Below are 121896 nucleotides of genomic sequence, written 5' to 3'. Positions count from 1 at the left end.
GAGCTAAAAACTTGTGAAACTAAAAATATTTGATTTATGTTAACAGTTCCTTAATTGAGTTAGTTGGCATATTTTTAGTTTTATCGATTTGATTCTCCACAATGTTATGGGAGTATATTATATAAAAAAAATTAATTCATGTATTCTTAAAAAAAATTGATTCGTATAATTCATATCTAATTTATTATTTTTTTCAAACCAAGAATTATAAATAATTAAAAAAAAAAAACCATTTAATTGTGGTGCTTTTAGAAGCGCTATCACTTTCTCATGTAAACAAGGATCACTTTGACCAATTACCAAAACTTTTGGTTAACTTTGATCACCGAAAACACAATATCTCTTCATGTCCCACATAGGATTACACAGAAACAGGAGCAAGAAGAAAAGTTGGAAAAAAAAACAATGGATGCTGCCGAGTTGGTTCTTGTTGTCTCTTTAATTCCCAAAAGTTAAGTCCATCGATCTTTTCTGTGTTAATTAACAAAGTCATGCATCCAATAAGAAGTCAAAGTAAGTGTTCTAGTAACACACAGCTGCAAAATTAAGGGCTAATTATGCGTTCAAATTTTTGCTTTTCTATTTGATCAGTTCTGGTTGCCACCCAAAATATCAAATAACTTTATTGACATTCCTTTCACGATGGTTTTGCAATTTATCTTCTTCTTCTTCTTTACAGTGTTTCAATTGTTGTTTCTTTTACACAATGTGAAAAGAAACTAAGACTGTTGCTATTGCATTACCCAAACCAAAAGTGCTGCCATTAACAAATCCATAGCTGGATTTTGTTGAATGTGGAGTACTGGAAGCCGATTTATTTAATTTGACCTGGTCGTGTTTTGCTGGCATTAAGCCTCATGTCAAGGAAAGGCTAGGCCGGCACAACTTATGCTTATCGACTTGGTTTTTGTTTTTTTGCTTCACTAATTGACTTTCCCCTGTGTAGATAAACTCGAACTTCGATCGGCAACCATCACACATATACAAACAAAATAACCCAATCTTCGACCTAAATGTAAATACGATTCTATTGTATGGCATCTTAAGCTTAACAGTGAGGTGCCGTTCAACTATTGATAATTAATTTTATAACTTATAAAATCATTTATTAGTCCATTCAACAGTGCAGTAATTACGGTGGCTAAAATGTTTTTAATTTATAAGTCCAATACGCTACTAGTTTCAATAAAGAGTGGGATTGTTTTATTTTTATATTTTTTCTGAATTTTTTTAATCAGTATTTTACTAATTTTCTATATGAAATATAGAAAAGAACAGCGAAAAATGGGTTGATCTAATATGGGCCTGTGCGATGATGACCCACCAAGAAACCGGAACCATACACAATTTTGACAGCGGGACTTGGGTGTCTTGGGCCAACTTACGCTAGAAAGTTGTTCAATCATGGGGCCCATGATGGAGAATCCAGCGTATGGTTTAAAGCTCATGCTTGTTAATCTAGCAGTAAATATGAGAAACAAGTTTCCAAATATAGTTCCATAAAAATTTCAACAAACTGAACTGAAAATTTCAGAAATTGGCGCCGTACAAAACTAAATACAGAAGGTAACAGTGTTAAAATTAAATATGAAACAACAGATCATTACCAGTATATTCCAGGAGTGGTTCACTTGCCGAGCTTGTGGAACTTAAAGACGGTGATGTTATATTTTGGGCCTAACTATAGCCTATTGAGTTGGGCTCCTAACTGGGGTGAGTTCGGATTACCGTGATCCCAAATCCGCCCCATCCCCGAATTTTGAAGCTTGGGGCTGAATAAGAGATATCTCCAAAAAAAAAAAAAATAGATAATTCCAAGCTTGGGGCTGAACAAGATGAGGAGAGAAAAATTTTCTGATTTAAATTTCTTCTTGTTTTCTAAATCTATACCAATTTAAATGTTCATTCAATGTGTGCGAGTTTAAATCTGTACCAGTTTTTTAAACCTGAATTTCGGGCCCGGTTCGGTTCGGATTATCCTTTAAAATTTGAACGAGTTCAAATTTAGAGCCCGTTAAGTTTTTATTTCGGTTCGGGTTGAAAACCCGCTTGGGTTAGCAGTTAAAAAAAAAAAATTAAATGTATATACAAACGACAACCGCAGAATAAAAAAATTCAGAAGAAAAGCCCTAAACCCAAATTCCTCTTCTGCTCCACGCTGCCTGCAGCAGCCACGCACAACCCCAAGCCGGCAAGCCCAGCACACTACAGAGCACAGACACATTGAGTCTCACTCACACACAGCCACACGACGCCGCCGCTGTCAGTTTCGTTCGCGTGCACCGGCGTTGCAGCTTCTAGCCGTTCTTGGAGCTGCTGTCAGTTCCGTTCAGGTGTGCCGCTGTCAGTTTCGTTCGCGTGCACCGGCGTTGCAGCTTCTAGCCGTTCCTCGAGCTGCTGTCAGTTTCGATTCAGCTGCTGCCGTCGCTGGTTCGCTGTTGTCAGCCGCACAAGGTAATGACCTTAAGGTTATGTTTGCGATTTGGTGATGAATAGGAAAGAGGAGATATTGTTAATTCAATATGTTTTCTGGGATCATATGCAATACATATGTATTTTTTGTATAATGGCATTGGTTGTTTTTATTTTGGAACTCAGTCGGGCATGGAAAACCACATCTAGAGACTGTAAATTGAAAAATAAACAATCGGGACTTGTTGAAATGTTGAGAATGTAGTTGATATTTGTTTTATTCTTCATTGATCTAGCCTGGATTTGAGATTTTGGAATTATAATTGGCTGGTTACTGGAAAATTTTTGGAAAATGGAACTGTTGTAACCCAAATGAACCCAAACCAAAATTGAGAACCGAATTTTCAAACGGAACTAATCCAAAATGTGAACCCAAGCCAAACCGAACCGAAATAAATTCGGTTTGGTTTGGGTTTGCATTTTCAACCTGATTGGATCATATTCTCCAACCCTTTTGGGCTGCAACCCAAACCGAAACCCGAACAACCTGAACCAAAATGTGATTTACCCACCCCCAGACTTCTGAGTTTCACGAGGTATTTGGCATTATCTAAACAAAATTAAACGAGTGATGGGGTCTTTTCATTTTTTTTTTTATTTAAATTTCTTGGTGTGAAAAATTTAGGGATAATCTACAGATAAGTTACATGGCTGAGCTTGAATTACGTTTTGTTCCTTATTTGTATTTGTCAGCACTATATGGTTGTTAGCTGTACCTTTTAGGATTCTATCCTTCGGAATATTATTGAATTAATTGTTTTGTTTTTACACAGGCTGATAAAAAAATACCTTCTGCACTTGTTTTAGTCTCATCACTCTCAGTCTCTCACTTGCTTTACTCTCCACTAACTTTCAACCATCTCTAAAACAAATGGGCAAGAAGAAGAAGTTCATCGACAAGAAAAAAGCAGCGACCTTTCAATTACTCGCTCGTGATTCCTCGGATCCCATCTTCGATGAAACAATACCAGGCAATGACCGAGTCTTTGTCCGAGTCGACAATACTCCCTACTCGGTCAACACCTTAGAGGACAATTATGATGATTCCAATTCAATATTTGCTGATGCACCTGATGACAATGATGACGAAGGAGGAACTAGTAGGCCCGCTGGAACGGCACAGCTGCCAGAGCGTATAAGGAAAGAAATTCTGGAGCTAGGGTTTCCTGATGATGGCTATAACTATCTAACTCATTTAAGGGAAATTAAAAATAATGGTGGTGGGTCTGCTTTTTATGAAAACCCCAAGTCCAGGCTCTATCAGCTCCCGCATGATATCAAGGTTTGATATTTTTTAAAAAAATTTTGTTCGGTTAAATTTAATTATCGATTAGGTCAAATTTTGTTTATTTAACTATTTATGTTCTTTGTAGGCTTATGATGCTTCAAGAGTTAATATTTCTGAAGTGAAAAATGAGAATGAGGCTAATGAGAAGTCAATTTATAGTGTGGCGTCGAAGTCAGTTAATGTTAAGGTTCAGAGAGCAGTTGATCCAGAAGTGGCGGCATTGCTTGATGATAGCGATTTGTCACGGTTTGGTTCTGATGTTGAAGATTTGGAAGAGGATTTTATTTTACAAGCGAATTGTACTGAAGAAGGAATAAATTTAGGCATTGATGAGAAGTTGAATTTGTCTGAGGAATATAAAGTAGTTGATGAAGTGAGTGATGCTGCTACTGATGGATATCTTATTTTGAGCAATGGACATAATGCAGTTCAAGAAGGAAATCGTGTTTTGGAGGAAGCAAGAGATGAAGGTGTGACTGAGAAGCCACGGATGCGTCGACTTCTGGATGAAAAATTTGATTTGGTTATACTCTTTACCCAGAGTTACTTTTGTTTTATGTTTTTACTTCTGAGTGGATTTTTCATTTGATAGTTAAGTTCTCATAATGAGGCAACCAAGTGATGACCGATTAATTCATGCATTTAGACAGGTTTTCTGCATAGCTTATAACTGATTATTGTTCTTTCTGACATGTTGAGATTTTACGAATCATGAGTGAGGGAAAATAGCTTATGGGTTAGAAAGATTTCAATTTATGTACTGCTGCTAGGAGGCTAAACAGCTATGGTTTTCAAATCCGTTATAGGGAAGCATTCTACTTTAGATTCTTCATTGACTGGTTTTAAGGAACTAATTATTGAAAGTTAATGGTTGGTTTAGTTTGAGTGCAACCAAAAACATACTGGCAGTACAATTTTCCCGATGTTAGAACTCATTTTAGTCAAAAAATTTGAATTTAATAACATCATAATTGAGGTCTTATGATAGAACATTGTATATGAGCATTTACTAGGTCCTGTGGATTTCTAATGTTTGTTATTGCATCTCTCATGCATTGAATAATTTATTACTCCAAGTCATCTTTCTGGTTTATGTTTGTCTTTCACAATCAACTCCAAAGCTTAGGCAAACTTTATGAGCATTTACCAGTTCTTATGGATTCTAATTTTTATTATTGCATCTCTCATGCATTGAGTAATTTATTACTCTTAAGTCGTCTTCCTGGTTTATGTTTGTCTTTCACAATCAACCCCAAAGCTTTAAGCAATTTTTGGACAACAATTCAACCACACTATATATATATATATATATTTTTTTTTTTTTAATGGATCGTGTCTTTTTTTGTAGCATGGTCTACATTAATATTCTTTAATATTTTACACTGCTTTGTTTGTTACAGCTTGAATGTCAAGAATATGGCACTGATAGTGAGGATGATTATGATGGTGACATAGCTGAAGAAGATGAATCTCTTGCAGATAAACTCAAGCTTGTCCTTGATGACCGTGTAACAGATGAATTGCAAATTGATGACGATTATAAAGTTCCAGCACCTGATATTATTCGTCGTTGTGTGGAATATGCTGAGAAGTATGAAAATGAAAAGGAAGATGAAGAGGTAGCTATTGTGCAGGAAAGTAGTGATGAGTCAGAAAAGTGGGATTGTGAGACTATCATTTCTACGTATTCAAACCTTGATAACCATCCAGCGAAAATTGTAGCTCCGGGGTTAGCAAGAAAGAAAAAGTTGGCTGAAACCATCTCTGGAGCCTTAAATGCTCCCAATCATGTCATATCCCTTCGAGGGAAGGAGAAGCTGCCTGTGGACTTTCTGCCTCTTAGACAGAAAGCTGCTACGGAAAAGGTGAAGTCTGCAGGTGCCCCAAAAACTGAACAGCAGAAGAGGAAGCAGCATGGCCAAGAATCAAAAGAGGAGAAGAGAGAACGGAAGGTATTTGTGTGTTACTCCAGATTTCTCTGTATATTTTTGTGCGTTTGCGACATATTAGTATGCGTTATTATTTGTGGACAGTCTCCTTGCTTGTTTCCAGATGCTTGCAAAATTTCAAATATTGTCTTAGGTTTATGTTGTTTATCTATGTACACTTAAATGTAATTTGATAAGGACATGTACTGCATGCAGGCTGCAGTGAAGGAGGGACGGCGTGAAGCTCGGCAAGCTAAAAAAGAAATGAAGGAGCTGTATAGGTGTGAAGCGCAGCGTGCTCAAAAGGCTGCCGCTATTTCTTGCCCGTCTTCCATCCGTCTGATGTAAGTATTTTGATCATCAAATGTTCTTTCTATTGAATTTGCATCATGAATTAGACATTTGGATGAATTTTCTTTCGGATTATTTAATATCAAACGATATCGTGTTTGTGAAGCTTGATTGAATAATGCTCTAATAATCAATTGATTTGAAAATTGATTGCTTATTTGTTTTGAAATAGGTGAAATTTGACACAGTCGCTCAAGGCAGTGTGATCATGCAGCAGGTTTTTATTTTTCCTTTTTTTTTTTTGAGGTCGATGCTGATTCCGAAACAACTTGATCACAACTACAATCTTTGATAAGCAGAGGCACCATATGACTACCAATCCTTTATTGCCTGACAAAATGGGCATGGGAGCAGGAAATTGATCTCGCTTGTTTTAGCTTAATGTTTAATATTTTATTTTTGGTATGGCTGTCTTATGTCATAATCATAAAATATGTTCTTAGGTTTCTGTGAGACATCTTTTTATGAGAAAAAAAAAATGCAAGACCTACAAATGAATAAGTAGAATTGCTTATTGCTGTAGCCATTGGTAGAACTCTTTTGCGCACACTTTTTGTTTCATATTTATTTATATTACCTTACACGCTTTGGTCGTATAATTTGTTTATTCATTGTTTCTTTGGAATGAGATAATAATATTTTTTTTCTCTCATGTTTTTGTCTTGATATATCTATCTATCTATATTTTTCACTGTGGAACACATGAGATTTACTCCAAGAAAGGGTGAATAGACATTTTCCTCATAATGTTGTTCATAGTATAGAATTTGCCTTGATAATAGAATAGGCTGAATCGCGAAACCCAAATGAAACCTTCGATGTTTCTTGCTTGGGTGGTACCCAATACAATTTATTAAAGAAAAATTATAGGGAAAATCTTTTTACAAGAAATGTGATAATGTGGTGGACAAAAACACAATGGATGTTGCCAAGTTGGTTCTTGTTGTCTCTTTAATTACCAAAAGTTAACTTCATCATTTTTGTGATAATTAACAAGTCATGCATCCAATAGGAAGTCAAAGAGAGTGTTTTAATAATACACAGCTGCAAAATTAAGGGCTAATTATGTGTTCATACTTTTGCTTCTCTAATGGAGTTCTGGTTGCCACCTAAAAGATCAAATAACTTCATTGACATTTCTTTCACGATGGTTTTGTAATTTATCATCTTCTTCGTTATAGTGTCTCAATTTTTGTTTGTTTAATAAAATGTGAAAAGAAATTTACGCAAAAGTGCTGCCATTAACAAGCTGATAGCTGGAATTTGTTGAATGTGGCATACCGGAAGCCAATTTCAGATAAACTAAGTTCATATTTAAGTTGACCTGGTCATGTTTTGCAGGCATTAAGCCTCATTTCAAGGAAAGGCTAGACCAGCACAACTTATGTTTGTCGACATGATTTTTGTTTTTTGCTTCACTAATTGACTTTCCCCTGTATAGATAAACTTGCACTTCGATATCTTCAACTTAAATGTAAATAAGATTCTATTTTATGGTGTCTTAATAGTGAGGTGTCATTCATCTATTGATAATTAATTTTATAACTTATAAAATTATTTATTAGTCTATTCAACAGTAACAACTTACTTGCGGGATTGAAAAGCGTAGTAATTACGGTAGTTAAAATATTTTTAATTTATAAGTCAAATAAGCTACTAGCTTCAACAAAGAGTGGGATGGTTTTATTTCTTATTTTTCTCTTGAATCTCTTGGTCAGTATTTTGCTAATTTTCTATATGAAATATGAAAAAGAACAACTAAAATGGATTGATCTAATCTGGGCCCTGAATGATAATAACCCACGAACAATCCGGCACCATATACAGTTTTGAAAGCCGGACTTGGGTCCTTTGGGCCAACCAGCTACTAGAAAGTTATTTCAATCATGGGGCCCATGATGAAGAATCCAGCAAATGGTTTAAAGCATTGACAAGGCCTTGAGCTCTACAATCTCTGTCATTTAAGAGCCCTACAATTCAAATTTTACAATGTTTCTCGGGGTTGGAGAAAGATTGCTTCTTGTATTACACCTTACAATTGCAAATCAGGCAATGGCTTTCAATATAAGGTTCTGGAATCGACAGACTCGTGCGAGTTCACGCACACAGCACTCTAAAAATGGTTTAAAATGTTTGGAAATGATTGTATCCAAAGTATGTAAACAAGAGTGAATAAATAGAATGGAATGTAAGCCAAAAAGTGAAGATAAAGGATTCACATACAAGTACCGCTAAAGTCGGGATATACAAGCAACTAGAATTCTCTGCACTTTGATACCTATTCCAAAATGACTAATAAAGACTGCACACCAGTTTAAAGAATTAAAATACTCTTAGCATTGGCTGCACAGATCCACCCAAGGTTCGTGTAAAGAAATAGTAAGACAGAACAACTCCTTCGAATTGGAATCAATGAATAGCCTCCTACCATTTCACAAACTGTCAGATTTTGAGACCTTAACCCCTGGCTGACATCACATCCAACTGGTTCAATTGAGTATTGGGAGATGAACTCTCCAGCTGAGTAGTTTTTCTCACTGCTCGGTTGCTGTAGACTCTTTCATCTTGCTTTTGTGGATGCTCCTTATAAGCAGCCTGATGTAAATGTAGCAATGCAATCATGCTAACTGCAACAATAGCAGCATTGCTGAGAATCCCACCCACTTGATCCAGCTTAAGGGTTTTCTTTGCAAAGTCAAAACTTGATATGAGAGCGTGGATAAGTCCATTGCACATCCTCCCTTCAGGTGCCGCAAAGTTCTGACCAGAAGGACTTACTGGTGAACCATAAAGGTTGTCAGGTGAAATAAAGCGTGCAGCATCTTGTACATCCCCCACAAAAGCTAAAGCTTCTTCAATGACTTTATGCTTCTTACCATGGTGTTCAGACAATCTCATTGCAAGAACAATTCGACTTTGTTCTAATCGTGCAATTGCTGCATCTTTCTCTGCCCGTTGGTTAGTCTGTACAGTCTGTGAAACATAACAAAAGTACACCAATAATTCCATTTGCAATCTATCAGATTATCAAGAACATCTTGCATGGTAAGAGTACTAGTTTAAAATATTAAAATACCACAGACAAACTGAAAATGCAGCATCAAATGCAAAACTTCCTTGTGATACTGTGAAGGCATTATTGTTGCAGCACTAAGAACTGCCACGACCATTCTTGGACTTCTGAATCATACGCTTCTACTCTACATGTTCAGGGATAAAGCTTTAGTCGCTTCCTAGACTTAAAAAAAAAAAAACTCTTAACTAGTTGCTAAGTCATGTTTCCCCCAAGGTACTTTTAGCGCATTTAACAAAAATTACACATCATTTTTGTGCTCCATTGGAATGATTAAATTGTCCAACGCAATGATTAAATTGTCCAATGCATATTCCATTTTCATGCAATCAAACGATACAGCCTCCAGGCTCCAGCTTTGCATGTTAGCCAATAGTCATCTGTCAAATTGGCCTAGCCCAACCATAGCGTGTGAACCCACAAGAATCTCAAACTCAACTATTATGTATTGGCTGTGTGAATAATCTTTTGCCATCCGGCTCTTTGAATAGCCATCACCTCAGTGCAAGGATTGATAACCACATCATCTGTAGTCCCTTCTAACCAAATCCTAGAAGCCTTCAACCTCAAAGCCTAAGACAAAAAATTAATTTGAAGGTCATGTTGTGATTACACAATAATCTAGATAAGGCCAAATGATCTGCTACAATGAAACTCCTTGTCACATGACTGTCAAAAGGCAAGTATCACTCTCAGGTATCTTCTGCCATAACCCCTTATCATTATCTAACATTAGAGACCAAGAGTCACCAAACAAGATCTGCGAACACACACGAGGTAAACTTCATGTTGTACCAAAAACCTTGAGCCAAATTATTCTGGACTAATTAAAGTATATCAATTCTCTCTTTCTCCCTTAATCGCTCGAAATGGGCCAAACTTCATAGATAAATTATTTTATACATTCAGTTTCCCACAATAGTCCAATTATAACCAACAAAAAAACGCAATCAATCAATATCATAAGCGCCACGGTACTAATGTTCAAATACATCTACTGAGTTAGGAAGTATTTTTGACAGTATTAAAGACACTAATAACAGAAAAAAGCACTTAAGTGCTTGTCACGGAAACACTTAATATTGACGTGCTTTCCGAAGAAGCAATGAAAATGTGTTTCAAAAAAGCACATACAGCATGTAATTCAACAATTAGCTGGGTTACTTGCGCTGAAACTCAAAGTTTTCATCTTTCTCCATCAATTTTCTCGGCAACCAAACAAAAAAGCCACAACCAAAACAGACGCACATTATCCAAAAATTAAAGAAAGGCCACTTAAAAGATAAAAAAAAAGTCTTACGTGCAAAACCTCAAGCTGATCTTCTAAATTCTCAAGAGCTGTCCGAATCGCATTCAAACTCTTAGCCTCTTGAATCGCCGACGCCGACTCATTATCATCGACCCGAAACCCCTTCACGAACACGAATCCGGCCCGGTTGTCCTCAACGACGTCGTTGTAGAGCTTGTTCTTGTCGGTTTTTTTCAGCGCTTTGATGGAATTGAGGAAGTGAGTCCGCGAAATCGAGTGAATTGCGTCGCTTAGCTTGTCGTGTAGGTCCCATATTTTCTCCAGAACCGCTTCGATTTCGTCGATCTCCATTTCCCATTTCATTTGGCCAACACCAAACAACGAAAAAAACTTGGGGGGAAAATTCTAGGGTTTTATTTTTCTTATCAAGCCTTTATTAGTGTTTTTAAGTTTCAACTGTTTCGCGCGGTGCTCCTATTTTTTCTAATTTCAGTTTATTAGTATTACGGATAAAAAAAAGAATTTTATGTAAATTACCGACTGTGTAGTGTTGACCTTTCACAGTTTTTTCTTTTTATTTTAACAGCCACTAGTTTAGTTACACGTCTGCGCGTCGGACATTTTCAACGCAGATCTAGGAAGTCAAATCTACCCAAATCAATGGCTCATAAATGCCTGTGAGACGTGTACTAAGAGATGTGATTTCTTTACCCGTATATCTTTTTTTTTTTGGTCTTAAGTTTTCCGATTCTTTTATGAATTATTAATTAAAATAAAAATACTAAAATTATCATGTAGATTTCCAATATTACAAAAAATAAAAAATAAAACATTTTTCATGAGATTAATCTAAGCAAATTGTGTTTTCTTCTTCTTATTCGATAAACATCCCTAGATAGACTCCATCATCCTTTATTTTCTTTATTTTATATTACACGTTTATTATTATTATTTTTCTTTTACGCGCATTATCCAATTTACTCAACTGGTTCGTTTAGAGATATATACATGAAAGAAATCTTAAAACCAATAAAGGCTTATGCAGTATGTCATTTAATCATTTCATTCATTATCAACTCAACATTAATTTCTAATATTCATGATAATTGGACCACCCTTGATCAAAATACAATCAAATCTTATCATATATAGTCTCGATAAGATGCAAATACTGATAGACACAAATTGTCGGTGCTAATTGGTTTAATTTAACTAAAACTTTTTGAGACAGAAGAGGCAAATAAATTGGGTTATCCATTTATTTTTGTGGAAATAAAGCATGAACCTTATTCAAGTAGGTAAAGAATAGATTATAGAAAATTTTGTACAATGAAGCAACAACATCCTTACAACTCAATAATATATATATTGCCATGCCCATGACTAAATTTACTAAGAAAATTTAAAACAAGTTAGTGGTTACACATGAGTAAAACGTCACTTGTATATTATGGCTCACTAATTGTAATATCTCTAACCTATAAAAGAACATAGAGATTCACACACACACACACACACACATATATTAAGGTTTATGAGAGTTAATAACTCATGGACGGATGTACCAATCACTTTTCAGCAAGCTATTTGGTAAACCATAAAATTGGTTTCAGTTAAACATTTTTGCTGAATTAGTGTTATTAAAAGCTCTCTTTGACCAACAAGGGCGTAGATCAGCTAGTATAAGGTTATTCTATCTTAACTAAGGTCATCGGTTCGAGATTTGGGAATGCAGCTACATTAAATACTTGTTGGAAGAGTTTTGCCACCCTAATAGTCCTACCCGGCTCGAATATGGATTAGTCAGATCCAATGTAATCTTCGCATATCAGATGGTTTAATACAAAAAAAGACTCTCTTTGCATTTCATTTAACTTATTTTAGATTTTTTTTTATTTGTATAACCTATCGATTTATCGACGCTAACCCTATTATTTTACATGTACAATTGGAGGACATCTGCTTTGCATACAATGATGGGATGGGGTTGTACTACTTTACAAAAACTTTCCTCATGTGGATCATTAAATATTATAGCCCAGATTTAATGCGTTAGAATCATTGAAACCGTTGATTAAGACCTTTTTCAAATTAATTAAATGGCATTGGTCTCATTTGGCAAAGACAAATTACTTGCAGAATTGCAAAGAACGACAATTATGTAGACGGCTTGAGGTTGATCAAGAACTAAGTTATGTGAGAATATAAAACTGCGAATCCTTCCAAATGAAAAACGCAGCTCTCAAGTGCTCTTTCAAATATACGCAGGGCAAAGACAAAATTACTTACAGAATTGCAAAGAACGCCAATTATGTAGACAGCTTGAGGTTGATCAAGAGCTAAATTATATGAGAATATAAAACTGCGAATCCTTCCAAATGAAAAACGCAACTCGATCTCAAGTGCTCTTTCAAATATACGCAGCCGTATAATGAAGCCAATTGCTCGTAACTTATAAAAATCTCCAACATCAAATCTAAGAAGACAGAACTTTGAAAAAGAAATGCATGTATGGAGTACAATTATATGCGTAATGTTATTTGAGGTTTCTAATTAAGCCTCTTAGTCTTTAGGGACCTTCATATTTTTGAAGTTAACTGAAAGCACATCCCTCGCGTTACTTCTAAAAGGGTTTAATCAATTACTTTTTTGGCATACCAAAAAAAGAATTAATTTTCAAGAATAACACTAGAGATTTATGTTTACCAGCCCTCATAAAAAAGTAACCTTTCAGATTTAACAAATAATATGTATTAAAAAAATGATATTTCACAAGAGACAGTCGAGTATCCTAGAAATGAACGATAAATCACATATATTAAGTATTATATCTAGCTCTTGCTCACTGGTCATTCTGCCTAATCAATAAGCTATATGTGGCTCAGCAAATTGGTAGCTAGCCTGTATTGATTAATATCAATAGCATGCTTAAATTTTATTATTGGTTCTCCATAAATAATCTGCCTTGTTTTATCAAAGCTCAGCCTGTAGAATATCCCACATATTCCCTTTTCAAATTTCTTGTTGTTGCCCGAAAATCTCTAGAAATAAACGATCCAAATTCAATTACTTTCTCACAAACCCAACCGTCACTTCCTTTTAAATCATCTTTATATAATGAGCTAAAAATCATACAGAAATTTCAAATCAAGCTGCAGGCAAATTGATCATCGTCGTTAAAGATGAGTACCAATAAGCTAGCTGTGCTTAATGCTCTTGACACTGCTAGGACTCAATGGTACCATGTCACAGCCATTGTCATCGCTGGCATGGGCTTCTTCACCGATGCTTACGACCTCTTTTGCATCTCTACCGTCTCAAAGCTCCTCGGCCGGCTTTATTACTACGATCCGGCTAACCCAAAACACAACCCAGGGAAGCTCCCCACCCCCATAAACAACTTTGTCATCGGTGTTGCCCTAGTTGGAACCCTAACAGGCCAATTATTCTTCGGTTGGCTCGGTGACAAGCTTGGCAGAAAGAAAGTCTATGGAATAACCCTAATTTTAATGGTGATTTGTGCCATTTGCTCCGGCTTATCATTTGGTTCTTCAGCACGATCTGTTATAGGAACCCTTTGTTTCTTCAGGTTTTGGCTAGGGTTTGGCATCGGTGGCGATTATCCACTCTCTGCTACAATCATGTCCGAGTATGCCAATAAGAAGACACGCGGCGCTTTCATAGCAGCGGTGTTTGCCATGCAAGGTGTCGGCATTATATTTGCCGGGCTTGTTTCGATGATCTTGTCCAAGATTTTTCTACAGTTGTTCCCAGCTCCAGCATTCGAAGATGATGAAATCTTTTCAACACAGCCTGAAGGAGACTACTTATGGCGAATTGTGCTTATGCTTGGTGCTCTCCCAGCTCTCACGACATACTACTGGCGTATGAAAATGCCCGAAACGGGGCGTTACACGGCCATAATTGAAGGCAATGCTAAGCAAGCAGCTTCTGACATGGGGAGAGTTCTTGATATCGAGATTGATGAAGAACATGACAAGTTATCACAATTTAAAGAAGTTAACAAGTACCCATTACTGTCTCGGGAGTTCTTCCAGCGCCACGGCCTTCATTTGATTGGCACAATGAGCACATGGTTCTTGCTAGACATAGCATTTTATAGCCAAAATTTGACCCAGAAAGATATTTTCCCCGCGATGGGACTCGTACACAAGGCTCCCCAAGTTAATGCCCTGAGAGAAGTTTTCGAAACTTCCCGTGCCATGTTTGTTGTCGCGTTGCTTGGTACCTTCCCCGGATACTGGTTCACCGTCTTCTTAATCGAGAAAATCGGTCGCTTCATTATCCAACTCGTCGGTTTCTTCATGATGTCGTTATTCATGCTCATTATCGGCATCAAATATGATTACCTCAAGAACGATAACAAGTGGCTGTTTGCTACTTTGTACGGGCTAACATTTTTCTTTGCAAATTTTGGACCGAACAGCACGACATTTGTACTACCCGCGGAGCTGTTCCCGACGCGGGTGAGGTCCACGTGTCATGCGCTGAGTGCCGCAGCTGGGAAGGCCGGGGCTATGATCGGAGCGTTTGTGGTGCAATCTTATACCTTGGATGAGGACTCCAAGAAAATTCAACATGCAGTTCTGGTTTTGGCGTTCACAAATATGCTAGGGTTTTGTTGCACGTTCTTGGTTACTGAGACCAAAGGAAGGTCTTTGGAGGAAATCTCCGGCGAAGATGGTGGAGTTGGCTATTACCATGACACTGAAATGTCGTCGAGGCCAACGGGGGCTCGTCAAAGCGGCCGCATGGAAGCTATATAATGAAGGGTTGATCATCAGTTAATAATGAGAGCCAGTATATGTAGATATAAATATATAGTGGGAAGTGAAAAAATAAATGTTGTTGTGAATGAGAAATGCAAATTGTTGTTGTGATTTCGGAGAAGCTAAGCTAGCTATGGCGAGAAGTACTGAATTGTGTTTTTGTCTTCTTAAGTTTTCCTTAAAAAAAAAAAAACTATTAGAGGGATTATGAAGATAAATTATATGAATGCATAAACATATAGACATATATAGCATATATATCTCTTTGTACTTTTTTTTTTGTAAAATTTAATTATTTTTATTTATTAACCATCAATCACCTTTGATCAATACAAGATCAAATAATAAGAGAATCCCGATATTAAAATATTAAATTTATGATTGCTTGTAAATGCCCTTAGTAATAACATATTGCATTATTATTTGGGGAAATTTCATTAAGAGTGAGATAAATTTTAAGATGTCTTTAAATTAACAGGAAAAGAATGCATATAAAAATCCATGATTCTAATGGTATTTAAGATGTCTTTAAATTAACAGGAAAAGAACGTATATAAAAATCATAATTCTAATGGTAGCATACAACTCAACGCAGTCAAATATTAGACCCAGTAGTAAGATGACATGTTGCATCACTTTTAAAGGGATTCGACTATTATTATACATAGAACTAGTTTGGTAATTTTGTAACTTTTAAATAATTGTCATTAACTATGATGTATTAATAATCAGTTGTGAAGAAAATCAATTAAATATTTGATAAATTTTTTAAAATTGTTGTAGATTTTAAAAGCAGTTGTATATTTTTTTTGTAAATCTTGCTATTAAGCAACTTTAATAATATAAATGATTGAAATAGATATAATGTTGAGAAAAATTTGTTCACAAACTTGTAAACATGTGTATAAGTTTTTTTTTTCTTTATAATAAGTCATAATTAAAAAAAATATTTTTAAATTTTAAATTTTATTTTATTGTCTCAATATAATTGAAAAAATAATATGTTTAAATTTAATTATTTTATTTACTATTTGATAAGGATAATTTTAAATTTTTATAACAAATGTGAATAAATATATGAAATTGTATTTAATTATAAAATTGATTCTCCAAATAAGATTTTGAAAAGTTATTATATGAAATTGTATTTAATTATAAAATTGATTTTCCAAATAAGATTTTGAAAAATTATTCCTTCCCTATTTTTTAAAAATCTATTATAAAATTGGGTGATTTACAAAAATATTTTTTAAAAAAAATTATCAAATGTTGAAAATAACTTTTAACTTTTCAAAATCATTTTTAAAACTCTAAAAAAACCCAATCCAATTTGCATACTTTCGAGTTGCATAGAATCCAAATCGCTTTCACTCATGGAAAAAGGAAAAGAAATTGTGGGTCTTTTTAGTTTTGGGGAATTTTCTCAGTTGCCCTCAATAAGTCATTCATTCAATTCAAATGATGCAATAGGCCACGTTTCTAGAACGGCTGCTAATTATACAATATATATTGACTGCTTAGGTAGTGTATTTATTTGAAAATCAACATGGGCACGTTCATATGCAGTAACATGTACAGTCCGTTTAAGTAGTAATAAGATACAAATGTAATTAAGTTACAATTAGCCACACCCAAAAAGTAAGAACAAAAAAAAAAAAAAAGCTTCACAAATGATTAACATTATGGCCTCATATGTCACAAGTTTTAACATTCTACGTCGCTATTTTTATTTATTAACATATCTTTAGATGTAAATTTAAAATAAATAATATTACAATTATTAGTCAAAACTTATTTAAAAAAATTATATCCCAAGTAATATGTCATTTTATCTATTTTTAATAATATAATGAGCAAAATGTCATATATCCCTCAAAATATTGAAGTGCATAACCCTTTTCTAATTTGGAATCAAGAATCAAACAAGGAAAAGTCTGTATACCCTTTTATAATTTAGAATTAAGAATCCAACGAGGAAAAATCTTTGGGAGATCCACTCTCACCGAGGCAAATTTTACAATTTCTATCAATACCATATAAATTATTAGCTAAAAAGGAAAGGTAATACCGACTCATTATCGTTTTGATCACAATTTCTCCAAAAACCATATTAATAAATTAAATTGTAACCTATAAATTAAAGGCATGATAATATCAAAGCGTTGTCATTTTTATCACAACATCAATCACAATAAATACGATATAAAAAAAAAGAAAAAAAAAGAAAAAAAAAAAAGAGAGGTACGAATGCTCTTGCCGCCTCTTGCTTTTTTTCTTCTTTATTTAAATAAAAAACAGTTTAATTATTTTTTAATTTTAATTTCTATTTCTTTTTTCTCGTGAAAATAATTAACTCAAAAAACGGCACCGTAAGTCGCGCCTTGTGTCGAGCTGAAATCAACTTCAATAAAGCGTCCTAGAAAGCAAAAGCCAAACGGCCGCGCTCAGCCACTCAGTCGAAAGCAAAAATATAAGGCCCCGTTTGTTTTTTCACAAACCCTCCACTTTCGGAACGGTGACGTTCCTATTTTCACTTTTTTGCTTCTCTCACTCAACATTGGGTTCGGCTACAGTGAAAATAGAAACTTCCCTTCCTCCATTAAGCTAAAACGAAAAAGTCGTTTTCCAAAAGATCTCCAAACGCGGTCCACACACCCGCTTTTATTACGGTGAAGCATTTTTTTTTTCTTTTATTCTCACTATTCCCTTTTTTCTTGCTTTCCAAGGAATTAGGAAAATGAAAAAAAATAAAACACAATAAAACAAAAACTAATTTAAAGTAGCTTTGGTTTTGTTTTCCTTTCTAAAAGGCCAGGTAGGGTTTTAGAAGAGATGGCGGAGGCGGCGGAGACTGAGGCAACGGAGCATCCGTGGATGAGTCCGGAGAAAACCGAGATTAATGGCCGTGACTTGACGATAACGGTATTGACGGTAGGTGATGATAGACATGAGAGAGGAGGATTGGCTGCGTCGCAGTCGAATGAAACTACATCAAACGTTTCCGATGGAAAGTTAGGGTTAGGAGAGAGAGCTTTTTCCGCCGCTGGTGCTGCGTTTTTGTCGGCTATCATCGTCAATCCTCTTGACGTTGCCAAGGTAATAAATTTGTTAATAAGTTTTAAAAAAATTATTATAATTATTTGATAACATGATTTTCTCAAATATTTGTATGTAAAAGTGTGCTTATTTATATATACGTTTGTTTAATTTTTGTTATTTGCAGACAAGGTTGCAAGCACAAGCTGCTGGAGTAGCTTACTCACATCCGTTAAGCAATCTTATTAGTCGTATGGCCTATTTTGGGCCTAGAACAGTATGTATTCCATGCCATTTTCTGGTTTCGTTGAAGCAATTTCGTGTGAACATGTGTTAAGAATTGAAGAAGTGGTTAATTTTGTTAGTTTATTTTTGGTTAGATGTTTGCAGATTTAAGGTGTTCTCCGTCCTGTACACGTGCTGGAGTTCATGGTACTGTGTCAATGTGTCCTCCTGATTGTTTTCAGTACAGAGGAACACTTGATGTCTTTTACAAAATCATACGGCAGGTTGGTGGGGTTTGGCACATATTCAATGTCTGTGGCATAAATGCTCATTTTTGATTGCTTGTACACCAAAGGGATTTTCAATGGCCTAATTGGAGGGTTACTGCAGGAAGGATTTTCCAGGCTGTGGAGAGGCACAAATGCTGGTTTGGCATTGGCTGTACCAACGGTAAGTTTCTCATTCTAGCAGGGGAATATCAGCAATAAGTGCATTGCAGATTATAGAGAATGATTTTACCAAGTAGGCTATTGTTAATGGGCATTCACTCTATTTGAACAGGTGGGAATCTACCTACCTTGCTATGACGTGTTCCGCAACTGGTTAGAAGAGGCAACTGATAAGAATGCTCCAAGTGCGACACCATATGTCCCTTTGGTTGCAGGATCATTGGCACGATCATTGGCTTGTGCAACTTGCTACCCCATTGAACTTGCCAGAACCCGGATGCAGGTTGTTACATATTAATTAATGCCTACTTCTATTTAAATGTATAAAAGGAATTATGTTCGGGAGAGGTCGTTGAAAAATAATTCAGTTGTTGCCATTTGGCACTGACTTCTCTCTAGAGGAGTAAATGCCTTTAGTGATGTCTTTATTTCAGAAATATACTACAGACTCATAGTTGGACATGTGTTAGTGATGCGAGATATGAGATCTTAACATTCTTAGTTTGGCTGTTTTGATGGACTTGTAGTAGACAAATTAGCAGAATATTTGGAGTACTTGCATGAAGAGATGATAAACACGGAATTCATGTTGCTTTAAAACTGATTAATAGTTGGAGTGCTTATCTTCGTATGTAAAATATGAATTAGGACTAATTATCAAAACTTTTTCTCATTTTGTTGTAAAATAGGCATTCAAGGGTAATCAAATTGGCAAGAAGCCTCCTGGTGTCTGGCAGACGTTATTGGGTGTACTGTCCCATGTTAAAAGCACAAATAACATTCAAAAAGGCTGTAAGTTGATTCATTAATTAATAGTAGTTTTTAACACAGAAATTGGCTTAAACAAACTTGACAGCTTCATTGCTTGTGCTCCTGTTTCTTATACTTCAAAATAATCATGAGTTCAAGGGTACTTTTCATGAAATTGGTGAATTCAGTTTCATGTTCATGTGGATTAGAGCGGATAGGCTTCTTAGAGTAGATCTTTTCACCTTTCATATAAATATGCACTTATTCAATTTTAGAAGTGAATTAAATGCATCACCAATTTGAATCAAAATTTGAAGTTAAAAGTAGCATACAAGTCTTCACATGTTGAACTCAGTTTCTTCAGAATTCAAATTTTTTGAGTTGTATGACTGTTTCTAGAAATTTAATACCATGACTCTGTTAAAACCTTATGTAGAATGTCAGAGTGTCTATTGGTGATTAGGCTTATATATAGATGGTTAAATGGGCCAATCCATGTGGATTCTATCCTCAGTTAGTTACTAAAATGCTGGAAAATTGAACATGCTCATGTTGCTTTGTTATTCTAGTTTTTCATTGAATTTAGTTGATTTTTATGAGACAAGACATTGACGTTGTCTTAAATTTTACTTCCAAGATGTTGGGTCATATATAAACCATAGACAATGCAAGAAACAATAAGGATTCTACATGAAAATCATTCAGCTTTAAGCGAGGAAGGACTAACAATAATACAGTTCACCATTGGCACATTGCAGTTGACCGTTTTTGTTTTTTTTTGGTTCATTATGATTGACAATCTTCATGTAACAGTCCAAGGCTACCGCATACTGTGGACGGGCATGGGAACGCAGCTTGCTCGAGATGTTCCTTTCTCAGCAATTTGTTGGTCAACTCTTGAGCCTGTGAGAATTTATTCTCTCAATCTGCTTATCTTGTACCATTTGTTTTGTGTATGATATAGCTGTGTGCGTGTATATGTGATATTCTTGGACCATGATTTGTTTTCTTCATTCAACTAGATGAGGAGAAGACTTCTGAGTTTTGTGGGTGAGGATTCCAACGCAGCCAGTGTACTTGGAGCAAATTTTTCTGCTGCTTTTGTTGCAGGAAGCCTCGCCGCTGCTGCTACATGTCCTCTAGATGTTGCAAAGACCCGAAGGCAAATAGAGGTAATTTCTAAAAATATGACAGTGCATTCTCTTTCTTTTGGGTTAGGGAATTCTGATCAGTCGTGTATCTTTTAGGATATCTGTTGGTTTTGTGGGGAAAAAAATGGTAATAAATTTTTGGAATATCTTATTCAATAATTATGCTGTTGTCTCTTTATTTTTCAGAAGGATCCTGGCAGGGCAATGAGGATGACAACACGACAAACATTAATGGAGGTTTGGAGGTAGGTTTTCTAATTCATAATTAATTATTGTTTTTAGATCCCAACTTGAGCTATCCAAATTTTCTATCAAATCAATTGTTAAATGAATTTCATCTCTGAGAACCTTCTTCGCTGATCTGTATTGGCAATAGGTGTAGGTATGAAATTTCATGGTCTAATGACTGTGTATTCCATATGATTTTAATCAATTCAAATATATATTGGTTGTTTGTTTACATATTATATCAAGCCTATGTAGTAGTGACCCTTTAATCTGCTTGGAGCAGGGAGGCAGGTATCAAGGGTTTGTTCACAGGAGTTGGTCCTCGTGTTGCCCGTGCAGGCCCTTCCGTTGGGATTGTTGTCTCATTCTATGAAGTTGTGAAGTATGTTCTACATAACCGATAACCGACGTAGTACATCATAATGAAGATTGCCACTCAATTCTCTATCCTTCAGTGAATCAATGTTCGGTGAGGGCGTAGGAGCAACACCTTACATGGGGCGGGCAAACCGCTTCGAAGCTTTGCTGTGGATAAATCATACATGCTAATAAAACGACAGAATTTTGATCGCGGTAGGTCCTTTTCCATAGGCCACTAGGCCTGCTAAATGCTAATTGCTAAGGCACAGTAGAATATTTTGCCTTAACCAATATTTTTATTTTTTTTTGTTTTCTCGTTTTGGAGCTAACTCGCTTTGTACAGCTCGGTTTGAGCGTGTATCTTTTCTTGGCTCTTTGGCCGAGCAATTTTTCCTGAGAGTTGGTCTCAGTTTGCTAATTATATAGTAAAGCTTTGCAAGTTTCGTCTCAACTCTTCTGAGCAATTTTGTTGGCGTTTGATAATAAATCTTATGAAGATTGGACGGTTTGATTTGACTTGAACATGAGGTTCGAGAAAGAACGGAACAACTACACGGATGAATATGTAATGCCTGGGTCCGTTGAGGCGAGAAAAAATAAAAATTGGAGTTTAATCATTTCAAGGCAGAAGTTTTACGCTTTGGCCTCGAATTTATAATTTTCGTGTTATGACTTCTGAAAAGTTGTTTTTGTTATGAGGTAAATTCATATATAAATTTCGTAAATATTTCATTCTAAAAATCTCTTACTAACCTCTTTTTTTTTTTTTTGAAAAAAAAAAATCTCCGCATCTCTGCTCAAGGGGTTAAAAGGAGAAGCCATCCCAATTTCTCATAATAATCGAAAAGTGTAAAAAGAAAGAGCCAGAATTTTCAAAACGGGAATAACCTAAAATTTAGACTTGGAATATTATCATAGGAGAACATAAAATTGAAGAAAAAAGAAAAAAGTTTGCATAAAGAGGTGCAATATAGCATCATCAGGAATATCTGAAGAACAAATAAAGATGGCAATTCAATTCAATTGGTCTATAAAATTCAAAAGATTAAACACTGAATCTATCCTTCAGAAACCAACAAAAATTACACCACATCCACAAGCGCCGGTACAGGAGTCAATGAATAAGGTACGTGAGAATCAACGCCACCAGCATCAGAACATATGCAATTCCTTGGTCTATTGATGTCCCTGCAAATGCAATTTAATTAATTAATTAATTAATTAATTAATTAATAATCACATACTATAACTTTATATAATATATGTAAGAATGACAGAAGAGAAGAACTGAATGTTGAAACTCTCACCGTCGCTGGTGGGTGCCGGAGAAGCCGCCGTGGATTGCCCCTGAGACACCGCTGGCATTGTCATCATCGCGTATATGATCGAAATTATTATAAATATATTGAAAGAAGCCCTACACACAACCATTGTTTTTTTTCTCCTCCTTTTTTAAGCAGTCTCAATATTTGAAAAGAGGAACACAGAGAACTGAAAATGAAGGGGGAAAAAAAAAAAGGGCAAACAAACAAAGAGTAGGCAGAGAGAAAGAAGATGCAAAATTAAGAATGGTGAATGAACGAACGAACGAACGTGGATGAATAGAATTTATACACACACACACGCACTCCATTTTTATAGGGCTTGTGTTTCATATTGAATAATTAATAACTAATAATTAAGAGGTGGTTTTATTATTTTGCATGCAAATTGTTGGGTCCACCCGCATGTTCAGAAGACCCACGTAGCCATGTTACGTTCCCCTTCAATTTTTTCCATATTCCATCATTAAAATATTTAATTATTATTGCTAACAAAGTTATGGTTTTTGGTGATTAATTTCCTTTCGAAAGCACTTAACCAAAGAAGATTGCTAATGCTTTTGATATCACAGGAGCAAGAAACCATCAAGCATTCACACGCACATGCATTTATAAAATATTTAACACCTACGAAGAGTAACATCTTTTCATTGTACATATTTCTTATACAATGATCACGCAAAATCTCGAAGACAATTGCATGGACTAAAATTAAAGCTCAACTTGAGCGTGCATGCATTGATACCATAGCCTTAGAGCAGCCTTCGCGTTTTCATCACTTCATGCAAATTTTAGTGAGGCCAGAGGAAAGCTCCCATGGCAAATTTCCGCTTTTGCTCTGCATTTCCGATGACCGGAAGCCCATATTCCGATAAGAGGCGATCCAGCTGCCATTCGGGCATCGTTTCATAGTCGGTTTGAGAGAACTTGGGGAAATGCAGTGGCATTTGGAAGCCGCCATTGTTGCTCACTTGCTGGGTTCTTGCAACTCCAGCTACTCGACATGAAACTGCCTCCATCTCTTTTTCTCCCTCGGGTTTCCGTGTGGTGAGGACGCCTCCTTATAGAGAGAGCTTAATGTAGTCAAGTCAAACGACCCAAACCAGAGCCACACCTACTTCTGTGTTAGGTGACCAAATGTGAATTCTTTTGATTTTCAACGGCCACTTGTCCACTTTTATATCTGCTTCACGAAAATTACATTATAGTGCCAACCCCCAAAACTCTCCATTTAAAAATCTCAACTCTCCAACTTTCCCGTTCCTGAACCCCTTACGTATAATATATAATGTACAATACTGTCAAATTTAAAAGTTAAAAAACACAGATTTCAAGTGTAACAAAAAATGTAGAGGCTTTCATTGGAGACTGAGAGTGTTTTACCAAATACTGTTGCATTATAGATATACCCCTAATTCATTTGGAGAGTTTTTCTTCTCTAAATTGTTGAGCTTCTAAGACTAAGAAGCCCATTCACTAACACACGATTTTGCAAACTTTACCCACAAGGAACTCAAATTCTCTATCAGATGGCTAAATATCACAGACCAAGTACCATTCACCAATCTTGGGGTGCTTAAGTACATAGATACACTAGCACGCTAAATACTTCTATAACAACCTTTATATACATGTAATATCTCATAAAATGAAACATTCTTGACCTACAAAAGTAGTGATGAAACCGTTAGTCTGAAAGGGACAAATTTAGTACCAAGGAGTGAATGGAAAATGAACAAAATCGTCATTCTCCGCGACTTGGTTCTAGCAGCAGGCTTGGGATTGTAATGTCTTTGAACGCATGTCAATGGCAAGTCAAAGTCAAGGGAAATAGGGATCCTCTTTGTTCTTACAGATATCAAACAGTTGCTTGGAGTAACGACTGGCAAATGTTCTGCAAAGCTCAAGTCCCTTGGGGTCATACTCTCGCAACTCCTTGACTGATTTTTTCAATTCACCTTGTGGGTCTCCATCAGTAAGGAACTCTGCCAGCCTGGTGCCCCTATAGGTTAATTAAAGATTTCAGTGATTATTGTGAAACGACAGAATGAGTAATTAAAGCAAAGGGCTTACTTTTGATACATTTTGACTGATCCCAGTGGGCTATAATGATTCAAGGGAGCCTAACAAACTGTAGACTCCAAGAACATAGTATATTTTTTTATCAGAAAGAAAATAAGTAAATTAGATGCAGGAAATGCACATAGAGGAGGCTCAAGAAGTCCACAAAGACAGAAAGACAGAAGACAAAACTCCACAAGCCCAAGAACCACAAATCCTATAAGATCCAAAACTCTAACTAATGATATTACGCCATAGCTGCTTCCCAATTAATCAAAATAAAGACAGACAAATCTTTAAACTCTGGAGAGAAAGAAGCCCATAGAGAAGCGCAGAATTTAACTCTATCCCAAAGAAACATGTAATCTTCCATCACTTTGTTTTAAAAATTCTTAAGTTTCACTGCACAATCCCATAAGACAGAAGACTTTCCCCTACTTTTAACTCTAAAAAGTTTTTCCAAGAAAACAGAAAAGCTTGCTGCGGGTGCTGCCCAACCCAATTTAAAAGTCCTAACCAGCTTGGACCACAAGAAGAAAGCAGCTGGGCAGTGAAGAAACAAGTGGTGAATACTTTTCGAAGCAATTTTACACAAGACATACCAATCGAGGGATAAGGCCATTCTTGGTCTTCCCTTCTGAATTACATCATTGATTTTAATTTTCTGTTGAGCCACCATCATCTTCACCTTTGCGGGAACTTTAGCTTTTCATATCAGACTAGAGGGGGCAAAAATAGGTGCAGAGTCATCTATAAGACTGAGAAAGTATGATTCAGTAGAAAAAAATTCCTGATTTTTGTAGAGTCCGGGCTCTCTTATCTTCTTTTATGCTATCGATATGAACTCCCTCAATCCCTAAGCAAGTCAGAACAGAGTTGAAGCTCTCTGTCATTCAAGTTTCCAAAGAATCTAAAGTCCCAACTCTACTGCATTGATGAAAACCTCACCATACAAGCTATAGAACAATTATGATCTAAAGGAGGACTATACAACCAAGGAAAGGACTCACTCAGTGTCCTCTCATCCGCATCCTCCCAGAATCTACTTAATGTTTGACAAAAAACCAGCTCTACCCTTCGATATATACACCCAAGGACATCTACTGGATCCTCTATTAACATCAGTCGTATCCCACCCATTTCATGCATACCTTTAATGACCAGATGCCAAAAAGACTGAACTTCCAAAGGAAATCTTCATAGCCAGTTACCAAGAACAGAGTATACTGACAGGTAAAAAGCAGAATGGAAACATCATACATTTGGAATACCATTCATTTTTCCTCGCCAACTAGAAAAATAAACTGTATGGAGAACTCTGCTGACATTTCTCCGCGGAACAATGGTCTTAAAGCCAGTTGTTTTCACTACAGAGAAGTTATGGTTCCAGGGGAGAGATGGGAAGTTCAAACTGATAGAATGTGGAACCCTTTAATTTAACTCAACAAGAAATTAATTCAGGAAAAGATAGAGGAAAAACTACAATTCAAGGGTTTGGAGGAAATAACATAAAGTGAGTCTACGAAGAAAATAAGCGTTCTCATCGTATACTAATTTGCATCAAGTTCAACATGAATAAACCTATATTATTCTACCAACTTTTTCCCCCTACAATAAATACAAGGAGACTACATGACAGTTAAGTGCAAGCAGAAGGATTGGAGATCACAGCCATAAATCTATTAACAAGTGAAGAGGTATGCAATAACTGTTCATATGCATACCTGTAAGCATCAAATTTGCTGAAGCCACGGGAATTGTAGACCAAAGATCCTTTACAATCTTTTTCCTCAGAAGTCTGCTGCCGATAGAGGGCACATACGGCCTTCATGCACAGTTCAGGATCCTTACCGAAGGCTGAAAGCATGTCTGCCTCTAACTCCCACTCTGAATTCTGATCTTTTGTCCTGTTAAGTCTAGATAAAATCTCATCAAAGTCCATGTCTGAGTCATCCTGGGCCCCACTAGAAGCATCATCACCATCAGAATCTTCAGTGCCATCATCAACAATAAAACCATTCAAGTTCTCACTCTCACTATCTGACCCAGCATCTTCTGATTCATCATCTTCAACATCCTCAGTTGCAGGGATTCCTTGTTGACCTATAGTTTCATGGGTTTGGCTAGAGGACCTTTTTCCTCCAGCAAACTTTCCGGTGCCTTTTCTTAGCCGCCGCCTTGGAGGAGTTACGAGATTCTCGATGTTGTCATCCCCAGGAGAAGCAACTGTCACACAGCAGCTTTTCATCTCAGAACTTACTAGATTAGGAACTATTTCCTGAATATTCCTCCTCTTGAGTTTACAGATTGGGACATCATCTTCATCGCTCTCTGTGTTGCTAGTAACAATATTAGAAGCTTGTTTTCTTTTGGGAGTAACAACTGGCACACTGTCATTGCAGGTCTCCACATTTTCTTCATAGCTGTACTTAAAAAAAGCTCTCTTTGGACTTTCATTAGGTGTAGTTTCCCTGTCACTACCCACAGTTCCTTCGGCTGGATGATCAGTTGATATGTAAATGTTTTTATCTCCAAAAATTGAAAGGAGATGGGGAACATCAGGCTCATCATCACTGTCGCATATATCAATTACACCAGAACTAGCAGTTCTAACACCACCGGGCGTTGATGGAGCCATCTTTTTGCCGAGACTTCTATCTTCTTCAAATGCCAAATTTTTTCTGACTTGTCTACCGCGTTCTGGTTTAGATTCTGAACTGGCACCTTCTTTTTCTCTTTCCATAGAAATAATATGTTTAGAAGGTGTTCCTGCCATGAAACCAAAAACATAAAAGAATCAGTTTAAAGATTCCTCCACTCACGATATAATCACTCGATTAGGAAACTAATTCCATTTTATAAAGCAATGCAAATTATATCAACAAAAACAACCATTGCGCGGGTATCAAAATGCATGAGAAAAAGACATTTGCCAACCCAAAAAAAAAGTCATTGAAGTGTCACACTATAAGCATTGCTCAAAGAGCAAACACCAGCATAACTTTCCCATGTGGTGTCAAAGTAAACATCCAGAACCTCAAGCTGCAGAGGCCTCAATCAACAGGCCACATTAGCGATTCAGCTCGATCCAAGGGATTTATGTTGAAGCAATTGGAAATTAAACCTTGGAAGAATTTCATCACCCATCAATAGGCATATCAGACCTAGAACTTAGATGCTTTTACAATCAGTTGACGGATTAAAAAGCCCCCTTTCATCAACTCTACTTGTTTCAGGGCAAGAAAATAGAACCATCCACACAAGAATCTCTCACACAAAACACATCAAGTGAAAAATCCAAATGCAAAACAGACTAACCACAAAAAGGAAGCATAAACCAGATAAATACAATAAATTCCACTAAATGTTTGTCTTAAAGGTATACAATAAAAGGAAGATTCTTGCCAGTAAAAGTTTGCCAACGTACTAACCGAGTCACATTCAAACAACTGCAATCAGATTCACTTATGCTAATAAAAGATTAATGAAAAATTCAATATTTATTCTTTCAAGTTCATGATGCATGGTGTTTTCTCCTTAACATCAGGACAAAACCATAAAATGAAAGAAAGAAACTAAACAATTCAACAAAAGCCAAGAAGGCAATACCTTCGAGTGCTTCATTCGAAACCCTAGACTCCAACTCTTTCAACTTCTTCAAAGACTCAGCTTCATTCTCAGCCCTTTTCATCCCACTCTCCAATGCCTTATTCTCAACCACTAACTGAGCCACCCCATCTCCCTCTCCCTCTCTAGTCAAGTCAACAACTCCTAGACTAATTTCACTTCCTTTCTTCTCCCTCTTCAAAGCCTTGAGTTCTTCTTCAATCCCATTTTTCTCATCTTCCAATTCCTTGAACTTTTGCTCGAGTTTTTCAAACTGGGTTTTCTTCTTTTCAATTTCTGATTCAAGTTCAAGGCATTTTGACTCCAATTCACTGCACTTCCTACACTCAACCATCTCACTTTTTATACTAGTTTTGTCATCCATATTAAATCATACAGCCCTCAAAATCGAAACTTCGAATAGGAGGTATCACAAAATCGAGAGAAACATGAACAATGAGTTAAGTTTCGATTTTTTTCCCCTTCCTTTTTCTGGACTTCGAGTAATTTGCTCGGAAACAGAGTCCTCAGTCACGATGGCGGAGTAAAATTGTGTTTTTACAATTTCACCCCCAAAAATTGTATTTTGACCTTTTGGTTTTTTTTTTTTTTTTTGGAAAAGGAAAGAAAGGAAAAATTATACATTGACAACTTAGAGTGGATCAGTTTATTTAGGAAAAAAAACTAACTTTTAGAAAAAAGAAAGGGAAAAAATCATTTGCAGATAAATTATTGCTTAAATTAAGGTGAGGGTTCAGTCTTTCCATAAGGACGAGGGTTTTTATTATTTTATTATTTTATATTTTTAGGTTAGACTTTGTTGATGTTGAAATTTGGTCGTTATTTGCCCGATTAAATAGGCTCACCAATGGTTGTATTGACACTGATTGGAACACTGTACTCCTAACGCTTTCTCAATTGCACAAACCCCAAAGGCTCAAATCAATCCATTTCTTCCTTCGTGACATGTGCTCACAGAAATAAATCAGAGGCGCTGGTGATTTTTCCGGCAAAAACCCCCCAATGCTTAAGTCAATACGTGAGGTTTTGGGAAAAACGTTGTATTTTTGGACCTATGCAAACTAATAACGATTGAATCAAAGAAAAATGTTTCAGAAGCAAATTCTGAAATCAAATTGGCAGAGTTTTTCCCCCCTTTTTGTATCTCTCCTTTATATTTTTTTCCCCCTTTTTATAGGCAATCATTCCATATCTCTAGAACAATTTCCCACGCCTGTCATACTCGGGCAATCAAGGGTCCTTACGGATCTCAACAATAAGATGTGGACAACGTGGGGTGTTGTGCTTTTCCCAGCGATTTGGGGTGTGACGAAATTGTCGCATTGACGTGAGATCATGCCCTCTTTCCGAATGACAGGTTTCTGGTCGGTATATATTTCTGGTCGGTCATCAAGTGTACCACAAAGACTACTCCCACTAGGAATCTGCTTATATCCCTTTACTGAGAAGATTCATTCTCAGATAGGAAATGGGGACATGTCCAGCTGGTGTCCTTTTAATACCCAAACAAACTTTAATTTTGATATGCTTAGATCTAAACACTACAATTAAAGTATAAATTATATATATAAATTACTACTCTTATTAGTCTTTGTGTTGTTCTCTAATGAAATATTAAAAAAAAAGTAATAGCCTAAAATATGGTTAATTCATAAAATAATTTATTGATTAATCTAATTATTTTATTTTTCAATAATTTTACTTTGAGTTAAAAAAAATAGAAAATACTTGTTAATTAGATGGTTATCACTTCCTCTCATCATTTTTAAAGGGAGGAGTTCAATTTCCATTTTGTTGATAAATTTCTCTTTCAATTAAAATAGTATCTCCTATTTTAGAGTTAACTTTCAAGCTCTACCCATCACAAAGGCAAAATTCTATCTAATAATATTAGTATATCAAAATTGGATATTAAAAAACATACAAAAATAAGAAAGGTTGGACCTACATAAATCATTTTGAAAACTATATTGTTATTTGCCATTATACTTAATATTTGGGTCAATTTATGATTGTGCTTAATATCAGGGACCAATATTAAACATATGGAGCTTTAATGATGCTTTCGACGCTAACAGAGGCGCTAGCTCAATACTTTCCCGAGAAACAAACAGAAATCAAAGATGAAACTCTTAAAGCGTGCTACTCAATACACCACCACCACATTCTATTCTCCAACGAGTAGAGGATATTTCAAAAAATTTTCAATTGGGTCCAAAAGTTGCTTCTTTTCTACTTCCTCTGAGGAACCGGAGCTGATGCACTTTATGAATTACCTTGATTCTCTGAAAAACTTCGAAAAATCGGGCGTGCCCAAAGGAGCAGGTACGGATTCGGATGATGGGTTCGATTTAGGTCGTATGAACCGCCTTATGGACCGGCTTGGTAATCCTCACTCTAAGTTCAAGGTTCGTTCCTTTTGCTATTTTTTTTTTTCGCTCCTTAAAATCTCAGATGCACTTAAATTGTTAAAACTAAACATTATAGAATGGTCATGAGTTCAAGGTTCGTTCTTTTGCTGCAGTCTGAGTTCGAAAGCTGGAAATTTTGTTGTGCTTTTCTGAATACTGTACTCTCATGTTGCTTTTGTAAATGCTTTTTGTAGAAAGCACTTTCAGTTAAAAGGGCTTTATATTGAAGCACCTAAAAAGCCATTTTGGAGAAGCTTAAATTTCTACAGCTACCTCTTGCACTCTAAAATGCTTTTATCCATAAAGTGTTTTTCATAGATATAGCATTCTTTATTATTATTTTTTATAATACTATTCTTTATTCTCAAATGCACGTAAGTTGTTTCAACTGAATGTTATAGAATTGGCATAAAAGTGCTTTTAACTGTTTGAGAACTTTGTAACGGTGTTAAAATTACTTCTACACAAGGTGGAAAGTTTTCTTATATGTTTCCTTTACTGTAAAATGTTGTTATTTAACAATTGCTTTTATCAATAATACTCCAAATGTCTTTTGTTTTCAATCTCATATGCAACTAGACGTTATGGAATATGCATGAAAGTGCTTTTCAACTTTTTGAGTACTTCTCACAGTGTCAGAAACACTTCTAATTTCTTTTATATGTTCTTCAATTTGTAAAAGGTCCTTGAAAATGATATATTTGTGCTCTGCGTACATTGTTTGGTGAATCTGTATGAGCATAATTAAAATGGGTGTAATTGCAGACCGTTCACATCGCTGGGACCAAGGGAAAAGGATCAACAGCTGCTTTTCTCTCTAGTATTTTACGTGCAGAAGGGTATTCCGTTGGTTGTTATACTAGGTATGAAGTTATGATTACCATATAGATAGCAGAAGCTTTATGCATGTGCAGCCTTTTCAATGTTTTAGTTTCTTGACAGCTGGCTTGGTTTTTTGTAAGCAGCCCACATATTAAAACGATCAGAGAGCGCATGAATGTGGGAAGATTGAATCGACCAGTTTCTGCAAAGGCCTTGAATTGTCTTTTCCATAAGATTAAGGGTGTTCTTGATGAGGCAATACGACTTGAAAATGGTTGCATCACTCATTTTGAGGTATCTAATGTGTATCATCGGAATTTGATGCTCTAGGAGGAAAGCTCCACATTATAGTTAAGATTTTCAATAGCAAATATAGAGAAATAGAAGCAAACTTGGTTTCAGAGTATGTAGAATCATTTTGTAGGTGATTTGTGCGTAATTTTTTTTTTTGGGGGGGGGGGGGGGGGCATTTGATACCAATTATTGCAGTTCTATGGTCTGAATGGTAGCTATGACCTTAACCACAGTTCAGTTTGAGGATTCTTTTCCGTACCATTCATAGTAATTTCAAGCAGGATTGTGCAGAATGTGTAGCATGTATGTGCCTCTTTAATAGAAAGGTTTCAATTATATGGTAAAGCATTGCAATTTGTACATGTACTATCTTCATTTACGCTCCTTTCTTTTCCTTAATTAATTAATGGGAAAACTTCAGGTTCTCACTGCTATGGCATTTGCTCTATTTGCTCAGAACCATGTCGATATTGCAGTTATCGAGGTGATATATAATTTTCACCTTTTTTTTTCGTTTCAGCATTTTTCTGGGTACTGTTTCGTACACAAGGGCTCGCTCGCATGCTTCTATATCCTTTGATAAATTTTGTACCCCAATGTCCTTTTCTTATCTAATTAAAGAAGAGAGCATGCTAATGATAAGTTTGCTTGCTTCTGATGTAACAGGCCGGGTTGGGAGGTGCCCGGGATGCAACAAATATCATTTCTAGCTCTGGACTTGCTGCATCAGTTATAACGACTATAGGTGAGGAACATACGGCAGCACTAGGTGGTTCTTTGGAAACTATTGCTATGGCTAAGTCAGGAATCATCAAATATGGTCGCCCAGTTAGGTGATTCTCCTTACACATGTGAACAGCACTTTAATTGAATATAAAACAACAATTACTTGCATCCAATCTTCTATCTTTTCTTTTCCTTTTAACATATCCCTCCTTTACTAGATAAAAATACTGATTGATATTGGACTGGGATAATTCTCTTGTCGACATGCATGATAAAATTTGATCAAGAAATAATTATTATCTTTGCCTTTTAGCTGGACCATTGCCATGCTGATTTGATGGATGTTGTGTTGCATGAATATTTTTTCTCAAACTGCCTTATGAATGAAGCAGTATGCATACACTTAGTAATGAGGTGGAAATACTTTAAAATTGTGAAAGGATAGCTAAGTTTTTCTCATTGTGGATTCCGCCTAATTGTTTGACAACTTGTTTTTACTGCCATAATTTCACAGCATATTGAAATATTTTCTACATTATTATTTGTAGCAGAATCTAAATGTTGTTGGTTGGATCTTTTCAGTTGGTTTTAGGGGGTCCATTTCTTCCACATATTGAGCATATTCTTCGCGATGAAGCATCATTGATGTGTTCTCAGGTGGTATCAGCATATGATGCTGGAATTAGAGCTACCATAAATGGTCTGAGTATGTTCAATGACAGACCCTGTCAATCTTGTGACATAATAGTACAAGCTGAGAGAGACTTGAAGCTGGTATGCTCCTAATTATCTGCTTTCTGAAACCTTATATCTTTATATCTTCAATTATGTATGTTTAAATCAGCTTCTGTTATTTTTTCCCCCCATGCAGTCCATTGAGTTATTGGATGTAAAGCTGTGCATGATTGGAAATCACCAACTTCACAACGCATTGACTGCAACATGTGCAGCACTCTGCCTCCGTGATCAAGGTGGGTATTTGATGTTATCTTATTTTCTATCTGGCTTCAGGGAAGAACATTTTTGGAGAGCGGAAATTTTCTTAATGAATGGTTAAGGTAAGAAGTAGAATGCAGTTTGCTTCAGTTATGGATATTGGTTCAAAATTCCTATCTCTGTTCTCTGATGTGATGGCTGCAACCTTTGGATGCATACAATGTTTATTACAGTGGGTTGAATTCCTGGTCTGTTGGAAAATCCTGACACATCAATCTCTATCCATACAAGTTTTAATGGCTCCGTCTTTTGTGTGTTTTCCCCAAAAGTATTTTGGGGTTCCTACAACCCCACAGCAAAGCCAAACAGGATAGAGATGGATATTTGGCTTGCATAGACACAACCAAATATACTGTGTCTCAATAGTTCCCTTTGATTTCCTTGTATGTGATTCACTGTCTTTTGTCGGTAATTGAACATTCCAGGGTGGAAAATCTCAGATGGGTCGGTCAGGGCGGGTTTAGAGAATACATGCTTGGTTGGAAGAACCCAATTTTTAACATCCAAGCAAGCCGAGTTATTAGGACTACCCGGAGCAACAATACTTGTCGATGGAGGTGACTTTTATTCTTTTGTTGGTACTGCACTTTTATAGCTTTTCAGCATGGAATCATCTTGTTTCTTCATCTGTTGATTGTGAATATAAAGTGTAATCTTCATTTGAAGATTAGCAATATGTTTAATTTATTGTTTTCTGCAAATTACATTTTGATTAAGGCATCGTTCTCATTTTCCCAATTTTTAGCATCATGTGTCTTTTATGGTTGAATAGCATCTTTGCAACCTCCCTAAATAGAAGTCCTAATTGTTTCACTTAATGTTTTCAGCTCACACGAAAGAATCTGCTAAAGCTTTGGTGGACACAATACAGATGACATTTCCACAGGCAAGATTGGCTCTCGTGGTTGCAATGGCCATTGACAAAGATCATTTAGCATTTGCAAAAGAATTTCTCTCCGGTATAGTCCTCTGATATTCTGCTGTCCTTAATGAAAAGTATCACCAGGAACCAAATCCTGTTATTGAATATAATCTAATTCTCTTCTTCCTAGTGGGTCATATCGACATAGGCAAGTGGGTGGTTTCTAACTGAGATCTCATTACATCTCCTCAGGAAGGAAATTAGATTCTGTCATCCTAACAGAAGCTGATGTTGCTGGAGGGAAGGCTCGAGTAACTCCAGCTTCCTTGTTAAGGGATCGTTGGATCCAAGCTTCTGAAGAATTGGGAATCATTACTGTTCACAATGGAATGGCAGAATACCGAGAAATGTTTGATGATCAATTGGTTACATCTCTAACAGTGTTAGAACACAAAACCTTACTGGCTGCTTCAAAGTCGTTTGCACTATCAATGAAGATGGCATATCAGATTCTTAGAAGGGTAGAGAACCAACCAGGTATTCTTGTAGTCACGGGATCTCTACATATCGTCTCATCAGTATTGGCTTCACTTCATGAGTTAAGCTGATTCCTTTCACTGCATCCCAGTAATTGTTGCATCGGATTACTAGTAAACAGGTAGTTTATACGAGGGCATCATTTAGAAAGCAAAAAGGCCAATCCAGCTTGCAACTAAAGAACTCCTAAAAGTGCTTTATACACGATTATGCAAATTGAGTTTATCAGCAATTATGTTGTCCTCTCGTCGAACATGTATCGCGGTTGCTATGGAAGATCATAATAATCCATTCAAAAGTAAGACAAAGCGGAAACCGAATCACTGTCAAGTTTCAACCATTGAAAATAATCCTCATCGAAAGCAAAATCAATGGCCAAGAGAATAGCTTGTAAATGTAAGCATTCCAATCAGCCTCAAGAAACAAAGACATGGAATGGGCGACCCTATATAATTAGTAGCATCATTTAACATATTCTTGATAATCTGATCAATTATTTTGACAGAAGAAACCAAAAAAAAAAAAAAAAGGCTTTTATTTGAGAAAATTTTGCAGACACTCCATAATAATTTTCCACCAACTTCTTAATCTCACTTGGCCACGTCCTCTCATGAAACAGCAAGTTCTTGTTTTGCTGGTACTCTCCACTTGTGTCTTCAAACCAAACATATCACACATCCAACTTTTATAGGGCCAAAGTCAAACTCCTGTGATAAGAATCGACCTTTCTAAATCTAAATTGTTGCGTTTGATCATCAATAAATACCTAAGTTATTAACAACAGTTAATTCAAAAAAAGAAGTTATTAACAATAAAAACATATTCTAAGTTTTCTAAAGTCTTTTTCCAACTTTTTTATTCCAAGATATCAAGAGGTACCTTAACACACATTAGCGTAATCCAATTCGGCTTTCGCATACCAAGACATTCTGATCCCACATTATTAATACATCAATCTCCGCTAAGAAACATGCAACACGTTCTAAAAAGAGAGACAAGAGGCTCTACGTTGTCCCATTTTCAAAATTCACCAACATGAAGTGTAAGCACCGCAAAGACAAATTTGTGAGGTAATTATAAAAAGGTGAACACATAACAAGCGACAACACTGTCTTGTACGCTGAAGAGCCATTAAATTATCAAGTGAAGCAAAAAATTTGCCATTAAAATTTGTCTTACAGTTAAGGTACCTACTCCCTCGAATCTTGTCACATTAAATCTTTGATTTTAAATAGTATTTTCTCAAACTACTTTACTGTTGGTTTCATCCATTGCTACTGTTAAGCTTTAAATTGGTTTGTCCAAAAGCTCATTATTTTGCCTTGAAAGAATCATTAAAAAAGAAACAAGACAGCAATGGCAAGCTCTCTCCCTCCCTCTCTCTCTTACAAAGATTCCTGCATTATGTTTTTAGAATCAAATTTTACTCAGCCACATGCTATAAACAAGCATTCATTGATGCATGTATATAATCATAAAGACACGATAGACGATAATATAGGAAGTAGAAACAGATCGTTACAGAGGAAAAATCCTGGGTTTCCTAAAGCCTTTGCATCATTTATAGCGGCACCACCACCCTATACGTAAATATATTACTGGAGTGAAAATTTGCAGTGTTAAAGAGTTTTCTTTACATTAACTTGTACATGAGAGACCTTTCAGAGATAAAACAACAAAGCTTGTACGGGAGAGATGCTGAGGTCTGTATATAAGGTGGGTCACTTTACTTCATACATCAAACTTTAGTGGTGACGCTTGAATCCTAATTCAATGCAATGAGGCCGTGTACAAAAAGAGTACGTCCAACAGATAAAAAAAAATAAATTATCTTTTAAAATTTTGGAAAAGAAGTTAAAAGAGTTTCTTAAGTAGGCTATGTCTAGTAGGACCCAAGATCACAAAACATTTACTACATCAACTTAAAAAGATATACTAGAAGATTTCCTATGTAATATATCAAAATTGAATTTAATAGCGGGAGCTGCACCAAATTTGAATCCCCAACGGTTATAGGCTAGAAATGGTGACACGACATAAAAAAATGGGACATATAAATCAAATATGAAATCAATTTCGTGGGACCAAATTTTTGCAATCCGACATCCTTTCGATTGTGACGATACATAATGCACAAGAGACGTAAAAATTTGTATTGACACTCATGGGCACCCAATACGACGACGAATTAGGGGGGAGAGAGAGAGAGAGAGTTAATTAATTATGAGGAGAGCAAAAGTGCAGTAATGTCTTGCTCATATATTTCGTGGTGCTAGTAAATGATGTTTCAGATATGTGAAGTCAATGAAGTTGAGAGAGGCCCCATGTTATTAATTATAATTTATATGTAGTGTCATGAAACTCTGTTTTAAAATTTTGTCCCATATTCAAGCTCACAGATAGAAGGCCTACTTGTAGGCTATAAATGATATGGGGGTTATTATATGATACATAAAATATTGGGTTTAATTTATTTTTTGTGTTTTTATACGTACAAAGATCCATGCATGCCCAGCGAATCGCTGCCTCTTATCTATAGATTTGTTTTTAATTAGCATGCCTATTCGATAGGCTGTTAACAAGTGAATATAGACTCAGACTGTCCCCACAAACAGGCAAAAAGCTTTTATGCTAAACTTTTAAGCATTTTTGTTGCTACTGTTTCCTTAAATCCATCCAAATGAACTAGAAAGGTTAGAGTTTATGTCTTTAGTTTGTACGATTAGATCATCTTCCAATTTAAGCATGTGATATGCATGCATTAAGATATGCATACAAGTTCTTGGAGGTATTATTATTATTATTATTTTAAGTTAGAGAAGTGGGTAATTAAAGTCTAAATTGATTTTTTTATCCTTATTTTTTTTGGGCTCTGAACTCGATTAGGTGGCCAACAAAGAAAATTACCTAAAAATCATGCAATCAAGCTTTTAAAACCGTTCGATCAAGTCTTTAAGGGCATGAGTTTATACGATTATATTCACAAGTTCATTAGATTACATTAACAAATTCTCAAAGGATATGTGTTTAGGAGACTTGTGTTATATTAATTCGATCGTATTATGTGTAGCTCTTAAGTCTTGCTTAAGAGGTATTTTTTTTTTCCTTATCTTACACTAAATATTTGTCGAGGGACAATGGTCATTATGTCTCCTAATTAATTGTATTTTTTTTTTAGATTTAGATAATAAAAATTTCCTCATGCCATCGAGATGCCCCGCCCCACAAAAAAAAAAGGAATTATTAATATTTTCGATACTGTCTCTCTACTGTGTGCCCCTAGAACAAACAGTTAACTAATAATGAGGAAAATATAAATCATAAAGCATCTTAAAAAACAACTCATATATATCGATATTGCGATTGTAAATAAATTCAATGTCGACAAGTGGGGTTTTAAAGTCAACGCATGTTGCCAACTTGACGACGCATCTAGTTGGATTCACGGATAATGCCTAATAATTGACATAAACCTTTCATGCATGCAATAAAACGCAGCCCTTTCTAATTAAGCATTAATTTGCACCTAAATATTCTTAATCCATCTAAGTTGAGGTTCATATCCATTAAGCAATGCAAAATAAATTCAGCCTAGTTATGTTTTTGATTTGACAACCCATGCATGTTACCAATCTTGACTAATCTAGCTAGTTTAGATTAATCTTCAGATAATGCCTTTAACCTTTCATGCATGTAATAACCCTTTATAGTTAAGCATTTGTACCTTATTAGCTAAGAAGATAGTCCATTAATGGTACCTTTTAATAGAGTGATCAATGACATCTCAAGATAAGAACTTGTCAATAAAAATAAGGGGGGGGGGGGGGGGGGAGAGAGAGAGAGAGAGAGAGACGGGTTGGTTGAGAATGGTAAATATGAAAACTGATGTATGCATTTGAAGACAAGTAGTAATCATAATTGTAAACGGAAAATTGGTACTCCTTGAAGACTTTAAATGAAATGCATTTCCAAGATGAAGCTTGAATTTACTCCTAGCCTCTTCTTCCTTACTCATTCTTGCCGCACCGGCCACCATATATAACACACATAATTAAAGAAACAGAAGGAGAGAGAAAAAGCTTTTGATTATATTAATAAGAAAAACGACACCTGAATATAAATAAAAGTTCTCTTTAATTCTATTACTTTTCGAGATTTATACACTGATACAGATGAGATTTATGAAAACTACAAGAGAGCCTGTATTGTTTATTCTTCAAATATTTCCCCCATACATTAGGAAAAACCTTTAAGTATTTGGATGTCGTTTCCCCTATTGAATATTAATTATTTTCTTACAATAATAGTAATACTAACAAGAACCCTAGAAGGATCATTGCAGGCACGGAGATGCCGTGTTTTTGCACATTGAAAGCCCACCATCTGTTATAGAATAAATAAGATCAAAACTCTCATAAAAATGGAGAGACAATTTTGCAGGCTTTTTGCAGATCAGTACCATTCGACTGTCACTGGCTCGTCATCTATTAATTTTTTTTTTCTCATTCATATTTCTCTTTCATTTCATGCATGTATTATTATTATTGTTCACGTATTTGTATGTATGTTCAGTTTGTCGTGTTCTGAATGCTGTAGTTAAAGCATGGCCATCAAAGGCTAGCCACTTGGCTGTGCATATACAAGCATGCATGGTTTTCAGTAGCCAGCGTTCAATAAAATGAACCACATGAATTTTCTTCATTGTTGGCGTACCATGCGCCATCTCATTAATGGTTGTTCAATATATATAACTGATCCCATTGAATGCCTATATTCTTAGTTCGTGCAATGGCATTCGAGAATGAAAAAAAAAAAGAAGAAAAAAAATCATAGTTTGATCTTTAATTTGTTGTTCACAAAATTAAAGTTAAAAGTGAAGAAATGAAATGTATAATATGTGTAAATATTTTTAAATATTACATTATAATTACGAATTTACACGACAGTGGTGATTGAAAACAACTTTGAAAATTTAGGATTTTACTCTAATCCACCGACATTTTATCAATATTGAAAATATTTTTGTTAGAAAGATAAAATCCTAAAGATCTCTCTCAACAAAGACAATCGAGATCGCAAGACCTTGTGAGTTGAAATAATGACCACATAGCCGGTGGAAGAACTAGAATTTTAATTTGACGAGAGTCATAATGCTTAATTAGAAAATTGAGAGGGCCAGAAAATAAGAACCATAATAATTAAAAAAAAAAAACTATGAACATTAGTAGGTAACAAACTCTAAAAATAAGGGTGTCAAACTTAAAATATCCATAGAAATTTATAAAATTTTAATTCATTCCATTTTTCCCCTTAAAAACAAATTTCAACCCCTCACTGCATATATGATAAGATTCATGATGATTATGATAGGTAAATATAGTAAAGGCTAGCTTGGTAACGTTGTACCTTTTAAAATAATTATATATTGTTAGCTAGCTGTAAAATAAGTAATGGTTAAGAGAATCAATTAAACATTTGGTAAAATTTATTTTTAAAAGTCTTGTGGGTTTTAAAAGTAGTTGTATGTGTTTAATGAGTCTTATTGTTAAACTACTGTAAGAATGTAAATAATTGAATATATTGGATATAATGTTGAATGAAATTTATTTACACATTTGTAAATATGTATATAAAATATTTTTTATTGTGTGTATATAATAATTCATAACTAAAATAAATATTTTATGTTATTAATTTTATTTTTTATTTTGTTATCTCAATATAATTGGTAATGATAATAATAATTTCATTAAAGTCTTATCATATATATATATATATATATATATATGAAATTTTATTAAGCATCAAATTGATTCTTAAAATCAGATTTTGAAAAGGTACTCTTTTTATATTTTTTAAAATCTATTGTAAGATAGAGTGATTTTAGGGTAATTTTTAAAAACCTCCCCTGAGGTTTGGGCTTGTTGCAAGTAGATGGCGAGAATTGATTTATTTGTAAAAAATCCCCTACCGTCAGTTAATTTTAACATTGACCATTAGTTGACTGTGCAAAGACAATATTACCCTTAACAATAATTTGTAGACGGAAATAACTAAAAAAAAATTAAAATTATTGATTATTTTACCCTCTTTAAATTATTGATATTTTCTTAAAGTTCCTACAAGAAAGATAAAATTAAAAATTTTAAAAATTCTCTTTAAATTATTGATATTTTCTTAAAGTTTCTACAAAAAAGATAAAATTAAAAACTTGAAAATAAAATAGTTATAATCTTTACCTATGATATTGTAAATTTTTGGAATTGACAAGGATAAAATTGTCAAAAAATAGGGTTTGTGTTTTTCGCGCCAATAATTTTAATTTTTTTTAGTTATTTCCGTCTACAAATTGTTGTTGAGGGTAATATTGTCTTTGCACAGTCAACTAGCGGTCAATGTTAAAGTTAACTGACGGTAGGGGATTTTTTACAAATAAACAGATTCTCGACATCTACTTGCAACAAGTCCAAACCTCAGGGGAGGTTTTTAAAAATTATCCAGTGATTTTACCAAAAATAATTTCTAAAAAAATTTACCGAACATCATAATTAACTTTTAACTTTTCAAAATCACTTTTGAATTGAGCTTTTGAGGCTTGAGCCATATTTAATGATAAATCAGTTGTATTAGTTTATGTTTTTCTATATGGTATGGAGAAGAATAAGGTATACAAAATAGCATTTTATTGACAAAAAGGATTTAAGAGTTCTTTTTTTCCCCCATCTAGAGTTGCTTTCTAACTATGAAAATTAACACTTGGAAATAATAATCCTGAGAAAACAATTTTATCTCTGCAAGCGTTTCTTCCTTTTTTAATTGTTTGATTATTTAGATTATTTAGAAACATTTTTATTCAAACAAGATCATAAAAGGTGCAAAGTACCGACTTTAAATTTGCGCAAAAAGAAATGCAAATTAGTATGTACTTTAGCCATCATGTAGAAACGACAGCCTCTTGATGGTGCAAAGAAAAGACATTCAAAAGGCTGTTTTGAAACTGAGATTTCGTGCAGAACATTCTCTACTTTTGGCTTTGCTTGCTGCAGCGTGCATGTATTCTAACAGCGTCTCCGATCATAAAATTAAAACTACGGCATTAATTCACGCCGGAGTCCAAAGAATCTTTCTCAAAGTTATATACATTCGTTTCCTTTTTCCTGACCTTTGGATATAGTATAGAGGCTAACAAGAAGTCAATTTATTTATATAATGATTGATCGTATCGCCTGCAAAAATCACAAGTTGACATAACCAAATACAGAGCATCCGTACGTTAATAATGCATTTATTTGAGCCCTTTTAAATGCGTGGGTACACGAGTAACATGTTTGCAGCTTGTAGCTATGGTCTGTTCAAGATTTGTTGGTAGCATCATTTCACTACTAAACCCTTTTGGGGGGGGGGGGGGGGGATTAAAACACACTGCTTTACTGTTAATCATTTTGTTAAGATCTCTGAAAGATTATAACATTGTTAATGGAAAACTGGCTAGTTGATACGCACCAAAAATCTTGAGTAGATAATTGATAATTTAAAAGATTTTGTGTAATTTCGAATACGCATTAAATCTAAGATGGACACGTGATAATTTTCATTAATAAATGCAAACTAGGATTAAATGAGGAGCAAATATGAATAAAATATGCAGATATCAAAGAGTTAGTTTTCTCTTAATTTGAGCTTTATTCAGCTTTTCAAGATATATATGAGTCACTTTAACTCACAAGTATATTAATAATATAGTATGATTAAGGGTGTGTTTGGAATTGAAGTTTGACAGCTGTAGATTAAAAGTTACAGCACTAAAGTGTTTGGTAAACACTAGCTGCTGTAGGTTGGAAGTTATGTTGATATGATTTTTCACTTGTATAATAGAAAATCTATTATATCTTTAATAATTTTATCAAAATTATTATTTAAAAATTACATTTACTATATATTACTAACTTTTGTTTTATAATTACAATTTTTTTTCACATCAGATGTAATTTAAAAGTTACAGCATCTCAGTATCAAATACACCCTAAAATTGAGTGATGCGATTTTTACATGACATTGCACACGAGATTGAACATGATTAGAAAGAAAACAAACAAGTCCTGCAAAAAGACTCATTCACATTATTAATTTTATCTTTTTGTACAAGAGTCCTCACTTTATTCGTTATATGCCTTTTTTAAATTATTTTCTTTGTTATGCAAAGATTTTGAACATCACGTGTAAGACTTGTATTAATAGAGATTAATAACAGCACTTGCATTAGTTTTGTGTGAGGTTGAATTCCTTTGCCGTAGTCGCAAATTTATAAATTTTGTGTGCAAATTTAATTTTTCCATTAGAAATTGAATTGCTTCCATGTATATTTTTATATGATCACCTTCCTATATTCCTACATCGAGAGAAGTCTTATTTCTAATTTGATGGGGTGTGTCTAATTTAAGGGCTTTTAAAACCATATTGTATACACATCCACACACACGTAAAGTCTCGTAGTTGAAATTACTTGGCTAACTAAAAGGAAGTACATGAATGAGAAATTAATATTGATAAACTTGTGGGTCCTATAATGTCAATATAGTGTGCCTCTAGCTGGCTGGGCGGCTGGATCAAATCGAAACACACCACAAGACATGGCCAGTAATATCTGACAAAGGCACATTGTAAATTGAAGAGCCCCGCCTTCAATTTAAACCTAACAAATACCTCGAGTATATTCGTCATTTAATACACAAAATAGAGTAATACACAAAATGGTAATAACAATTAACATGAAATTAAATAAAGCATGCTTCCTTCTAGGCAATGAGGCACCCGTATGTCGGTCCCCCGTCTCCATATCACACAGTATCCTCATCAAGATCTTGTCAGGTATGACTTTAGTTTTCATCTATAAGTGTTAGCTAAAAGTTTTAGGACTAAAATTTCTATTTTATATGTTTAAGAAAATGATTGTTATTGCTTTGGACCTGATTCTCTCATGATTTCATGAGCTTTTATCTAGGTAATTACAGTTCTTTGGCGACTGGATAATAACTAGTGACATCATGTGTTAAAAGGGTAAGAAATAGATTTTAATTATGCACGGATAAAAGTACAATTAATTGACCTTAAAAAATTAGGCAAATTCAGATAAAGAGGAATATGCTTTAAGCCCCCTCTCACTTTTGCTCACAAAATTCAAAAAACACGAATTCTTCAATAACCCTATATCAACTTGACGTAAAAACCTTGATTTTTGTTTTTACCATTGTTGGAATATATATATATATATATATATATATATATTTTTTTTTTTTGACAACGAGATATCCCGGGGAGGGCCCCAACTGTGGGAGGCATCTTTAAGCCCGTACCAAAACCCAGACTAGAAGTCCCCGCTCGAACCGAGAGGCACAGGTTCTCCCAACAAAGGCGACTTCCCTGTGACTCGAATTGGGGAGCAAACCCAGTCAAGCCACTTAAGGGGACTCCATTACCAGTGGAGCCAACACTTTGTTGGTACCATTGCTGGAATATAATTACTAAGAATTAGTTTAAATATAAGTGAATAAATAAGTAGTAAAAAAGTCAGCTATGAAGTGAAAAATGTGTATTTACTTAATTCTAAAATTAAAGTAAGGGAGATTAATTGATTATTCCACATGTAACTTTTGCTATTACTTGGGTCTTTTGTAAACATTAATGTAACGTTTTAATACACAAACTAGCTAGTTTTATTTTATGCACGTGTTAGATTTTTATTTAATTTATGTTTGTGTATTAAATGGTCACATTTATCAAGTGTACTTGATTTTATTAAAATTTTAACGCCACAAAGAAACGAGATATCCAATGTGTGGTAAAAAAATTTCTGTGAGATGCTAATTAAGTGCTATTCTATGCTGATGCAATTACAAATAATTCTTACATAAATTTATAAGTAAGGTTACAAAGGAAGTTCATGCATTTACTATGCACTTTCACTGTAAGTAATTAAAAATCAATTTTTTCTTCATACTCTCTCTTATATATATATATATATCTCACTTCTATGCACTGGTCCCATTCTCTCTCTCTCCATATCGGGTAACGTCTCTCTAATTTTCCTTCAGTTTTGATTGATATAGTAACTTCCCAATCCCTTATCTTGGAATTTTGTGATTCCTTAGCCTGCCTCTCCCTTGTTCTCCGTGACTAACGGCAGCAAGACTCAAAAACACTTTCCATTTCATAAGAGCCCCATCAAAAAGAGCTAGTTGATGGTGATAGTTTAGTCCCTTTCATATCCCTCTCTTATTTACTCCTTTTGGTGGTATCCATTTCTTAATCTCGACAATCCCTTTTATTTTCTCTCTTTTTCTACTTAAACCTGAGCATTTTCCGGGAAAAAAGCCAGAAAAAGGAAAAACACAAACACACACAAGGATTTGTTTGTTTTGACAAGAAAGATTCATGGGTGGTGTTGGCGACGATACTTTGTCCGAATATTTTTTTGACGAAGGGGAAACCAACCTGGCTGAAGATGATTTATTTGCTATTTTTGAGAGCTTAGACAGTGTGACACCGTTGGATGAAGCAGCTACAGCTGTTAGTGAAGCTAGGTTGGTGTCTCAGAAGTCAACTTCTTCAAGTATTTTGCAAGAATCTGATGAGACTGATCAGCTTACTGAAACTTTACCCAAAAACAAGAGACAAAAGACAGCAGCTACATCGGCTGTTAACTCTTCTGATGAAGCTAATAACACTGATGGGCAACAAAGGATGTCTCATATAACTGTGGAGCGAAACCGGAGAAAGCAGATGAATGAGAACTTGTCTGTTTTGCGCTCACTCATGCCTTGTTTCTATGTCAAAAGAGTAAGCACATAATCTAGAAAGTAAATAGTTCTCGATAGTGTTTTTGCTAGAATTTTATCTCAAAGCATCTATATTCAGCATTGTCGGGTGCAACACCTCCCAGTCTGTTTTCTTGTTGTGCCTCTAAGTTTTCGTTGTTGATATCCCATGTTCTATGGTATTGTACATGATATATTCTAAGTTAAGAACAAAAATGAAAACTTGAGGATCAGCAACGAAAACTTAAAAATTTAAAGTTTTTAAAGAAGGATAAGGTGGAGTGTTGCATCAAACAATGGTGTAATATAATTTTCTTTTCTTTTTTCTCATTGGAGTTTTATGTTTTGCATGGCGTAGGGAGATCAAGCATCAATAATTGGAGGAGTTGTGGATTACATCAATGAGTTGCAGCAAGTTCTACAATCACTTGAAGCCAAGAAGCAAAGAAAAGTTTACTGTGAAGTATTAAGCCCTAGGCTAGTTTCATCTCCAAGACCTTCACCACTTAGCCCTAGAAAGCCACCACTGAGCCCTAGGCTCAACCTACCTATTAGCCCAAGGACCCCACAACCAGGCAGCCCTTACAAGCCTAGATTGCAGCAACAAGGCTATCTCTCTCCAACAAAGGCTACTAATAATAATTCTGTTGAACCATCTCCTTGTTCTTCATCAACTTCTTCAATTGACAGCATTAATGAGCTGGTCGCGAACTCAAAGTCTGCGATAGCTGACGTAGAGGTCAAGTTTTCTGGACCAAACCTCCTCTTGAAGACCGTGTCTCCTCGGATTCCAGGGCAAGCCGTGAAAATTATATCTGCTCTTGAGGACCTTGCCCTTGAGATTCTCCATGTGAACATTAGCACCGTTGATGAAACCATGCATAATTCCTTCACCATCAAGGTAACCAAACTCTAGCTTGTTTAGCAATCCTGCGTAAATTGAATCTAGACTTGACTCAAAATGAACTCAGACATATCAATAAAAAGTTATTAATTAAAAAAAAGTTTTTTTTTAAATTTTAAATTATAATATTGTGTCAATATTAAAGTAAGTCTAGCCACCTAGGTCTAGCAATTGGGTCATTTAGGCTGTACAATATAAGCAGACATATTGAGGTTTACAATTTTTTTGGTGGTGACCTATGAGCAATCCTTTTTTTTTTTTTTTCTCTCATTGATGGGTCATTTCTATTGTGACCTATGAACTTTTCTGTTCTTTTGTTTTTATTGCCCCCAAGACCCTACTTCATCTTCTTTCTTTTATATTGTCTCTTCAATTTTTAGTGAAAAAGACATAACGTATATGTTTATAAGAGAGTGGCTAGTACATATACAATCTTGCTTAAAGTTAAATCTTTGGATTGTATCATCTCATAAGATATTTTCTTTTTCCTTTTGTTTATTCACACAATTTGCTACTTAGGCTATGTTTGGATGTTGGATAAAAGGTGAGATTAAACTAATTTGAAGGATAAAAATTAGTTTAATTCATAGTCATGTTTGGCTGTTAGAACTAATAAATTAGTCTAAATTTTAGTCTAATATTCATAAATTATCAATCCCTATTTTCACATTAATTTAGATAGGATTAGATATCTTATAATCTAAATTTGTTACTAATATAAAAATTTTATTCAACAATTTAGTTTTAACCTTTTAAATTTAATTTTAAATCAAAATTTTAATTCAATAATTTATTTTAACTAGTATGTAATATATTAAACATAAAAAGTATTCAATTATTTAATAACCATAATATTGAAATTTAAATATTAAATTTAACAAATTGTAATATGATTTAAAAATAATTTATTATTTGAATAATTATTTCAGCTCCATTAAATTAAATTTAACGTAGTCCTGCCCAACACTGTACCAAAAAAAAAGATATTATTATATAATCCAATTTAATCAATCTAATCTAATCTAATTTAATCCTAAAAATTAATCCACTCCAATCCAATCTTTCAAATGTACGCCTTTTACTGTAAAATAATGGACTATTAGGGTCATCCTCGTGTATCTATAAGGGATAATTTCACAAAACATAAGTTTATTCACAAGGCAGACTAGGCAGTAATACTCAAAGTGGGAAAATAGAAAATTCATTGTAAAAGTACCATCAATCATTAATAATTTGCAGCAGTAATTAATTTCACTCACAAGTAAAAAAAGGGCTTGCTGTGTACTGACTCTTAAAGTTTATTGCATGTCTCTTGAAAACTGCGATGCATCATGCATTGCTGATAACAATGGCATCTTGCATTTGCCCCTACTGTTTTCACTGAGTTGTAATTTATGTGGTATTTTGTTTTTATTGCGTTGAATAGTAATGATTGTGTTTTTGTTTCCATTAACAGATTGGAATTGAATGCCAACTTAGTGCCGAAGAACTGGCTCAACAGATTCAGCAAACATTCTGCTAAGCGATCTACTGATGATAGTTTCAGTAACAAGTTCCCAAACCCTAACAAAAACTTCTCTCTTATGTTTAATTTCCTCATCGTGCTAGATTAATTTTCTGAAATAAATGAAATGTGGTAGGGTTTCGCTTGATTTTACCAGCATTTCTATTGACAAATATCGTTGTAGAAGCAGTCATGACCAGTGTTAATTCATTAGCTATCGTAACCTTGTAGTTGAGCATTAATTCTCAAGGATTAGATTCATGCATATGTCATTTATATTAGATAATTCTATTTCCCAAGTTTAATTTACTACATTTTGCAAATGGTTTATGTTTTTCTGTTTTGGTCTTAAATTTGTGTTTGAGATTTTTGTTTCATGGACTGATCAAGTTGGTTTTTATCAAATGAAATGCCAATTTTTAAGATAGTAAGTAAGCTATTCATATTAAAGAGTTAAGAACAGTTCCTAATTTGTGCTCTTTATACTTTTTAAAGATTTATTTCACTAGTACTATTATATGATAGTGTATGATTAAGATTAATCTCGACACATAACTATCTACCAAATACTCATATTTTACTTGTAATAATCTCTTGAACATATTGGAACCTCACGAATTTTAACTGAGAAAGACCCGCTACAACCAACTCAATCACTTCCATCGAGCTAAAAGTTCAGTGTAATGCTAGGTTCTGTTATTTGCCAAAGATTTTGTTTGTATTTTTAATATATTTAACTAAAATATAAATATTATTACAGAGTCCTTTGGTGAAATATGGTGAAATATAGTTTAAGAGCATGGTGAAAAGCAGAAAGTGTTAGAAGTGTTTATTAATATCTACCTCTAATTGAGTGCTGACTTGAGCTTTGTGTTGAACTTCTCATAATTATGAGATTAGTGATTATTGAATAAAAATAATATATCATTAAACTTATAAAAACTGTTATAATATAAATGTAGACATGAGAAAAGATTGTGAAACTTTAGTACAACTCAACCACACAGATTAGATCCAAATTTCTCGTAATAAATTAAGATCTATAGGAACCAAGTGTATGCTAAAACAAGACTATATATCACTAATTGTTGTGTCAACAAATCGCCTGCAATATATCCCAACAAGTGAGAGAACTAACACATTAATATCAAACTGAATCGACCAGTGTCCCGAAGCCATTAGATAGAATGATATGGATGATACCAGCGTAGATGTTGAATAAATTAATAGAAGTGATTAAATTACTAACCATTTCCCTTTCATACATTAAGACCTGCAATAATTTCTGTAGCTGTAGCCTGCGGGGTGACATTTGACATGTGTGTGTATATAATAATAATAATATTAATAATGCATTGAGGGTATCTTCATTTTAATAAAGTGAGGATGTCACTGATAAATAAATAAATACAATCTCTAATGTTATGAAATCTGTATTTTTTTTGTATATTAGTGTGCATCCTTACTTTAACAAAGTGAGGATGCCACTAACAAATAAAAAAATACAGATTTCAATACAGTAACAGAGGGAAAAAATAATAATTTTTAATGTATTAAAATCTGTGTTTTCATATTTTAGTGATATTTTCACTTTGATACAGTGAGTACGCCTTCACTTAAAAAAAACTATATATGTGTGCGTGTAACTTGATAGAGAGTGGAGGTGATTGTACATCAGCTGGTTCTATAACATTTGTTTTGACAATCATTAGCTAAAAGCTAACGTCTGTCATAAAGTTTAACACACATGCACGTTAGGAAAAACAGGGCAGAAAAGAAAGAAAGAAAGAAAGAAAAAAAAAGAACACAAGACCATATAGTTGCCAAAAAGAGCCATAATATTGAAGGAAGGACGAAAATCTTAAGTGGAAGAGATTGAAAACGCATCAAATATGGGTGATTGTATTGTGTATACAATGGTCCCCTCAGTCCGATAATCTTAGACAGAGATTCCCCCACCCCACAGACACTGTAGGCAAAGCATGCCAATACTTACTCGATTATTTTTTAATGAGGGCTGGACCAATGTAAATTTGTATTTATTTATTAGGGAAATAGATTCCAAGGCCGACAAAAGAGTGCATACAATTCATACTTTCAAGAAGCAGCATTGAAAGAGCTTGAATGAATGTTGAGCGAAAAAGCTCGAGCCGGCATTCAATATATGATTGGAGGTTTTAGTAACAACAGTATCAAAATATTTGCTGGGTTCACCAATAAAGTGTTGGCTCCACCGACAATGGAGTCCCCTTAAGTGGTTTGATTGGGTTTGTTCTTCAGTTCGAGTCGCATGAAAGTTGTCTTTGTTGGGAGAACTTGTGCCTCCCGATTCGAGCGGGGACTTTTAGTCTAAGTTGTGGTACGAGCTTAAAGGTGACTCTCACAGTTGGAGCCCTCCCCAAGATACTTAATGATTAAGACAAAAAAAAAAAAATCTTTGCTGGGTTCAATATCTGTTGGGTATTAAAGTGTCAAATTGGGCTCCCTTCAGCCCATTATTTAGAGTAAAACCTAAATTATGCACGCATCAAATGAATATGAATATACTACTATCTTTCAATAATATCCCATCAAATGCCTCTTGAAACCCCTTTTATTCAACTACCCCATTAAAGTTATAAATATTTATAGAGTTTCTCATGAAGCCCTTTTGTCCCCCTCTCTCAATTGATCTCTCGTTTTACTCTCCCTATTTTAATTTCTTGGGCACTACCTTATGATACCTTATGATGATAGAATAAACTGAGCCTTATGTGTGAATTGATGCTTTCGATTTACAGCTAAATAAAATAATAATAATAATTCCAAAAAAAAAAATGAAGGTTCAATGAGCTGAAAAGACTTCAAACTAAGAATATGACGATTTGCAATATTATTTGTAGTCAATGAAAAGAGAAAAAAAATCTCAAAACCAGGTGTTTAAAATCAAATCATATATTAGTCATTACCAATTTGTCCGATTGTTGGGAGGCTTTATAGTGAGATTTCCACTGATCCTTGGACTGTAAAGGAAAGAGTTTTTAAGAGAACAAGTAAAGTAGGGTGCAAAGAGTTTCTAGTAATGTAATTTAAAGAAGGTCAAAATCATAAAATGTGTAAAAGGACTTTAAGAGGTATTTGCAGGAGAACTCAAAGTATAGAATTATTGAATTTTTAACATTATTAATTTAAAATTTTCAGGTACATGTTTCAAATTGGTGACCCGAGGATTCATTATGTAGATGTAGTAAACTATTATTTTATTGGGTGTTGATACGGGTATTAGTGTGGTTGTAATTATAACCATATTATGTATTTGTGGTAATAATGTACTACAAATTTCAGCTTTCTCTATCCTAAATTCCCTTTTTTGCACGCATAGATTTGTTAAGTTTTTGCTTCAAATGACATAACTTGCAATAGAAGTGTTGCCCGAACAAAATTTGAAAATATATCTTTTTTCTTGGCCAAGGAATTTTTTTTCTTTTTTTTTTTTTCAGGTAGAACTCAAACTAATGCTTTTTCCTCAGGATTCTAACTGGAGTAAATCTACTTGGAAATAACTCGACCGAGCTCCTGACAGTGACAGCCTTTAATGGACAAAGACCACTTTAAATAGGCAGCTAATGGCCTGTTGCCTGTTGAATCCATAATATGAGTAAACTTATTTCATATTGATTAGAGTACCTTATTGGCAACAATTACATGTTATCAGACCGTTGAAAACAATCGTAATAATAATTCCGAAGCTAAAATTTAAAACAATGAAAAATGTTACAGACGGGATATGGGAGGAAATTTTCTCAATGAGGCTGAGAAAATTTCACTTGGCCTGTAAGCAAGCTATGCTCTTACTATATGCTAGTTCTAAGGATACTTCACTTTGAATTTTTTTCAGAGTGATGGAATGAGGAAAAGAATCCTAAATTATCAAATGTGAAATTTGGATCAAACTCAATATTACCAAAAGGAAAATCCAAATCGACAGTTGGTGGATTTGTAGCAGAAGTTGCAGCAGCAGCAGCAGCGCCTGAGATGATCTCATTGACCTCTGAGTCCTGAGAGGAGCTTTGAAAGTTTTGGTTCCCTTGAAAATTATTCATCCCGCTCGGAGGAGAAGTGGAGAAAGTATAATTATTGGCCTCGGAAGCTTGAGGAGATACAAACGAAGGTGAAAAATTTCCGGTGAAATTGGGATGTATTACCACTGAAGGCGAAGGTGAAGGCGAAGGGAAATGAAATGGAGGAATTGATGACTGTTGTTGGGGCTTAACGTCTAAGTCTTCTGTTACAATTTTAAGGCCTTTTCTGAGGTTCAAGAGTGCATCTTCTGGTTGTTGTTGCGGAGTAGTTTGGTAATAATTGTGTTGCTGGGGCTCTATGGCGGCAGTATCTGGTTCTTTTGTTTCGGGTTGCGTTGGAGGAGGAAGTATTGCATTAGAGGCTTGAGCACAAGTGTGGTTTCCTCTGTAGGTTATTTCAAAAATTGTGGGATCTTCATCTGATCTTTGCACTTGTTTTGTGGCCAAGCAGCCTTGGCCATTTCGATAAGTGCACCTGTAGTAGCCTCTGTACATAAGAAAGAAAATTAAAGAAATTAAAGCCAGAGAGTTTTCATAATTTAAGGAAATTATACAACAACATTGTTTCGAAGATATAAAATTATTATCTATTCTTTTATACTTACTACTCATCTTATGGTGACCTATATTATTATACTATCATTCTAAAAATTGTACCCAATCGACCAACACTTGTTGTTTGCATTTACATGTTGGTTTTTAGATGCTATTTTACTATCTTTGAACATTTTGCAGCGTTATAAATATATGTGGTGTATGCAACATATCAAACTCAGTCATTAATGTATAATATATTCTTTTTGACATCCAATGATATCAATCATTAATGTAGAAAGGTTATCACTCTCAGGTGGTTATTGTAATTGTAGCTGCTCATGTTATGAAGCTATGAAACTGCTCTAGAAGAAAGTATATAATTAAGTTTTTTGAAAAAAAGAAGAAGGCTAATTAGTGACAATTACCGAGGGTATTTGGCTCCAAGAATGTCTTTCTGGCCATATTTTCTCCAGCTACATCCATCATCAAGCGGCCCCTCCAATCCAGCCCCTGGATTCACTCTCACTTTGTGTGTCCATCTTGGAAACGTCTTTCTGCTGCATCGAAATTAACTTCAAAGTAAAACGAAATTGCTCACTGGATCATTTTCTGTACATACATAAATTTATAACCGATATATACCTTTTCTTGGAGACATCTTCCTGAGGGTCTTTGACATCTCGGTCAGAGTCCTCACTCAGGGGACTCCCGGTTAAAGAAGTCGGGGATTCGGTTACAGGCCCCGCCGGCGGCTGGGGCTCTTGAGTTGATGATGAGGAGCCGCAGAAGTTGAGCATGGAAAGCGCTTTTTCGTATGAAGAAATTATCTTCTGAACTAACATTATTCCTCGTGTTTGATCATGCGAGGAAGAAGAAGTCCGCAAGTTGAGCTGAATTTGCAGCTGCTTGGCAGACTCCCTCCCTTGTAGTAGCACGTTTATCAAGCTGTTTTTCTCCCATTCTCCCATATTCCTATCCATTTTGAATACTATAATTGAGCAATTTATAGCGAAAGCTAAAAACTAATAAGAAGTTGCTTCTTGTGTATTAGTTTCTAGGGAGCTTAATTTGCATATGGGGTTCACTGAGACGAACGAACAAATTAAGAAAGTGGATTGAAGGTGAAAATTAACGAAGCTATGAAGGAGAAGGGACAGAAATGGTGCATGGGATTCAAGGGGGGTGCATGGGTTCTTTTTGAATGGAGAAACCGATGGAAATGAGAAGTTTGACTGAGCAAAAAGTGAGTGGAATTTTTTTCCCCCTGTTCTTCATAAGACTGGTCTTTGGTCATAGGAATATAATATGGTTCAAAACAATAGTGAATTGATGAAATTATTCTACTACTGCTGACCAATTCTTCCTTCCCATAATTAAATAATATCTATATATCTATTGTGAATTCTTCCTTCCCATAATTAAATAATATCTATATATCTATTGTGAACTCTTCCTTCCCATAATTAAATAAAATCTATATATCTATTGTGAACACACTCCCCTTATTACTATTTTAATATTGGTTTGTGATGATCTAGAGATTCTGTCAATTTCTACCCTATGGAACTACAATAGTAAGATGATAGACTATCAACATACAAAGAATTAGATTTGATAACATGATGATGAATTTTTTTTAAATGTTTATTTTAATTTTCCACTAGAACTGTCAGCATCTTTCTTCTTCTTCTTCTTCTTCTTCTTTTAATTATTTTTACTTATTTTTTCTTTTTTTAGTGAACCTCCAAGGGAGGGAGATTCACCGAGGGGAAAAAAAATTCCCCTTAAAATGAGTTTAGTTGCTCCTTAAGATTTGTATAAAATCCAGAGACAATCCATAAAAGACTATGGAAAAAATAAATCATATTTGTACAAGAAAATTAAATGTCCCATCAGAAGAATAAACTCAAATATTTCATTTTTTAAAAGAAAAAGAAATAAATAAATTTTTACACATTTAGTTCACTCAAAATTCGAATTCAAATAACTAATCAAATAAAATTATGGAAGAACCACTCAGCTGTATCCTACAAAAAGTATAGACTCAAATTTTTTTTCTTCAATATCATTGCCAAGATGATTCCTCATCCTAAAGTGGGGGAGGGGGAAAAAATAAAAAATTCAAGTCAAAACATGATGTTTGGTAAGCAAATGACCAAGAATCTTCAAACTTAGTGCCGTGTGTCTTCTAGATATAACATAAAAAAAAAAAAAAGTGAATGACGTTTAATGTGACACTTCTTTTTGAACCTTTGCCTACGTTGCTTAACCATGGACGGACTCGATCAAAATTCAGGAGGGTTTCTATTTCTTTTTTTTTTTTTTTTGGTTCTTTTTAAATACAGCTCAAATCCCTTCTAAAAAAAAAATTAAAAGAATTTGATCACATTTGAATTTAACAGCATGTTCATCTTTTAATGATTAGAGTTATATTTTATTATTTGGGTGCAAATCTTTATAACCACATAATTAATTTTTTGAAAGATATTTATGTCTATTTCCTCAGATTTTTTTTTTTACTTTTTAAAGTTTCAAAGTTAAGTGAACAATAAAAAAATCAAGTTGTCCTAAATTGAATTAAAATTTTAAACCAAACCTCCCATTCGAACTGGCTGGGTCCACCACTGGGCATAGTACAGACTCTCTCACACTCTTGTTAATCGGTTTATGACAATTCATTTACTCAATAGCATTGATTACGTTTAGATAATCTTCTTATTTTGGTTTTGCTTTTTTTTTTTTTGATGGGTGGACCAGGATTTTTATGTATTCGGGCTAAATTATAATATAAATTTATTGTAAATATTTGTATGAATATTCAGATATATAAAAGAATAAACATATAAGTATCGCAACATTAAGAACCTCTCTTGAAATAAAATACATATATTTAATATAAAAAACCGCTAATTTCAATTAAAATGATAAACTATTCATTTAATATTACATTTAAAAGTCTCAATGCAAGAGTAACTTAACTATAAAATAATATTTCGGTTATTTCTAAAGAAAATTTGAGTTAGGATCATACTTGAGAGAAAATAATTTTTACTTGAAAAACAGACAGACACACAAACTCAGGTCACCTCAAAACTTTTTGTTCAATCTCCAATTACAGCCTCTAGGCAACTTGAAGAACCAAAGATTTAATCAACTTTTTTTTGCGGCTAATGCCCTGGCCAAAGCCATCATGTAAGTCCGCCACCACTAAGCTGAAGAGACATAAAGGCATCCTCCACTTTCTTTTTACTCCTAAAAATTATTTGTTAATTAATTTACTGAGTCTGTTCGTGAAAATTAGACAATTTTGAGTCACTTACACACATTAACTTTGTTCATGTACATCTGCACAAGTTCTGCTAATGTTCATGCACGTAATTATATAAATATGATAAAAGAATTCGATGGACATTCATGAATCATGCAAGTAACTAAGCCTACTAACATGCATGCGTGAATCATACGCCTCACATAATAAATGATAAATGAGGAAAAAAATCTTCAGTCGTTTTCTTTGCCTGAATTGATCTTAGCAGGCGGTAGCAACTATTCCAGATTAAGAATTTTAAGGACAGACCAATGGGCATTGGTCCAGTGGGAGAGCCCTTGCACTTAGAATAATGAGTGCAAGGATTCGAGCCTCCATAAAAGCATTTATGAGTCTTATTTACAATCCTTCTTCAATTATCACATAATTGACTGGAGCCAGTCTATTCCTCACGAAATGTGAGTAGAGTGGACAGCCCTCGAATATTTGAGAGGGTTTGAAGAATTTGGGCAGCACTTCAGAGGAGTACATGCCACGATGAAGATCCCAATTGTAGAATCTGTGTGTAAATATTAATTGTAATACCTACAGTCATGTATAAACAGTATTAAAAAAAAAAAAGAATTTTAAGGACAGAAAAAAAAAATAAAAGGTGACATCTAATTCTAAAACAATACACTAATGAGCTTTTGGTCAAATGGGAGAAGTCTTGCACTTACAATATTGAGTGTAAGAGTTCGAGCCTCCATAAGAGTATTATAGAGGTTAGTTTCGGTTCTTCCTCAATTATCAACTAATTGAGTGGAGACAGTGTCTCCCTTACGAAATGTGAGTGGAGTAGGCACCCCTCGAATATTAGAGAGAGTTTAAAATATTTAGGCAAGTGTTTCAGTGGATTAATGTATAGCGGTGGTCTCAGTTGTTTAGTACAATTATAAATATTATAATTGTAATGTCTGATGTAATATCAATAATAATATGTGTATAACAGAATTTAAAAAAAAAAATTCTAAAACAATACAACGATGATGATGTTGCGGGTTAATTACAAGCAAAATTCAACATATACATATATAATTGGACCGATTCAAAATTCGATGATTGAGAGAGGGCATGTCATTTTCTTGGAAGAAACATATTGTGCAGAAAGTAAACCGAATCAGAAGCAAATGTTGTTAGCCTTTTGGACTCGGTGATGGGTCGTTCAGATTTGAGAAGAAACATTGAAACAGAGAAAGTAATTAGACTTCGAAGAGGCGCCGCAATATGAATAGACTCCTACACATTAATCTGTTTTTCACGATAAGCTTTGCTTCTAGACCGTGAATTGGGTCTTCACACGCGTCGGAAAAATTACACGTAATCTGATTTTCTTTTTCTCTTGGAAGCCTTTTTTTTGAAATGTTGAATCAATGAATCTTCCTCTTAACTTATACGGGTCAACGACTCAATGTGTCCCTTGTCTATGATTTATTTTAATACATACTAACTATGGGAAATTTACGGCTACGGCTTTTATTTGTAGTGAATTAAAAAGGATGTAGCCAATTTACCATTTTTCTTATTTTAGTCTTCTAATAATATATGGGTAAAATGTAAAAAGTATTTTTATATCTTTACCGAATAACCACCAAAAGTGATATTAAAGATCTCAATATCGGAGTTCAAATTATTGTATCGCTTACCTACAGGATAATAAAATAGTAATATTACATGTTATGAAATTTATTATTAAATAGATAAGTTACATATAGTGGTCGGACTTAAATGTTACGATTATTAATTTTTTTTAATCACTAATAATATATTGTATTTTACTGAAGAAAAAATTCAAATAATTGTATAATCTTGGTCCTTTAAGAATAATTTGTATAAAATACCCCTTTATGAGGTTTAAGGTTATTTTGTGACATATAAGGTTATGTCATCACTCATCATCATCCAACAGTGCATCAGGAATATTATCCGAACATCTTTTAGTGGGCAAGCACTGTCGATAGAGTGAGGGAAGCACTCATGTGGGTTGGCCCAAATTATGTGGATTTAATAATTGAAATAGGCCCATTACAATCGATTCCGGCCCATTGAACAACTTCTGTTAATTTGTGACACCAAATTAATATCAGCCACATTAAAAATTTATAAAATTAAATCGACTCGATAGTGATTGCCACGACGGCAATTAAATGTAAATGTTAGAATGAATTATTTTTTTCCTATATTAATTGATTATATTTGCAAATTAAAGTGACGAACAATTTTTTGACTCATTTTACTTCTTAATTCCAATTTTCAAATGGCTATAATCAAGCAACGTAAAAAATCGGAGACCACGACAAGAACCGGGTCCCCCAATACTTTCGTAATATTCTAAGATCCAATCAAGACCACACACGTGTAACGCAATCATCCATAAGATCCGTCGAAATATCTTCTCCTCCACTCTATAGCCCCCACGCAAGCCAATGTATCTGCTTTCACAAACTCGCCACGTCATCACCGGGCTTCAGTTTCATTCTCTTACGATCCTACTTGTACACTTCCACCACCGTCGATTTAACTCGCAACTTTTCCAGTCCGCTGATTTTTCACTACTAATTATTTGTGGACGTAATAATTTACGTATTCAAATTATTGTAATAAAGCTGAAGAACTTTAAACAATTTAAGATTCTCTGGAGATTAATTTTCTACTTGTATCTAGAAGTTCAGCTCCGCAGAATCAGCAGCTTGTTCATGGGTATGATAATCTTTGCTGCATTTTTCTTTTTTAATGCTTAAGTTGAAATTTGTTTTTGTGCGTGGAAGCTGAGGATTATTTAGAGTTAATGTGTAATCTTTGGCTTTGGCTTGTAATTAATTTGTGGTGGCCTGGCGCATATGTTATGTATGTATGTTCATTTGATGCATATGGGATATACAAAGGTGATGATGGGTAGCCTATGTGGTTGGTTTTCATCAAAATTGCATTTTAATGGTGACCAACCATCACCAATTGTTGGATCATATTAGCTAGACGATTAATGGAAGATGAGCTTGTAATAGTGTCCGTTTGAGTTTCGTGATGGTTATTGCGCCACGTTGATTAGTGGCCATGTGATATGATTGACATAGCCGGATTTTACAAGTAATTCGGGAGGAGGTTAGCCTGAGTCTGCCTCCAAGCTCGAATCTAAGCTTTGATTAGGATACCTCTAGGGAGTTATGCATATGGATAATTAAGGAATAACTTTGGAATTGCGTGTCTCCAACGATTGAAGACTCATTTGCTGATGTGCATCTCATTTACAAGTGCTACCATTATTAAGTAACTCTGCTTCCTAATTTTCTTAGCATTTGGAAGGAAATTTGAGTAATTTATACTATAATTAAAGGCTTTTGATTTTTGAATTCTATGATTGTTTGTGTGTGCCAGATTGCCAGTGTTGTAACAAGCGAAGAACTTGAACTGTTTGCTACTGAAAGCATTAAGCCTCTATCTCTGTGACTGCAGTATTCGTGGCATCAGCACTTTTGCATAGCACTTTTAACTTTTGCTCAGACAGCTTGGTATGGGAGTTGTCACCATCTCTAGTTCACCTGCTAGATCTCCAATTGGATTAAGCACGATTTCTCACCGATCTACGTCAAAAAGGCCTTTGATTGTGGCATTCAAAGCAGATAAATCCAATAACCAAGCTTTGTTCTCACCCCAGGAGCAGATCCCACTGCCGATAGAGACACCCAAACGACACCAGAAGAGACGAGAAAACAGTAGAAAACGTCTGGAAAGAGTGAAAGGTGTCTTCTCTGATGAGGCTTCTCCATGTACCCTGGATGTGGATTACAATGAAGCGGCTGCCAAACTTGAAAATATATACAAGCTTAGCCCTGCAGTTACGACCTCAGAAGTGAAATATGCTGATGGTGTTGTGAAAAGAGGCCGGCAGAGGAGAAAGAGGATTGGTGAAGTTGAGAAAAAATCAGATGATGTTAGCGGTAAACCAGTGGTTAGGAACCAGGTTAAGAGGCCTAAGCGATTGAGTCTTGATAAGAGAATTGAGCTGAGAAAGAATGAGGATGAGAAAGTGGTCACCAAGACTAGGAAAACGGACAGTAAAGATGAGCATGAGAAAATTGAGAAACTTGTAAGGGAGTATTCGTATTCAACGGATTTGGTCAGCCTGGATTGGAAGAAAATGAAGATACCTCCAGTTTTGTCGTCTACAGAGCATACCTGGTTGTTCAAGTTGATGCAACCTATGAAGGTGAGCCTCTTCTTTCTGAATATTAACTTGATTCCATTTTTGTCCTTATTGTATCAAGCAGAGCTTATATTAGTAGAGATTTTACGCAAAAAATTTTAGTTGTTTGGTTTTCAATGAGATCTTTTATTAAAAAATTATAAAATTACCTCAGTAGGTAATTTTTTTAAAGTTACATTATGAAAATAATAAAATAAGATTGTTAAATAAATAAAGGATATTTTAAATATTTTAACATTTAAAAGAAATTTTTCAACTTCTACACCCAGAAGCCCAAAATTTGAGTTTTTACTAGAAGAGGCAAAATAGTTTATTTAATCTTCAAAAGTTCTAAAAAAACAACCAAATAATAACAAAAATTTTTATAAGAGCTTATGAGATTAAATAGTAGTTATGACCATTAGATAAGTTATACCAAACAGGTTAGACTCAGTAGTCTTCTAATGCTAAATTTTATTTCTATTTTATTTTAGGTATTTGTGCAAGTAAAGGAACAATTGCAGAAAGATTTGGGGAGAGAACCAACTGATGTTGAATTAGCAGAGGCAACAAATATGAGTGCGGCTCCAGTGAAAAAATGCTTGGAAGTTGGCCGAGCTGCACGGAACAAGCTCATAAAGGTAAGAACTATTTTATCTTTCACTATTTTTCTGCAGACAGAAATGCTGCAAGTTTTGTTTAACGCTTAGGGTGCGTATTGTTGATTATTATGACATGTTGCATGCTTGTGAATTACAATGGATGCTGCTCAAATTTATAAAGTACAAGCTTTACCTTATTTCCAGCAAAGCCAGTCTATTCATATTACCTTATTTGCCTGAAGTTGATTACAATAATATCACTTATTGATTGTTCCAAGGCTATGGCACAAACATTTAAGTAGAAATATCAATAGATTATGCATTTTATTTGTTGCAGCACAATCTCCGGCTTGTTTTATTTGTCATCAAAAAATATTTTCAAGACTTTGCAAATGGCCCCAGATTTCAAGACCTTTGTCAGGCTGGAGTAAAAGGACTTATCACTGCAATTGATCGTTTTGAACCAAAAAGGAGATTCCGGCTATCAACATATGGACTTTTTTGGATTAGGCATGCTATTATACGTTCAATGACAGTATCAAGCTTTACTCGTGTTCCATTTGGCCTTGAATCAGTATGCATTCTTCCTACTTAATCATTTTTTTCATATTTTTATTCTTTTCTTTTTTACCTTTTCTTTTTTTCCCCGCAAAAAAAGAGCTTGGTAATACATGCATCCAGTTGAAATGATTTGTTATAACTTCTAGACTTCTATCATGCAGGTTAGAGGGGAAATCCAGAGAGCTAAACTTGAGTTGTTGTTTGAGCTTAAGAGGGTACCAACAGATGAAGAGATAATTCAAGGGGTAAATATCTCCCCTGAGAGGTACCGTGAAGTGATGAAGGCATCGAAACCCATCCTTTCTCTCCATTCAAGGCATGGGGTTACACAAGAAGAGTTCATCAATGGGATTACTGATGTCGATGGTGTTGAAAATGAAAACCAGAGACAACCCGCTCTTCTAAGGCTTGCGCTTGATGATGTGGTAAGCACTTGTTCTCTTCAACCTTGCATTTCTCCCACAATTCATTGCTTGTCAATCAAATCATATGACCATTACTGCACTTAATAACCACTTTGATGAGTTGATCTATCTTCCGTTTATGATTCACTATATATCTGTAACTTACAAACTTTCTGTGGTACTCCTTGCCAGCTTGATTCTCTGAAGCCTAAGGAGAGCTTGGTGATCAGACAAAGATTTGGACTGGACGGTAAAGGTGATAGGACACTGGGAGAAATTGCTGGGAACTTAAATATTTCAAGGGAAATGGTCCGTAAACATGAAGTTAAGGGTCTGATGAAACTCAAGCATCCAACTCGAGTTGATTATCTTCGCCAGCACATGGTATGAACTGTTCTATATATCCCATGTCTTTGATAATACAATTTTCACCCCCTCTCGTCTTCTAATATTGTGAGTAAGTGATGTATACTAATAATTTGTACAATACACATTTAGCTATGTGAACATAGAAATCCCATACCATATTCTGTATATTAAGAAATCAAGATCACAAATCACCATGTATACATAACGTCGTCCCTTATAAATCTGATAGCAGTTTATACTGTTATCCATATCCATCGTTCTTTCCGATGTGTTCCTATTTTGTAGTTGTGTTGCTGCCACATTTGCAAAATATGGTGACATTTGCTCTTATTTTCTTCTGCATATGTTCTAAGAAATGGAAGCTGTTATTTTGCTTTGGAAATTATGTTGAATAGAAGGACTTGTACATTGGAGGCCTTAAAAAGAATTAAAAGAGTAAAAGAAACTAAGAAAATTCACGCAGATGAAGCCATTAGAAATCGATTATGGCGAGATCTTAGATTTCTCTTTCTTCTTCAGCTTTCTTCTTTCAGCAAACACTTCATTGTTTTTCATTATCCAAAACCTCTCTATCTCTTCTGCTTTCCTTCCTGGAATCCTCCCAGCTATCAAATCCCACCTGTAAAGTCCATTTTGCTATTGTTAGGTTTTTCGTACTTAATCAGTAAAAGAAACAATGTGCCTGTTGCACCCTTAATGGAGGAATTGATGCAATAATCTTTGCGCAAAGAAAGCAAATTACACGAGCGTTCTTGAAGAATGTCTTAAAGACCGACGGCCACAAAAGAAATTAGTGGGTCATTATTCATAGTTACAAGGAAATCGTTTCACCTAAAAGCTTAAGATAATATGAAGTTTAAACAGGTCCTCCTATATTGAGTATTATTTAAGGTCAGGGATCATATAATTTGAGACAGGTTGATCAAGGTAAGTCAAGAAATTAAAATAATTAAAATAGAATTTACGCACAGGAAAAATCAAACACTAGATATTGACTTTAATATCATATTAGAAAATATTATTTGATTAAAAAATTTTAGCTGATAAAGTCGGTTTAATAATAGCATTTAAGAACTAGCCTTAGAGATAAAGATCAGGCAATGTTTCTGTCACAGTTTGGAGCAGATGGCAAAGCACTTACTGCTTGCAACTCTCTCGTGAAACTTTAACTAACGTTAGAAATTGCATGTTACTTATACAATAACTACAAAGCCATAAGCCAATCACAAACTGGGGCTGCTAATGACCCAGGGAAAATACCATGAAAGCAATAATAAATGATTTTGCATCATACACAGTACTGTTATAACAACAAGAAGCAGTAATTTCAAAGGCAAGAAAAGCATCGCTAAGTTTTTTTTTACCCTTCCCCCAAGAGCATGCATATTCATTATCATCGTTTACCTGAGATAAAGGAGTAGAATCCATACATAGTAAAAATATGATATCATTCGAAAGTATAATCCATGAAGTTGCTATCACTTGAGGGGTCCACCACCAAAAGGATAAGAATGAATGATTTTTTTTTCCTTTCTTTATTTGAAGGTAGAGAAACATATATATGGATTAATTATGTACATTAGTGGGGTCTATAAGATCAATTATTCAAACAAATTAAATCAAAGCATCGACTGCTTAAATCACCAGCTCCCACCTCCTCAGGTAATTACTATTGTTTTTAAAGTCTATCCATTAGGAGGTATGCTAATAGCCCACCTTTTAAAAAAAAATTGTATTTCCTTTTTTTTTTTTTTTCATGTTTCAATGATGAATGGGATACAGAAAGGAAAATAAAAAGACCAAGCTCAGGAAAGATCATGAGAAAGATTCTGTCATGCTAATGTAGAGAGATAAAATCATGTGATGCGATGAATGTGTATATTTGTATGTATAATGTTTCTAATATATGATTGCATAAAGTAGTATAGGCACCTGTCTCCAATGAGTCTATGCATTCTGTAGATGAGATCTTCTTCCGGCTCTGTCATGTCAATGAATTCCCATTCAGTACTATTAACCTCTGCCAAAGCAAATCACAGCAAATAAATGAAGATGCATGAACAACAAGCAGAAGGAAAATTAAAGAAAGAAAATAATCTCCCATGTGCTCTACGAGAACGAACATGGTAGCAACAAAAGCAGTCACCTTCGGATTCAAAGGGTGATGTTTTGGCTTGCTTGCGACGACGTTTGCTTGTACTTTCCATTGAAATGGGGAGAAAAAGATTGAGGAAAGGAAAGGAAAGGAAAAGAAGAGAAAGAGAGTAGTACAGTACTGTCTGAGATGATAGATATAGTCAGAGTCGTTTGATGATACGAATGCCACAAATTAATTTGTTTAAATTTGTGTGCTGAAATGTTTGTTGACTCGTAGGCTTTGTAGAGACTTGTAGTTGACAAGCTATTTGATGATAGAGAGGATAAACGGATAAAGCAACCGGCAAAACCTGTGGAAGAAAGGGTATTTTGGGAAGTTTATCGTAATTTTTGTCGTAATATGGTGAAGTTGAACTTCTTTTACTTCATCATCGGACTGCTCTATCTTGGTCTTACAAGCCCAAGTAAGAATTAAATATAATGAGCGCCACCGTCCGCACTTGAGAATTCTAATAATAGCTGACAAGGTTCGAGGAGACGTCCTCATTCCGAGTACTAACATACTTAATTATTGCTTGTTCTCTTTTTAGTTGTACAGAAGCTGAGCTTGATTCGCTCAAATTAGACATTCTCTCCTTTATATCTTTCATGTGCAGGACTATTCTGCAAATTCTAGAGACAGAATCCATTGACTCTCCATATATAGTGATTTTACCAGAAAGGGTCAGCATATTAGATCATGGCCTTTTAATTGCAGACAGGGGTTAACATGAGTCAGGACCTTTGTTTTCAAATCTCACCCGAGGAAAATCAAAGCATGGATATAATTTTTTTTTATTTTTTTTCTGTGATATGATAGCAGCATGTGAAGATCAATTAATAAATAGGTTAATTATTGAAGGCTAATCAATATATTATATTGAATGTCTGCAGGGATTCTATGATAATATATATACATGTAATCAAACAAACAGTAAGGTTAATCATTGTGATTCATGCGCTCATAAATAGCAATTGCTTTAATTATATACAGGTTATTAAAGGGTGCATGTATTTATGGGAAGGGAAACAAACAATAAAGGTCTCATCATAGCTATATATCTTCAACTAAACACCCAACTAACGTTCTTGTGTTGAATTACCCTCTAAACATTTAGTTTATATACACCGTGCCCATGTGTAAAGACATAATTAGTCCACTTGGTTTCAATGAGATGAAGCTTTTTTTTTCCCTGGCGAAAAAACCATTAGTCTTATTCGGTAAGGTGGTTCAAAACCACAGCTACTGTCCAGAAAAAATTATAACTACGATAAAAATTAATAATATTTAATAAATATAAATTTTAAATAAAAATTTGATGGTATTTAGTAAATATAATTTTAATAGCAAAGATATTATAATTATTTTATCATACAAGTGTAGGATAATATCAACTTACCTTCTAAAGCATTACACTAATGGTGCGTTTACTTAATGGGAATGTGAATGGGCTGTGAATGAGAATGAGAAATAAGAATGAGATTTCAATGTTTACTTGGCAAAAATAAATGGGAATGAAAATGTGCTGGAATGTCATTGGTGTGTTTACTTGAAAAAATAAATGGGAATGAGGAATGGAAATAAGAATCAATGTACCAAAATACCCATAGTATTAATAATTAATAAAAATAATTAATTTATCATTATTAACAATATTATCATTATTGTTGTTGTTGTTGTTGTTATTATTTTTATTAATATTATCATTATTAACATTTATTATTATTATTATTAAATTTCATTAACTTTATTATTTTAGTTATTATTAATTGTTGTTATTATTATTTTTATTAATATTTTCATTATTAACATTTATTTATTTATTATTAACTTTATTATTTTAGTTATTATTAATTACTGTTAATATTATTTTTATTAATATGATCATTATTAACATTTATTATTATTATTAAATTTTATTAACTTTATTATTTTAGTTACTATTAATTATTGTTATTATTATTATAGTTATTATTAATTACTATTAATATTATTTTTATTAATATTATCATTATTAACATTTATTATTATTATTATTTTAATTAATATCATTTTTATAATAATATTTATACATGTATGGAGATAATGAAAATTACATTATTATTATTATTATTAAATTTTATTAACTTTATTATTTTAGTTATTATTAATTATTGTTATTATTATTTTTATTAATAATATAATAATAATAATAACAACAACAACAATAATGAGAATATTGTTATCATTAATTATTATTTGTATCATTATTTTTATTGTTAATAATGATAATAGTAATAAAAATAAAAATAAAAATAATCAATAATCATAAAAATAATAAAGTTAATAAAATTTAATAATAATAATAATAATTATTATTATTATTAATGATATTTAAAATAATAAAATTATTTGTGATTTGAAGAAGGTAATTTATGAAATATGAAAAAATTAGAAGGATATAAAAGGAAATTTATGTTTCATTCACATTCCCAACCCCCCCTTGGGAATGAGATTCCCATTCTTTATTCCCAAATTGTGTGGGATCCACACAATTTATTCTCATTCCTAAATTCAATTTTGTCAAGTAAACATAGCTTTGATTCACATTACTCCATTCACATTCCTTATTTCAAGAAGTAAACACACCACAAGTGTATATCGAGTACTTAAAAATTATAGATTTTAAGACATAACTGTCCAACAATAATACCAAATAGGTCATTGGATTGGAAAGTATCTAGCATCTATTTGGTAGTGTGATTGGACAATTGCAGCTATAGCACTAAAGTGTTTGTTAAGCATTTATTGCTCTGCATTGGAAGGTATATTGATCACACACTTGTGCAATAAAAAAAATTAAAATATATTTATTATTTTTGTCAAAATTATTATTTAAAAGTCATTTTTATTACAAATTATTAATTTTTATTTCATAATTACAATTTTTTTTCTACAACAACGGTAACTTAAAAACCTAACATAAAGTGAGGATAAAAGTTAAAATTTCTAATGAATTTAATCACTTCAGCTTTTTCAGTTTGTATAAAATAAGGGCAAAAGTGCCCTTCTTTATTTGGTTCTTTCATCTGTGTTTAGGTGATTTTATTTTTGGTGCATTTCTTTTTTGATTGTTAGCCAGGTTTATGCTTGATTTAAGTAACTTGTTAATTTTTTTTCCTTTAAAAATGCATGATTTTTTTTAATAATTACACGACATATGATTTGGTAAAGCATATAGAATATAAGGTCCTGTTTGGTATTGAAGTGTTGTAACATTTAAATTACAATTGTTGTAGAAAAAAAGTTATAATTATAAAATAAAAATTAATAATATATCGTAAATATAATTTTTAAATAATTTTTTGACAAAATTAATAAAGATATAATAGATTTTTCATAATACAAGTGTAAAATTAAATCAATTTAGCTTTTAAACTACAACAACTAATGTTTAACAAACATTTTAGTACTGTAAATTTTAAATTACAATTGTTCAATCTTAATTCCAAACAGACCATATCTTATATACAGATATTGTATCACGATTTTGTATAAGATGTGTTACCCATTTTTTAGTTTGTCAAGTGGGATCAGGTTAGGTTTAGTTCAATAATGTCTCGATAGAACAGAAGGCGAAACAAGAGATTAAATCAATGTCCACCACATAAATCTACACGCTATCTCCTTTTTCGTCTCTCACTATATCATCATGTAAGGTCATTATTAAGTGTATCTAACATGAATCAGCCGTAAAATGGGAATCTGATTCTATACTAGTGCTCTATGTTACAATATTCTATAGCTCAAATCCAAATCTTATAAATTGATGTTATGTATGGACAAATACTCGCACATATGTATCCACAAAAATGATTTAGTGGGCTACTTGGTGGACATACGATAGACAACTAAATATGTAGTGTTATTCTGTAGCTTCTTACGAATAACATTAAAAATGGTGATTAATTAAATAGAACTATCTGATAGTGTCACAAAATCCTTATTACAATAATGTAGTATAAAATTCTTTCATAAAAAAACTTAGAATTTCTTAGCAAGACAAATTGCATCTCTCAAGTACTAGGAGGATGTAAAGTACCAAACGAATTCATTTTAAGCATAAATGCAGCACCTTATTTGGCAGCAGACCAAACAATATGGTGATTGACAATAATGATACAACCATAAATTCTTTTGTACAAACTAATGTTATATCGCATAAGTGAATTAAGTAAGACATCACTTGACCCACATAATTTATTTTTATTATTATTTTTTTCATTCAATCAATCATATAATGTAACATCAGTTTTTTTTTAAATAATTTGTACAAAAATTTGGAGTTATAAAATTATTCGATTACTTTTTTTTTTCTTTTTTTCTTTGAGCGTATTTTTTTCCCAATATTTTGGTTTTTCATTTTTTTTTTTGGGTTGTTGATAAAATTCCATATGGATGCCAAGAGTATAGGTTCCTCATAAGTTCCACTGCCAGCAAACAAAAATTATATAATATCTTATGCTTGTTGCAATCAAAGAATTAAAAGGATGCAAAAAAGAGGGAAAAAAGAATAAAATGCTTCTATTATACAAGTTACATTATTAATTAGTTGCTTTTATTTTTTGATAGATATTAATTAGTTGCTTAGGACACAAGAAGCATTTCTTCTCAAGTGAATTCCCACATACTCCGAAGTGTGAATAATTCAAGTTTCTTTAATTTGACATATCCTATCCCACATAATCAGATTACATGCACCTAAATTTATCCAATGGAAAAGCTAGAAAATTAGCATCATCCATAATGCTCCTCAAACATCATATTACAACATCAAAAGCAACTTCTCTTGCCACCAAAAAGATTAACATTACTTGCACTCTTGCTGATTAGCAAAGTTTTAATTAGTTGATTGTATTCATATTGTTTTCAATACTATCAAAAGCGCTTCTTTGCCTATGGTTTAATAAATGAGTGGTGGACTGAAATCGACCAAAATGTTTTTTCAATTGGCAGAAATGGTTGGAGTGCTCTTCATCAAAAGTACTTTCTTAGCAAGAGAGGATCTCTGAAACTCTTGTGATTGAGCATTTATCTGAAAATACAATAACTAAATTGTTTTTGGTAAAACTCATTTTTTACTTGGTAGCAACCACCGAACATTAATCACTCACTCACACACACTTATAGACAAGAGTAGTTAGTGGTTTTATCTTAATGTAGGTGTGAATTAAATCATCAGCAGGTGCCTGGGGTTTGGAGATAGCCCCTTCTCTAATTTTTTGAAAAATGAAAGATAAATGGTCTAGATGAAATTTAGCCCATTGTGTATACAAATTTATTGTTTGGCTCCCTCAGATTGACTGCTTTTAGTTTGTTGTCCTCTTAATATTGTTGTTTCTACTTTCTACATTCTATCTACACTAATATTTGGCGAATAATTTGATTTAAACATTGCATCAAAATAGATAAGATAGAGTTGCATGTGCTGGCAAATCGTATTTGAGGATTGATTTTGACCGATAATACAATGTCATATATCAAAATGACCTTTAGTTTACAATCGTTTCCAAAATAGAATGCATACAATATAGTGATTGTGAGGTACAACACCCTAACTCTTCTTCATTGAAAACCTTAATTTTTTTGTTATACCACTAATTTTCTATTGTTGAACCTTAAGTTATGATATATTATGTACAGTACATGAAAGCTTAAAAATATGTGGTGGAAAATTTGAGGTTTGTAATAGAAAGAGGAGCGTTTCACCATACAACGGCTATATTCTAGATATGCCCTTTTCGAGATCATGTGCATATTACCAGTTGCATTGTTAAAGCATCTGCATCAATGGGATTGATTGCTGCGTGGCATCACCAACTACATACGTTGTCCAGTTATCTCTAGCTGGAGAATATGTTCTAAATGCTTGCTTAAAATTTACTTGAGGAGACAAAGTGAATATTTACTTGAGGAGACGAAGTGAATATTTACTTGAGGAGACGAAGTGAATATTGTACGAAAACTACCCATCGAAATATTCATTTGTACTGCAATAACGAACGGTCCTAATTGGCAGGAACCATAAACCATGCATTTGCTCGTTTCCAATTATGCAATTTGCAATCATGCCTTCATAATTTTCCATAATAGGACTAAGACGAAAAGTATTTGATATGCATGCTGATCTGTTAAGTAAATTAATGGGATCATGACATTGTCAATTATTATATAATTAATTTGTAGTCAAACTAATGTATTCTCATTAGTGAAGAGCATTCAAGTACCAGAACAAGACATGACTCAACAAGGCATCAGAAACCCAATATCTTGGCATGAGATATAGAATTTTAAAGGATTATTGTTGAAGCAAAATAGAATAAGAATGGATTACAGCCAAAAAGATAAGTATGTGGTGAGGTCACCAACACAAGAAATTGTCTTCTTGATCACAAAACAAATCGAAGAATTAAACAATTTTTTAATAGGAAAGGAACCTCCACTTTCGTACTTCAAACATTTTTGACTGGCTTAACAGCCTCCCTCAAATGTGCCCTCTTTTATATTGTTTCCTAGAAAATGTTTGTACCTGCGTAGTGAGTAGATATTGTTACATCTTAATTTAATATTGGGTTTATATGTGAATAATTATGTGTTGCGACCTCTCTCATATTAGGTCAAGTCAAATTAAAAGTGATATAATAAAGTTTTCAGTAATTTAATGCATTTGTTTATCTGATAGGGTGTGAGTTTTTAGTGTGTAGAGACTTAAGTATAATTTTTATTTTTATGATAAGATAAAATATGCATACCTGAAGACAACATAAAAGTTATCTATATAAATGATTATGGTCTCTAGGTCACACTTAACATTCTATTCTTTTTCGATATCCTATCATTAGATAAAGTTTAGAGAGAAACTTAAAGCATTCTTTAGAATAACATGTTGATTTGGAAGACAAATTGCGCGACTCTAGAAAGCAATTAAGCATTGTGGATTTAGATACACTTCCGCATATTCTTTTATTCATTCTTGGTGATATAACATGAATGTTCCTGGAATTTTAGGTAATGGTTTTCACCAAAGGATTATTTTATAATAGATATTGTCCACTTTAGCACAAAAACAATTACAATTTTATTATTAACCTTCTTATTTAGGAGAACTAAAAGTTTATAAATTAGTCCAAATCCTCTCTTATTTATGATGTGAGATGTTTCAATCTCTCCTCTTCCTCCTACAACCTAGTGTCCGCGTGAAGGGTCAAATAATACAAAATGGTATAAAACTATAACTACAATAAATTCATTAATACATCGTTAGCGATTCATCAGATACGTCAATCATGATTAGAGATGGCCAACAAGTAGTGCCGCCCATCAAAGGAAGGCCAACGCTCGTTTGTGCTCATGCCATGCTGTGCTCATCACGTGCTTCATGTTGTGCTGTGTCATGCCTAACTTTTTTTTTCCGCATAGGCCCACCCGTGTTGTGCTGTGGGCCCTGCCTTAAAAAAAAACACAAGAAGTTTTTTTTTATTTAATTTTTTAAAGAGAGCATGTCAAGCTATTGGTGTTCTTTTTTCAAGCATTTATTCTTTTTTGGTGTCTATGTGTCTTTAGTCAAATTCAATAGAATTAAAAGTTCAAAACTCAAGTTCATATTTAATAATAATAAACTAATAATAGTAAGAGAATGTAATCTAACTACTAAGTTAGATCCTACATTATTGGAAATCTTTTATAATATTTAATAACAACAACAACAATAATAATTTTTTTTAAGGATTAACTTAATTGTTAACTTAGACTTACATAGATTCATAGATTATAGTCCATAATAACATTAATACATACATTTTACAAAATCATGATATTTATAACTTTATTTATTAAAATAATGACATCATCTGATCATTTAATAAATTATAAATATAAAACAATTAGAGTATTTTTTTAAACTAAGAATTAAATTGAATTTAAAAAACTTAAGCTAGTAAAATATATTAAAAGATTCAATTTTAAGTTATTTATAAAATCATAACTTAAGCATGCACGCGGATTGGGCGGCACATGGCACAACATAGGTATGGCACGACACAAGTGCGTTTTGGTAGGACACACAACACGGCACTGCATGCATGAGCATGTTTTGGTAGGGCACAAAGTATGGCACAACCTGCACATGTACCTATCAAAACATGCTTGTGTCGTACCATACCCATACTGTACCATCTCTAATCGTGATAGCCCACATTTTTAGTGAGAGAAGATTTAAACTAATTTATAAGTGTTGAGTTCTCCTAATTAACTAAGTAGATGCATTTAAGCAGGAAGCCCACTAATTAACTATGATGACCTGTGTACCTTGGCGAACAATTTACTCGGTTGTTTGTCCTAGAATATTACAAGTTGAAACCACTTGCTATACGATCCATTTTAAGGATTAGTTTGGAATAAAATTTTATTGGTGATATTAAAAGCACACCACCAAAGACTTTCAGTGTTAGAATAATTTGTTTCTGATAAAAATTCTGCTCTTGTTCTAGGAACCAATATATATGAGAATTAGAATAATAGCTTTCCGAATTCCAGTAAGAATATATATATATATCTGGATGCCAAAGATAGAAGTACTGAAGTGGCCAGGAGCCTTTCAATTCATGCAATGGTCATTATTTCACAATGATCAAATCAGGAGGCATATCAATTACAATGACAACACTAACGCGGCACTGATCCGAAAAGAAATTTACCAAGCATACAGTCACTTGAATCAAATTGTGTTTATTGAACTTTTTAGCAAAATTGTAATAAGAACTACTCTCTATAATTTTTTATTAACACATAATTGGTAAAAATGCAAGTCTTGTGGCAAAATAAAAGCTAAAGAATTTTAGTGCCATATATATTGAACCAAATAGCACCGTTGAATTTTATTTCAATTGGGTAGTGGATGTCTTGTAGCATCTTCCACTCACAAGTAGAACAAAAAAAAAGCAAACAATAGCAATTTTTATTCTTCCTCTTAATTTATTGCTAAAAACCTAACAGAGCATTAGATGAAAGCTTTTGCATTAAACAAATTGAGGAAAGCCATTCCCCTCCACAAGTTATATTAAGGACATAGACAGCACTTCTCCTGATACTTCAATTTTCTATTATTCTCTTTTTATCCATTTTTTATTATTTATACAGCTTGAAGGATGTTAAACAGTCCACACAACATAATTTATTAGTTGTTTAGAGAGTACTCTCCTTCTTGGGACCATTTCTTCAACTTAGGACTATCTTTGGAGGGCGAAAAATTATGGGAGATGGATTGCGCCTAGCGTTTGGAGTCATGGGTACTTCATGCTTCGTTTATTTTCAGCTTCCTTGCAATTTGTATGCTAAAAACTTTGCCTAACACATAAGACTTGCATGGTTTATCTTTGCAGGAAATGCAGCTTCTTTGTTACTTTATGCCACACCCATGTAACATCTAGACCCTAGATATAATTCCACTTGAGATTTTATAATTTAAAGCAACTGACTTGGAACATAATATCTTTCTGCATGTTGCCAGATTAACTTTTTCAAGGGTGATAAAGAAGAAAAGTACCGAGGGGTTTTCATGCTTTCCTTACATCATTGCACTGTTAAACTGTCTCCTCTATACTTGGTATGCACTGCCCGTTGTAAGCTACAGGTGGGAGAATTTCACTGTGGTTACTATCAACGGCCTAGGGATCTTTCTCGAGCTCTCCTTCATTCTCATATATTTTTTGTTTGCTTCAGCTAGAGATAAGGCAAGCCATTTTAAAGCTTTATTTGGCTTCTATACTTCATGCATAATCGTTGCCAAGCATTATGTGTGTGATTATTGTGCAATTTAGGTGCCAATTACGTGCTTGTTTTGTGCATTATCTGTGTGATAATTGTGCAGTTTAGGTGCCAATTACGTGCTAGTTTTGTGCATTATGTGTGTGATAATTGTGCAACTTAGGTGCCGATTACGAGCTAATTTTTTTAACTTGTTACTGTGCATTTATATTGATAGTTGACAAGGATGTTATGGATTATAAACATCATTACTCTGCAGATAAAAGTCGCTGCTATAGTCATACCTGTTATCCTATTGTTCTGCATCACTGCTCTTGTCTCTGCCTTTGTATTCCATGATCACCATCACCGCAAATTGTTTGTGGGGAGCATCGGATTGGGAGCCTCTATAACTATGTATAGTTCGCCACTGGTGGCTGTGGTGAGTAATCTTTTTCCATTATAATTCCATGATACCATTCCTCTATGCAACCTATACAGGATTACAGGCAAACTTGAAAAAGGTCAATTACTTGCAAGTCAAGTTACCATCTGGATTTTGCATATCCTCTTAACCTTTGGGTCTTTTAATGAATAGTCTGCTTATAATTGCAGAAACAAGTGATACGAACAAAGAGTGTGGAATTCATGCCGTTCCACTTATCTTTCTTCTCATTCCTAACTTCTGCAATATGGATGGTTTACGGATTACTGAGCCATGACCTCTTTATCGCGGTTTGCATATCCACTAAATTCTCCGTGTGTTATAAAAAAATGCAAAAGACAGCACACACATGATTAGACTCCTTAACTTGAACTTCTTGAATTTGCAGTCTCCTAGTTTTGTTGGTGGCCCCTTAGGCATCCTTCAACTTGTTCTCTACTGGAAGTACAGGAAAAGCGGAATTATTAAAGAACCAAACAAATGGGATTTAGAAAAGAATGGAGAGAATTCCAAAAAGCTGCAGCTCGCAATAAACAATGATATTAATGGCAAGAGTTGAAGGATTTGATTGAAAGGTTTGATTAGGTTCCTTCCGAATTTTAAGTTTCCTAATTATCTTGAGAAATAATCATTCGGCAGCAATTTTGCACACAAAACTGAATTCATTATTGCATCAACGTTTATGCATCGGCAGAGATGTAATATATTTGCTCTTTTGTGACAGGAGAAAACTTCATTTCTACGGAAAATAATTGCGGTAACACCTGTGAAGAGGGAAGAAGCAGCTAGAGTCGTCAAAATAGCTCTTTCACAGTAAAATATTTCCTGTAATATGTAAAAGCTGTTATTTAAGTGGATGTCTAAACATAATAAAAAAACTACTTTTAATAGCGATCCTGAATTTGCAAAAATAATTCATAAGAGAGTTAGCAACCAATTTTTCCATCTTCTCGAGGAACCAATTCCTATAAATGATTTCCAAAACTGAACAAAAAGAGAAGACTAATGCAGATATTCAGATACACTGAACAATCCTATATAACTGAAACAAATGGTCCACTATTAACCACTAGCCGCTACTTTTATGCAACAACCATACTAATGTCAACCAAATCACCAAAAGGAAAATGTCATTTTCTTCGAGCACGAGCCCAATAGCAAGCTATAAAGAGACAAGAATTAATTAGCTTTTGGACAAATTATGAGATTTTTTATAGCTTTTCCTAAAGCGACGGCTAATCTGCATCGTCGTCGTCATGATGGTTATGGAGCAATAAGAGACAAAATATAAATAAATAAAGAAATAGAGAACTCAACCAACTTTTATCATGCATAAACTGTAATTTTGAAAGCAATGTGCTTAGAACTATTGAATAGTTGACACTTGCAAATGAACTGTCGTAATCCAATATGCTTGATGAATCAGAACCACGTAATTCAAAGAAAAAAGTCATGCTCAATGTTAAATTTCTGGAAATATTGTGTTGTGATAGCAAAAAGTCTCTTAGCTTGATGAACCTGTGGGGTGATTATGCCCATTTACTAAAGAACGAGAGGAACCAGTCCGGGATGATACGTGGAAAAAGATAATGATATAATAATAACTTAAATTAAGCCTTAGGAAAACGCCTACCTGATGTAAAGGGCACCAGTGAGCTCAATGATACAGAAACCAATGTTGATGTTGAAGAACAAGTCAGACCATTATGAAAGGCGTCTTAAATTACGAATGAATCAAGATGTGACAACAAATGCTTCTGTTTGGGGGAGTAGAAAGAAAGTCACTTAAATCGAGGAGAAGGTTATTTGGTCACATGTGCAAACGCGACCAGCATTCTACGAGGAGACCAGAATCAGGTCGCATGGTTTTGGTCTGTAACTCGTGTTGTAGAACTTTACTTGAAAACTCATCCGTAACGTCTAGGCACGTTCTACTATAATGTTTAAAGCACGATCAGGCATTATAACGGCAGCTCAATAACTACGCAAACGGACACGTTAACTTTAGATTCAAGCGGCACATTCAATTCGATAACGGCCGCGCATTGAAGAACAAACGATATATGTGGTTGTCTATAAAAATCTAAGAAGATCATGAAAAAAGGGACTTTTGCCGACTAAGAAAAGAAATCAGAAAAAAAGATAAAAAAGAAATCACGAGTGTGTGAAATTATTGTTTTCTAAATACTCGCTGGGAAGAATCCGGCCCCCCCAGACAGTTTTCCATTGCTGCAGATTAAAGAAGGTATCGGTGCAATTCAAATTATGCTAGAGCGGCAAGTGACAGTTTCCCATCAAAATAAAATAAAGTGTTGGCGAAGCAACCTGGTCTTCATCATCAACTCGATCAGATTTCGGCATCAACAGCTACGATTAAACATAACATAGATGGATATTAGAGATGTGCTTTAGATTAAATAGGAACCAACATGTGATCTTTATGAAGGAGACTGCGATTTATAATTTGGGCGATACAGGTAAAACAAATTTGGTCAATGATGGTAGGTTGAATTAAGAAACCAGACTCTTCTATTCATGTAGATTCTTAATCAAATAGCACAACAGAATTTAGATTTGCAGTTAGATGTTCCAAAGTGGCATAAATCACATTACAATTTGGATTGTTCCTATCTTCTACAGAGAACGCATGAACTCTGCTGTTCAGCTCAATCCAACTGCAACCCGGATCTTTTTTCACTTCCAAGTGCGTCAATCTCTTCCTAATGTCCATTTTCTTCCCCCACTTCCCTAATACTGCATATATGTTCGACAGAATAACGTAAGCAGATATTGGCTTAGTATCCAAACCAAACATCTTCTGAGCCGCCCGCTCACCCACTTCCATGTTCATCCAGAACCAACAAGCACTGAGCAGAGCTCCCCAGACAACTGCATCCAATTCAATTGGCATATCTTTGATGAACTCTTCAGCTTCGTGCAGATGGCCTGACCGACCAAGAAGATCCACCACACAGGTATAGTGTTCTAAAGTTGGCACTACTCCATAACTTTTCATCGAGCGGAAAATTTTCATTCCTTCATTGACTAGACCAGCACGAACACAAGCAGACAGAACACCAACAAAAGTAGCAGCATTTGGAACTATGTCTTGTTCTAACATAATCTCAAAAAGTAAGACTGCCTCAGAACCAAGACCATGGTGTGAGTATCCATTCATAAGAGCCGTCCATGCTGCCACATTGGGTGAAGAGATACTACTAAATGATGCCTGAGCATCATTTATGCTCCCACACCTGGAGTACATATCAACGAGGGATGTTCCCACATAAACATTAGACTCAAATGGTGTTTTAACCAAATGAGCATGAAGTAATTGTCCCTGTTGAAGAGACCCAAGGCATGAGCATGCATGAAAGAGAACAGAGAACGTTGATCTAGTACGGTCTATTGCCAATTTGCGCATTGTCATATACAGTTGCAAAGCTTTTTCATGCAGATTGTTTTGAACATAACCCGATATCATTGAGTTCCAGGTCACCGGGTTTCTTTCCTCTTTAGTTTCTTCAAAAAGCTTCAAAGCTTTCTCAATTTCACCATTTCTGGAATACACGGATATCATAGTATTCAAAGAAATTATTGATCTGTGAGGCATTTTCTCAAAAAGTCTTTTTGAATCGTCAACTTGACCATAAACCGCATAACCTTTAATCATCGAATTATATGAAATTGAATTAGCTTCTGTCAGTCTATTAAAAATCAACTCTGCATCCTCAATCCTACCCATTGAGATTAGACCATTAATAAGCGAATTTGAAGCATTCAAACATGGATTTTCCAACCTATCATAAACTCTCATTGCACCATCAAAAGCTTCGCAACCACAATAGAATTCAATCAATGCACCTCCAATTGACTCATCAAATTCAAACCCACATTTTATCAAGAGCCCATGAACAACCTTCCCTTCACAAAAAGCCCCAAGTCTAGCACAAGCCCTTATAACAGAGTCAAAAGTATATTCATTAGGCATATTCTCACCACTCTCTCTCATCCACCGAAACAGCTTCAAAGCCTTCTCACAACCATCTACACTCTTAGCATACCCTGAGATCAACTTAGTCCAAACAACTACATCCTTTTTTGGCATCTTTATAAACACGTCAAATGCATCACTCATCAAGTTGCATTGCACATAACCAACGAGCATCAAACTCCACAACAACTCATTATCTTCATGCAACTCGTCAAAAACCCGCTTAGCTTCTTCAATCTCAAAGCAATTTGCATAAAAGAACAACAAACCGCTACCTACAAACTCAAAACATTCATACCCAGATTTCAAAACTAGACAATGGATCTGTTTTCCATCAATTAAAGAATTCAATTGAGCACATACGCTTAATATAGTAGAGAAAGTGGTCTCATTGAGCTTAACATTACTACGATGCATAGTTGAAACGAGACTAAGAGATTCATCAAATTTGGCCCATTTTGAGTAACCACAAAGCATGGTGTTCCACGAAACAACAGTTCTTATCGGCATTTGATCGAACAGGTTACGAGCGGTAACAAGCTGGCCATTTCTGCCGCACTCGGTAATGGCCTTGTTCGTAGAAACTATAAGGGTCTCTTGGGTCATTAGTGTTTGGGATTGGGTCGCGTAAAGTTTCATGTTCGTCCATCGTTTGTGTCTCCAATTTGACGGGAAACAAGATCTTAACGACATTTTGAAAAAAAAGAGGCAAATGAAACTGAAACGCATCGTTTTGTCGTGCAAAGCTACCACCAAACATTGACCTGTCTGGATGGGCTGGCTCATTAGCCCACTCTTCTGGGATAATTCGATGTCGTTTTGATACTTTAGAAACCTTTTTTCTTCCTAGAGCCCTTAGAAATAACCTTTTTCTGAAAAATAAAAATAAAAAAATTCAAAGTCACTAGCTAGGCATACACACACTAGAAGGTGAATTCCTCAAAATGCCTCACACTCATATATTACTAGGGGTGTTTGCGGATTGGACATTAATCCATATCCAATCCACAATTTTACGGATTATGAATTTTCAATCCAATCCAATCCACGGATTGATTAAACTCAATCCAAATCTAATCCATATGTTTGCGGATCGGATGAGGATTTGACTCAATCCATATCAAATCCATCATTTTACGGATTGATCTGCGGATTACAAATTTTTCATTCGGTCCAATCCACAAACTAATAAAATGAAAAAATAATATAAAAATAATTTTACCACCAATCAAATTTAAAATTAAATAAGATTTAAATTAATTAATTATTTAAATAAAACTAAAATAATGCATTAAAGTTTTAAAATACAACACACTGAAATTATTTGTTCAAATGAAGCTAAAATAATACATTTAAAGTTTCAAAATATAATACATTAAAATTAATTGTACAATTAAAGTTACAATAATACATTTAAAGTATCAAATTATGACACATCAAAAAGAAAAATGTTTGCTGCCAATTTATATTTCGTACTTTAACCTGATTGAAATAAATAACAAATAAAATAATTTTATTGAATAAAAAAATTAACAAATAAAATAATTTTGTTCAAATGACTGCTTGCACAGAGATCAAGAATTTGGAGAAGATGGCGGAAGGAGAAGTTTAAAGCTAGTAAGAATTGTTGGGTGCTGGTGGCTCTGTGCTTGTGACAGGAAAGGATAGGAAGTCAAGGGGTTTTTGTGTGCTTGTGACGAGAAAGTTTAAAGAAGTCAAGGTTTTTTGTTTTCTTGTGGCTGCTTCGGTGAAGTGGCATTTAGGATAAATGTTTTGTTTGGTTTATAATTTTTTATTTTGTTTAAGAATTTTTACAACTTATCTTTGTATATTTTAATTATTTAATTATTTATGTTATTTTTTAATAATGGATAAGGTATCTTATGGTATTAATATAAGTATGTAATTACATTTTACTTACTTATTTATTAGTAATGTCATATTTATAATTTTTTTAATTAAATAAATATTTTTTTGCAAATTGGCGGACTTTTACGGATTTACAAAAGTAAATTCATATCCAATCCACCGGTTGAAAATACGATCATCTTCTAAAATGGTGCTATAATTTAGTTGAAAATTCTTTCTGAGGGGTTTGAGTTGTATCATTCAATGATTCAATGGCTCAATGATAGCCATGAATATACAATTTCATATCTGTTTATTCCTTGATTGTAAATTTGCATTAACGTTCTTTTGTATTATTGTAAGAGTGCATTTGCTCAAGTTGAGTTATTATATTTTTATTTTGGTAACAATATATATCAATATCTGCTAATATTTACGATCATAAATACTCTTAACTCCTGCTTATGTTGTGGCATGTGTCTAGATTTAGAACGGTAAAAAAGGATCTGATCCTCTCCTTTGATTTTTAATGTGATGAAATGGCAAATCATGATGGGTTGTGTATGACACACAAGAGAAAGAAAATATTGGTTGGGGTGGGGTGGGGGGTTAGGAACCCTACAATCAATAATAACTTTCATTGGTTTTCCATTTTCATGATAAACAAACACGTGCATGTATCAATTAGGAGTAGCAATGTTCGAGCAAAGGCATTGACACTTCACACTTTGACAGCAACACGTGCTTATATATCCAGTACGTAGCCAAATGAAATATGCTAAAGAGATTGAGAAAACATTGATAAAACGAATTATAATAATGTGTGTCTAGTTAAATGTTCGTTTACTTCTTATATTTTAAGTTAATTATTTTTTAATTTGTATATTTAAAAAAATACTTGAAAATATCCCCGTCATTGAATATGTTAACTCCTATCCTTAATTTTTTTTTATAATAATACTTTTCCAACAATATTCTTAGCAAAATTAATAAAAAAAATGATAATTTATCAAATTAACCTTAAAAGTAACATTAGAATTTACACTTTATATTATTATATTACTTTTACAAATAATTTGATAAGTTAAATTTTTTTATAAAATAATTATTAGTAAAATTGTTGTAAGGATGTTAAATAATAAATATTGCTTTAATTTCGCTAATCTTAATTTATTTATAAATAATATTAGTAAGATTGTTGCACGTGTAAAAAAAATATAAATTTTTTCACATTGATATTTATTGGTTATTTACTAAAAGAGTCTCCTTTATCCAAATATCCATGTTCTAGCCAAACTGCACCAAGAAACATCATTTCTTTTATGAAAATTCATCTAAGATATGCAGAGAGAATCCAAAAATTATATAATCTGAATGTTAATTAGTAGCTAATTAATCACTCCTCAACTTTGGCCAACAGGATTACAGGATCATCTTTTGTATGCATGCCTTGGTGATGGGGCAGAAGCGGCCAATGACTTCTAATTGTTTCTTTTCTTCAACTACTTCTGCAGATTCTTTTCATCCGATTTCAAGAAAGAGAATACCAAGAACTAGAAGGGCCCCTAAAGTTTTTTTATTTACATTTTTAATAAGGGAAAAACATTATTGATAAGTTAAAGGGTGTACAATAGCGAGCAGCTCACGAGTTAAAAAATTTGAAAAGAAAAAATTTGTAAAACCCCAAGAATTGAGAAAATTATATATGTTGCTGGCTTAATGAATTGTGGTGGAGAATTCCACCAAGTAAATTGGGCTACCCAAATCATCATTTTGTTAAATAATCAACTATTTTATTACCTTTGCAAAATAAGAAGTGTGAAATATGAGTAGAAAAACGTGCTAATTGTAAATATTAGCATGAAAAACATGTTGTGCTTTTACGAAAAAGAATAATTATAAAGTAAAACAATTCCATCATTAATAGTTGGTACATTCTAGCTACATAGGTATTTTGGCTCCATATTGGGTGGCATTTTGTGTTCATGGATTATAGTGATTAACATCCAATGACAATGTGTGTCACCGAAATTCAGAAACGACAATTTAATATGATGAAATGGCAAATCATGATGGGTATTATTGTTGTACCACACAAGAGAAAAAAGCAAAATCTCACAGTATAATCAATGACCTTGATCAGTTTTCCATTTTCATGACAAAGAAACAAGTGCATTAATCGATCAGCAGTAGCAATGTTCAAGCAAAATGCATCAAAGGCATTGACAACACCATGTGCATAGCCACTCACTTGCATCCAGTACATAGCCAAGATTCCAATTAGAAACATCCCTTCTTTTTAAAAACTTTCGGACCACTAAGTTCTGTTGTTTGCTGATGGGTTGGTGTAGTTCGAGTCCTCATACAAGATATAATGAAAATTCTCCCCCCACAAGTGTAGATGCATAGAGTAATTAATATATCTAATTGTCTCATTCTCGCCTCTAATTGGGCATAGATTTTTGAATCATACTAATAAACCTCATATGTAATATAACTATAAAAGACAATAAAAGTTTCTTTTTCTTCAACCCACTATTAAAAAAAAAGTTATGAAAAGTAAAATGCACGATACCTTTTTTTCTTTTTCCCTTTAATTTACTGAGAGTCTAATTAAAGTCATATAATTATAAGATATATGATATATCTAATTTGAGGTCTGCCAAGCATATCTACAAAATTTACATATCTAATAAAGACTCGATATGTCATATAACCAACACCAGTAAATATTTATAAATGTGGAATTAGTGTCGGTAGTGACTCAAACTCGTCCTCTCTAAGCTCGTAGTGCTATCCAAACAACACCTAATGTGGAAGTCACTATTCTAAATTCGTGCTATATATATGAGTTAAACTTTGAGCTGTAACTACACACATCTACAAATCACAAGTATTTCTTCTCTCTCTTTCTTTCTTTCAATATGAAGGGCGATTAAATGGGAGATAGATAGTTCTGGGGAGTTGCACCCGGAGTAATTTCTTCAGCTTCTTTTTAGCGTTTTATATTTACCCCGGGTCACAGCTCCCTGGACCGATCTATCTCACATGCATATACTTTAAAGCTTCCTAGTTAGTTAAAAATTAAACAGAGAATCCAAGCAGCAAGCTGCAGGCTGCTGCTAGAGAAATGATTGCATCTCCTTGAATTGGTCAGATCCATCCATTTCTGATTTCTGCACGTTAATTTTTATTTATTTATTTATTTTTGTAATTATGTTCGGAGGTTCGCTTTTAATACTTACAACTGTGGATAAAATCCTTTTCATATTGATATATTTTTATGTATTCTCTTGCTTGCTGTATATGATCGATGTGTATATGGTTAGGTTAATTAACCTTTTACAGCCATGGTCAGTATGTATATGCAAAACAAATTATACCACAAGCAAATCCATAATTTTTTTTTCTTTCTTTACATTGCATTATGCCTTCAAATCTGCGGAGCATCAGCCTAGCAATTCTTGCTTGATATTTTGCAGTTTATGCTGAAATGAGGAAAGACGGGATCATCACAGGAGATCGAAGAAGAGAAAGAGGATTTGATGTTTTGTGGCTCTTTTTAGGATGAAATCAAGGTTGTTTGTAAACTGAGAGGGAGTCCATCAAGAATAGTACTATGGGTTTAATTAATTTAAGGACTTGTATGTAGAATATTTCCTATCATGCATGTTATTGCAAAGCAATTGTAAATTTGTATGGTCCGGATTTATTTACACGTTTGTTATATTAAAGAGTTCTAGAATGCCTAATAGTGGGCTGGTGTTGAAATTATCAGTTCAATCCTACGTGAAGGCTCTTTCCCCCTTCCTGAAAAATGTGGAATTTGCTCACATATTGGAGTAGATTTTGGAGCTCGGCGAACTTCAAAATATCAAGTCAAGGAAATTGGTATAGGAACAATAGTCTCCATGAACTTCCGAGATTTTGAAATCACCAAGATTTCATAATCTTGGTGATTTCATAATATAGAGCATGACAGTAAATATTAAGAGAAGGTTTTGTCTTTCTTTTTTTCCCCAATGCTTAAATTTACTGATGAATTTATTTAATATAGATTATATTTTATATTTTTAGATACTTTGATTTAATTTAGTTTATATTTTATATTATTTTATTTAGTTTATACTTATTATTACTTCATAGATTTTTTTTTAATTTTTGGCTATATTCAACTTCTGATACAAAATTTCAAAGCTTCAACTCTAAAATATAGAGTTTTTGGGGAAGCAAATTTACTTTCTAGATTGTGATGTAATAATTAATTTAAGATAATTTTAACTAAATTAATAAATAAAAAATATTAATGGCTATCCAATTGCATATCAAACACAATACATAATTATTTATAAGCCAATCCTATATACACTACACCGAGTCACCGACCATAACATAATATTATATCTAACCTAATCTTATATCATCTTATCATATCCTATCATGCATACCAATATCTTCTTTTATATAATTTGATACCACTCTTTGAGTAAAAACTCCATCTAATCTAATATGTAATTTATTGTAGATTGTAGTAATGTAGAATAAAATTAGGGCAATGATATTTCTCCCCATGGTTTTGTGTAAACACGTACAACGGCCACTTTATAAAGATAATTATAGAAAATCCACGTACTTTTTTTTTAAAATTCAAATAAAGCATAAGTTTTGACAACTAGTGTCTAAATTATTCTTAATTTCTTACTTTGATAGCCCTTAATTTTGAAGGTTCCACACCTAGTGATGATTTTTTTTATAAAAAAAAATCGATAATTAACTTCTATAGCATATCACTCTTAGATTGCCCAATTAAGCCTTCATCTCTATCTTAACACTTAAGACACGTGAAATGAAAAAAAATTAAAATTCCTTTGAGTAGCATGTCAATCATATATTAATTAAAAAATAATAAAATATGTGTATATTTATTTTAAAAAATCAATATATAAATAATAGTTGTATAAAATTTAATTACAAATATTGTAAATGTATTAATTAATTGTATAACCGGGGATGGATTCTAAAATTCTTTCACGAGATGATATCACACGTGTTCTCTCATTCAACGTTCAAACTCAATTTCTCAATTTGATCACCATGCAAGAAGACACGTACCCTCCCTCCAACAACTTCTCTCTCTTCCACTTCGCGATTCACATCATACCACCTCTTCACTTGAACAAGATCAAAGAACTCTAGCACGACCACTTCAAAAGCACACATATTTGATCTTAATTTGTGACCTTTGTTTTTACAATAAAATCTGTTAATTAATTTGCAATAATAATGGTGAAGCTAGCGTCGGCAAGAGAGACCAGAATGTACGGCCCACGATTGACTAGAAACCGAGCCGAGTACATGAATGCAGGGCTCTATGTGTTTGCAACAATCGTGCTTCTCGGTGGATTTGCTGCCGAATTTTCAAGAGAACCCAAATCGGGTCTTGTGCTTTTGCTTATAGCTTTGGCATTGATAATGGTTATTAATGTTCATGATCTTCTGGCTCATCTTGCTGGGATCAATTATTGGTTTCCTTTATTAGGGTTTGATATTCAGCTTGCCCTTGTCGAGTTTGCGGTTCCTGTTGTTCAGACTCTCGGGTCTCTTCTTTTTTTCTTGGCCATCCTCTTTCTCTTTATTCAGGTTTGTTTTCATTGTTGATATTATATATCAATCCACATAAATAAACCTGACAGAAATAAGGTACACTCGATCTGTGTAGATTTGTCTTTGCTCTATCAGTTATATATATTGCAATGAAATGACTTCAAATTTGGACTTGTGCTCTGGGCTTTGTTTAAAACTTTTGGGCACAATTTGTTCGGCCAACAATCAACTTGGTTGGCCATGTTATGAAAATGGAATCACCCCAACTGACAATTGGGTTCATGCCCATTCTGCATTAATAGATTTGTGGTTTTGAATTGTCGTCTTGTGGTTTCTGATTGTTTTATATCAATCAAGCTATACAGAGTTATGACTATTATAGGTTCATTTATGCAATGAAATAAAATTTTTGTGGCTTTTTACAAATTTTGTAGGAAGAGAAAAATTATGGTCTCTTTAAATTGGAAAAGCATGCTCTGAACATGCTTATTGCTGGCCCTGTTTTATGGTTGCTTGGATCAATTCACAACTCGTGTCAAATCTATGAGAGAGCTGATGGTCATGTTCAAATCTTGCAACAAAGTGTCCACATTCCGTTCTTGATGGGGAGTTTGTTGTTAATGGTAGGTGCGATCCTCAACAGCCGCGAACAAGCTGGATGGATGCACCATGGGACAGAGCTTCTTGTAAGTTTCCATCATACCATATTTATGTTCATTCCTTAATCAAGAACGAGGGGAAAAAAAAACTTGTGACGGGGTTGCTTGTGCCGCCGTGAGAAGGCTTCTCTCTGATGATATGTAAAAATACCTTTTAAGTTGTTTCTCTTGGGTTATGACAAATGTGTTGTAAGTTTTTTATATGTGATCGACCAAAGATCTTACTGAGCCTCTTGACTCAGCATGAAACTGTTTGTATAAGACTTGACCAAAAGGCTATGCTATAAGGCAAATACCTTATATTAGTATTTCAGTGCTTGATTTAAGTGTTTGCAAATTTGAAGGAAGCATTTGATATATTTTCTAGAGGAACTCTTGTAAGGGAAAAAAGCACTCCCAATTGTGCAATTGTAGTTGAGTTTAGTACTAAGTATGCAAGTAATGCAATTATGAGAAGCACTTAGTTAATTTGTCTTGTAATTATGCAGAGCACGGATTGGGCATGGCTTGGAATTATCGGAAGCCTATTGCTATTCATTGGAGGATTAACTAATGTGGTTAAGGTATTCAAGATGCAGCAAATGGATGGACTGCGGCTTGAGAAACTGCGAGGAGGAGCACATGAAAGGCTGATGCAAGAAAGGGAAGGCCAAGTCCCGCTCATTATAGAAGAGCAGAGGAGAAGAAAAAGGCCAGCAGCTGAAGAAGAAGCAATAGCAGTGGCTGCTGGCATTGCCACTGCTTCTAGTACTCCTGTTCCTGCTCCTGCCTCAACACCTTACAAGGATGTGCTCGTTGGCCAACCTTGAAGTATACTTGATTTGTTACTATATATTCGAACGATCACATTATAATTCTTGGACTATATATCTTCTTGTAAAAGTGATTTGGATTTTTTTCTTGAAATCTTGATTTGTATTCTTTTCCTTTTGTGTTCGTTTAGTAGCACTTAACTTTCGATGTCATATAAGTAATCTTAATACTTATTTAAGATTCTTAATTAAGAAAATTAATTCCTTTTAAATTGTTTTGATATAGAGATTAATATTGTCATTGCCTAGTAAATAAAAATAAAATTAGGATTGAAGAGGAAAATATTTTACAAATGGTGAAGTGAAATTATTATAGCAGACTTAAGAAGTGAAGTGATGATATTCTTACCATTCTATTGACGTGTTCGTTGATTTGCATTAAGTTGGAAGAGATAACAAATCACTGACCTTTTGATATATGATATGACTCATCAAAACAGGGGTAAAAATTTATTTAATTCCTATATTTAGTGTTTGCTGGACCCTATCTTTATAAATATTTATTTTAAAATATTTCTGGTATTAGACTATTGATAGTTGTATTATTATTATTTTTTTATTTTGATTGCGTTTATAATATTTCATTTCTGCAACAATGTTTCTTCTTTTTTTGACATTAATAAAAAAAATTAAATTATCAATTTAATCACATAAATTAAATAAAAATAAAAGAATATATATTAATTTTGTAAAAGTTCATTTATGTCTAAAAATATTAATATTATTAAAAAATTAAATTACCAATTTTTTTTAACATTAATAGTAACTCTAGAGTTTTCCACAAAAATGTTGTTTTTATTTTATTTTTTGGGAATAAATTTACAATTTAATTTTTTATCAATGTCCAAAAAAAAAATTATTGTAAGAGAGTAATATTGTAAAAGCAAGCTAAAAGTAATGGAAATGATGTCAATAATTTAATAGTTCAGATGTCTTGATATATTTTTAAAAATATAGGAATTAAATGGGTACTAACCTCAAAATATATGGATTAAATGAGATTTTACCCTCAAATATTTTATAACATATATCATTTATGTATTAATAACGTCAATAACATAGATGACATATCTTAAAATTTTAACTCCAACATAATATTGTATGGCAAGAAGACTATAGTGGATTAAGAAGTGTTTTTTTTATGAGTATTTTTAGAAGTTAAAAAAAAAATTAACATTGTGTTTACCGATTGGCAATCAAAATGGATTGGTATCAAAATAGATTAGAATTAGAACGAGTTAGAATTAAAATGGAAAATTAAATCAAAATACATTTTTTACTTGAGGTATAAAGATTTTTTTACTTAAGATATATGGATCGAAATAAGTTATGTTGTTATTGATGTCTTTAATTTATCTTGACATATAAAAATTACCTTAGTTATTGTGGTTATTTATTATAATAATTGTAAGTATAAATATCAATTTCATCCTCATTCTTATTTACTCATTTTCATTTTCACCTTCCTATAATTTTTAAATTTATGAAATCCACCCTAATTTTATTCCCATTTTTTTTTATAGTTTTAACAAATTAACACAGTAATAATTCCTTGCTGCCACTCCCCAATTCCACCTATAAATACATAAGGGAAATTATTAATCGCATACCCTTAATTTATTATGTTATCAAATTTACTACAACACTTTTAGGGTATATAAATCGTCTACCATAAGTTAACAAAATATATTTGTCGTCTATCAAACTGTTAGTTGCCGTTTAGATATGATGACTAGGGGTGGGCATGGGTTGGGTTTTAAGTCAACCCAAACCAAACCATAAAAATTTAGATCCAACGTAAACCAACCAAAATATTTTTAACCCAACCCAAACCAAACCAAATATTTGGGTTTGGTTTGGGTTTGATTTGAATTTTATTATCAAAATAATTTTTATTTTAATAAAATTTAATTATATCAAAATTATAATAATTATTAATTGTTATTAATTATTAAATTGATATTAAAATATAAAAAACATAGTGGATAACAATTATAAATTTTACAATAACTTAATCCTTAAATTAAAAAATACTAGAAAGTCAAAATAAAGTTAAATAAAAAAAATTATTATTTCTCAATAAATAAGAACATACACTTTAATAATAAACTTTCACAAATATGATATTAACAATCTAATAATAAACTTTGCCACTTGTTATTTATTTAATTATGCAATATTTATTTTTATTTATCGTTTTGGTAGTTTTGCGTTATGTTGTCTACTTATATGATTAATTTTATTTACATTCTGATATTATATAGTGTGTATGCTTTATGTTCTAATTTCATTATATAGTAAGCAAAGTTTTGTACATGGTCTAATATAGGCATTACATTCAATTATTGACAAAAAACATAGCCCCCATCTAGCATATTGGACCAAGTCCAAGCCGAGTTATTATTGATCACTAGTAGAGTCTTCTGTTCTTTCTATGATGATCCTTCCATGTGGGAGGAATTATTTTTGTAAATAAGAAAAAAATTTATGTTATTTACAACAATATTTATTTAATTTAAATTTATTTTTACATGTTATTTTCATTTTCTAACTGTTGACAATTGATCACGTCGTAAAAAATTTAATGGTGGCCTTTTACTTATTTGTGTTCATTTATTTTGTTTTCATTTATTTCATTTGAAAAATTTGAGTGTTGGGGTTTTGTCCATGACCCATGGGTAAACCATATCCAACCCATAATGAAATTACTTTCTATATAAAACTCACATCTAACCCATTTTCATGATTTACCCAACTCAAACTATTTAATTTGGTTTGGGTTTGGGTAAACCCATCGGTTGTGGGTTTATGTCCACCCCTAATAATGACGTTAGATGGGTAATATCATTTTTTCATATGATATAAGTGATAATTTTAGGGTAAAAAAATTATAATAAGAGATTTTAAAGATATATAAGTGATAATTTTTAAGGATAAAATCATTAATTTATTATAATTCTGTTAACTTTTAAACAAAAATTAATAATTTAATGATTGATAAATAATTTTTATCAATTAAAAATAAATAATTAATACATTCTTAAAATATTATAATATTTTTTATAAAAATATAAATTTAAAGTATACAAATGATAATTTACCAATACATAACGAAAGCAGGCCTCACCTCTACCCGGTGCACCTTACGCTAGCCCGGCGCCAACAAAAATAGAAAAACTAACACACTGATAAAAAATAGAAAAATCCTCCAATCGGCTCTTTTGTATTTTGCTCCTCCGAAACCCTAACTTCGAAATTATCACAAAATCAAGGCTTCGCTCTCTACTTCTTGTAGGTATTGATTTCTTATCTCTCTCTATTTGCCCTATTCAACAAAATCGATCTTTTTTTTCTTCTTTTTTTTTTCAGTTACTCCTCAATTTACGTGTGTCGAGATTAACGACACGATGATTACATTTTTTTTCTTTTTTTTTGGTTTTCCTGAAAAAAAAGGCACTGAAAATATAAGAAAATGTGTTTTAATAGGTCAGTTCCAGAAGCTATAATACAATTGATAAGTTGTCTTGTTAAGCTTCAAAATATGTTGTATCTTATTGAAACTATTAAAAGTGAATGGAACAGACTTTTTTTTAAAAATAATTTTTGTCTATTATTCTCTTTTTCAATTGTTCTGGTGATTGTATTGGCTGGTTGTTGTAATTGTTAGAAGCTTGTTTGAAATTTCTGCACAAAATTTATTTTAGCATATTCTAAAGAAGTTGCAAATGCGGAAATTATTAGTTTGAGTGCTCTTTTTTGAAATTGTTTTGAATCAATGTGGTCCCAAAGTGAATATGACAAAGAAAGTCGCCCATCTAGATTCTAGACAAGAAAGTTCTCATATATTTCATTTGGTGCATTGATGTAATGGAGATGAAATGTAGAGTTTAGGATTACCTTCTGAGATATTTATGTTTGGTTTGTTATGGTGTGGAATCTCATATTTATCTGGGTTGTATTGTAGCAGTTGAAGGGAGAAGCTGTTATTTGTTTTGTCCTTTACTGGGTTGGGTTGGTTTTAAAGGATGGCATCTGTGTCTAGTCAACCGCAGTTCCGGTACACTCAACCCCCATCTAAGGTGCTCCATTTGAGAAACTTACCATGGGAATGCACAGAGGAGGAGTTAATTGAACTTGGTAAGCCCTTTGGTAAGGTTGTGAACACTAAGTGCAATGTTGGAGCCAATCGGAATCAGGCTTTTATAGAATTTGTAAGTGGATGTGGGATCGTTCTGTATTGTTTCACCAACTTCAACCATAATGTTATTAACTTTTTGTCTTTCATACTCCTTAATTTTCTTCAGGCCGATTTGAATCAAGCTATTGCAATGATATCATATTATGCCTCATCTTCTGAGCCTGCCCAAGTGCGGGGGAAGACTGTCTACCTGCAGTATTCTAATAGGCAGGAAATTGTGAATAACAAAACAACAGCAGATGTTGCTGGAAATGTACTATTGGTAACTATTGAGGGTACGGACGCACGGCTTGTGAGCATTGATGTTCTACATCTGGTAAGTGCACTTTATGCCTTCCATTTATGTTTAGACAAGGTAACATATTACTCAAGGGTGTTATCAATGAGCTTCTGTAAGTAGGTTGTAGTTTGTCATGTTTTGGAAAGCTTTTGTTTGACATGAATGTAAATGGACAGCAGGCCCTTGTCAAGGAAATATCTCCAATGGCAGCTTAGTGCATCAGGAGAAAGAGCACATGTGTGTTTGTCTCCTTTCTCCTTTTCCTTAACACTGTCTCTTTCTTCCCTACACTTCCTCCTTACCTTCCTATTCGTATCATTCTAATAGTTTAGGGTGATTTCATTTCTTTTCTCTTGTGCATCCCTCTGTCTTTTCACTTCTGCGTGCTCTATGCTATGTTTTGGTTGTTGTGTAGTTAATGATGGTGTACGTTTTATCCAGTATGATCATTTTCAGGCTTTTGTGATAAATACTTTTACTTAATCAATTGGATTTTGGTTATAGTTTCTTTTTTTTAGTGTAAATAAGATTTGTCTGTCTACCATATGCAAAGTTTATACGTATAGAATTTGACTCCCCCCCCTCCCCCGGGGGGTTGGTTTCAGTGGTGTTGAATGGGGGTAGAAACATATTCTCACTCCCTTGTTCAAAGTCCTGAGTTTATAGAGCAGTCAGTGATCCTACTAGGTTTTAAGAATATGATGTTACTTTTAGCTTGAAAGAATGAATCTAATTAGTTGTTTTTTTGTAATAATACTATGCAGTCAACTGCCGCATAACATATTGAAAAATTGCCTTTTCTTAGTTAGTTTTTTGAAAGATAGATGCTTATCTTTTTATCCATTATTACCTTTTCAACTTTCTTGTATGTCTTGGTTCTTGTACAAGTGTTGATGCAAGCTTAAGTCTCCCAGGAGTAGTAGAGTTCTCTAGAACTCCTTATTTCCTTGCTTCAATGCAGTTTTCTATTTATCTTGGAGAAAAAAATGCCACTATCTGTTTGTTTAAAACCTCAAAATTTGTGTATCAACATTTATGACAATTCTTAGATGATACAGCGCAGGATATTTTCTTTGAAACTTTTAGAATATGTGTCTCACACTATCTCTTCTAAAAGTCATTTTCATATTGCAGGTCTTTTCAGCATTTGGTTTTGTGCATAAGATAACTACCTTCGAGAAGACAGCTGGTTTTCAGGTATATGCACTTAATAGCTGTTACTAAAATTTAGTCCTTGTTTCTTGCATTCTCTGAACATGAACTCATTTAATGCATTATCTTTTCAGGCATTGGTGCAATTTTCTGATACAGAAACTGCCTCTTCTGCAAAAAATGCCCTGGATGGAAGAAGCATCCCTAGGTGACGATTGTATTAATTTTTTGACACGGTATTTAGTCTAACTGCTGTGGAATGTGTATACCTCTAGATGGTGCAAACATGATAGGAAATAATAACATGTCTAGCCACTGAAGAGCTTTTTGCATAAACTGAAGAGCTTTTTGCATAAGTGTTCTATTAAGTTTCAGATGGAGAATTAAACTCCTCATGCTTTACTTTTCTTTAATTTACAAGGTCTTATAGTTTCAGCAAGAATTGGCACACTGTTCACTAGATTGTTCTGTTTTCTAGTGAATTTGCTAGTTGGTTCGTTAGATGCAGATTCCTTGAATATTCACGTTTCCTATACATGAAGCTATGTGCTTTGCCAGTTGTATCAGAATTTCATTGCTGTCCATGCAGCACGACGATGATCTATTGACTTTATTATCCTTGGTATCAGGTATCTTCTTCCAGAAAATATGGGGCCGTGTACCCTAAGGATTACATATTCTGCTCACACAGACTTGAGTGTGAAATTTCAGAGCCACCGTAGCAGGTAATCTTGTTAATTAATTTTGTCTCACTGATTATTTAATTTCATGTTTTGTTTGTGTGTCCTCTCCTGTAGAAGACTTGTATTTGCTTGTCTTTTCGTTTCTCTAGTGGTTCCATCATGATGGGCATTTTTATTATTTACCAGGCTTCCCCTTATCTGTTGCATGCTTATTATTCTGTAGCTCATTTATGTTATTTGAAATTTTCAGGGACTACACTAATCCTTACCTTCCTGTTGCTCCATCGGCCATAGATGCTAGCGGCCAGGTAGCTGGAATCACAAGTTTGCTATTATATGCATTGGCAGCTAGAAATTGTAATCAAATTGTTTCTGTACTACATGTGGCTCATGTGAAGCAAGTAGACCATGGTTTTAGCCTAAGCTATGTATTCTGTAAAGTTTTCATAGTATTTTTATCCTGTGTATTGTAAGTTATTATATGCATTGGTAGCTGGAAACTGCAATGAAATTGTTCTTGAACTACATGCGGCTCATGTGAGGCAATTAGACCATGGTTCTAGCCTAGGCTATGTATTCTGTAAAGTTTTCATAGTATTTTTAATTCTGTGTATTGTTTTCATCCATGCATAGAAGAATCATAGAGTGGCTGCTTTTAGACCTTTGTATATTTTTCATACATGCCAAAATGCTGTTTGTTTGCAAACAGCTTACATTTTACATGATGCATCTTATGGGTGCAGTTTTACTTGCCATGAATTTTTTACTTTATTTTCTCCACATTCACATTTTAATATGCTTGTTTGCTGATTAATTAAGTATTCATGGCATCATTGCAGTTGAGCGTTGGTCTTGATGGAAAGAAACTAGAACCTGAGAGCAATGTACTTCTTGCATCTATTGAGAACATGCAGTATGCTGTCACCTTGGATGTTTTACACATGGTATTTCCTTCCACCATAAAATTAGTATTGAAGTTGTTATTGAAGCATGCTTTTCTTAGTACTGATTGTTTTGCCCCCTTTATAACCCATGGCTAGGTCTTTTCTGCTTTTGGTCCTGTCCAAAAGATTGCGATGTTTGATAAGAATGGTGGACTTCAGGCTTTGATTCAATACCCTGGTAAGTTTCTGAATCTGCCAAGTCTCTTCTTAATAATTTGCCTCATAATAAACTCCATATTGCTTAGGCATACAACTCTAAGTCGTCATTTAAGGTGCTTAATTGATGTTGCAATGGTGCCACTGGTTGCAGATGTTCAGACAGCTGTTGTTGCGAAGGAAGCTTTGGAAGGACACTGTATCTATGATGGGGGGTTTTGCAAGCTTCACATATCATACTCTCGCCATACTGATCTTAGTATTAAGGTTGATTAATTTTTACAGTTGTTCAGTCCTTTCCTGTTTCCAGAAAATTCTTTGAGACGTGTTATTCAGTGCTTGATATGCTGATTTCAGGTCAATAATGATAGGAGCAGAGATTATACGCTCCCTAGCACTCCCATGGTGAACTCGCAACCTTCAATTCTTGGACAACAGCCGGTTCCAATGGTTGGTGCCACTGCTAATCAATACAATGGGGCGCAGTTTGCTCCTCCGCCTCCGGAGCAGCCTATGATGCATCAGCCTACTGCAGCCGGATGGGGAGCTGTTCCACCAGCTTCACAATCCATGCCCATGATGGGCAATCATCCCTACATGCCTCCAGGTTCTATGCCTATGGGCCCCGGAATGATGCAGATGCACATGCCAGGCCAGAGTGGCATGCAGCATCATCACGGGGCAATGCCCCCACCGAGACCTGATCACATGCAATAGCATATCTTCAGAAATGGTTCTGCTAGTTTTGTTTAATGGTGGGAAGTGAAGCATATTCAAAAGTGGATTTCCATTGGGATGAAGCGACCATTGATCAAGCAAAGGCAACTTGTGAAGACCTCACAATTCTGAAGCGTTTCTGTTGGGATGAAATTGTCACATCTTTTTCCTTTTTTCTTTTTTGTTTGGGGTTTTTAATTTTCACCCTGCAATGCAATTCTGAAGGTGAAGTTTATGTAAGCGGTGGGCTTGAATACCTGTTGGCGGCTGCCCCAACACCGTTATGAACTGCGGATTCTTCTTAATGTTAATGTGAAATACTTTTGAGAAAGAGCTCTTACGTTCCTTTTTTCATTTTTTTCAACTTTGCTTGAAGTTGTTAGTTGTTGCTCTTGCAAGCGAAACCCTTTTTGAAAAAAAACAAAAACTTTGCTTTTGCCATATGAAAGGTGCATTCTGTGCTTTACTTGCACCCTTAACTCGTGAAATGCTTAGCTCATGATTCATGACTGTCGCAATATCCGAATTTATGGTATAGAAAATTATACAATAGTAGTGCTTAAGCCGTTGATTACTAAAAACATAATGCAAGTAATGCTATGTTTGATTTAGCACTTTCAACGGGTGAAATTTTTTCTTTTTTTTATATACTACAGTAAGAGCTCAATTCATATTGATATTTATAATTAGAAATTACTCGAGACTTTTCTGAATAATCATATTATAGTGCGGATTGAATATCAATCCTCATTATAAATTAGAGGGAGATCAATTTTATCCCGATAAGAGGAGTCAACTAAACCCATTATGCGGGGGAGTCAAGTCCCCATTATACAAGCATTTTTTTTCGTATATTTGTGGACTTTCAATAGTACCTGTACCGTTTATCCTGTTACTTGGGTCTGCATTCCTGAAACGTTGTCGTCGAGGGGACTATATAACTGTTTCTTTTTTAAAAAAAATTATTAATTATTAATTTTTCATTTTTCATTTTAACGGGTAGTGAGGGAGTGAGTGAGAGAGGAGGGGGATGTTAGATAATCATAATCATACCTCATGAGCCGGCGCCAAATTGAATCGATTGGGGATAAGGTTTTTTATTTTCACTCTCACTTCTTCTCCGTCTAATCTTCTTAACACTCCCAGTCCCACACACATCAATCCTGTGGCTCTCCTCTCTCTCTTCGCTTCGCTCTGCTTCGCTTCTTTTCTCTTCTGAGAAAAATAAAAATAAAAATAAAAATAAAAATAAAAATAAAATAAATAGAAAATAAAGAGCACAAACGAGAGAGCGAGCTTTCAATCTTTACACTGCTAAAACCCTAACAAGAAAGGAATAAACACAAACAATGGCAATCATTCTTCAAGCCTTTCTATTTTGCAAACCATCACTCTCACTCACCATCACCACCGCTTCCTCCTCAAAACGATACCGTTTCCGCCATTCCATCTCCCCTCCACGTCACCACTCTCCTCCTCCTCCTCCTCGGTCTTCATCCTCCTTCTCAAATTCGCGATTTTCCTACGACCCTCTCTTGATTCCTTGCGCATTGCAGAACGTCGACTCCGAAGATTCTAAATTGCTTAATAATTCAAACCCCGATGAAGTTTCGGAGTCTGAGGTTTCGAAGAAGAGTGAGGTGGTGAGGATTGTTGAGGAGGTGAATGATAGGGAGGATAATTTGGGGAATAATCAGAAATTGGTTGAAAATCAGGAGGGGGCTGGGGCGGCTGTGGATAGTAAAAAGATTCCGTTGATGGTCTTTTTGATGGGTGTCTGGGCAAGGTTGAGTAGAGGGATAGAGAAATTGATGACGTGGGATTGGCTTAGTTGGTGGCCCTTTTGGCGCCAGGAGAAGCGCATTGAGCAGCTTATTGCTGAAGCTAATGCCAACCCCAAAGACCCCGCCAAGCAGACTGCTTTGTTATCTGAACTCAATAAGCAGAGGTGGGTACTATTCATGGCCTTTTGTTGATGTTTTGAAAGTAATGAATGTATTTAATTGTGTGTGTGCGACTGTTCATTTTTGTTATAGTCAATAGCGCTTTTCATGATTAATCCCCCCCCCCCCCCCCCCCCCCAAAAAAAAAACCCAAAAAAAATAATAATAAAAAATTAATTAAGCGCTTTTTGGATAAATACCTATTCAAGTAAGCACTATAAAGTGTTTTGTTGGAAGCACTTATAATGAATTCCTGTTTAATACTAAAAAACACTCTCATGGGCAGCCTTAATGGGATTAGTTATCTTGTTTTCTTTGTTCAGTCCTGAGGCAGTTATCAAGCGGTTTGAGCAAAGGGACCATGAAGTGGACAGTAGAGGCGTTGTTGAGTATCTTCGAGCCCTTGTGGCCACTAATGCTATTACCGAATATCTTCCTGATGAGCAGTCTGGAAAGCCCACCACTCTTCCTGCATTGGTAATCTATCATGAGTTGCTTTCATTGGCTTTCATGGTTGATGTGTTGTTCCATATATATTCATCATTATATTTTAAAAGCAAATTTACCTGTTCGAAGTGGTTAACTCTGTTAAGTTCTATACATGCCCTTTTAGGTGCTTCTAAAGAGTTGGTAATATGTATTGAATTTCTTCTCTTTAAATCTTTCCTTCAACTGCTATTCCTTTCATGAGTTCTACCTCATTTGTTATATCTGTTTCTTTCAGACTTCTTGATTTCGTATAATTATTTTTGAAAAATTGTTTCACATAAATAACTAATTTAAATTTACTTGTAGTTGCAAGAATTGCAGCATCGTGCATCCAGGAACACCAATGAGCCATTCTTGAACCCTGGCGTATCTGAGAAACAGCCATTGCATGTGGTCATGGTAATTTTTCAGTACTAGAGTCAGTCTTGTTGCCTGTGCTGGGAGATACAAATATAGTTGTTACCCTATGATTTTTACAAAACCCATGGTTATTGGAAGTAAGATCATTACTGTTGTTCTCTACCTTAAGGCTTCCTCTGTTTGATTCTCCCAGTCTGTGAATGTTTTGAATTTTCAGATGCTGATTGATGTCATTTCCTTTATTAGGTTGATCCAAAAGTCTCAAACAAATCACGATTTGCCCAAGAGCTTATCTCAACTATCCTATTCACTGTTGCTGTCGGATTAGTATGGTATGGGTCTTTAATTTAGTGTAATTTTTCTTGATTATTAAGTCTCAAATTTTGTAAATAATACATGCAAGGGACTAAAAATCTCTTACTCTCATATATGAAATATATGTGGTCAGTGCTTGTTTTCTATTTGATTTGTTACTCTACTGAATAAGATATATATTTTTAGGTTAATGGGTGCTGCTGCTCTCCAGAAGTACATAGGAAGCCTGGGTGGAATAGGAACTTCAGGCGTTGGGTCGAGCTCTTCTTATGCCCCAAAGGAGTTAAATAAAGAAGTTATGCCAGAGAAGGTAATATTAGAGTTGTGTATTGTTTCTAGCAATGCTGATCGTCCTCAAGTCTATTCTGACCATTTGCATGTTCAGTGGTTGTTCTTGTCTTTCTTGGGTGGGTAGATAGTAGAGGACATAGATTAGGTTTGAATTGGTTGCCATTTTTTATATCTCGGATGGAAGATGGAAGAAGATGAGATAATTTAGGTTTGGATTTATTGGAGGACCAAAATTTCTTTAATGGTAAGTACTAAAATGTTCAATTTAAAGAGTTTAATAATCAAAGATAACCATATCATGGTGAAAGCTTTCATTTTCATCTCAAGACTATTGTTTGAATCTTATCTCACTTGACTATTATTATTAATAGTCCTAGAGTATCAAGCAGAACATGCTGATAATCTACAGTTATGTATGTCATATGATCAATTTTGTATTTGAGATATAACAGATGATATAAGAATCCAGCCATTTTGCCTGACCGATTGTGTTCTTGCAGAATGTTAAAACATTTAAGGATGTCAAAGGTTGTGATGATGCAAAACAAGAACTTGTAGAAGTAGTTGAGTATTTAAAAAACCCATCAAAGTTCACTCGCCTTGGCGGGAAGTTGCCAAAGGTTTGTTATTTGTGTGATCTTCTTTGTTTTCTGAAAATATGTCTCTTGCACCAAGATGCTCTTTTCTACTCCTGCTACTTGATGGACTTCTCTTAAAATTATTTGTCTTATGTATTTCTTTGCAGGGAATTCTCTTGACAGGAGCTCCTGGAACAGGAAAAACACTGTTGGCCAAGGTAAGGAGTACTTTCTCTATTCCTGTAGATGATGTTTAATGTCTGACAAGGTGTTTTTAGGACTTGAACTTAGCTAGAACAAGGAAGCATAAACTGTTCTCTGTTCACTGTACTTTGGAAAAAAACTACCTAGAGATAACTCCCTAGTGAACACTCGGGAATTTTAAGGCTTCCTCTAGTTAGTATGAAGTGTATGGAAAATTTATGTTAGTTCCAATTTTTTTTTTTTATTAACCAAAGGTACATTTACTTCCTGTTTTAACTACGTAGATGCACACTTAATGATATTGACAATTTTTTCCACACCTATGAATTGGTATCTATTGAAATATAAAGTATACAGAAAGAATTGGTGAATGCCCTTACATTTTAAATTAGACTGGAAATTCATACTTCTGAGTTTGTGAAGATGGGTGTTTAGTCCTTTTTATTGAATTCCCTTGGAAATCTTTCTTTTCCCTAACAGGTCCTTTGGCATTCATTTAGATATTGCAGTTTGTCATATAAATGCTTCTGGTTTGATAGTAGTTTCTTATGATATGATATTGATAATTTTTCAACCTTGAAGGCTATTGCTGGAGAGGCTGGAGTACCATTTTTCTATCGAGCAGGATCTGAATTTGAGGAAATGTAAGCCATTTCTTGCTTTAGATCTTTTAGGCTGTTAATCGTTGTTGATATATTATGCCGATTTAAGAATCCAATATATTTTATGTTTTGTATGGAAGGTTTGTTGGGGTTGGTGCTAGGCGTGTAAGATCCTTATTCCAGGCGGCCAAAAAAAAGGTTTGTCGTTAAGAAGCATTGGCTTTGGCAGTTTAGTAAGATTGAAAAGAAAAGGAAAAAAAATGGGTGGAAACAATATAAATAAGATTTGAAATTCTCTGGTCAACTACTTATGCTTGATGTGATTTTTTCTACCATTCCTGCTGCTGAATATGTTTTGTTGGTCATTTTATTTTTATTTTTTATTTTTTTGAGAATTGTGTAAATTTTGCAGAAAGATAGATACTAGGGACGATTGGGATATATTGAATGCTCTTGCCTCAGAAAGCTTCGATACACACACACACACACACACACACACACACACACACACACATATATATATATATATAGAGAGAGAGAGAGAGAGAGAGAGGGAAATGTTCCAGTCCGGAATTTTAAAGAGTGGGAAAGCTTTAAAACCGCATGGTTGTAAAGGCTTAAAACTATAAGCCTTTAAAGCCGTACGGTTTTAAAGCTTTCCCGGACTTTCCCGCACTTTAAAATCCCTGACCAGAAAACTACTTTATATATATATATATATCTCAAAACTTTTCCTGAGAAAGAACAGGTGGTGGGGGGCGGGGGGCAGTGTTGGTTGTTGGGGGTGGAGGTGGAGGTGTTCTTGTGTTATCTTCAAAATAAGCATAATGAGATTTTAATAAATGGTGTGTAAAACATAAAACACTGATTCTTATGCCTCTCATGTAAGTTCATGTTTTCATTTGTTTTTAATGGATAAGATTTCAGAGAAAGAAAGGATTGAGGATGTTGGAGTTGATCTATCAGCTGGCTTAAATTTGAATCCCCAAATTTACCCTGGCTTAATCATGATCTTATTTTACTCTGAATTTCTAACATTTGTTGATGTTAAGCTTGCTGTTGCTTAGTGCCGTGTGTGTGATTTTAATTTTTTATGTTTCATAGGCTCCTTGTATCATCTTCATCGATGAAATAGATGCTGTTGGATCCACAAGAAAACAGTGGGAGGGCCACACAAAGAAAACATTACATCAATTGCTTGTCGAAATGGATGGTTTTGAACAGAATGAGGTGATTTTGCTAAGTTGTCTGAGTTTGTTAATGTACTTTTGAATTTCTTTAACATTCTTACCCACAGGGAATAATTTTGATGGCTGCAACAAATTTGCCTGATATTCTTGATCCAGCTTTGACAAGACCTGGTAGATTTGACAGGCATGTAAGTTTCTTCTATCTATATTTATTGGATTTTTGGATTTAGTGAATTGTGTTTTACTAATTCTTGAAGAAACTGAAGATGGAATTATTCAAGGTTTTTGGGTTATATAGATCGATGTTATGATAGTGATGCAGGTCAGATAGGAGGAAATGAGGAGAAGGGGAGAGATTCCAAGGACCAGAAAGAGGATAAAATTTTGGGTGGGGGGAGCAGGAATGGATGTAGGTTGGATGGAGAGAAGGGATTCAAAGAAAGCCCAATTCCTAATAAGAAAAGAAACCCAAAGTAACAATAATTCAACACAAATAGGTAGATAAACAAGTTCCCAAACAAAAAGAGCACCTGTATTCCCAAACAAAAAGAACACCTATAATATCTTTTTGTATCACATGGTCAATACCTGAACTTTTATTGGAATTTCCTAATGTTTTTCAGTAGGAATCAATCCATCTCTCAACTATACATAGATATCTTTTCTGAATTCTTGGGGAACTATGGTCTTTAGAAACTTGGTCCATTACTACTCATTCTGTCTATTAAGACCTTCAATAAATTTTCTGTTGTGTTGAGGATGCAGCTGTAACTGGACTTTTTTAGTCTCTCAAGTGCCAGGGCTTATCCTCCCCATCTGTCATTGGATCTCTTAGAAGAGTTGTTTCTAAAAGGAAAGTCATTCCTCTTTTCTGGCTAATCAGTAATGAGAGTATTCAAAACATGGTTTTCTAGTTCTGAAGAAGCATGCTACATAATTAGGGTCAAACACTTTCTTGGGGCATTGTAGCTTTGGATTAGATTCAACCATGTGATATGGACATATTCAACCTTGGATATGGACATTTATGATATGAACACAACTTGAGACTCATTAAGTTGTTCCAGTCAAGTGAGCAACTTTTTTGTCCTCAACAGATGCATCTTGATTGTTGTTGATCTGATTTTTGTACTAATACTTCTGGTACTGGCGAGAGATGTCTAACAAAACCTACTTTTAGATTGTTGTTCCAAATCCCGATGTGCGGGGTAGACAAGAAATTTTGGAGCTCTATCTTCAGGATAAACCTTTGGCAGATGATGTAGATGTTAAAGCAATTGCCAGAGGTACGCCAGGGTTCAATGGAGCAGGTAAATTTGTTTTCATTCAGCTAAAGTAGCATTTTCTCTAAAGAAAACAGAGCAAGTAGATGTTTATTTCTGCTAAAGTTTGAAAATCTCCTTCCACTGAACCTTCCCCGCATTTCTTTTTTCTTTTTTCTTTTTTTCCTATCAGATCTTGCAAATTTGGTAAATATTGCTGCCATTAAAGCTGCTGTTGATGGTGGGGAGAAGTTGACTGCCACAGAGTTGGAGTTTGCTAAAGATAGGATACTTATGGGTACTGAGCGGAAGACAATGTTCATATCAGAAGAGTCAAAGAAGGTATGTTTATCATTCATGAGGAAATCTGGAGTTTTAGGTTGAAGAATGGAGACTTCTTAGTTTCATATATTCCTCAAATGTACTTGCACTTGTCACATGCAATTTGCTTTCACACTGGAATGAAAAATGTGTTATAATTGTCATGTTGCTTTATATCCACATGATTTCATATATTCAATTGTTTGGATTAAGCCATAAATTCTCTCTTGCTTTTTAGTTCTGAATGTTAGGATTTTGGAGGGATTAGGTAAGTGGGGTGGAGTATGGTTGCTGTGTTGTATGGTCCCCTTGCACTTCCAGGCTTCCAGCTGGACATGTTTACTCTTGGATCCTGCCATCTAAATTTGTGACTGAAGTTTGGTCAAATATGATACTGGCATCATGAAATCACATCACCAAGCTCATCAAAATTAGCCTGTGGATATTGTACTTCATTTTCTGACTAATTCTGGAATAACTTACTGGCTTAATGCATTGAAATGTCTGTGGACTTTCAGGCTTTCAGCTTTTGGTTGTGTAAAAACCATTTACTATGTTTCTAAAAATGGATATTGTTGTTTGGCTGAGACCCTTACAACTTGCTATTTCAGCTCACTGCATATCATGAGAGCGGTCATGCAATTGTTGCTTTTAACACGGAGGGTGCCCATCCAATTCACAAGGCAACAATTATGCCCCGTGGATCTGCATTAGGAATGGTTACCCAGCTTCCTTCTAGTGATGAGACATCAGTTAGCCAGAAGCAGTTATTAGCTCGTCTTGATGTTTGTATGGGTGGAAGGGTTGCAGAGGAGCTCATATTTGGTCGGGACCATATCACAACAGGAGCAAGTAGTGATCTCCATTCGGCTACAGAGCTTGCCCATTACATGGTATATTTTAATTTACTCTTCCATATTAGCTAGGAACTATGGTCTACTTCTGTCCATGTTTTATGGGATATAAAATACACTATAATTAGTACTGTCATTTCTTTGTGAAATCAAAATTTGCCAAACATTTGGGTTCTTAATATCTGCATGTGCAAACATTTGGGTTCTGAATATCTACATGTGTAGTTTACTGTATACTCTCCAATGTTTACAGATTTCAGGAACATTCACCAAAACGTCTAAAGAACATTGAACTAGTTTATTTGATTAAAATTGCTGATGCAATGGCATCGTTTCTCCTGTTAGGTATCAAATTGTGGGATGAGTGATGCAATTGGACCAGTTCATATCAAGGACCGACCAAGTTCAGAAATGCAATCACGTATTGATGCTGAAGTATGATTTTGGAACTTGGATGTGGTTATTTTCAAACTACAGTTAATTATTTTGGGTCTTAATCATTTTGATTGTTTCTGCAGGTGGTGAAACTCCTTAGAGAAGCATATGATCGTGTAAAAGCCCTATTAAAAAAGGTTTGTTAACAGTTAATCTCATATGTTCATGAACATGTTTGTAAAGGAGAAACCCTCCCCCCCCCCCCCCACAAAGAAATTTACCCAACTTATGGTTGATGGACTTTGAACTGGAAAGCTGGTCAAAACTGCTAGTAAAATATCCATTGTGCCTTCCCTTGGATTTTTAGTGAGAGAGTTGCTTGCAAAATCAGCAAGCTGGCTTTTCAACTAATAGTCTACTGAAAGAACAAAGGACTGGACTTCTCATAAACCTGTTTTCTTTTGTTGATTAGTAGTTCTATGCTGCCTGTTACTGAATCTTGCAAGTTATTATCTTGGTGGATAACATCAAATTTTGTTGACTTTTTTCAGCATGAGAAGCAATTACACGCACTAGCAAATGCTCTGTTAGAGTACGAGACACTCAGTGCAGAAGAAATAAAACGTATTCTTCTTCCTTATCGAGAAGGACAGCTACCTGAGCAACAGGAAGAACTAGAAGAAGATCTTGTATTGGCATGAAAATTTGGGTTTTCAGCTTCCACAGCTCTTGGGGGAGCTCTGTACAGTGTATTAAAAGCAATACTGCTGATTTATTTGTACAATTCTTGCCAACTTTTCATCCCTTATTATTTTCCTCGGTAGGAGATGGTGTCATAGGAAATCTATTTATAAGGCTACGCAGAGCTGCATGTCTGGGAAGCAACTAACTCCCCTGCTCTAACAACCAACTAAGAAAGGCAGAAACCCATGCGTTATTTGTGAAATCATGTATTACTAGAAACTTACCCCTTTATGGGTGAAATTTTGGATTACAAAGTATTCAAGATTATACACACTTTTTAAGTTTCTTGCTTCCAGTACTATATTCACCGTGCTATCTGTTTCGATGATTTTGGCATATTCCACAGGATCCAACCTTTTTTCATATGGCATGATTGCTATTTGTTAAGTTCTGTTGTATCTGCAAAAATTTTCACCAAGATAAAAACCAAAAGGACAGGAGATTTAAAGCAGCCTCAGTATGAGAATGCCTGAGAGCAGCATATGAGATGTGCAAAATAAGTGCACCTCTTCATTAATGTATTGCCGAGCGCAATCTCTCTCTTCTAATGCGAACTTTAATTTATTTGAATTCAGATTTACATAATTGGTTATTAAATATTACAGAAGTGGATGTCAACAGATGAAAGATTATTCAACTATTTAAGTATGAACAGAAAAATGCTATTACAAGAGTCTCTAACTAAAAACATAAATAGCCTGTGGTTTCAACCTCAACCGAACTTCCATTAACTGCAACTAGAAGCTACGACATGAAAGCCAAATATACAGGAACCTATAACTCTCTGCAGCACAATTTATGTACACTCACAAGCCCATCATCATGCGGGCAGAACTCTTGAAACAACAGAGAATGAGAACATAGTCTCATTCCTTTTCCACCTTTTGATTCACGACAAGAGAAACTTTCTACAAGAGCTGTGGTTCTTGACCTACTTGAGAACACAGAACATATTCAAAACCATGACAGAACAAAACATAACAAATGAAAGGAAAATGGGAGCGTCTGGAAGATGACACAGGTACTACTGCCAGTCTGTCCCCAAAGCCCTCAAGATACAAAAGCCTCGAAAGCTTCATCCATGGCAAATGTAGTCCTCCATCGTAGATCCCTGACCTGAGTTTCATGTCCGATCAATGGGCTCCGTGCGATCCAGCAATGCATGCCGCTCTGAGATATCAGCAAGTGACTTGAGATTGCATTTGATCAAAGCTTCGACGAAGTAGCATGTCTCATCCTTGGTGTTTCCTTCAGGAACGTCCACCACAAAGGACTCCAGCACCAAGGTCCCCATTCTTCCATCAATGATCTCTGAATGGAGGGAAATGATTGAAGAGTAGTTCTGAGAAGAAAAGAAAGTCACAACAGAACCACAATATTAGCAATCAAAAAGCAAACCCAGATCTAAGCTGTAAATTTACCATTAGTATTAAAATTTTTAGGGTTCAGGTTAAGTCAATATTGTGAACTAAAGCTGCTAAAGAAAGCATATCAACAGTTTGACAAGAATGTTATAAATTGGTTGAACGGCCACCCAGCTTACCAAGGTTGAATGACAAGCACAAATTCTTATCTTTCATGCTTGGGGATTTGCAAGTTCTAATAGTCTAAATGAGCTCACGTAACTGCTTATTACAAGACAAAAGATGTAAAAATTAAAAGCTATTTTGCAAGACAGAGCACTTGTACTGTAGGAAAAACATTAAGTGATTAAAGTTGGAATCGTGTAGAATGTTCCTGAATGAGGAATAGAAGAACAACAACAATGAGTTAAATCAGAGGAAAAGAAATGATTCTATACCTTGAGTCTGTGATCCCCACCAATGATCCTGACTCTAAGAACATGTTCCTCATCATCAAGAAGTTCCAGTCTTTCAGTGCTTGTAGTAGCCGGAAGGCCAGACTTAACATCAACTTCTCTAAGACTCCCAATCTCTAGATTCCCCTGTGCCACACATCTGCTAACGAAAGGCTTGTACTTCTGGGGTTGATCGAATCTCCTCACCAAAGACCAAACCTATACAAAGAATCCGAAATTCAGCAAGCATAAAAAGTTGAATTTATGCAGCAACCTATAGAATGCCCACTGTAGCATTCAAGTTTTGCAATACTATAACTTTTAGAAATCACTTAACTATAAATCCATCTTTAAGGTATATTCTTTATCAATATGGCATCTCTAATAACAACCATGCATTTGTTAGGTGAAAAAACACAAAGCAAATAAATGAAAGCAAAAATTTTGGGCCATATGCTACATCGACTCTAAGACCCCAAGGCAAGAAACTTAAATACAAAATGATAATCTGTTTTCCTTATTCTTTTCACACATTTTCTCAGAACCTAAACAATGGATAAATCATACCCACTTAGCTTAAAATCAGAAGTCAGAACGTATCATACTTATCACAGCTTCCACAAAAATATCTAAACAAAAGAAAATTGATTCACATCTAACCACTAAACAAATATCTTCAAGAACCCCACAGATCAAGATCGATTACTCCCTCGTAGAACAAGTCAAACATCCAATAACAATCAACAAAAAATTAATAGAAACCACAAATCCAAATCCCCTTCAATCTCACATTCAAAACCCCGCAACCCAGATTCCAAGAACCCATTTCTGCAAAACTCACAAGCATCACAGCTCTAAATCCAATCCACCGATCACACAAAAATAAAAAAAAAATGAAAAAAACAAAAATAAAAACTTGAAGAAGCATAACAATATGTAAAATTATAAGAATCATTACAAGATGAACGGGAGCTCTGATGTGCTTCTTGAGAACGGAGCTACACTGATGATCAGCTACATCATGTATATGATGTCTTCTTATGTGCTCACTTTCAGCTCCTCCATTAATGCCTCCATTGCTATTCCGATTCATTTTTGTCACACAAGCCCTTAACTAAACAAAGCTTCTTCTTCTTCTTTTTTTCCCACAAAGCCTCAAGACTGAATTTTTCTTCACTCTTTTTTCTTTTTCAACTCAAACCCACATATATATGAAGCTGCTGAAGAAGTAAGAAGAAGAAGAAGATGAAGATGAAGATGAAGATGAAGAAAGTGGCTTCTCTTTTATTCTATCAGCACTCTCAACTCATCACCTGAAAATAAAAATATTAACCTATAACAAGAAGTAACAACAACTACAAATATCATTGCTTATAAATAACCATTTCTAATTTGTAATCTTGTTGGCTTGGAAAATACCCTTGGCGTTCCGAATAATTATGGATGTGCCATCGGATTTGTCTTTTCCTGACCATTTTGTTTCCTCTGACGAAAATGCCCTTGTGTTAGTTATAGCTGCAGTACGTTTGACTTAATTGTAACCGTGTTCACTTTTTTGTTTTTTGTTGTTGATTTCTAAAATTTAAAAAAAAACTAGATACAGTGTTTTATTTTATTTTTAAAAAAATAAAGTAAAGAATAACAATATATCCATTAAAGAATAAAAAAAAAAATCACCGCAACTTTTCCAAAATTTAGTGTTTTAACTTAACTATTAATAATGATAGGTCAAATATCAAGTATGGTTTTAATGGACATTTAAGTGGTGTTAAGAATCATTGTACTTCTTTTTATCTTTTTCTTTATTTTCTTTCTCCTTAATTCTTTTGTTCCGCCAACTGACGAATGAAAAATCAAGAAATAAAAGCATGCTTTTTGTATGATACCGCTTTTCAAAATCTTGAATTTTGATTGTACAAGTTGTCACTTCCAGGCCTTCACCTTTCGTCCACTCAAAGCGTGAAAGACTTTAATTGTTTCGTATTATATTATTTGTATGTATCCTATGAGACATTAATCCTTACTTTCTGGGATTAATTAAATTTTACTTTTTTTTTTTTTTACAAAAATTCAGTTCGATTATTGGGTTTATATTGTTTTGATGATATTAAGACTTTCATCGAAAGTCTGGGTCTGGTTATGGTGTAACTGTAGTACCGTATCATAATTATATTCAATCGTTTGATGCATTAAAATAAGTGGAGTCCACTAACATCTAACGGCTGGATGCAACTATGGCACGGTACCACAGGTTTTTTCTGAAAGTTTAATTATATAATCGCTATTTCAAAAGACTAAAATTCGAATCCTATAAAAGAGAGGAAGAAGAAAAAAATTAAATTCAAACTTCTATAATTATTTTGATAAAATTTTTATTAATTCTTACGAGTTTTCTTCTTAATAAAAATTCAATATTATTAATAAGGGTCTAATTATGGTGCAACTGTAGTACTATACTATAATTGTACCTAGTCATTGAATTTAATTATGATACATGTATGCAGATAAATTTAATAACTAGGTATAATTATGATATGATACCATAATTGCATAGTAGTTAAATCTTACTAATATTAGCTTAGTCTCTAAAATATCTTAGAATGGTACAACCGCACAATAAATTTTGAATTGAACCCCGAGTACATAAACGTGGAAAAAAATTATTTTTAATCTGAAATTTTGTGAAAAAGAAAAATGGCGTCTTAGATGTTACCATAAAAAATAAAAAAATAAATTTGGCCAAGCAAACTATCTTTATAAACAAACAAAAAAGTGTGGGCCACACATTTGTCGTATTACCAGTTTTCCCACTAAGCTAATCCCAGGCTTCTCGAATATTTTATTTCTAATTTTTATTTGGCATTTATTTCATCACGCACGTGACCCCACCCGGTTCAAGGAAAAGTTACCTCTACGCGCTAGTAAAGGGCCGTGCGAAGCACAGTCCAATTACTTTCAGTTGCAAAAAGCAAAAAGTGCTTTTGCAAGTAAAATACGTACAATTTGGTTGTGGATAGGGCGCAAGGCGCAGGCGCAGCCTTACCTTCTATGGTTTAAGGAAAGCATGTTTTTCAACAAAGATTCGAGAGTTTGATTCACGCGCCGTGGGGGAGAGTGTCAACTGTCGCGGATTTTTTCCATTGTTTTTCTTTTGGTTTGAAGTTTTGTGTGCTGCGTATGCGTGCTTGGGAGGGTAGACGCACGTGATTGCGTTGCGAGAGGGCTCGCTTTTTTTTCTTTTTTTCCCTCCCCTTTTTAAACGGGGGCGAGGACTAGAGGCGGCCAATAGGCCAGACGGTAAGAGTCATGATATAGATACGGCACGTGTTCATACAGTACGGCACGACACGACACGATATGAACACGTTTTAGTAGAACACGAGGTATGGCACGATACTTACGTGGGTCATGTCGGATTTAAATTTTAGGCATGTGAGTCTTAAAAGCACGACACGATTAGAGATTGTCAAATCACGGCACGCAAAAAATCACGTTTTATTTTTTAATGAAAGTAAACTTAAAATTTTATGATTTTATTATTTATAATTTATAAATAACTTGAAATTGAATCTTTTAATATATTTTATTAGCTCAAGTTTTTTAAATTTATTTAATTCTTAGTTTCAAAAAAATTATAATTGATTTATGTTTATAATTTATTAAATAAATAATTGATATCATGATTTTATAAATATGTATTAATATTATTATAAACTATGATGTATGACTCCACGTAATTCCAAGTTAACAATGAAGTCAACCCTAAAAAAATTTATTATTGTTGTTGTTATAAAGTACTAAAAAAGAATTATAATACCATAGAGTCAAACTTAACAACTAATATTACATTCTCTTATTATTATTAATTTATCATTATTGAATATGGACTTGAGTTTTGAATTTTTTAATCTATTAAATTTGAATAAAAGCACATGAATCCAAAAGAAAAAAAATAAGATAGCAACTTGGCATGCGCTCTTAAAAAAATAAAAAAGGAAAAAAGGTTAGTGAACTTTTTTTCCTAGGCACGGCACGAAACGCATAATGGGCACGGCATGGTATGACACGAAACGTATAGTGGGCACGACACGGCACGAGCACAAGCACGCGTGAACTTCCTTTGATGGGTTTAGGCCGGCATGACACGGCCCGTTGGCCATATCTAGCGAGGACTCGCTTTAAAAAGAAACACATTAATCTTCAAATTATATGAAATAAATAAGAATCGCAAAATATCAACAAACGCATAGATTAGCTAGAATGAAACTATTATATTTTAATCAAGATTCTCGGTTCAAGACTTGGGAATGCAGTTCTTACTAGGCTCGAATCTGAATTGTTGGAGTTTTTTTTAAGAATCTAAAAGCAAAAAAACAAAAGCAAATAGATAGCTTTGAGGAGTGCATAAACACTTTCCTTTAAGGTTTTATTTATTTTATTATACTACCACGGAAGATTGTATGAGTTTTTTTTTTTTTAAGAATATAGAAGCAAACAAAGAAAAACAAATAGATAGGTTTGAGGCATGTGTAGACACTTTCCTTTAAGATTTTATTTGTCCTCACCACACTTGGTTTGCTATGGAGTTGAATGGTAAATTACCACCAAGATACAACAAACTTTGAATACAATCTCTAGCAATAAAATTGTATTCTAGAACATGTTTTGAACCTATAATAAGGTGGAGTATTTATAGAAAATAAAGTATCCATTCATGAAGAGACTTGTCTACACACAAGTGACACAACCTTTTAATGAAAAAATACATCTATTCATAATTAATACAACTCTTCACATAAAGATACCTTTTAGAGTAGATATATCTTTTCATTTAATTAATTTAAAATAAATTAACTAATTAATTATTTAAAGAGATATTACAATCTCTCTTACGTGAATTAGTCATGGTCCAATGGTATATGGTTTAATATACCAAAGAAAAAAAAATCACAAAATAAATAAGTTAGTTTTAACATTATGTTTCGTTGGTATTGGAATGTTATATCTTACCGAAAGCTTTGCACTAAGTACGGATACAAGAAGATGTTCGGAATTGTGCATTCAAACATATAATCCAAAACCTATACGGAATGAATAAATTGTATAACAAAGCACGATCAATATTTGTCAAGCATGTTCTAAAAACGAAATAAAAAAGATAAAACAAATAAATTAAGTCTAGCGATTCGAGATATTTATTTTATAGCTACTGATATTACAGATTGGTAAATTTAGTTTTGAAATTTTATATTTTGGTGAAAGTTTCAGAACCTACACATATGAGAACACGTTGAGAATCATGCATGCGGACACATATCTTAAGCTTGTAACCAGCGAGCGTTGTTAATTTGCGTCGGCTATTAAAGGCTTTTGCAAATTCTGAACGCCATTTGTCAAGCAATCCTAGGACGTAATGAGTACGAGAAGATATTAGTAATAGTTGTTAAGAGGATATTACAAAATATCTATGAAAATAGTTATTGGGCTACGAATATAAAGCTTGATACCTGAATTTAATTCAGATAGGCTGAAGCCCTTTTGTTAATAATAGTTTGGTTGTTATAAATCTTATAACTTAGCAAAAGATTGGCACAAACTGACAAAAAGGAAAATTAGAAACTTGTTGAGAGCCACTTATGAATTAAATTATGAGAATCTACGCGATTATTTGAACAAATTTTGGGCTCAAGATTTGTTTTTCCTTATGATCATTTATGTTGTAAATAATTATTACTTTGTAAAAAGAGAAAATTATTCATATGTGAGCGCCTTCATTTTTTTTATGCAGACATTCTATTAAATCATACGATTTAAAAGCATCAGCAATCAACTCACTCGGAAGGCATATGGTTTAATAACATGTCTGCACTTACTTTAATAAAATTATATAGCTTAGCAACGTTCCGTATGAAAAAAAAAATGAGAGCGTTCGCATGAAAGAATAACTGTATCTGTGTGTGTGTGAGAAATTGAAATTCAGTAATAAATTAAGAAAAAAACTACAAAAATTATTAAAACACGACAAATTCATGCAATATGGTACGCAGTCTTTAAATTAAGTTCATGCATTTCATCACATGGTTCCTAATAAAATAAAAACGGTTACCAATGATTATGTCATGAAATTGATATTATGACAAAAAATATGTAACTTGTTCATGTTCTCAAAATTCAGTTTTTATTTATCTATTTTTTTTAATAAGAACTGGCACTTCTTTTCGTTCATGTCCGACGAGGGTTTTTGAATAGGAAAATATCTCATTATGTATAGCTTCTAGGAATATTCAATATTTTGATCACTAGGAATTTTTTTGTCATCCCTCTATAAAATTTTTTTGTCTATTTATACAATAATAAATACAATGGAATAGTGTGTGTGTGTGAGAGAGAGAGAGAGAATTAGATATCAAAAACTCTAACTAGTTGCCGCAATATTTGTTTAGATGTGTTTCATTTACCTCAATCATTTTGACAAGGAATCAATACACTAGAGATATAAAAATTTGCAACATATGATTGCCGACAAAACGACACTGTATGGATTATGGTTCCATATATGTACTGTGACTGGTAATGTGACATTGAATTAGCATTTGATTTGTTCAATTATACATCTGAAAGCCAATTTAATAAGAGTGATGATACAACTACAAATTTTTGTGCAAACTTACTTTGTACAAACTGATGTTGCATTAATTCATTGGTTGAATGAAAATATAAAATAATAGAAATAAATCATGCGGGTCAAGAAATATTTAATTCAACCAATTAATTAATACCACATCAATTTGTAAAAGAGTCTGTGGCTATATCATTTCTAATTTAATAAAGAATAAAGAGTGGCAACTGAAAATTTCAATGGATTTTTGTCTTTAAAAAAAAAAATCTTAAAATCGACATGTTCAACAATGTGACAATTAAATCATTAGTTAATATGATATCAGAATTAAGATTCAACATATTTAACTCTCCTCGTTTCTATTGCAAATTTGCAATCAATCAATTTGATTTAACTAATTAGATGGATAATTATAAGAACTACAAATATTTGTTCAAACAATCATATACAAATGTATGTGGCATGATATATATAATTGGTTGGTAATATATATATATATAAACTATGTAAGTCCGATCATATTTTTAATTCAATCAATAATAATATATCCCATATCAGTAATCAATGAAGGTTTTTTATATTTAAAATTCTCACGTTTTTGCTTCGATCAATCAATCGTTTTTTTTTTTTTTAAATAAGTCATTTGGTTTCAGTCTCGTCTAAACTAAACCTAATTATAATAATACTAAGCCTAAATCTAAAATGACCAAATTTCAATGGGCAAAATTGAAAGTACACAGGTTTGACTTATTTGGTCTGATTGCTAACTTATCCACTTCCGTCATTGTTTTTGTGTGAAACTGATGTGAAACACCCTAATCATTTCAAATAAATAATGGGTTTCTGTTTCAACTTTCAAATTAAAAAGTCTACAAAGGCAAGTTAATAGCAAGCATTGTGCATCAGAATCTGTAGTAGTTGTATATAAATGAATATATATATATATATTGATGTACTTTGTGTAGTCGGCAAATAATTCCATCGGTTATTGATTTGAGCCCTTTCAAGTTTCGAAAGGTCTCAGCACGTCTGCATTACGCAATATTTTTCAAAACAAAGAATAATAAGGAAAAGGCAGGATATGTGTGGCTTAGTTCGATTATTTGCAAGCAAATAGCAGCCCTTTAAAGAGCCAATGTCAGATTGAAGCATTCGTTACAAGGACAAGCTCGAATCGATCTATTATTATTGTAATTAAAGAGGCATCGATGATACCTATATTTCATTAAAAAATATATATATACATAATATGGAGAAGTTTGCACAGCAGAGTTTATTGGGTAGCCCATATTGAAGAGTGATGTGATGTTGGGGGGGGGGGGGAGGGGGGGGGGAGGCCATTAATAATTTTTGTCCCTCTGTGGAGTGTCCTCACTCCTCACTCAAGATCACCTTTTGTTTGCAACTCTAACAGTCCTTTTCACTTCAATTAAACATATTAATAATTCGCAAATTCAATTGCAGAGATTATTATTAGATTAAAGAAGCTATTTGTAATGCTCATAATTTATTGGTCCAATAAAGTCATAATAAATACATTTTCATCAATCAACTACCATTTCAGTCGATAGGCGCTGCTTACGTCTTTCAAGCATCAATCTTCCTTCATTGGGTACTCCATCATTATCATGTATATGAGTGAGACTCTTATCAATTATCACTTTACATGTAAAAGAATAAACAAACACTCATTGATTTTTTTCTCTTTTCGCATTTCAAATTGTTCAATTAGGTGTATGCATAAGAGAGGCTTTAGAGTTGGCTGGGAGTTGGTTCTTTTTCAGGAAACAGATTTGTCAACAAGGGTTAGGTATGCTTCATAAAGCTGTGGCCAAACAATTTCAAGTCCCGTTTGCACAAGATTTACCATCTTTTCAATTTTAGCTCTGTTGAGATTTTAAGAAATCTCTCCAAAACTGTGTTAATAATGATATATATATATATATATAATTCTAAAACCAAAAAAAGAAAAAAGGTCAATTCCTTTCACAATCTTTGTAATAATCAATGCTAGTTATTCTTTTGCATTTTGCTATGCAAACAGGCAAAAAAGAACTCTAATTTTGAAAGAGGAAACTTTATCAAAGAAAATAATTAATACAAGCTAAAAGAAAGGCGAGCAACAAGAGTGTTTCTGACATGTGTAAAAATGGGACATGCACGTTGAGGGATTGCTGTAAATTTCTGAATGGCTGCATGTGCTTGTTACAGTTATAACACGACAATATGTGATACTAATGATAGATAAAAACAAGCTACTCCAGCGACTTGATTACCCATGTTGCTTGGGCAGCTCATAGATTTGCCATTGGTCCGCAGACAAGATTATACTATTGATCCTGGCCTGTAAGGGGGAACCAAGTGCCGACTGCTGACTCATTCATCAAACAAAAAATTAAATGCTTTCGGGATTCTCACATCTTCTTTAAACTACAAGAAGACCAGACACGTTCGTGTAATTTTCTGAATGAAAGGAAGCAATCTTCTCCAAGGAAAGCTTTTATTGCAGTGCATGTACGCACATTCTTTAGATTCAGGCTGTCAGCTTCTGGATTTAATTCCAAGCCAGCGACGCTTAGAATACCGTGAGCTTAAAAGCGAGTTCACGAGAGCTTAAAGGGTAGGTGTATGTGTCCCTTCAGGTTTCAATACAAGTGTCAAGCTAGCCCTAGGGCGACATTTTGTGTCTGGGTTGTTGCATGAGCTGCATTATTGAGCACTTCTGACTTCTGAGAGTCAAATAATTTTGGACTCTCATTGGCAGCGTGAGCCGTGGCTAATTGACTGCCTTTGGTTATATTAATAGACTATGAAGCATACATCAACATATGTACGGGAAGAAATAAGGTAATAATTAACTAATAAACTAGTTTAGACATGAGCATGTGCTATACATAACTTTTGTAATCCGTGAACACTTCGTAAGCTACTTCGTATTGCATACAAAACAATTCATGTGAACTGGAAGTTTCTTAATTTCTTGATTGGATATATAAACTTTGAGAGATTTAAAAAAATAAAAAACAAAGTTCATTTCCTCGCATTATATTAGTGACCTAATTTTGAACTATAAATTTTGTATGCATTTTTTTTTTAATTTCCACTTTTGTGTCTTTGTCTTTAGATTCCCCCCCCCCCCCCCCCCCCAAAAAAAACAAATTAAAGTAATGAAAAACCATGTGAAGTGGGTATCATATCAGCGCACGAATGAACCATGTTACATGATTTTTCGTTTGAAAAGAGAATAAAATTGGAAAGTATCAATTGAATTGCTAACCTAGATTAATTAACTAACAAGCATAATTAATTAATCTTGTCGAACGATACAGCAAGCCCACCAAGGCAGCATCCACTAAGTAACATATATAATCAGATTAATTAATAGTGTTGTATAATATAACTCTTCAAATCTTTATAATTGTAACTTTTCGTAGAGACATTGATAATTGACTCGCCATAATGTGCGATGGGCGTTAAATTACTAACATTTCTGTTCAATTAAACTACATGAGAGAACTTTAATTAGTTAATGCTGCCACGCAAACAGCAAGGTCTTTAACGTTATTAATAAATTGAACTCGATCGAATCACAAAAAAGCATTCAATGTTAGATATGATTTGATGTCTTTAAAATAGTTCCTTTTCTGTGTCTCCCTAGTCATATGCATGATCACTTGTGGCGGGCCTCACTGCCGATTACACCTTCACAAGCATGGAGAGGGGAGAACAAAAAAATCAACACAATGACGCAACACAATTTACTTAACCAAATTGAATGCCTATTTAATAGAAGATGCAACATTATTGAGATAAAAGTTTCAATACCATTACTACAATAATGTATCTTTTTAGCTTATCTCACAACCTAGGGTTTAATTCTAGGATTCTACATCACTTGATTCTTTAAAAAATTAAAAAAAAAAGAAAAGATATTTGCCTATTGTTCTTTTTATCATCCATGTTTAATTTCTGAGGGGAGAAAAAAGAAAAAAAGAATTCAACAAGTGGGCAACAACAACAGCAGCATTGGGATGCCATTTCTATAATTCTATTGGACGCTTCCGCAGCTTTATGGGCAAATTAAATATCACTATTATAAAAAAATGTGTAACACTTTTTGTATGATGTTACATATTACTTGAAATTACCTCACAACGTTGCTTAACCAATAATCTAGTAAAATCAATATGATTGAGCCAAGTCTACATCTATCAATTTCGCTTGATGAACGGTGAAAACTGATTGAAGTATAATTTATTTAATCTCATATATATCTTTAGAGGTGGACTATTGGCACCCCTCTAAAATTCTTTTGAAACCCCTTTTTCAATAATGTTAAGTTTAATGTCAAAAATACCCTTATTTCTAAATAAATACATTTAATTTGTGAATCTTTTAATTTTCTATTATTTTCTTTCTCCTCACAAACAAACTTTTATGGGTGATAAACTTCTTTATAAAAATCAATTAATTAAATAACATATTTGTAAGATTATGATGTAAAAAAATTTATTATGAGCCTTAAAAAAAGGTAAATAATTTTGTCAGAATGTATTTTGTTCATTATCAGTAGATTGTCTTAGTAATTGAAGAAAAATTTATAGAGAATTTGAGAAAAAAAAAACTACATGTGTGAGTTTGATAGCAGAGAAAATACAAGAATTTTAATTTTTTTTTAAGAGAGAAAATACAAGTTTGAAATGAGATAAAATATATGTGAAATATATTAGAGTATTTGTTCTTAAATGTAATTGTAACAAAAGAACAATTTTAAAAAGATTTTGGAGGGGTGCCAATAGTCCAACTCATATCTTTAATCATTTATCGTCATTTCAATTGTAATTAGAAGAGATTCCTTCTAGAATAACAGCATAAACAAAGGGCTGTCTTGAGTACTACTTTTCTTTGAGTATTTATCCTTAGATTCTTATCTTGATACGAGAACAAGCCAATTTATTCTTGGAATATTCTGTATTTATACAAATCCAGTCTACTGCCCACATGCGTAAAGTAATACAAAATTTGCTAAATAATAAAAGTGCTGTTACATCTTTGATTTCGAATAAATCCATTTATGGGTTCCCAACAAAAAAAAAAAAAAAAGGGTCATCATCAGTTTTTCAAATGATTTGCTCCTTTGTCCATATTGTTAAAGCTATCAGCTTGTCACAATTCAAGAAAATGGACAAATTATTTTTTTAAAAATAATAATTTTTAATAAAGAAGGATACAATCGTATAAATAAATTTTTAATTCAACTCAAAATTTAGATTTTTTTTTGTATTACTTTAAGAGATTTTATCAGTTGAATCAGTTAACACTTTGGCTAACGAAGTTTCAAAAATATAGGTATAATTTGATTTGGATAACGAAGTTTCAAAAATATAGGTATAATTTGATGAATTAAAGTTTTCGAATCACAAGGTGAAAGAAGAATAATCAAAAGAAGTAGACTTAAAAATCAAGTTGTTGTGTTTGTGCAGTTGAGAATGAACACGTCTTCTTTTTTCGACCTTTAATTTTCTTCTTAACTTTTCCGGAAAATGTATGTGAAAGCGTGCAATGGGGCAGGGCTTTCACTAGGAGATTCTCAAGAGCCAAGAAAAAAGAAGATAATAATATTGTATTTTGATAAAATAGTAATTTGTACAAGCACTTGAACGAGTTTTGTTTTTATTCCAATGTTAATGCATATATTTGAAGGTACGATTTAATTTGCTTGATTATCTAAAATTCTTACGATTTAATCTGCTTGATTATCTGAAATTCCTTTAAAGAAGTGTGTAAAGTACTTTTTTTTTATATAAACACTACAAAAGGTAATGTAAAGCTTTTGTTGATAATACTTGACCCAAACGAACCCAAAGCCAAAAACATGCTTCGAATCTTTTTTTTTTTTTTTTCTGAACCACGAGGTGGTCCTACATGAACTCCAACTGTGAGATATACTTTTAAACCCGTACTATAACTCAGACTAATCCCCGCATGTTTCGAATTTTTAATTGTATAAGTATCAATAATGAACCCCAAAAAAAAAAAAAAAAAAATCAAACCCCATGAAAAATTTAGCCTCACAAGCTAACCTAAAGCCTATGTGCCCAAGCTCCGGCCTCTTTTAATGGGCTTTTTGAATAAGTCCTAATTCTTTTTCAGCCTGGCCCAGCGTTTATTGTTACCTCGAGGATTGAGAGGATTTTGAACGAGGCCTAATTCAATTATTGCAATTTTTTACCTCAATGTAGGAAGCGGGCAAAACTCAAATAAATATTTCTCAAGTGTTATTTCCAAAATCAAAATCATTCAACCATTATTTATTCCCAATTTTACATCTTCTTTGTAATTTTTATGACATAAATATTCTAAGTAACTTAAAAAAGTACACATTTAATTAGAAATTGATTCAGATCCTAGGTATTAACTATTAAGAGAGCACTTACACTATATTTTCTTGCAGCATTTATAAATTCTTGCACAAATTTTTATGAGTTATAGTCAATACATTATTAAATTGAATCGCATAAATGTCTTGTGAGAGATTAGTGTGACCATTTATGAAAACAAAAAGATTCCGTGCTCATATTGACATATGGATTTGTACATAAAAGGTTTACTACTATTAATATTGTTTCTTGGACATACATAAAGACAATTTTTAAACTTTAATATTAATTAATGTATCCCCCTATTATAAGGAGAAAATCTTACACCCAAAAACACACCGGAGAGGTTTATGCGTGACGGCTGATCATTAGAATCCTTAGTTACGTTTCGTGCAACCAAAGTGCCTTGGCGGGTTACATGCTTGATTCAATAATTTCATACACAAATACCTAACAAAGCCTGGTTCAAATCCTCTGCCTTTGGTTGATTGCTGGTCCTAGCAGAATTTGCTGTAATTAAAGGAGTGATCAGTTTCTTGAATTTTGGGTTTCAGTTACTTACCGTCGTAAGAGATAAGATTGAATGTATTTTCAGATGTAATGTTGTTGAATAATAGATGACTTGTCATGTCTCAAAAACTCTTGCACAAATTTTTTAACTTTTTGTACAAATCTTTAGTGGTCTCATACCACTAGATCTTGATCTTTCAAACTCACAAATCTTACTTATTCTAAAGTTACTCTCCTTTTTTTACACTTCACATGAGCTCACACGTGTGTGTATGTGTGTGTGTGTGTATATATATATATATATATTGTTTTAATTTCCTTGCTTCGTTGATCTGTGTTTTTGAGACAAGGGTTGTAAGATTATTATTTTTTATTTTTTTTAATTTATGTCCTTCGCTTATTAGTTTCAATTCTTCTTCCAGAGATGATTGGTTAAACTGGTGAAAATTACAAATTCTTTGCTTTGCTAAGTTTAGATTAAAGAAAAAAAAATTTGCCGAAATACCTCAAAAGTACAGCCTTATGAAGACGGATTAGTTGGTAGGGTTTACGTTCTTCCATAGAGATGAGGATGGATTGTTGCTTGTGTTTTTAAGTCCGAGCTTCAGGCTCCAAATTAAAATCCGAGAAGAGTTTACAACTTTGTAAATTATATTTTTCACAATTTTACAATGTTGTAGATGCGTCTTGAACTTTAATCCCGAATTTTAATTCTCAATTAAAAAATTTTCGGTGTTTCCAATTACAGCATCTCTTTTTCCTTCCAATTTTCAGGCTCAATTATGAAGCATGCATGATGCATGTATGCTTAATTCATATTTTGTTTATTATTGATCATTCCTGACTGCATTAATTGCTCCGAATAGCTTCAAACATAGGCAAATCGTGCGCTTAATTGTTAAATTATGAAAATCATGTAGTTTGCTTTACTCATTTTCATGGCAGGTAATAATTTCCTCATTGAAAGAAATCACATGGCGATCCTTCTTAATCAAGGGATCTTTAACTTAAATTTTTAACACAATTTAATTTTGAACCATTGATATCATACTATATTGGTATCCCATGGTGGTTAGATTGATTTTCAAGATCTATCATTTGTGTAAAATAAAATCAATGGCTAAAAACAATGCAGGGGAACAGTTATAGCGCTTAACTATCGTCTCGCATTCTGCCCCCACTGCCATTTCTGCTTAAATATCAATATACACAATAATATCCACAAAATTTAATTTGTTAGTTTGTGAAATTATTATTACGATAGATATGTAAAATCTATAAAATTAATAAATATTAAACAAAGAAACACAAGAAATGTAAGAGACAATAAGTACGAGAGGCAAAGAAGAGGAGCAGCGCAAGGCAAAGCAACCATCAAATGTAGGGGTGTTCACG

At 33.8% G+C, this 121896-nt stretch overlaps 16 protein-coding genes, 2 long non-coding RNA genes and 1 other non-coding gene across 33 annotated transcripts; 12 read left to right on the top strand and 7 right to left on the bottom strand.

The window, feature by feature from the left end:
• The first annotated feature begins 2084 nt into the window (after nt 1-2084).
• LOC102613808 (uncharacterized) lies at nt 2085-6691 on the top strand. The gene is made up of 6 exons (XM_006490519.4): nt 2085-2454; nt 3246-3754; nt 3846-4283; nt 5161-5712; nt 5905-6032; nt 6212-6691. The coding sequence occupies exons 2-6, from the start codon at nt 3344-3346 to the stop codon at nt 6213-6215; spliced, it is 1533 nt and encodes a 510-aa protein (XP_006490582.2). The 5' UTR covers nt 2085-2454; nt 3246-3343; the 3' UTR covers nt 6216-6691.
• A 1507-nt stretch (nt 6692-8198) lies between these two features.
• LOC102613516 (plastid division protein PDV1) lies at nt 8199-10838 on the bottom strand. The gene is made up of 2 exons (XM_006490518.4): nt 10413-10838; nt 8199-9012 (listed from the first exon to the last, which is right to left on the bottom strand). Exons 1-2 carry the CDS (start codon nt 10722-10724, stop codon nt 8497-8499), a joined length of 828 nt encoding a protein of 275 aa, XP_006490581.2. The 5' UTR covers nt 10725-10838; the 3' UTR covers nt 8199-8496.
• A 2648-nt stretch (nt 10839-13486) lies between these two features.
• Nucleotides 13487-15498, top strand: LOC102613232 (low affinity inorganic phosphate transporter 4). The gene has a single exon (XM_006490517.3). It carries the CDS (start codon nt 13544-13546, stop codon nt 15146-15148), a length of 1605 nt encoding a protein of 534 aa, XP_006490580.2. The 5' UTR covers nt 13487-13543; the 3' UTR covers nt 15149-15498.
• A 2090-nt stretch (nt 15499-17588) lies between these two features.
• LOC102612528 (mitochondrial carrier protein MTM1-like) lies at nt 17589-21801 on the top strand. Of its 2 annotated transcripts, XM_006490515.4 has the most exons (11): nt 17589-17820; nt 17962-18247; nt 18375-18464; nt 18568-18696; nt 18803-18862; nt 18974-19144; nt 19551-19653; nt 20425-20516; nt 20634-20783; nt 20949-21007; nt 21274-21801. In XM_006490515.4, the coding sequence occupies exons 2-11, from the start codon at nt 17984-17986 to the stop codon at nt 21392-21394; spliced, it is 1239 nt and encodes a 412-aa protein (XP_006490578.2). In that variant the 5' UTR covers nt 17589-17820; nt 17962-17983; the 3' UTR covers nt 21395-21801. The 2 variants fall into 2 exon arrangements, with proteins under 2 accessions (XP_006490578.2, XP_006490579.1); XM_006490516.4 differs by lacking the exons at nt 17589-17820; nt 17962-18247 and having other exon boundaries at nt 18389-18464; nt 18578-18696.
• Nucleotides 21802-22232: 431 nt separating this feature from the next.
• Nucleotides 22233-23468, bottom strand: LOC112499595 (uncharacterized). Its single transcript, XR_003067234.2, has 2 exons — nt 22658-23468; nt 22233-22538 (listed from the first exon to the last, which is right to left on the bottom strand). It is a non-coding gene; the product is annotated as an uncharacterized LOC112499595 (long non-coding RNA).
• Nucleotides 23469-24159: 691 nt separating this feature from the next.
• Nucleotides 24160-29049, bottom strand: LOC102611734 (uncharacterized). The gene is made up of 3 exons (XM_006490511.4): nt 28343-29049; nt 26458-27502; nt 24160-24674 (listed from the first exon to the last, which is right to left on the bottom strand). The coding sequence occupies exons 1-3, from the start codon at nt 28722-28724 to the stop codon at nt 24494-24496; spliced, it is 1608 nt and encodes a 535-aa protein (XP_006490574.2). The 5' UTR covers nt 28725-29049; the 3' UTR covers nt 24160-24493.
• A 1383-nt stretch (nt 29050-30432) lies between these two features.
• LOC102611256 (dihydrofolate synthetase) lies at nt 30433-35240 on the top strand. 5 transcript variants are annotated; one of them, XM_052434314.1, is made up of 10 exons: nt 30433-30768; nt 31537-31634; nt 31737-31887; nt 32309-32371; nt 32554-32715; nt 33196-33387; nt 33485-33584; nt 34035-34187; nt 34437-34568; nt 34724-35240. In XM_052434314.1, the coding sequence occupies exons 1-10, from the start codon at nt 30484-30486 to the stop codon at nt 35077-35079; spliced, it is 1692 nt and encodes a 563-aa protein (XP_052290274.1). In that variant the 5' UTR covers nt 30433-30483; the 3' UTR covers nt 35080-35240. The 5 variants fall into 5 exon arrangements, with proteins under 5 accessions (XP_052290274.1, XP_052290276.1, XP_052290275.1 ...); XM_052434316.1 differs by having other exon boundaries at nt 34662-34801; XM_006490509.4 differs by having other exon boundaries at nt 30434-30768; nt 34035-34166.
• Nucleotides 35241-45117: 9877 nt separating this feature from the next.
• Nucleotides 45118-48486, top strand: LOC102617919 (transcription factor SPEECHLESS). The gene is made up of 3 exons (XM_006490618.3): nt 45118-45844; nt 46181-46723; nt 48183-48486. Exons 1-3 carry the CDS (start codon nt 45440-45442, stop codon nt 48246-48248), a joined length of 1014 nt encoding a protein of 337 aa, XP_006490681.2. The 5' UTR covers nt 45118-45439; the 3' UTR covers nt 48249-48486.
• Nucleotides 48487-51864: 3378 nt separating this feature from the next.
• Nucleotides 51865-54085, bottom strand: LOC102610741 (probable WRKY transcription factor 41). Of its 2 annotated transcripts, none has more exons than XM_006490508.4 (3): nt 53471-54085; nt 53254-53382; nt 51865-52778 (listed from the first exon to the last, which is right to left on the bottom strand). In XM_006490508.4, the coding sequence occupies exons 1-3, from the start codon at nt 53806-53808 to the stop codon at nt 52088-52090; spliced, it is 1158 nt and encodes a 385-aa protein (XP_006490571.2). In that variant the 5' UTR covers nt 53809-54085; the 3' UTR covers nt 51865-52087. The 2 variants fall into 2 exon arrangements, with proteins under 2 accessions (XP_006490571.2, XP_006490570.2); XM_006490507.4 differs by having other exon boundaries at nt 53254-53385; nt 53471-54084.
• Nucleotides 54086-58667: 4582 nt separating this feature from the next.
• LOC102609535 (RNA polymerase sigma factor sigE, chloroplastic/mitochondrial) lies at nt 58668-62514 on the top strand. Of its 3 annotated transcripts, none has more exons than XM_006490502.4 (6): nt 58668-58835; nt 59511-60342; nt 60813-60959; nt 61258-61494; nt 61643-61906; nt 62078-62514. In XM_006490502.4, the coding sequence occupies exons 2-6, from the start codon at nt 59647-59649 to the stop codon at nt 62273-62275; spliced, it is 1542 nt and encodes a 513-aa protein (XP_006490565.2). In that variant the 5' UTR covers nt 58668-58835; nt 59511-59646; the 3' UTR covers nt 62276-62514. The 3 variants fall into 3 exon arrangements, with proteins under 3 accessions (XP_006490565.2, XP_006490567.2, XP_006490566.2); XM_006490504.4 differs by having other exon boundaries at nt 58669-58835; nt 59589-60342; XM_006490503.4 differs by lacking the exon at nt 58668-58835 and adding an exon at nt 58858-59402.
• Nucleotides 62515-62596: 82 nt separating this feature from the next.
• Nucleotides 62597-64940, bottom strand: LOC102610227 (MYB-like transcription factor ETC3). Of its 2 annotated transcripts, none has more exons than XM_052433817.1 (3): nt 64401-64940; nt 64187-64235; nt 62597-62873 (listed from the first exon to the last, which is right to left on the bottom strand). In XM_052433817.1, the coding sequence occupies exons 1-3, from the start codon at nt 64459-64461 to the stop codon at nt 62738-62740; spliced, it is 246 nt and encodes an 81-aa protein (XP_052289777.1). In that variant the 5' UTR covers nt 64462-64940; the 3' UTR covers nt 62597-62737. The 2 variants fall into 2 exon arrangements, with proteins under 2 accessions (XP_052289777.1, XP_006490568.1); XM_006490505.4 differs by having other exon boundaries at nt 64187-64274; nt 64401-64874.
• An 8652-nt stretch (nt 64941-73592) lies between these two features.
• On the top strand, nt 73593-75505 carry LOC102609256 (bidirectional sugar transporter SWEET3). The gene is made up of 7 exons (XM_006490501.4): nt 73593-73717; nt 73811-73847; nt 73939-74161; nt 74455-74616; nt 74790-74909; nt 75008-75194; nt 75344-75505. The coding sequence occupies exons 1-6, from the start codon at nt 73681-73683 to the stop codon at nt 75176-75178; spliced, it is 750 nt and encodes a 249-aa protein (XP_006490564.1). The 5' UTR covers nt 73593-73680; the 3' UTR covers nt 75179-75194; nt 75344-75505.
• A 1551-nt stretch (nt 75506-77056) lies between these two features.
• On the bottom strand, nt 77057-79492 carry LOC102608970 (pentatricopeptide repeat-containing protein At2g13600-like). Its single transcript, XM_006490500.3, has one exon. The coding sequence runs from the start codon at nt 79397-79399 to the stop codon at nt 77165-77167; it is 2235 nt and encodes a 744-aa protein (XP_006490563.3). The 5' UTR covers nt 79400-79492; the 3' UTR covers nt 77057-77164.
• A 3668-nt stretch (nt 79493-83160) lies between these two features.
• LOC112495599 (uncharacterized) lies at nt 83161-84260 on the top strand. Its single transcript, XR_003061943.2, has 2 exons — nt 83161-83613; nt 83944-84260. It is a non-coding gene; the product is annotated as an uncharacterized LOC112495599 (long non-coding RNA).
• On the top strand, nt 83405-83508 carry MIR12110 (microRNA MIR12110). Its single transcript, NR_161561.1, is given in 1 exon segment — nt 83405-83508. It is a non-coding gene; the product is annotated as a microRNA MIR12110 (primary transcript).
• A 1338-nt stretch (nt 84261-85598) lies between the features above and the next one.
• Nucleotides 85599-87733, top strand: LOC107178638 (uncharacterized). The gene is made up of 3 exons (XM_015534051.3): nt 85599-86101; nt 86500-86751; nt 87213-87733. Exons 1-3 carry the CDS (start codon nt 85745-85747, stop codon nt 87531-87533), a joined length of 930 nt encoding a protein of 309 aa, XP_015389537.1. The 5' UTR covers nt 85599-85744; the 3' UTR covers nt 87534-87733.
• Nucleotides 87734-90663: 2930 nt separating this feature from the next.
• Nucleotides 90664-95997, top strand: LOC102607906 (polypyrimidine tract-binding protein homolog 2). Of its 6 annotated transcripts, none has more exons than XM_006490496.4 (11): nt 90664-90831; nt 91504-91747; nt 91841-92050; nt 93149-93211; nt 93301-93374; nt 93796-93891; nt 94100-94157; nt 94689-94793; nt 94890-94971; nt 95104-95216; nt 95307-95997. In XM_006490496.4, the coding sequence occupies exons 2-11, from the start codon at nt 91562-91564 to the stop codon at nt 95664-95666; spliced, it is 1347 nt and encodes a 448-aa protein (XP_006490559.1). In that variant the 5' UTR covers nt 90664-90831; nt 91504-91561; the 3' UTR covers nt 95667-95997. The 6 variants fall into 6 exon arrangements, with proteins under 6 accessions (XP_006490559.1, XP_006490558.1, XP_006490560.1 ...); XM_006490495.4 differs by having other exon boundaries at nt 91501-91747; XM_006490497.4 differs by having other exon boundaries at nt 90670-90827; nt 91501-91747.
• A 678-nt stretch (nt 95998-96675) lies between these two features.
• Nucleotides 96676-105475, top strand: LOC102607606 (ATP-dependent zinc metalloprotease FTSH 11, chloroplastic/mitochondrial). Its single transcript, XM_006490494.4, has 17 exons — nt 96676-97614; nt 97933-98086; nt 98405-98497; nt 98705-98790; nt 98960-99083; nt 99565-99684; nt 99810-99860; nt 100429-100490; nt 100589-100646; nt 101553-101678; nt 101746-101826; nt 102819-102948; nt 103094-103242; nt 103833-104114; nt 104421-104510; nt 104594-104647; nt 105002-105475. The coding sequence occupies exons 1-17, from the start codon at nt 97016-97018 to the stop codon at nt 105149-105151; spliced, it is 2409 nt and encodes an 802-aa protein (XP_006490557.1). The 5' UTR covers nt 96676-97015; the 3' UTR covers nt 105152-105475.
• A 257-nt stretch (nt 105476-105732) lies between these two features.
• LOC102607313 (abscisic acid receptor PYL8) lies at nt 105733-108347 on the bottom strand. The gene is made up of 3 exons (XM_006490493.4): nt 107951-108347; nt 106996-107211; nt 105733-106536 (listed from the first exon to the last, which is right to left on the bottom strand). Exons 1-3 carry the CDS (start codon nt 108083-108085, stop codon nt 106318-106320), a joined length of 570 nt encoding a protein of 189 aa, XP_006490556.1. The 5' UTR covers nt 108086-108347; the 3' UTR covers nt 105733-106317.
• Between the last annotated feature and the right edge of the window lie 13549 nt (nt 108348-121896).

The sequence above is a fragment of the Citrus sinensis genome, chromosome 9 (assembly GCF_022201045.2).
Source record: "Citrus sinensis cultivar Valencia sweet orange chromosome 9, DVS_A1.0, whole genome shotgun sequence".
NCBI classification, from domain to species: Eukaryota; Viridiplantae; Streptophyta; class Magnoliopsida; order Sapindales; family Rutaceae; genus Citrus; species Citrus sinensis.
The sequence above is the reverse complement of the archived record's forward strand: the minus strand, read 5'-3'. Positions and strand labels throughout refer to the sequence as shown.

Bases quoted from the DNA above. Each gene is read 5' to 3' on its own strand.
- LOC102613808 (XM_006490519.4), top strand. From the start codon at position 3,344: ATGGGCAAGAAGAAGAAGTTCATCGACAAGAAAAAAGCAGCGACCTTT. The intron at 3,755-3,845 runs GTTTGATATTTT...TGTTCTTTGTAG, and splicing joins AGCTCCCGCATGATATCAAG to GCTTATGATGCTTCAAGAGT. The intron at 5,713-5,904 runs GTATTTGTGTGT...TACTGCATGCAG, and splicing joins AGGAGAAGAGAGAACGGAAG to GCTGCAGTGAAGGAGGGACG.
- LOC102609535 (XM_006490502.4), top strand. From the start codon at position 59,647: ATGGGAGTTGTCACCATCTCTAGTTCACCTGCTAGATCTCCAATTGGA. The intron at 60,960-61,257 runs GTAAGAACTATT...TATTTGTTGCAG, and splicing joins CACGGAACAAGCTCATAAAG to CACAATCTCCGGCTTGTTTT. The intron at 61,495-61,642 runs GTATGCATTCTT...TCTATCATGCAG, and splicing joins TTCCATTTGGCCTTGAATCA to GTTAGAGGGGAAATCCAGAG.
- LOC102609256 (XM_006490501.4), top strand. From the start codon at position 73,681: ATGGGAGATGGATTGCGCCTAGCGTTTGGAGTCATGG. The intron at 74,617-74,789 runs GTGAGTAATCTT...TTATAATTGCAG, and splicing joins GTTCGCCACTGGTGGCTGTG to AAACAAGTGATACGAACAAA. The intron at 74,910-75,007 runs GTTTGCATATCC...TTGAATTTGCAG, and splicing joins GCCATGACCTCTTTATCGCG to TCTCCTAGTTTTGTTGGTGG.
- LOC102617919 (XM_006490618.3), top strand. From the start codon at position 45,440: ATGGGTGGTGTTGGCGACGATACTTTGTCCGAATATTTTTTTGACGAA. The intron at 45,845-46,180 runs GTAAGCACATAA...TGCATGGCGTAG, and splicing joins CTTGTTTCTATGTCAAAAGA to GGAGATCAAGCATCAATAAT. The intron at 46,724-48,182 runs GTAACCAAACTC...TTCCATTAACAG, and splicing joins ATAATTCCTTCACCATCAAG to ATTGGAATTGAATGCCAACT.
- LOC102612528 (XM_006490515.4), top strand. From the start codon at position 17,984: ATGGCGGAGGCGGCGGAGACTGAGGCAACGGAGCATCCGTGGATGAGT. The intron at 18,248-18,374 runs GTAATAAATTTG...TGTTATTTGCAG, and splicing joins ATCCTCTTGACGTTGCCAAG to ACAAGGTTGCAAGCACAAGC. The intron at 19,145-19,550 runs GTTGTTACATAT...GTTGTAAAATAG, and splicing joins TTGCCAGAACCCGGATGCAG to GCATTCAAGGGTAATCAAAT.
- LOC102613232 (XM_006490517.3), top strand. From the start codon at position 13,544: ATGAGTACCAATAAGCTAGCTGTGCTTAATGCTCTTGACACTGCTAGG.
- LOC102611734 (XM_006490511.4), bottom strand. From the start codon at position 28,724: ATGGATGACAAAACTAGTATAAAAAGTGAGATGGTTGAGTGTAGGAAG. The intron at 27,503-28,342 runs GTATTGCCTTCT...GTTTCATGGCAG, and splicing joins TTCGAATGAAGCACTCGAAG to GAACACCTTCTAAACATATT. The intron at 24,675-26,457 runs GTATGCATATGA...ATTAACCTATAG, and splicing joins AGCAAATTTGATGCTTACAG to GGGCACCAGGCTGGCAGAGT.
- LOC102607906 (XM_006490496.4), top strand. From the start codon at position 91,562: ATGGCATCTGTGTCTAGTCAACCGCAGTTCCGGTACACTCAACCCCCA. The intron at 92,051-93,148 runs GTAAGTGCACTT...TTCATATTGCAG, and splicing joins GCATTGATGTTCTACATCTG to GTCTTTTCAGCATTTGGTTT. The intron at 93,212-93,300 runs GTATATGCACTT...TTATCTTTTCAG, and splicing joins AGAAGACAGCTGGTTTTCAG to GCATTGGTGCAATTTTCTGA.
- LOC102610227 (XM_006490505.4), bottom strand. From the start codon at position 64,461: ATGGAAAGTACAAGCAAACGTCGTCGCAAGCAAGCCAAAACATCACCC. The intron at 64,275-64,400 runs GTGACTGCTTTT...TTGCTTTGGCAG, and splicing joins ATCACCCTTTGAATCCGAAG to AGGTTAATAGTACTGAATGG. The intron at 62,874-64,186 runs GTGCCTATACTA...TGGACTTTACAG, and splicing joins CATAGACTCATTGGAGACAG to GTGGGATTTGATAGCTGGGA.
- LOC102607313 (XM_006490493.4), bottom strand. From the start codon at position 108,085: ATGAATCGGAATAGCAATGGAGGCATTAATGGAGGAGCTGAAAGTGAG. The intron at 107,212-107,950 runs GTAATGATTCTT...TTCTTTGTATAG, and splicing joins TCAGAGCTCCCGTTCATCTT to GTTTGGTCTTTGGTGAGGAG. The intron at 106,537-106,995 runs GTATAGAATCAT...TTTTCTTCTCAG, and splicing joins GTGGGGATCACAGACTCAAG to AACTACTCTTCAATCATTTC.
- LOC107178638 (XM_015534051.3), top strand. From the start codon at position 85,745: ATGGTGAAGCTAGCGTCGGCAAGAGAGACCAGAATGTACGGCCCACGA. The intron at 86,102-86,499 runs GTTTGTTTTCAT...CAAATTTTGTAG, and splicing joins TCCTCTTTCTCTTTATTCAG to GAAGAGAAAAATTATGGTCT. The intron at 86,752-87,212 runs GTAAGTTTCCAT...GTAATTATGCAG, and splicing joins ACCATGGGACAGAGCTTCTT to AGCACGGATTGGGCATGGCT.
- LOC102608970 (XM_006490500.3), bottom strand. From the start codon at position 79,399: ATGAGCCAGCCCATCCAGACAGGTCAATGTTTGGTGGTAGCTTTGCAC.
- LOC102613516 (XM_006490518.4), bottom strand. From the start codon at position 10,724: ATGAAATGGGAAATGGAGATCGACGAAATCGAAGCGGTTCTGGAGAAA. The intron at 9,013-10,412 runs GTAAGACTTTTT...TATGTTTCACAG, and splicing joins ATCAGCTTGAGGTTTTGCAC to ACTGTACAGACTAACCAACG.
- LOC102611256 (XM_052434314.1), top strand. From the start codon at position 30,484: ATGAAACTCTTAAAGCGTGCTACTCAATACACCACCACCACATTCTAT. The intron at 32,372-32,553 runs GTGATATATAAT...CTGATGTAACAG, and splicing joins TCGATATTGCAGTTATCGAG to GCCGGGTTGGGAGGTGCCCG. The intron at 33,388-33,484 runs GTATGCTCCTAA...CCCCCCATGCAG, and splicing joins CTGAGAGAGACTTGAAGCTG to TCCATTGAGTTATTGGATGT.
- LOC102610741 (XM_006490507.4), bottom strand. From the start codon at position 53,808: ATGGATAGGAATATGGGAGAATGGGAGAAAAACAGCTTGATAAACGTG. The intron at 53,386-53,470 runs GTATATATCGGT...ATTTCGATGCAG, and splicing joins GAAGATGTCTCCAAGAAAAG to CAGAAAGACGTTTCCAAGAT. The intron at 52,779-53,253 runs GTAATTGTCACT...TCTTATGTACAG, and splicing joins CTTGGAGCCAAATACCCTCG to AGGCTACTACAGGTGCACTT.
- LOC102607606 (XM_006490494.4), top strand. From the start codon at position 97,016: ATGGCAATCATTCTTCAAGCCTTTCTATTTTGCAAACCATCACTCTCA. The intron at 101,679-101,745 runs GTGATTTTGCTA...TCTTACCCACAG, and splicing joins ATGGTTTTGAACAGAATGAG to GGAATAATTTTGATGGCTGC. The intron at 103,243-103,832 runs GTATGTTTATCA...TTGCTATTTCAG, and splicing joins TATCAGAAGAGTCAAAGAAG to CTCACTGCATATCATGAGAG.